Source organism: Tasmannia lanceolata, unplaced genomic scaffold (genome assembly GCF_043159265.1).
Source record: "Tasmannia lanceolata isolate RefF3 unplaced genomic scaffold, GAP_Taslan_0.1 ptg000004l, whole genome shotgun sequence".
Taxonomy (NCBI): domain Eukaryota; kingdom Viridiplantae; phylum Streptophyta; class Magnoliopsida; order Canellales; family Winteraceae; genus Tasmannia; species Tasmannia lanceolata.
Genome location: NW_027518681.1, coordinates 6431406 through 6555624, shown reverse-complemented (window position 1 = coordinate 6555624; position 124219 = coordinate 6431406). Strand labels below are relative to the sequence as shown.

The 124219-nt window shown below is 38.4% G+C and overlaps 6 protein-coding genes across 12 annotated transcripts; 4 read left to right on the top strand and 2 right to left on the bottom strand.

Moving 5' to 3' along the window:
- The first annotated feature begins 1733 nt into the window (after positions 1-1733).
- Positions 1734-22245, top strand: LOC143876154 (branched-chain amino acid aminotransferase 2, chloroplastic-like). Its single transcript, XM_077377837.1, has 10 exons — positions 1734-2016; positions 4279-4361; positions 6879-7053; positions 8392-8568; positions 8683-8814; positions 10673-10771; positions 11889-12005; positions 15447-15542; positions 21680-21792; positions 21889-22245. Exons 1-10 carry the CDS (start codon positions 1951-1953, stop codon positions 22001-22003), a joined length of 1173 nt encoding a protein of 390 aa, XP_077233952.1. The 5' UTR covers positions 1734-1950; the 3' UTR covers positions 22004-22245.
- A 10031-nt stretch (positions 22246-32276) lies between these two features.
- LOC143875768 (uncharacterized) lies at positions 32277-34226 on the top strand. Its single transcript, XM_077377375.1, has 3 exons — positions 32277-32772; positions 32886-33015; positions 33307-34226. The coding sequence occupies exons 1-3, from the start codon at positions 32637-32639 to the stop codon at positions 34019-34021; spliced, it is 981 nt and encodes a 326-aa protein (XP_077233490.1). The 5' UTR covers positions 32277-32636; the 3' UTR covers positions 34022-34226.
- A 14029-nt stretch (positions 34227-48255) lies between these two features.
- Positions 48256-57252, bottom strand: LOC143876153 (uncharacterized). Its single transcript, XM_077377836.1, has 5 exons — positions 57096-57252; positions 50065-50124; positions 48975-49058; positions 48676-48848; positions 48256-48560 (listed from the first exon to the last, which is right to left on the bottom strand). The coding sequence occupies exons 1-5, from the start codon at positions 57115-57117 to the stop codon at positions 48462-48464; spliced, it is 438 nt and encodes a 145-aa protein (XP_077233951.1). The 5' UTR covers positions 57118-57252; the 3' UTR covers positions 48256-48461.
- Positions 57253-64625: 7373 nt separating this feature from the next.
- Positions 64626-83981, top strand: LOC143876152 (dynamin-related protein 3A-like). Of its 2 annotated transcripts, XR_013250316.1 has the most exons (21): positions 64626-65208; positions 65565-65847; positions 66240-66268; positions 66382-66483; positions 67534-67602; positions 67697-67756; positions 68062-68175; positions 70345-70393; positions 74475-74584; positions 74821-74913; positions 75052-75144; positions 75295-75432; positions 75799-75912; positions 76032-76130; positions 76539-76581; positions 76889-77031; positions 77134-77280; positions 82532-82584; positions 82767-82866; positions 82949-83578; positions 83672-83981. XR_013250316.1 is itself a non-coding variant. In XM_077377835.1 (20 exons), exons 1-20 carry the CDS (start codon positions 64843-64845, stop codon positions 83201-83203), a joined length of 2460 nt encoding a protein of 819 aa, XP_077233950.1. In that variant the 5' UTR covers positions 64626-64842; the 3' UTR covers positions 83204-83981. The 2 variants fall into 2 exon arrangements, 1 of the variants encoding a protein (XP_077233950.1); XM_077377835.1 differs by having other exon boundaries at positions 82949-83981.
- A 2137-nt stretch (positions 83982-86118) lies between these two features.
- Positions 86119-106563, top strand: LOC143875767 (Exostosin family protein). Of its 4 annotated transcripts, XM_077377371.1 has the most exons (7): positions 86119-86422; positions 86487-86812; positions 97552-97838; positions 102855-103087; positions 104372-104529; positions 105970-106117; positions 106328-106563. In XM_077377371.1, exons 1-6 carry the CDS (start codon positions 86155-86157, stop codon positions 106069-106071), a joined length of 1374 nt encoding a protein of 457 aa, XP_077233486.1. In that variant the 5' UTR covers positions 86119-86154; the 3' UTR covers positions 106072-106117; positions 106328-106563. The 4 variants fall into 4 exon arrangements, with proteins under 4 accessions (XP_077233486.1, XP_077233485.1, XP_077233487.1 ...); XM_077377370.1 differs by having other exon boundaries at positions 105970-106563; XM_077377372.1 differs by having other exon boundaries at positions 86120-86422; positions 86523-86812; positions 105970-106563.
- Positions 106564-108376: 1813 nt separating this feature from the next.
- LOC143876151 (Sas10/Utp3/C1D family) lies at positions 108377-123000 on the bottom strand. Of its 3 annotated transcripts, none has more exons than XM_077377832.1 (10): positions 122909-123000; positions 122830-122868; positions 118946-119017; positions 113928-114015; positions 113667-113846; positions 113076-113258; positions 112807-112980; positions 112183-112337; positions 111009-111135; positions 108377-108762 (listed from the first exon to the last, which is right to left on the bottom strand). In XM_077377832.1, exons 3-10 carry the CDS (start codon positions 118990-118992, stop codon positions 108751-108753), a joined length of 966 nt encoding a protein of 321 aa, XP_077233947.1. In that variant the 5' UTR covers positions 118993-119017; positions 122830-122868; positions 122909-123000; the 3' UTR covers positions 108377-108750. The 3 variants fall into 3 exon arrangements, with proteins under 3 accessions (XP_077233947.1, XP_077233949.1, XP_077233946.1); XM_077377834.1 differs by lacking the exon at positions 122909-123000 and adding an exon at positions 121380-121656 and having other exon boundaries at positions 122830-122865; XM_077377831.1 differs by lacking the exon at positions 122909-123000 and having other exon boundaries at positions 122830-122881.
- Positions 123001-124219: the final 1219 nt, after the last annotated feature.

Here is a 124219-nt window from a genome sequence, read left to right as displayed (position 1 = left end):
GAGGTAAGGGATTTTTGGATCATCCTACGAAGTGGGACCCACCGGCATAAAAAGTTAACGATCTCTGTTGTGGGTGGGGGGTGGGAATATCACTACGCCATATAGAATCTCTGTTTTGTAATGTTTTATATAAGGTGGGGCCGGTGCAAATGGCAGCCCATCTTTTCCCAAAACATAAAGTGTACATATAATTTCTCTATAGATATAGATACAAGCTCGTATCCGGAATTTGGAAATGTCTCTAGAGATTTTATATGGTGTAAGCCCTTATAGTCCCTTACTTTTCAAAAAATACTGTACAGACCACACTATAGGATGATCCGAACCGTCCAACTGATGAGCCACAATGTAAATAGGTTGTGCCCAAAAAATCATTTCCATAGGATGATCCCAACCCTCTGATCTATAAAGATTCTGCATATTATGGAACCTCTATAGATCGGGGGGGCTAGGATCATCCTATGGAAATGATTTTTTGGGCACAGCCTATTTACGTTGTGGCTAGGGGTGTAAACGAGCCGAGCCGAGCCGAGCTTGGCCAGGCTCGGCTCGGCTCGTTAAGTCAAAGATTTGGCTCGGGCTCGAACCAAGCTCGGGCTCGGCTCGGCTCGGCTCGGCCAGGCTCGCGAGCCTTATCGAGCTTGGGGTGTAAAGTTTCGCACATGTCAAATGGCGGTAGCAAAAGCAGAAAAATAAGAAAAAACAGTAATCATTACAACCAAAAAAGTAAAATTACTAACAAAAAGTTTAAAGCTATGACAATTACGGGGAAAAATTAATTTCTTCGCTGCCATCTGTGCGTTTTTGCTTTTTTGTGTGATGATGTTGACAACACAGTTGCGTTTTTCTGCGATGATCTTGACAACACAGTTGAATATTTTTTTATAAAAAATGTGGGTTTCTTAACGAGCCGAGCCTGGCCTAACTCGGGCTCAGCTCGTTAAGCTTAACGAGCCTGGCCAGCCGGCTCGTTAAGGATTCGAGCCGAGCTCGAGCGAGCTTCCGAGCCCGAGCCAAAATTGACACCCCTAGTTGTGGCCCATCACATGGACGGTTTAGATCATCCTACAGTATGGTCCGTACTGTACTTTTTTGAAAAATAAGGGACTATAAGGGCTTACACCATGGAAAATCTCGTCTTTAATAATTTGAAAATTACCAATATACCCTCGACAACCACATGCTCTTGTACGAGCCAGATTTCCATGACCTATACTCCACATCAAATTGATTGCGATCTTCTTTGTCATTATCTCACCCAACAAAAAAAAAACTACAACTGCAAAAGTGCAAAGTACCAAAATACCCTTTTTCAAAATTTGTTCATGGCTGGACAATTACAGCAAACTCACCACCATAAGCTTGGTACAGGACTAGTAGGACCCACCACTATGGCCCACAGTCCAAAATCATATCAGCCACTCAATATCCTAAGTCCTAACCACACCATCCGATCAAACGGCGTATGAATCAACCATCCAATATTTCATTCAATCAATGCAATTAAGATTTTTGGATCCACTGTGGGGCCCACTTATTGATTTGTCCACAGTTAGTAAAATAATAATGGGCCCAGATCATACTAACACAAATAAAAGGACTTTGTATGTAATTTTGAATTAGAAATGGAAATTTCCAAAAATGCACTTCTAACCGTTATCCCATTGACGTGGAACAGTCTTTGTTTTTTTAGACTAACACTTAGCAGTATGTTCTATTAATGGTGTCACATACAACTATTTTTTCTATCTAGGAGAATCTCTCAACATCTCATCATATCTTGTCCTCTCCTTTTTTTTCCTGCAATTCCCAACAGTTTTTTCAATTCAATTGGTTTTCTCTTCCTGGGTTCATTACCATTAAAATAACAATCTCTTTATCTGATTTGAAAATTTGAATTTTATTGTGAGAAATATTAGCTGCAAAAAATAGTAACAAGGAGGATCAGATATGTTTCTACAACGTCTTTCTCGTTGCTATTCGCAGAAGCTTGTGGGTAGAATTTTCTTTTCCAAGGTCAGATTTCATTTTTCATGATTTGGGTTTTTTTTTTTTTTTTTTTTTTGCATTATAGAAGAATCATTAGTTTTTTTTTGTTTAGTTTGCTTATTTTGTTGATGGGTATGGTGAATTTGTTGATCAGTTGTATTAGAGGAGGATGATCATGATTGATTTAATAAGACCTGCAAATAAAAACTTGATCTGTTTGTTTTCCACTGCAGATATGGAAATTTATGCCATTAAACATTAAAGTATTTCTTTATACAATTTAATATTTGATACAGACCCTCCACAATCCGATGAAATTTATGTTATTTTGGATCATTTCTATGTGAAATCTGAAATTCAATTCATCAGTATTTGTTGGGTTCATCTCAGTGAATTCGTCCTCGAGTTCTTTCTTTTTTATGGTTATTTCAAGTCTGATTAACACATAGCTTTTGTTCAGCAGCGTCCCCTGTTTCCCAATATAGTATTGATTTATCCATTAATTTAGAGAGGAAATAATCTATATAATGCTCTTGTACTGACTATCCATGAGCATGACTACTGTTTTCTATGTGCTTCAAACATATTTACAATTTTTTTCCTATGATTCCAAAAAATAAAAAATAAAAATTCTTATCTGTGTAAGAGAAACTGGTACTCACTAAATTTTTATTTGGCATGCCATTTGTTGGAATTAGAATCTTTCTCAGTGTTTTTCTTTTTCTTTTTAGCTAATTTCTTGCATCCTCTTTCCTTTTTTGTTTCTTTGAATGATAGAATATGTTGATCTCACCATTGGATTGTCTATGTGGTAGATTAAGCAAGTTGGTTGATGGGGCAAGTAGATATATTAGTAAATAAAATCAGATCAAAATCAAATCTTCTGAGATTTGATTTGATTGGCTTAGATAGAATAATTGGGTTAGATTAGGCTGAATTAGATTAGAGTTATCTCTTTCCATTGTTATCTAACTTACATTCTATGTTCATCTTTATGTACCCTATATAAGCACTTGCTATGATCAATGGAAATCATACAAGAATTAGTGAAATTACAAAATTTATCATTTGAAAAATCCAATTTCTGTATTTTCAACCCATGTAACATACAACTGCTGCACTTAAATGAGTGGATTGAAAAGGGATGGATTGAATAACAAGGGAAAAAGAAGTTTAAAGTACATTATTCCATGAATTTTCATGGGAGGAGAACTAATGATGATTTGAAAATAATGGAGAAATTTAACAAATGAGTTAAGGGCTTGTTATTTGTGATATAAGTATGGCTACAAAATCAAATTAAAGGGTAGGCACAAATAGGATAGGCTAGATTTCAGATCATCAAAAAAGAATTCTGTTTATTATGTTATGTGGTGCATTTATAAGTCTGGGGCTTGTGAATGTTAAATAGGGCACAAGCTTCTCCTCTACACTTGTCGTGTAATGCTTGAGCTAGTTGTGAATTGTCACCCTGTAAAAATTGTTGACTTAGTGATGGTCCTAACTTATTTTTATTCACTAAATTCCATTAATTTGTGTTTTAGGGAAGTTCTAACGTTGTACAATTAAAAAACTTCTTATTAATGCAGGTATAGGATCTTAGCCAATGGGTAATTTGATTTGATTAGTTCAGTCTGAACCCATGTACTGACACATCAACAATGTAGGTTCAGCATTTCTTAGGACTTGGTTAATTTGTTCTAGAAATTCCAGATATTTCTATGTTTATATCAGTTCAAGACTAAGCTTTATAAGTGATATAGGGGATGCATACTAGTTATCATTAGGAAAACAATGAAACAATTACCAAGTTTACCTTCAATCAGAGTGTTGGTCAATCATATCCAATTTTCCTAAACATACCATTTAGTTGTAATATTTTTAAGATTGGCATGCTAATTCAACCTAACTACACGATTTTTCATTCTTTGGAACTTGGAAGTGTGAAATGGTTAAGAAGTAAATCTTGATGTTTAACATATAACCTGTCCAGAAGGAAACTTGTACCGATCTTCCATCCAAAGGTTCCTTTGATAGTTTCTTTTCACATTTTTATTGTTTATTGTTTTTCTTTTGTTTTTTATAGTATCTCCCTTATCTGGAGATATCAGTAATCATGAAATGAGCAAGTATTAAACTGAATTAGAATGATCAGATGCTGTGATTATCGCATACCTTTGGCTAACTGCTCCATAAGATTTACGCTTTCATTTGATTTTGATCATTTTTTCAAGAGGAATCGAATTAGTAGAAATTCTATTGATTTTCTTTACCCGTACATCTTCGCAGCTGGGAAATTACTTTTCCTATACTTCTCAAGCTGCAACTTCTTTGCAACAAGTCTCTGAAACAGCTACTTCAGATACTTACAGGTGACTACAATAATGCAAAAATTATCTATAAAATTATAGAAATGTCCATAGCGTTATTCCCCACTCATTTCATTATTTCAATAATCTCAGTGTCCAAAACGTGTGTTACCTTGACGTTTTCTTCTTAGTTATATAAATGTGGAAGAGACAAGCCAGCTTAAAGGTTGAGTAGATTTCTTTTGAGCACAATGTATGAATGTGGTTTCTTCTGTACATATCATACTTCTGATTCATGTTTATGTATTGGGAACATTCTTCACTCCTTTGCATTTAAAGTGGCTTTCTGTGTGTTACTCATTTTGATTTCTATGTTAATGTCTATAGTAAAAGTGCTAGGTCCTAAGTGTTGCTTATTTTCTGATCTTTCATCATATTATTTTGAATTGGTTGAGATCCATTTACTAAATCTTGAGATTTAGGATAGAGTAAATTTCTTGTAAATTTGAGTGGAACATTTCTAATAATGAGATTGTGCATCAGTGTCCCTATATTACACTCAAGATAATCGATGACTTGATGAAACATCACACGCTTCAGACACTGTCATGTCTTCTTCTGGCCTTTTCACCCATCTTTTCCTTTTGGGATGAAGATTTTCACATTATAATATATATTTGGTGAACCAACTCCCAACCTCTTCTATTGGATTTGTTTACTTGTTCAGTACCTGACTAGTATGAGACATGATTATTACGAGTAGTATCTCTGTCTGTACTTATTTTGTAAAGTTTCCTCAGTTTGGGAGGGAGATGTTATCCCCTCATTCATCAAAGTGTGTCATTCATGGTTATGCTGAAAACCAGAAAGACTATAACTAGTTTGATCCCTCGCACTCAACTAGTCACATTAGTGAATTCTGCCATTTTTTTCTTCATTCTTAAAAATTTGCATGTATATGCTTCAGGTCATCCCGATATTTTAGATTTTTTTGTTATCTACTTTTTTTTTTGTTTTATTTTTCTACCATTATTAGTTATTGATTCTTCTATAGAGTCTTGCAACTTCTGCTGTTCATAATGCTTCCCTATATTTGTCCATCTTGTTGGCATGGAAAATATATACTGTTTTACTTTGCACGTTCCTTGCTGTATGGACCTCTGCATGGTTGGGTCCCCACCAACCCATACCAGTCTGATCTGGTTCATTAGATTATATGTACCCCTTCTTTGCTTCCTATGGTTTTCTCCACGATATTAAACACTTCTTGCCACAGTTCTTTCCCGGGTGTTGTTGCCATATTCAGTTTTCTGTCTAACTTGCTATCGACCATGCAAGATGGTAAGGATGCACATACCAAAACAATATGAAAAATACTAAGCTATTTGAAAGGGTGTCATAAAGCCTTATTTATGACACAACAACATCTTTTGAATGGCATGCAAAGAATGCTTCAACTGCCAGACCCTAATGATTTCAGAGTACTGGATTCATTAGGGTTTGAAAATTCTTAGGATTTTTTTTCCTTTTTCTTTTTCTATTTACTTACTGTGATAGGATTAGGAAGTTTTGGGTAAGTCATTTTGTGCTCTTTTATTAGGTAAGTTAACCAAGTAATAAGTCTTTTTTCTTCCTCAACTCGTATTTATGAAACTATTCAATATTTGATTTACGGATATCAAAGAACTTTTGGAGTTTCAGAATTTCAGGTACTAATTTTGAATTTCCTTAACTATATATACATATCACTGAGAGAGACAATTATTTGACTAAAGTACCGGTGTTGCAGAGTTTCTGCTAAAGCAACTAACCAAATTGTAGACCTGTAGTAAGCCTCTCTCAGTACGAAATCACATCCTTCTTTGGGATAATATGAGCTCTTAATGGATCCTAGCATGTTCTAAGATATTTTGATCTCTTGTTTTTAGTTGTGCATGTAAAAAGTTTTTTGCATTTTGGATGCTAGTTATGCAAAACATATAGTTCATAATTAGAGGGGATTTTCAATATAAAACCACTAGTTAGTTAACTGAGTCATAAATCATAAACTATGTTATATAAAAAGTTCTTTAGTATTTTCGTAAAAATATAAAAATGATCTGCCCAAATCAACCATGTGACAAAAAACTACCAGATTTAGTCAATTATCATGCTTAGCATCCCTATGTAGTAATAAGTAAGAGCTATACACAGCATTCAAACCAGTCAGACATGAGAAGATGGCGAAATATGTAACCTGAAATTATATTTTATCACCATTCAATCTGTAATATAAACTAACTTCAAAACAATTAACTCTCAGGGAACCTTTAGATCATTTCAGTGTTGAACATATAGGATGATTCATGTACTATTTCTATTTGAAATTCAAGCTGAACTGTAAAGCATTCAAATGGTTAGAATCAAATCATTGGTTTTGAACTGTAATCGTAAAATTAACAGCACTGCCAACAGATTTAGGATACTGATGATTTATTTATATTTTCTATGCCATTGTCCAATTATTTGATTTATTTCGAACTTTATGATTTTAGATCATGAAAATGATAAGAAAAATAACTGTGCCGGCTGAAATGACAGGGGTTGTGATGACTTGGCTAATGTGAACTGGGATGAGCTTGAATTTAGTCTTGTGCCCACTGATTACATGTATGTCATGAAATGTTCTCGAGATGAGAACTTTTCACAGGGTGAACTCAATCGCTATGGGAACATTGAGTTGAGCCCTGCATCTGGTGTCTTGAATTATGCACAGGTTAGTAGAGCCCTTCATGAAATTTGAAATCTGATAGTCAGTTCTTTACATGTAGACTTCTATTCTACCTTGTTTTAGAAACTGACCATCTAAAAATATTTCTCATTTATAAAACTTGGTAACAGGTTATAGCCTTAGATCCTTGATGTCTTCGTTGCCTTCCTTTTTTTGTCATATCAACAGTTTAAGGTGTGCATGTAAGACGTTCTCTCAGCGACATGTAAATATTTGGATACCGATGGTTAGTGATAATATTAGTTGCTAAATTCTAAATTACAGAAACACAAGCAAAGACAGAAACAGAACTCAGCTAACTGTTTGAAACTCTACAAGCCTCAATTTCCCAAAAGAAACCCAATTGATGGCTTCAAGAATTCTCGTCAATTCAACAACATTCTCTTAGCAGTATTATTATAGATTGAAGCAGATTAGAAGACGACAGAGGTTGACCAATAAATCACTAAGTTGAAGAAACTGATGATGGAGGCAGTGAAAACTGTAACATAAAATAATGGAACTGAACCTCATTTAGACCCTGTTTGTTTAAGATTATGCCAACCGATTATGAGTGCCAAACCAATTATTTGACTCAATTTTACGTCTAAATTTGAGTCCAATAATTGGTTCGGTACTCACAATCAGTTGTCATAATCTTAAACAAACAGGGCCTTAGTAGAGAGGAATGGTATGTGAACATGCAAAAGATAAAAAATTGGATGGTGATGAGACACAGATCCCATGACCTAGAGTTCCCATCACCTGCTAAAATATCAAAGCAGATGGGCCCTCTCATCTCATTGCCATCCAACCTTTTACAGTACGACGACAGGATTCACTTCAACTTTTAACAGCAAGAGAACAATCACAGAACCATATCAAAGTTCAGCAGTGTTACAAGCCAAATCGGTTCGCAACATGATTGATCTTTCCTAGAGGGAAGATCAAGGTTGGTCCTCCTTTGTGTTCAAAAACACCATTTTAAGTTTGAATTCTTCATTGATTTCAAAAAGACTACTTACATGTTATTTATACCAAATTAAAACCCACTTGTCAGTCACCTCAACACTTCCTCTAAAATTCTTACCCAGAAACCCTAACCCTTATCTATAAATCCTACCGATACCAAACCAACAAGAAAACAAACTCCAAAAGCTACAAAATCTAAACTAATTTATTCCACCCCAAGTGGGACCCATCTAGAGGCACATAACAACAACCATCTCTAGAGAAGGTTAAAACAAAGAGGGGGCGCCAATATCAAAACAAGGGTCCTATAATATCATTTCCTAAATTTTTAAACAGAACATGCACTCAATGGCTCAATTAAATCTTGAATAGGGTCTCTTCGAAGGACTAAAAGCATACAGAAAAGAAGATGGTCGGCTCTTGCTCTTCCGCCCTGAAGAAAATGCTCTCCGAATGCAAATGGGTGCTGAAAGATTATGCATGCCATCCCCCTCCATTGATCAATTCATCCATGCTGTTAAGCAAACTGTCTTGGCTAACAAGCGTTGGGTATTTACCAGGCCTTATTTTTCATTACAATTCTTGTAATTTTGTTGATTTCTGATAATGGGTCTAAGATAAAATTCAATTTTCTTTCTTTGTTTTTTAAATTTATGAGAACAGGTGCCTCCTTCAGGAAAAGGGTCGTTATATGTTCGACCATTGCTCATTGGAAGTGGGCCTTCTCTGGGTTTGGCCCCGTCACCTGAGTACACATTCCTGATTTATGCTTCCCCTGTTGGCAACTATTTCAAAGTGGGTTTTATTTGTTTTGATTTTCTTTCTGTTTTTTTTTTTTTATATGTTGTTGTTGGATGTTATGTTATGACCCACTTCGACGGAAGGATCAATCCTTTGTGCACAAAGACACACTTTCTTGAACAAAGTTATTTATAGAATACCCACTTGACAAACTCGCACCCAAGCCAATCTAGATAACCCTTATTCATTTTTTTCCCTCTGAATGGCAAAGAATTATATTAAGATCAAGTACAAGGCAACAAAGAATTAATGCACAAAATTAGTCAAGGTGGAAGGAAATTGAAAATTTTCAGTCCATCTGTGAGACTCCCTCCTTGGCCAGTCTATCAGCCTCACTATTCGCTGATCATCTTACATGATGAAAAGAAATAGAAGTACCAGCCATTCGATCCATGATCTCATCTATCCAATGAGAACACCTCCGAGAATGTCTCGACTACCTTTCACCCATTTTATAACATTCAAGGAATCACCTTCCATTGTAACCTGATCAAGAATGCTGGGCTCAATCATCCCAATTCCTTGGTGAACCGCTCTAATCTCCACCTCATTTGAATCTGCAAATCCAATCGTGCCAGAGAATTCCCATATCGTTGTTCCATCGTGGCTTTGCAGGTACCTAATCCAGCTGGCCCACGGTTCCAGGGCCTAGAACCGTCGAAGTTTAACTTGTAATGTCCCCGTTATCTGTAAGACCCCTATCCATACCAAACAACTAGAGAGAAAATACCACAACATGTAAACTAAATTATTCTACCTAAGTGGGACCCAGCTAGGCAGGTTACATGTTCCAATTTTTGCACATGTTGATCCACCTCATCCACAATCTCAATGTGAGGTTGTGTTGCATTAGTTAGCCTTTTTATTGAGGTGATCATTAATCCCCAGAGGCAACTGTTTTTGAACCCAGGTCTGTCTTCCAACATTACAGGCCAATCATCTCTTCTAGAATGAGTTGTGCTTCATGTTAAAATTATTTGTCTGGCATATAAAGAAAGGGAAGTGATAAATCCGCCCCTTTTGACTACTTGGGACACCCAACAGCAGTGTATCAATGACTGCAGAGGGGGTGATGTACTTCACGTCAGAAGGATTCAATGGGGCTGATTGCCACGTACACTGCTGCTGGGTGTCCCAAGTAATCAAAAGGGGCGGATTTATCACTTCCCTTTTTCTATCCCTTCTGTAGTGTTTGAATTAATTATTTTCCTTAATGCATTGTTTGGATTGAAGGAATTTTTTGGAAAAGTTTGGGAAGGAAAAATATTTCTGAAATTTCCTACTTTTTTTTACACTTGAAAAAAGATAATTTGAACCAATCCTATTCAATTTTTATTTAACCATAATTATATCATTTGCCTCTAAATTAACCACAATTATATCATTTTCCTCTAAATTTTCTCAAGAAATTTTTTTTCCATAAGAAATGTTTTCTTTCAATCCAAACAGGGTCTAAGGGTACAGATGTAAATTGCACCCTATATTTATGTTACATCAGAGTGAATAAATTACTCTTTTCTTTGCAAATTTCCAAATTAGGTTTGTGTAATTTTAAGATCTCATCATGTTAGTGATTGAAGATTTTTTTTTTCTGAAAAAAATAATTTCCTCCTTAACTTTCAAACATTTCAAGTTAGACCTGTCTTTTATCACTAATGACAGTTTCCTTGTGTTTCCTCGAAATCTTAAGACCTCATTTTAGAGTTTAAAGGACTTTTTCTTTAGAAAATAGTAATATTGTTTTTGTGTCACTTGATTCTTGTATGACTTTTGGATGCTTTTGAGTTTTTGAACCATAGAGATGCCACTTATCTGACCAAAGAATACTGATAATTTGGTCTTCATTGTATAGGAGGGTTTGTCACCCATTAACTTGTTCGTCACGGATGGATTTCATCGGGCCTCTCCTGGTGGGACTGGAGGTGTGAAAACAATTAGCAACTATGCACCAGTAAGAAACATTTTCCTAGTCATTATTGCAACTGTATTTTTAAAATCGATTTTTTTTCTTGTTTAGTCTTTATAAATTATTGTAGTCGCTGTATATTTGAGAATCAACTATTTACACTTTAGTTTTATTGAAACTGTGCTTTTAAAATTATACTTTTTTTCCTATTTGGTCTTGATATATTATTATAGCCACTTTATATTTGAGAATCAACTATTTATAGTTTACTTTTATTGAATAAAATACTATTCACTTAATTCCATGTGGAACTCTAAAGCTGCCAGCTTATTAAGAAACTCTAAGGCTTCCAAGCTGTAACACCATGCAAAATGGTGAAGAGAGTTTCAGGGAGTGGGTATTCTTCATTAACTAAAAAGGGCTCAAAGTGGCTTAATATCTACTAATAGGTAATCAGTCTAATGGCAAATGTTTTTGTCACCAAAGATTAGCAATGGTGGATACGGTCTTTGTTGTTCACATTACGACTGATAGGTACTTTTCGTTTATTATTTAACAACTACTTCATCTCCTTTAATTTATGAGATAGAACCATTTACGATCATGAAGCTTCATGCCTTCCAATTTCGATAAAGTTATACATCTCAATATTATTTTTTTCCAAATAACATTTAAGTTGGTTTATGAATCATTTTCCATGGGATTTGACCCGAATTTTATGATTTGAAATGTAAAATTTAAGATTTTAGCACCACATTTTACACCTCAATATCATATTAGAATTAATGAAATAATTCTTCAATATCCATCCTTCTTGCTATAAATTTACAATGGTTATTTGTAAACAAGAGAATGTATTCATAACAAAAGATGAATCTAGTGACAAAGACAATTGAACGGCCCATTACATAGACTCCACTCCTATGTTGTGAATGATGCTATAACATAATATGAAATTCGAATGCACCCACAAGCACCAACGGGGCTTACGGTTTCCTAAAGCTTACGGTTTCCTAAAGCTTTACTGATATAACCAACCATCGGCAAACAAAAATTTTGTGAGGTTTTATAACAATTGCAGATATAATTTGATTCTTTATTGTAGCACCCTATCTGGATCTGATGTCATATCCTCTATTCCTTTTCTTTTTATCATGTGTAGGTTTTGAAGGCACAGGCTCAAGCTAAGAACAAAGGCTTTTCTGATGTCATATACCTTGATTCTGTAAACAAGCGGAATCTGGAGGAGGCCTCTTCTTGTAACATTTTCATTGTGAAGGTATCACTAGTTGAATAGTTCCCGGTTTTAGTTGATGTTAATCATAACTCCATTTTAATCCTTGTCTGAATTGATTTGATGAAAATATTGCAGAAACTAATAATCAGTATATAGCTCCAATTTCTTTCTGGTGCTTAATCAAAAGCATTGGGTTTGCAGTCCCTGTATTTGGTGTGAAAATCAGATTGGTCTCAGTTTTCTCCACTTATTAACTGATTTACAACAGCAACGCCTATCAATGGATGTAATTTAAAATTTATGGTTTATTCAAACATTAAAAAGGTGGAAGTGAACCTCATACAAAGCCAAAAAGCATGTCTAGGCAAACTACATGGGAAACTGAATTTTGAAGAACATGTGTTTTTAAAGAGAGAAAGGTATCTCTGCAAAGTTTCAAGAACATATTCAAGCGACTACCAAATATGTGATTGATGCCGAGTGTACTGAGAATGTCTCCCTTTAAAGATCACGGACTTTTAGATAATGAGGCATGGCTGAAAAAACCCAGTGCACCACAATCTCAAGTAATGAAAGAGAAATGGAAAAAAGGAATTACATCTATTATTTATCACCATGCTTCTTAAGGTTGTCTGCTGCAGGGTAGTATTTAGTCGCTGCATTATGTAAATGAAGATAGAAAGTATGCCAAATTCCGCACCTGATGCAATTTTCATTCTTTCACAAATTGAACTCAGGGTCTTATCTACAACAGATGTCTATCTATACTAGAGGTTGTTCCCTATCTGGAATTTTATTCATGATAAGTATGGAGGTTTTAAATGCTGGTTTCGGTATGTCATCACAGAAATGGAAACATGTTATTTCAGTGAAAATCCTGTAAGATCATACAAGTTTATAGAAATGTATGCGAATGATGAAATTTAATATGAAACTTCGGAAAATGCTAGAATAAACACAAATAGACTCTTAGAAACTTTTAAAACTGAGAGATCTCTAATCTCTCAAAATAGGATCAAATTTGATGTGAAACCAACGACAAGATATGATGCAAGAAACACAAAAAAACAAAGCAAGAAAACACACAATACAATGTACCTACGTTCATGGGAGAGGACAGTTTCACTATTTTGATTAGGTTTACAAACTCTCTTTTCTTCCCTCTCAGTCAATAAAATGCCCAAAACTTTTTTCCACCTTTAGCCCTAATATGTGTCTTATATTAATACCGCTACATTAAGAATTACTAGAACACCCTTATAGTACAAACCGAAAATTAAATTTTCCTTCTCAGGGGCTGCCTAGGAAAGCTTGGCAGGGGCGCCTTGCCCCCTGCACAACCCATCTCGACCCACATGTGCGTTGTGCAAATTAGTCCGCCAGGGTGATGAATCACTGCTGGGATACAAGACATCTGCATGATAGAAACCATCACACAATCAGGCCGATGAAGTTTCTTACCCAATGTAGAAAAAAGACACTCCATTCATTAAACTTATAAAGAAAGTATAATATAATGAAAGACACTATAATGATGAAAATTTAAAGGATATTCTAACAAAAAACAGAATTATTAATGAAACTTCATTTTGCCCTGACTGGGATGGGTGTTGATGTTTCTTATCCAATGAAACTGCATTGCAAGTGTAAGGCTTTCGTTTGCATTATTTCTAATTCAGTCTTTCATGAACTGACAAAGCACATAAAAGTTGATCGTCATTTCGTTCGAGATCAAGTGACTTTCAAAACTAGGGGTGTCAAGGGACCCAAACGGTTCAATGGATCCAGAGGATTCGATTGTTAATGGACAAGATTGAGCACAACAGTTTATCGTCATTTCATTTTCTCGCTTTTCATTTTGATTGACGATCTCTCTCTCTCTCTCCTAACCCTAGCCCTAACTATGTACAACATAAGTAGGACCTAGGACACTCTGATGGAAGATCCGACTCGAAATGGATTGCGGCTCTGAAAGTAGGATTTGAAAAGCACTCCGAAATGGATACGACCGATAAGGGATCCAAATGATCATGACCAAGATAGAGAATTCCCCATATAAATAGAGGAACCTACCAAAAAGATACTCCGAAGGTTCGGGATTGAGAGTTTGAACAACTTTTCATGATGTCTTGGGCAAGCTGGACATGTGTGACATCTATGCATCAGCTTGAGAGGGTGTAGAATCAGTAGGGCCCATCATTGTAAAGCTAATGCATGTGTTTATTTTATATTTTGTGAGGTTATACTTGTAAAAAGGGCATTTGGAGATTTGTATCGTGTTATGTTTATTTCACTTAAGTTCACTTGAGTGACTTAAGTGTGGGTCCTCTTTGGGTTTCCCCCTTTGCACAAATTAGTAAAGCTATTCGTGGGTTGGGGTTTCCAAGCACATGAACACTCTTCCCTTTCTCCACTTCTCCCTTCATCCTCCTCTGTTCTCCCATCATCTTGATCCTCTATTATTTCCTTCTTTTCTATTGCATCTCTTAGCTGCCTCACATTCCGCCATGAGGTAGATTACAACAAAACTATATCGTTGCATAGATGTCTTGTATTCTGGCAGTGATTCATCACCCTGGCGGACTAATGCGCACGACGCACACGCGGGTCGGGGTGCGAAGGGAGCAGTCCTGTTTGGGTTCCGGGGCAACAGAAGGAAATCCAATTTTCGGTTTACGCTATAAGGATATTTGAGTAATTTGTTGATGTAATGGCATTCATATATAAGCCACATAGTAGGGTTATGTAGTGTGAGGTTTGTGCATTTCTTGGCTGAGAGGAAAGAAAAAGAAGAGTTTTGCACCCTAATCAAAATAGTGAAATTCTCTTCTCTCGTGGACGTAGGCACACTGTCAAACCTCACAAATCTTGCTTTGGTTTTTTTTATGTTTCTTTCATCTCATCTTTTCTTAGGCTACACATTTTGTTTGAGCCTGTTTTGACGGACTAGAGATCTCTCGGTTTACAACATAAATGTTGAACTGGTAAAATCAAAGTTTTTTTTTTATCTTGGATACGTAGAGACCGTGATGTTCTTATAAATTTTGAGATTTGCCTTTTTTCTTTTTTAGTGTTGTATTTTGGGAAATGACGGAGGTTATAGATGATAGGGGAAGCCAAGTAGGTTGACCAATGTCAGTGATCTAGTAGTCAACCGCGAAATTGTGGATTCAAGCCAGCTTACCGAACGAAAAAAACAATTGGTGATGGCAACTGCGTCATTATTATTTGAATATGATTATTAGGTCTTCCTCTTTCTGTTCACCGTTGTTTCTTGCCGTTACCAGTTCCTCACCCTAAACTTCTCCCTTCTTGGTTTTAAATGTTTCTCAACACTCAACTTCAATTTCAGAAATGTACCTTATTTGCATTCAATTAACCAATTTTCTCATATATATATATATATATATATATATATATATATATATATATATATATATATATATATATATATATATATATACTTTTTTCTACCACTTACAGGGTAATGTTATATCAACTCCACCTACACATGGAACGATTCTGCCTGGAATCACACGAAAAAGCGTCATTGATATTGCCCGTGGTTGTGGATACCAGGTAATTAGCCTTCAATGAGAGAATTTCTGATTTTATTTTAATTTAACCTGCCATAAATCTGCTAAAGAAGAGTCCTGTATCAGAAACTTTGTAATTTCTTTTGGCTATGCGATGCACTTTTCTCGTTCTCCACTGACAAGATATTTCTGGACCACACAAAATTCATGTCTAACAAGATATATTTCTTTGAAATATTAACAGCTTGTTAACCCAGTAATCGTGATGATCAATAGGTAGCTCTTTAGTAAACGCATTGCTTGAGACGCCTTTCAGAGTGATCTCACCATCTTCCACCATTATTGCACAAAATGAAAGCCAATTTCAATGCAGGTTATTCATGCATGAAATATTGGATTTTGAGGAGTGTATGCCAAACCAATGATAACACTTTGTTGTAATATGATTTGCTTGCCACATATTTGCAATTCATGTTACCATAATTAAAACATGAGAAAAAAGAACAAATACACTTAGTGCGTGAGGTATGAGGCAAAAGGAGGTCCTGGCCATGATGGAGTTGGCAGCAGTCAATGATGCTAATGTGTTCCCAGCTGAAGAATAGTGTCCAGGAAAAGAGACATATCCATACCTAGGAGGAGGTCGAGGTAATACATGCTTAAAATTCTACTATAGAGTATAGCTGAAAAGGACTGGGGCCTCTACCTTGGCCACGACCTCTTGATGACAATTGTTCATTTGAGTAATAAACTTAATAATTATCAGCAAAGGATGTTCTATATGATTGCTGTTTTGGTTGCAATTTGTTATGAGAAATTAATTGTCATGTTGGAGTAGTTGAAGCCTAGAAAAAGGGGGAGAAAAAGAATGGATACGCAAAGAGATGCTGAATAGTGTACTTGTCTCTAGGAAAACTCAATGTATATCAAACATTATCCTTTTCATCAAAAGGTTGTTGGAATGGCAGGAAATTGGTCACACACACCATGTTATTCAAATAAACTGGAATGGAGGATAACCGCTTCTTGCAGTTCTGTAACTGATTGCGAAATTGTTTAATATGAGATTTAGACTATTGTGCATATGATTCATGTATATTCTTCCAAATTTCATGTGAAGTAATCGCATCAAGTGCCTGAGCGAGAATTTACAATGAAAGAGTTGAGTTTATCCATGTCAATTCACCACTTCCGGTGGATGCTACAAATTCAGGACTTTTTTCGCACTTAAGGCCTTTATCTTCCCCTTCACTTATAGTTTGCAAATACTTTAGAGGTGGGACATGTGAGCCAGCAAGATGGTCTAATATCCCCTTGTCCACAAGCAATAGGTAGGATCTAACCCTTTCAAAAGTGATAGGTTCATGGCACAGCCTGATGTTAATCAATCTGAGGAAGAAAGGAGAAAAAGGAGGAAAAGGATAAAGATTGAAAGGCATGAAGAACTATAGAATTGAATTGAAGATAAGCAAAAAGAGAATAGATTTCCATGGAAGATGGAACAGATAAAATAACAAGGATGAAAGAGCAAAAGAGAGGTATTTCATAGGAGTGGAGGAGCAAGAGTGTAGGTCATTCAACCGAAAACATAGAAGGGAAAACATAAGCTTCGACATGTAGGTAAATAAATATAAGGAGCCGCACCTTGAGAAATTGCATGAAGATGCCAATAAGCCTAATATAAGTGAAGAAAATGCTGAAATGCATATTTTTTTGAAATGTGATGATTTTATTAATAACTGTAAATATATTACAAGCATGAGGACAAGGCGTCCCACCAAAGTAACACTTTTACAGCTAAAGCACCGCCGAAACTACACCAAGTTTCCCCTTTCCTGCCCCGTGAAGGATATAAACCTCGATGGCATTGTAACAGGAAGAAATCTGCTATACAGTAACCAGCAACCAGATAATTCTCTAAGCACAACAGAGCAATCCCTAAATGCCGCTATCCGCCTAATCACAGGACCCGCTATGGATTTGCGGCTAATTTCAGCCCAATCTTGATTCCATGCCTCTTGATTAACTCCTGTTATCTGTCTCCTTTGCCCCAGTATTGAAGCCGTCTGCAACAGGAGAATGTTTCCACCCCTGATTACAACACACCTCTACGATTGCATTAAACAGCCATTTGGATGTTCATATCTTCTCTCTCCGCGCCATCCTTTGCTAATTCATCGGCCTCTTCGTTCCCAGATCTACGCTTTTGTTGTAACTTTGGTGCAATGGTTGCTACCAGGTCTCTAATTTCTGAGATAATATCTGCTAACGCCTATGTACCTACCGCCTTATTGCTCACCCAAGATATCACGTTTGTTAAATTCCCTTCAATAATCAAATGGCCTGATCCATTCGCCGTGAACCATTTCAATCCCCATAAGAGGGCTCCCTCTTCCGCCTTATTTGCATCAAAGACGACCTGAGAAAGATATAAAAGAAGATGCCGATTTGAGTCCCAAAAAAGTCCTCCACTACTCGTTAGGCCAGGATTTCCTTTTGAGCTTCCTTCAAAGTTGAGTTTAATCCACCCACTTGGTGGCAAGCTCCACCTTGGTGTTTCCTTTTGCTTTTTATTTTTTTCAAATATTATTTTCTTCCAAATCCTTAGGATCTCCCATACATTGTAGCTAGATGCCTCCTTGCTGTTTTTAGTCCATGCTATGAGATTAGATTTGATATCAAACACTAGTCTCCCCCAGCTATGGATTTTTCTTTAAAAATGTGGTTGTTTCTCTTTTTTCCAAAGTTGTCAAATTATAGTGTATGGTACCAATCTCCACATTGCCTGACCAACACCCCCAAACGAACCACCACTCCACTTTCTTTCCCAAAGTTTCTCATCGTTGTCATTCATAACCGATGGGCGAAGGTGCAATGTACACGCAAATGATCCACACATTCTTCATTACTTGAGCTGAAGACATCAACTCACCATTTGCATTTTCCTTCTTTTGTGGTGATCTCACTTGTTGATTCTTTTCCTTGCTATTGTCCAAGCAAAACTACCACTTTAGGTGGTGCCTCTGCTTTGCAAATCCATAGACACCAAGAGCCTTCCCTGTTCAATGATGGAAGCCTGTAGAAGAATGAACGAACTGAGAAAGAACTATAAGGATTTGATATCCAAACGCGAGAATAGTAGCAACAATTAAGATGGGAAAGAAGAGACTCTAGGCTATTAATTTCGCTATCTTTAAGGTTTCGCCTATACCTAAGGTCCCAAAACAACCTCTCTCACTCAAGTAGTCATTTTAGCCTCCCTATATGCGGCAACTAGGAATAGGCTTGGAAATGTATGACACAATTCAGACTCTCTTAGCCAAGGGTCTACCCAAAACCTTGTCCCTCCTCCCTCCCCACTACAAACCTAACAAAGGGTTCATTTGCAGACCTGGACTCACGTATAGACTTCCATGCACCCCGAGCCTTCTTTCCCTAAAGACGTCTACGCTCCCAATCCCCCTAATCCCACCCGTATTTGTCTCCAATCACTTGATGCCATAGTGATGACTTCTCTTCCTAAAATCTCCATAGCCATTTTCCAAGTAGAGACTTGTCTCTCATTTTTATGTTACCAATCCGTAGCCCACCATATTTCTTCAACAACCTTACTTTTATCCATTTCATTAGATGTTTATGCTTCCTATTGTTCTCTCCTCCTTCCCATAAGAAATCTCTTTGTAGCTTTTCCATTTTCTTGCTCACTTTGGTTGGAAAGAATGTTAATATGGATGAAAACTTGCAACTATGCACCTTAGGTGCAAGTTAGAAGGGAAAAAATTGGAAGAAGAAACTCTTTTCAATTTTCTATTATATCCTTAATGGAAGAATTTTAAATCATTTTCCCGCAATATAGATCAGGTTGAAGAACGCCCCGTATCAAAAAATGATTTGAAAATGGTCGGAGGAGGTGTAAGAAGATGGTCGGAGGACTGGCAATGCTGACACTGCCAATATCACAATTTCAGCTGGCGGAAAATTTGTAGAATATGCAATCGATCTGTGGCGCATCTGGCATCGGTGGGGGCGGGGGGTGCTTTCAAAAGAAATCAAAAGACAGACAAAGGAATTAGCAAAATCTTCCCTGCCGGTACCTCAATTTCGAGTGGCGAGAAAATTGTCGTTGGTGTCGCCGAAGTAGAACCCCTTCCAAATGGGTTCCTCTCTCTTTAACCCGCCCCCTAGCCACTCCGGTTTTGACCCAGATGGATGATGATCCATGGCCTGACACGGGCACTATCTCTCACAAGATTGAAGGATCCCCGATATTTTGCATCTCGGGTAAGGAAGTGAATGCTCGGATGGAATCCCTAAAGTCCCGTTTGATTGGGAAAAGGAAAAACCCTAACGGAGCTTTAGAAAACCTTTGGTTTTGGGCAAAAAGCACTTGGAACATCCCATCGCTACAATGCCCATGTATTCTGTCGGAAGACGAGCTTCTTTTTATGTTTGACTCTGAAGTGCAGGGTCTCAAGGTTCTTTCTAATAGTCCTGAATCCTTGGCACCTTATTTGAGTTCGCTTATTCTGTGGAAAAAGGAATTCGTTCAAGTGGAGGAACCTATGTGGGTCAACCTTTATGGCATCCCCTTACATGCTTGGGCAATATCAACAGTGGAGGCTATAGGAGGTTTACTTGGTAGAGTCCTAGAAACAAAATTGGAAGGATATGATCAGCATTGTATGAGCTTTGTCTCGGTCAAAATTCTTGCTTCTCGACGGATCGTCTCAGGTTCCTTTGCTGTAATTAGAATTTTAAACCATGCCTATAGGATTGGTATTGAAATCTCTGAGAATTCTGGATCACCTGCCCCTTTGGGCCGACGGGTGCCTTTAGTCGTTTGGATTCGGCCCCGATCGCGGGGCTGGGTCGGGGCCCCGTAGACTTTTCCGCCCCCCTCTAGTTTCAAAATTCTAATTCTAATCCTCTAGTCGGTGTGGGCCAGCCTGGGCCTTGACCCTCTTTTGGGCTTCTAGGGTTGGCTTCTAGATTTTTTAGGGTCTCTGGCTTTGATCTTTAACTTTTTAGGGTAGTTTCGTCTGTTTCTTTGTTTGGCGTGTTCTTTCGTCTTTTTTTTTCCGGGTCCCGAGGCGGGGTTCTTTGGTCCTTTCGCTTATTTTACTTTTCTAGATCCTTTTTGTTCTTAGCTTTGTGGTCGCTTCTAGGTTTTTACCTCTGTTCTGCCTCTACGCGATCCTCCAGAGAATCTTCTTTTGCTCCTTGCTTCTCGAAGCGTTTCTCGGTCTTGTGTTGGATCTGGGTTCTGGTCGCTTAGTTTCTATTTTGAGAATGGAAAACCAAGGCACTTCTCCTAGTCTTTCTGTCTCCTATGAAGGTAGAAGATTGTGTTTGTCTATAGAGGTAAGGATTGTAGAAGACATATTGAGGAGGATGGAAGAGATGGTTTATGATGAAGGAAAGGCCGCTATAATGGACCCTTGGCCCAAAGAGGTAGCTGATGATTTACTTCGTAAGCAATGGGATATCTTCAGATAAGAGGCTCAGGAATGCCCATTCACCCTAACCCGTCTCACTTGGTCAAGAGAGATTAGGGAATTCCAATCGCCTCTCATTGCACATCCGTTCTTTAAATTCCTTGTGGCAGAAGAAAAAGATATGAGGAGGCTTAATTGGGAAGCCAACAAAATCGTTGGTATCCGACAAGTGAAAGAAAGAATTGTGGGTAGAAAAATCCCTAGTCATCTGGAGCAAGTTCCGGAGGAGCTTCTCGTAGAAATGCCGGATTTCATGATCCAACATATCTTGGATAATCTTAAGAAGTGTGCGGTTTAGGGTTTCCGAGGAGGAATTATAGTTCAGGCTATCCAGACTTTTTGGGCATCCTCAGAAGGACAGTTAAAAGTTTTTTTAAATGCAGTAGCTAACTTAAAGAAAGCATGTTAGAAAAGAAGGAAAAGGGCTTTGTACGTTTGTCTGTTATATTTGTATGGTTTTCTTTGAAAAGGTATTGGGTATGCCCATGCCAAAATATGTTAATCTCTTGTATTGCAGGCTGGGACTTCTGGTCCCGAATGTAGTTTGAGAAGTAATGAAATACATCATCTTTCAAAAAAAAAAATGATTTGAATTTTATCTGAACATGTCTATGTGAAACACTTTTTCATGTTCCTATGAATCTTTCATGGGTGAGTTTTAAATCATTTTCCCCTAATTGGTCAGATTGAAGAACGCCATGTACCAGTTGAGGAACTGATGGAGGCCGACGAAGTTTTCTGTACAGGAACTGCAGTGGTTATTGCTCCAGTAGGCAGTATAACCTATCATGAAAAAAGGTACATTATAGTTTCTATCTTTCTATTTTAAGTTATCAGAGTGCATGCACCCGTGGTCATGGATAATCTTGATTTACTTTTAACCATGTTTTGCAGGGTAGAATATAAATATGGAGATGGGACAGTTTCTCAGCGACTTCACTCTGCCCTCACAAGCATTCAAGTGGGTCTTGTCGAGGACAAGATGGGTTGGACAGTTGAGATTGATTGAACTCCGAAGTCCTAGAACTTGTGAACATACTGATATAGAAACAATAAACTGCTTTGTTACATGTCCATTGTACTGTAAATAGTTGTCTTGTGCAGATTGCATTAGGAACTTATCTTGCTATGTTCAATAATGTGGTAAGACCCAAGTGTGATATAGATTGATTGAAGTCCAAAGACCAAGCACTTGTGTAATGCAGAACCCGAAAAGAGAGACATGTATTGAAACATGAACTGCTTTGTTTACTTGTCTCTTGAACTGTAAATATCTCTTTCTTGTACAGATTGCATTGGAAACTTCTCATAGCTATGTTCAATAATGTGGTGAGATCCCAAATGTGATTGATGTGCTCAGAGCGAAGAGGGTAATGTGCCAATATGGCTCTGGTTCAACCAGCCCTTATGGCTATTTTGATTACATTTAAGTAGCCTGTAAGGGATATACTTCAAGCAGCTTCTATAGCATTCGACATGCAATTTCAACAGTTATCGTTCTCAAGTACCATTGATGCGTATTGTTCAGTAAAGCACTAAGGCTGTCTTTCAAGCAGACTCCCTAGCTATCAATCCCGCCTTACCTAGGATTAGTCTATACGTCGAAATCATAAATTTTATATTATAATCAACATATGTAATTCACACTTAATTAGGTTATTTTACATTTACTGGCATGTATGGAAGGAAGAAATATGAATCCTATCTAAAAATAATGAAAAGGTATGTATAATCCAATTGAAAATGTTAACAAATAATAAAGAAACAATTCTAAATAACTTGTAATCTACTCTACCATCGATTAAGTTATTCCAAACATAGAAAGGATCCTAAACTAATGAAAAATATCTTAAGCATGGAAAATTAATGTGCCCCTTGTATTTCTTATTTTATTTCCCTTGAAAGAGCCTAAGCATGTTCTTTTATATAGCATTAAGTCTAGGGCAGCAAATTAGAGGATATATTTTAGCACATTTTTGTTTCTGCATGATTTGGTCGTAAAGCCATATCAAACAACAAATTTTACTATCAAATGATTGTTTTTAAAATGAACATCATGAAATCCTGTCAAATGGTGATGGTGGGTGAGGGAGAGAGATTTGGTCATCGTCGTATGAGGGCATCCTTAGGAAAAAATAGGGATGCTATAGACCTCAATCTTGAAGACTGTAGAATCTAATTATAGAAGTCTTTCTAGTTTCCAATATTGCATGAATCCTGATTGCTTACTGCTTTTCTATCATTTGAAAACCTTTACCAAAGTAGCAAAATTTCATGCTTGAAAGCGAAGATCTAGTCTCCTCAATCTATTCTTCACGACTCAATAGAAACCCAAGTTATGATCACATGTCACGGCTTCGCACTTTGATGGTGCCAAAATATGGATCCGTGATCGTGCGGCTGGTAGAGAACCTCCGCTGGATATCTACAATCACAGAAAAGAGGGGGTCAGGGGGTCCGGGCTTGGTCCCGGACGACCACTTCGACACCCAAGTCAGATTTTAACCCAACCAGATAAATGAACAGCAAGATGATGGAGTGGATAACAAAGTTACCAGACTTAACTAGGAGTTCTTTATGGGGTATAAACGATCAAGGATGAGTGTAGAGTCCGGGGAAGGGGAGTGCGGGCGTCCTGCACCCTTTCTCCTCCCTTCCAGTAGTTATACCAGCCTTAATGAGCAATTAAGACCTTTCTTTAATGGTGAACATTCCTCTGGTTTGTTTTCTAGGTTTCCAGTAGACAAGTATCGAATAGTAGATAAAAAACATTTCTCCTTGTAATGCGTTTTTACGTATATATAAGCTTGTCTCCTCTGCATGCAATCTTTTGTCTTTGTATGCCACGTGGACTCTCCTCATCATTTGGGGAAAAAGCTTCATATTCTCGGATTGGTTAAAGTGCTGGTTGCCATAGGAGATTAGTAATGTATGCGGCTTGTTTATTATGCGTGTGGATAACATATAATCGTGATGATGAATAATCATGAGAGATCTTTTAGTGATAAAAAGAGGACACGTGGCGTCATCCTACGGTCATACCGTTTTTCACCCCATCACACTGGTAGGGGTGTTAACTGATAAACTTCGGATCGGGTCCACCTATTCCGTAATCACGATCCGTTCAAATTCCTTTTCGGTCTGATACAGTTCGGAGTGTTCTTCGGATTCTACTTCCCCATGTTTAGCTCACAATACATTTCACATTGGACCGTCCATCGGAGTGTCCTAGTAGGTCCTATTTACATGGTACACAATTAAAATTCTCAGAAGAGCAGACGGGCGAGAGTGGCATCAGTAAAGTTAAAAAAGAAAAAGGAGGATATTTTTGTAAAATAATATAATAAAATCGGATTTAAGATCATCCCATGGGTTTTCATTAGTTTTTTGAAATAATTTCAGATAATATGATAGGGATCCGAAATGTGTCAACGGTTTCTGGTAATGTGTCTAAATCCTTATCCATTTAAGTTCCGATTGGGACGGTCAATCGGACCATATTGGTCCATTGACTCCCTCCCTACGTACAAGTTGACAATTACCTTCAATCATGGCGAAGATCGATTGTTTCTCTCAACATGACAACTGTAAGAAGCTCGAAACCTACTTTCTATTCATGGATCCGGGGCTAATATCGCCTTTCTTGACGTTTAAATTTGATCATTCTATTCAAATTAATCTTGGCCATGACTGTAGTCCGTATAATAACTACGTGCATGTGGTCTGTGCCTACATTTTCCACAAAAGTCCTTAGCTGGTTAGCTTTCCTTTTCCCTTTGAGAAAGATATGGCCTAATGGACACGTCTACCGTCATCGATACACATGTTTGCACATACCCCAGAACCTTGTGTTTATAGTCTTCAGTTGTCTTTATGAAGGTCTAATGTCATTATCAAGTTTTTTTCTTGACTGCATTGAAACCATCATATTTTTTTTTTCAATTCAAAGTTGGGTTATGTCTACACCAATATAGGTCAGCCTTGAGGAAAGTTGGGTTGAGCTGTATCAACTAGAAAATTGTGAGAATATGTGAGAGAGAGAGAGAGGTTGAAAGTCACAGTTGGGTGATCGATATCTGATTGATGGGGCCAAACCAAGGAGACCATTTCCTTCTTTCCGTGTTAAAAACGTTGTGTAATTTGTTTTACTTGTTTTAATAATGATACTCTTAGGGCCCCATTTGGCTACCACTTGGATTTGGATTTGGATTTCAAAACCCATGGATTTGAAATCCAGAATTTTAAAATTCACAAATTTATAAATAATGTTGTTTGGATGACCACGTATAGATTTGGATTTCAAATCTAATTTTAAATTTTTTTTTTTTTGTTTGGATGCTCTTTGGATTTGAATTTGAAATCTAACAAAACCAAAAAGCCCTAAAATACCCGATATAGGGGCATTTCACGCATTCTCCATGATCAGGGGTATTCTAGTCATTTTACCCTATATGGGGGTATTTTGATCATTTTTTACGTCACAAGGGTGTTTTAGTCATTTTCCATGACTTGGGTATTTGGTCATTTTCACCCGGTATAGGTGTATTCCGGTCATTTTGCATGACCCGGGGGTATTCTAGTCATTTTACCTAATATGACTTATTTTTATCATTTTTATCTCATGAGGGTATTTTTAGTCATTTTAATCATTTATCATGAGCCATGGGTCATTTTTACTTGATATAGGAGTATTTCAGTAGTTTTCCATGATATGGGGGTATTCTAGTCATTTTACCCTATACGAGATTATTTTGGTCATTTTTATGTCATAAGGGTATTTTAGTCATTTTGCATGACTCGGGGTATTTTGTTATGGTAAAATGGGGTTATTTCAGTCATTTTGCTTAAACCCCGGGGGTATTCTAGTCATTTTACCTAATACGATGTATTTTGATATTTTTTAATGTCATGTGGGTACTTTAGTCATTTAACACGTCTTTGATATATTTTGGTCATTTTAACCCCTTACGGGTCATATTTAGATTTATAAATAACCTCACGGTGAACGGATTTATAAATCCAAAAAATTACACTAATCGACATGAGGAATTTGTAAATCTTGTGGATTTCACTCATATCCAAATCCAGATGTCATAAAGGCTCGCCAAACACCGAATTTGAATTTAAAAATCCAAATCCAAATCCAAGGGTTTCCAAACGGGCCCTAAGCTATCAAACTTAGGGCCCTAGTCTTCTCTTCATTTTAAAACCTCCCTAGTTAGTTGTCAAAATCTTTTACAACATTACTACAAAGCTATCAACAATATATTAAACAATGTTTGCTAAAGTGAGGATCATTACCAAAATAAGGGAGAAATAGAACAAGCACATCGATTGAGAACACAAGAAATTTATGTGGCTTGTCACACTTTGTGACTACGTACGTTTCACAATAGAAGCTGATTACAAATCTTCCACTCTGCACATATTAGAAAATTATATTTATAGTCTGCAAATAAGACCTTATATATCTCAACCCTAAGCTCAAAACAAGTTTTACCCAACAAATACAAAAATTATGCAATTTTCATATTACAAATTTGCTTAAAACATAGAGAAATCACTCGCTTACCTCAACTCTCTCTCTCTCTCTCTCTCTCTCTCTCTCTCTCTCTCCCTCTCTCGGCAATTTCGCACTGTACCTCACTTTTTGGAGACAACAAACACTTCCTAGCAATTTTGTCTTATTCATTTAATTCATCTAAGGTGGCTGTTCTCTAGTGAAAAAGTGAACCGTGAAATGGCTTTATGCGAAATTGCCTAGCAAGGCCCTATATCCAGTCGGGGCTCTAATAATTAATAGGAAAAATTATTAAAAAAACACAAAGTTTTGTCTAAATTGTGAATAAAGGGTAGTGATTTGAAATTTATAAAAAAGGTGATGTCAAGTGAGAGAAGAAGGCTTTAGGACAAATAGACCCCTCCTACCTCTTTTTTCTCTCCACCTTTTTGCACTTATCCATATGCACTTATTACCTTCTCACCTACCACCTTCTTCTTCCTCAAGACTTTTCTAACGTGGAAAACTCCATGGAAGGGTTCTGAAGGTTGCCATTTAAAACAGGGTTTGGTAATCATGAGGGTTTATTCATGATAAACTTATCGAATGAGTGTTACAAAATGCAAAGAAAATGAATTTTGAGCTTAAAACTGAATTTTATTGTTTTCCCAATTTTCAAGATAAATCCATTTTCATTGCATTTTTTTATTCTAAAACATCAAAATCAAGCTTCAATTTATGGTTGCCTGCATGACACTAAGATCACAATGTATATCCCTATTATCCTTCGAATTTTTACTCAATTTGAAAATAAAAATCTTTGGAATTATCCCTATTCTACTGGTTTCCATCGGAAGTCCGAACAAAACTTCGGACTTCCGAATGGAAGCCAGTATACATAACCAAAATATTGGTTCCATTCGGAAGTCCGAAGGTTTGTTCAGACTTTCGAGTCGGACTTCCGACGGAAGACAGTCAAACTTTGTAGTTCGGTAATTGTCATATGTTAGTGCATCCTTTTAGTATTTTTTTCGTAATTTTAATACTTTGCTTCCATTTTTTCGTAATTTTTCATTTAGAACTTAGCACTTCAGCCACAAATCCGTAATGATTACTGGTTTTTGCAAGTAATGATTACCATTTTTTGCAATTATGCTTTTGCTAGCCACCTTTGCACCCATATTACTTCTGCCAATCTTTGCATCAAAGAATGGGCCACAGCCGAGAAGTTGCCTCGGCAAAGGTGGCTAGTAAATTCCCATACAAAAAAAGGGAAATGTTATCCACACTACTGTATTTTGATGAGGGCACTCCTCATTTAATTAAAAGTACGGTATGGCCCCCCATAGGATGATCCAAAGCGTCAATTAGATGGGCCACAGCCTAAATTGGTTGCGTCCCAAAAATCATTTCCATAGGTTGATCCTAACCCTCCAATCTATAGAGGGTTAGGACCAACCCTCTAACATTCTAATCAGAGGGTTAGGATAAACCTACAGAAATGCTTTTTGGGGCACAACTTATTTAGGCTGTGGCCCATCTAATGGACGGTTTAGATCATCCTATGGTGCGGGCCATACCGTACTTTTAATAAAGTGAGGAGTGTCCTCATCAAAATACGGTAGTGCGGATAACATCCCAAAAACCTCTTAAAAAATACGGCAAAAATTCGGGTGACACGCGGGTCGACCTGGCCCATACGGGCCCGGCGTGAGAACCACATTTTCTACCCCGGAACCACTAGGGAACTAAATTTTATACCTCGGAACCACTAGGGAACCACATTTTATACCCCGGAACCACTAGGGAACCACATTTTCTACCCCGGAACCACTAGAGAACCACATTTTATACGCCGGAACCACTAGGGAACCATATTTTATACCTCGGAACCACTATGGAACCACATTTTATACCCCAGAACCATTACGGAACCACATTTTATACCCTCGAACCACTACCGAACCACATTTTATGCCTCGAAACCACTAGGGAACCACATTTTCTACGCCGGAACCACTAGGGAAACACATTTTATACCTCGGAACCACTAAGGAACCACATTTTCTACTCCGGAACCACTAGGGAACCACATTTTCTACTCCAGGACTACTAGGGAACCACATTTTCTACCCCGGAACCACTAGGGAATCACATTTTATACCCCGGAACCACTACGGAACCACATTTTATACCTCGGAACCACTACGGAACAACATTCTATACTCTGGAACCACTACGGAACTACATTCTATACCCCGGAACCACTAGGGAACCACATTTTATACCCCGGAACTACTAGGGAACCATATTTTATACCCCGGAACCATTACGGAACCACATTTTATACACCGGAAACACTAGGGAACCACATTTTCTACCCCGGAACCACTACGGAACCACATTTTATACCCCAGAACCACTACAGAACCACATTTTATACCTCGGAACCACTAGGGAACCACATTTTATACCCCAAAACTACTAGAGAACCACATTTTCTACTCCGGAACCACTAGGGAACCACATTTTATACCCCGGAACCACTAGGAAACCACATTTTCTACCCCGGAACCACTAGGGAACCACATTTTATACCCCAGAACTATTAGGGAACCACATTTTCTACCCCGGAACCACTACGGAACCACATTTTATACTACGGAACCAGTAGGAGGGGTATATTTGTCCTAAAAGCCATATTCTCTCACCTGACAACACATTTTTAATAATTTTCAAATCACTACCCTTTATTCACAATTGAGACAAAACTTTGCATTTTTTTAATAATTTTTCCTAATTAATATTATTAGTAATTGTATTTTACATAAGTTATTAGAGAGTATTAGTTACAAGATAGATGTTTGTCCACCCCCGTTATCTGTAGCTACACGAAACTTGAAAAACCCCGTACACCTATCTGTTTGGCATGGAAAAAACATGGCACGCCACAGTCCGTGGCTGTTGCAATCTCTACAACAAATTCCACTGAAGAAACTGAAGAACGTTTCTATGTGCCTACATATAATATGTATTTACACAATATGTACCTTGAATAGCATTATTGTTCACATATATGTACTTTGAACAATCTTTCCTAAGTACGTACTCTCTTATGTCTATATATATATATATATATATATATATATATATATATATATATATATATATATATATATATATATATATATATATTAGGAAAATGATTGTACGCTCGAGTGTACCAAGCTTATGGTACGCTCGAGTGCCCAATCACATGTGGGCCCACTTTGTTAGCATGATCCAAAGCGTTCATTTGAAAGGCCCTTACATAGATGGGGTGTGTACCAAAAATCAGCTCCATAGGATCATCCTAACCCATCCATTTGTGGAGGTCAAAATGGACAGACACTGTGTGTCCACAAATCTGCCCATTTTTGCCCTCCAATTTTGGAGGGGTTAGGATGATTCAATGGAGCTGATTTTTGGTACACACCCTATCTATGATAGGGCCTTGCAAATGAATGCTTTGGATCACCACAAAAAATGTGGGACCCATGTGATTGGGCACTCGAGCGTACCAGCGTACAATCCTTTTCCTCTATATATATCATTGGATTTTTGAATTATGTATTAGAAATAAGAGTATAAATTATTAGCAGTGGAGCAATCTTGGTTCCTGGTCTACCCAAAAAGATATAAGAGATTATAAACTTATGGAGCATTAATTATTAGAGCCCCAACGGTATATAAATTTATAAGTGTGTAGGCAATTTTGCACAAATCCATTTTGCAACTCTTCATTTTCAAGATAGACCGAAAAATTCTTTTGTGAAGTTGCTTAGACACTTGTCTCCTCATCACGGTTGCGGAAAGAGAATGCTAGAGCACTATCTGTTAGAGTATAAAAGATAAATTACGCCTTTCTCCAACAACTTAAGCTATTGGAAAAGTTGGTAAGTTAACATGGTATCAGAGCCAAAGGTCTCAAGTTCAAACATCCCCCGAATAGTAAAAATCCACATGCGATGGTCAGCTAAAAGTGGGCCACACGCACGTAGGAGCTATTGGGGAGAAGTTGGTAAGTTAACACTATCTCTCTCGTATAGACTACTCATAGTAACAAAAATATATATAAATCAAAACTTGGTTTATATTAAAAAGAAGAAAAGATATGAACACAAGAAGCATTAGTCAAATGTGTGACCCCATTGAATGTGCTACTGGAAGCTTGTTGTGTGCTTTCTTTCTCCTCAGCCTCTCGAGGTGGGTGAGACCCACTAGACACTTGTCATGCTCCCAATGGTATAACTGTAGTCACGGCTTTCATCCCGCTTGTGTTTCCATGTGAACGGCATCAGAACTCTAACCGATGAATAGGGCATCGATAAGGGAGGGGTGGAAAGTAGCCTTGTGAGATTGAGAGAATCCGAGAAAATTCTACCCATTTTACTTTTCAAGGGCCTTGTGAGTTGTGACCATTGACAATGTCTATACTTTAGTTAGATATAAACTTTAGTTAGATATAAACTTTAGTTAGATATAAAATAGTGGTAGCTAAGGTTTAGACTTTAGAGACTCCGACTTGGATGAGAATTTATATAAGTTAAAAGGGGTACGTTATTGATTGACACGGTCAATATTTTATTATCTCTAGCGAGTAAAAAGAGTTTTTGATTGACTTAATAGGGCAAAAGTTGGACGTGGCCAACCTACTTGAGATACAGGAGAGAAGGCATTATCTTGGGAAAAAGAGAGGAAACGTGAGTGCTCTTGCATTCGGTTTCTCCATGAGAGAGAGAGAGAGAGAGAGAGAGAGAGAGAGAGTTTCTTTCTGATTTTTCTCTTGGGTTGCACTTGTGTCTGGTCTTGGTTGAGAAAAAAAAGGGAAATAGTTGGTGCTCTTGCCAGATCTATGTAAAATCTCAGTGTACATGTGTTTATTTCTACTACAAACCATCCCATACAAAATTGTTAAAAAGGGAAGTCAAGAAAGTTATGGAATCCATGATTGAGTCAAAAAGGTTCTTAGACAGTGAACTATACATAGAAAGTTGGTATATACAACTGGGAAACGATCCATGAATATGGTGGGTGCAGTAAGCTGGCCTTTCAAGCTATAGAATAAATTCAACTGAAGAGTACAAGTAAGAAGACATCCGGGTATAGAGCTTTATAGCTTGCTAGCTAGCTATCTATAAAGCTAAGCGAGAGAGAGAGAGAGCACAACGCAGAGGAAATTAAACATGTCGTACCCTGAATGATACTTGGGTATATAATCAATGAGAAACTATACAACTACACGGCTGTCAAACCCGCTGTATATAGGCCATACATAAAATACCGCCCTTGATATTTGATCCAACAAAAGATCCTCTTAATAAGTGGTTTAAAAACTGGGCTGCCCCTCTAGTGGCACCATATAAAAACTCATCAAATGGACTTCTTTTGTGTATCCATTATGTACTGGTAACTTTTTAACAACGGCTGAATGATCTTAACCGTTTAATCAAAGGTACCATTACTTGTAACTTTGTACCAACGGTCCAAAACGCCGCTACCGTACAAACAACTACGGTCCTTTCAGCCTTTCAGGTGCTCCTTGGCCCTCGTTGGATAGTTCGGATTGGCCTACATGTATACTGATTGGATGGCTGAGATGATACGCAGAAGATTATTCTTCTTAGGGTCTTTTACTTAATTTACATAGGGGATTAGGTTTGACCACTTGGTGGCCTAATAAAAAGATGACATTTTCTTCAACATAAAATTTTCATTTCTCAGGTTTTTGTGGGATGAGTTATATAAGCATTCTTCATTTCTAGTTTATTTAAGGCTTTTGGAAATGGAATTTGAATGGAGAGGTGGGTCTGGTTGCTGATGGATGCATGAAATCGATACTATTTAAGAAAGACAAGGAGAAAAACCCGTCTCCTGTTCTGGCATTTCCAATTCCTTCCTCTTTTTTATGCAAAGGGACTCAACTTTATGTCACACCCATATTAAATATGTTGAAATTTTGCTTGTTCAAGGGTCCATTCCTCTCATTTTCTACCTGTTAAAAACTCTCTCTCTCTCCCACTCTCTTATATATCTAACAACATTCCCACTTAAGAAAGAGATAGAGAAGTAGATCGAACCACAACACAAGAACAAAGAAACCATGGGAAGAGCTCCATGTTGTGACAAAGCCAATGTTAAGAAAGGCCCATGGTCACCCGAAGAAGATGCCACGCTAAGAGCTTACATCGAGGAACACGGCACCGGAGGGAACTGGATCGCTCTACCGCAGAAGATCGGTATGAACAATAGCCTTCTCACACATCCTTTGTTGTTTCATTATAATAATTGATTGTTTGTATGTCAATTTCACATAAATTGATTTCTTATAATTGGGTCTTTATCAATTAAGGCCTTAAGCGATGCGGGAAGAGCTGCCGCCTCCGATGGTTAAACTATCTTCGCCCAAATATTAGGCATGGAGGATTCTCTGAAGAAGAAGATAACATCATTTGCAGCCTCTATATAAGTATTGGAAGCAGGTAGTATATAGGTTAATTATTTGGAAATAAGATTATTCTAAATTTAATCTAATTTGCAACACTAAGGCCTCTTTGGAAGCTATTAACTTCATCATTTCTAAAACTACTATCGTAACTATTATTTGAAAATGATCATATTTTACTTCATATATAACCATTTTTATGTAAGATCATATGTAAAGAAATGTAGAGATATCCAAAGAGGGCATACATCTCCTTGGGGTTTTTAGTCATGGGAATGTTTTGATCATTTGGGATTTATGGGCTTCTTCTTTTGCTTTGTATGAGCAGGTGGTCTATAATTGCAGCGCAATTACCGGGGCGAACTGATAACGATATAAAGAACTACTGGAACACTAGGTTGAAGAAGCAGCTCTTGGGCAAACAGCGAAAGGAACAACAGGCAAGGAGAGCTTGTGGAATAAAACAAGAGACGAACAAAGGGAATGAAAATTTCATGGTTCCTGGAAATGGGAACCAAAATCCATATTGGCCAGAGCCACCAATTCTCATTTCAGTGCCACACCAAACCGAAGAAACCCGTCTCAACGAACACGCTTCGATTAGGAAATTGCTAATTAAGCTGGGAGGAAGATTCTCCAACAATAATCAGCAACCAATTGATGATGGGCTAAATCCTCAGTTCCCAATTGATATTTCCACCACCCAAAATCTCTATGAAAATTCTACCAATTTAATCTCTACTTCAGCCTTCATCAATTCCTTCACTGAAAATTGTCCATCATTTCTAGACAACCAATATAAGGGTTTTCCTGTTGATGAGGCGGCGGTCTATTGTAACACTCAGAGATTAGAAGGGTTGGATTGTTTCAATGGACTTGGAATGGCTAGTGAAAGCAGTGGAACTAATTCAGCTGAGAGCATGAGTTGGGGTGATATGAGCTCACTAGTTTATCCTCCTTTAGTCACCAACTATGAAGGGTTTCAACAAGGGATGATCCAAGAATGCGTTCTTGCGGAGTCGAGTTACCATGGATTTCAGTAATTGCACTGTACATGGATGGTGTAAATTTGTACCAGTAGGTGCTGATGCTGAGAGAACGATAATAAATGCGGGCAGGAGATTTGTTGGGTTTGTTTTTTAATTCCATCTGACTTGTTTTCTCATATTAATTTGCTTTGTGGAGGGAGTTATTAGCTATTTTGTTGTGTTGGATTGATTTATTTCCCTCAGGTCCTTTTTTCTTCTAGCTTCCTTGCATGTTTTACTAATTCCTATTCTAAATTTATTGTGCTTGATATCATACATTTTGATGGAGATGAGCAAAGGGAGAAGGGAAAAATAATTTTATTTAGAAGTATAAAAATTTGAATCGCCTAAATATTTACTCTGCCATCTCTAGGTCTAATTGGTCAGGATACACATGTTTTTCCTGCATTTAGAGTGAAACACTGTTTTGGGTCCGTTTCTATGTGAGGGATGGGTAGAGATCAGTAATGTTTTGCAGAACTTCTTCTTCATTATTCTCAGTTGCACATGCAAGGTACGTGGTTTTTTAATACATGGGTCATATGCTTATTTTTCGTATAAAGCTCATTGGGAGCCCCACAGGACGGCAGTAAAGTAGAAAAAGGTGCTTTGACGTTTTGGCAACACCTTGCTCGGCTCTAGCAAGTAGGGTATCCAAATGTGGCATCAACCCTTTATTATTATCCTCATGTCTCCTATAAGGCTAAAATCTGTTAAATCACATCTCATTAGTCTCTCTACAATATGAAAGAAGAAAAGGATAGATTTAAACACTTTTCCACCTGGAAAGAAGATTGGCCCCATGATGTTTTCTTTAGAAGATGAAAACAGAAATAACACAAGTCTAGTCATGTTTTATAGTTCATATTTTTTAGAATTATTGATTATCTTTGATATGGGAGTAGGATCAAGGAAGAAGGTTTATCATTGGAGTAGTACATTTTTACACCCCAAATTGATCTTAGAATCTCATTATGATCTACTATAAGTCTAGAACATTGCCTTTGAATTCTCTACAATCATCTCTAGTCATAAATTGATTACTTGAATCATACAATATTCCATTAAATTTAACCATTAGGCACCTATGCATGTAAATATCAGATTTTTTAGTTCTTACATGGGGGATCTTTCTTTGCCGAGGTTTTTCCATTTCATTAGAAAGTACATTTGATAGAAATAGGTAAATTCCCACAAAGACAAAGCACCTTTTCATTTCTGAATAACTGGTTATCAGGTTGCACCATCCCCACCTAAGACTCTAGTGACTATAGCTACATCAACATTGACACTAGATCCACCCATGGTCATCTTATTAACATCCTTTCACTTCACACCTTCAATTTCTTGTTGGAAATCTAAGCTTGACCACTTGAACTTTGCTACTTACTTACTTCTTCTTTAGGAGCTTGCAAGATAGACTTGACCATTGGACTACCAAATGTTTTGAAATTTACTACATACATGAAGCTTTCTTGAACCCATTGGTATTCCTCCATTGAAATCACTCTTTGGGAGTTAATGTTAGATGCTTAGTTTTATGTTTTGGAATTGTGCAAGTCATTACTTTTCATTTGTTAATGTGTTAGTGGTAGCTTAGGGAAGCTAATAGTAATTAAGTCTAGTTAATCTCGGATTTGGAACGTAGGCTATATTTTGGGCCATGTATCTTCTTCATATGTAAGCCATTTTAGTGAAATTTGAGGGGTCTTGAGTAGTAAAACAACTTGGGCTACTTTCTTTGTGTGTTTGGCACCAAGAGAACAATTTCTTGAAACTCATCTTCTCCCTCCAATCTAGTTTGGTTTCATTCCAACATTTCTCTCCCTCACTTTTGCTTTCTACAAAATATTGCTTCTTCAAGCCACACTTCAACCTTCACTAACTCTAATGATAGAATTCAACTTATTTCAAAGCACCTTAGTTTTCCGAATAACTAAACGTCTAAACCAATTGTTACTAGATAATTTCCTCATAAAGTACACTGAGAGATTTTTTACTCTCTCCAAAATAGGATCAAACTCGATATGAATCCAAATAAAAAGTTCTCAAGACTCGATATGAATCCAAATAAAAAATTCTCAAGACTTTCTCATACATTAAATTAAATGGAAAAGTTCTACGAATATTTATCGCTGGTTCATGTGGCCATAGCCCTCGATTGGAGATCCGTGATGGTAACAATCAATATGTCACAATTCCTAGACGCTTGCATTGGGGACAAGAGATGATGAATCTTCGACATCAGTTGATAAATCAGCTTGGTATGGGTGAATCATCAGGTGTTGACAAATATCTGCCTAGTATAAGGGGTAGTTATCTTAGGTAGGTGCTGTGATAGGTGGAGACAAGGAGCCTTGATCATGGAACTTAATCTGTGAATAAAAAGACCTAAAAGATAGGTCATACTGGAGATGATAAATAGCCCTCCAGGGTGTTGCTACCGAAAGTGAGAAGTTTACCTCGAGTCGTGCAGATCGTGGATTTGGAGCATTCTTGAATCGTTGACCAAATCGATCCACTCCCTATTCATCTTCGAGTCCGATGGTGCTCTCTTCCGACTCCAAATTCCAGAATCATGCCATTGTAAAAATGCGCCAGGGAGAGGGATCTTTCTAGCTTTTATAGACATTCCCTAAAACCCTTGGTCTAGGGTTAATTAGGTCTGACATTTTCAAATTTGTGAGGGGCAAATTGGTCTTCCCATTAAACAAGTACCACAATTACCGGTTTAACCATCATCAACCGATAATTTCTACAAATCCAAGTGTGCACAACCCTCAGACAGTTTCCCAATCGATTATATTTATTAATCCCCCGCCCGCCCGCCCACTTTGAATCGAGTTTAATCAAAGGATTTTTCTGTTCTTCCTATCATCAGTATATTTCCGAATTTCGTCAATTCAAAGTGTTCCTCGACTTGATCAGCCAAATTGTAAATCTTTTTTTTATTCAAATTCCAGTGACATAATTATTTGAGAAAATAAATATTAAATAATATACTAATTTTATAACAATTACATTGCTAATTTTCTTCGAAAATGATCAAATAAAATTCAAATTTGGCTTGTCCGATCGTCAAGTATACTTAGGGTAATTATATTAAACTTCGTGTATCTGTTGAGGCCTCTAAACACACTCAAATTAAATTTAATCAAATAAATTTAATCAAGAATTCTACGGTAATTCCTCAACTTCGATCGGCATATTGGAATAAGTGTCACTCTGTCCCGTGCAGTGCCCTATGTCCCATACCAAAGATTTTACCACAACGGCTCCTCTAGTTAAGTGTGTTGCGTATGCACTATCGTAATGCAATGCATGTAATTCAACGTATTCCAGAAAAATGTGCATTGGCCCAATTTGGTCGAATTACTTTCCGATCCCTCGCACATGTATATATTTCCACATGTTGTGAATGAGTAACTTCCAGTGTGAGAAACACAAACACACGATCCACGTGTTTCCTCAAATACATAGGGTCACTACTAGTCTTCGGGAGCTGATCCCTTCAGACGGAACCTAGTGGAACATTCCAAGTGCCACATTCAGAGCTTAATTCCATTGGCAGGTCCCATGGTCCTATCACCACTGCCCAATGTATTGTGTGATCTTGTCCCGGCACCAATTAGGTCTATACACATTCCTGACACCCCACTCACCATGGAAATATAGGTCCAAACCGGCTAAGAGGATTTTTCGAGATTCCAACAATCACATGATGTGCATTGAGTACATCAGGAGGAAATTAGATTAGTGACAATGAAATGGTCTTGCAAGGCCACACAAAATATGATAAATCCTAACAAAAGACAAAAAAAAATCGTGCTGAAAACTTAAAATCTGCACCCCCAGAGAAAAGATTGAGCTTCATTTGGAGGACATGTACTCTAAGTCTCTAATTATCTCCCGATTTCCCTTCTTCGCATTCGGTTGTTCGACACCAAAGATCTTCATTCATACAATTGAAGAATCAAACCAAAGGCTTGCTTTTGTTTTGTGTTACTCTTGGGATATTCTTTAGATATCTTAAGATCTACCCAAGACAAATACCAGTGTTTAAAAACTCACTGACACGACAAGGAACTCCCCCAAGTCGACAAGGATTTTTCTTGGCCGTATTCCGCGTTGCACCACATCCGCACTCCACGTTTTGCCCTACGGAGTTAATAAAAAATCCTTTGACTCTCCCAAGTTATGACCACGTTAACCGCATTCTTGGCCACATCTGTGCCGAGTCGACAAGCATTTTTCTTGGCCGCGTTCCGTGTCACATCCGCGTTTTTAAACACTGACAAATACAATAAAATAAGAGAGAATAGAATTGTTGGAGTACTGCATAGTCTCGCATAGTCTCTGCGTTGCAGGGTTTCCATTAAAAGAACTGTAACAAGATCAACCACTAATACCATGTACCCAATTGTAAATTTTTAGTATATATCGAATCATTATCCATCGATTCGGTATCACAGAGATATTCTTTGGCTGTCTTAACATCGACCCAGGACAGAAATAAAATAAAAGTGTAGAGGAAGAACTTGTCTCTCTGTAACAACCAAGGTATTTAACATGAATTCTTTTAAGGTGAGCGCTTTCACATAGCTTCGATGACCTTTTGCAAGGGCATAAATGAACCATGAAGAGTAGATCAATTAGAAATTCTTTCACAACTCACCTGCAATCTCTGAAAGATAAAATAGTGTTTAAAGGCTGACTTTCACTTTGAAAATTATATTTGGTACGTCATGATCTTTATTTGTTAGAATTGGTTGGCATGATTTTCAACAGGTAGATGGTTTCCAAATTATTGATATGTTTTGGGTTTGGATGAGGAAAATTATATAACTCTATCGCTTAAGTTTGTCAATTCCTTCAGTGCCCTACGACTGAATATTAGCGTAGTGATTGACTGAATGCTGTGTTTAAGGGCACTATCCACATGGGCCCCTTTCTCAATCAATATCGCTCATTAACTAGCTAATCTTGGCTCAAGCTATATTTGTTGGAGCTCACACAAACAACAACAGTTACTAGTTCCAACACAAAAAAGTACTAGGGGTGCAACTCGGGTCGGGTTCAACCTGAGCCCGACGGGTTCAACCCGAAAACAGGTAATGTCGGGTCAGGTTCGGGTTTTGATTTTGATTTTGTTCATGATAAAGTATTTAAGGAGCTAGACATACAATTCATTTCTAGCACTAATCAAATTGCCTAACTAAGCAGTTTATCATGTATCATTTCTTACCTTTAGAAGCAGGCTTACAATGATCTCCCCACCATTTCGCTTGTGCGGCATATTAAGGAACAATTGACATCAATCACGCTAAAAATAAGATTTGACCCCAACCCATTTTTCTAAATCATTTCCATCTTTGGGTTTTCCCATCTCTTTATATTTCCTTGTATTGATGAGTTTTCTTTTATATGTACTCTCCTCATGGTATAAAGAACCTCACTTTTTGGAAGTAAAGTGCGAGAGAATTTCCCAAACTTGCGAGGTTTCATGTTTATAATAAATAACAAAACAGAAATTGATAAATTATTTGGAAAAAATCGAGTTTTATTCAGAAAAAATCACATTTAATTCAAAAAATTTAATAATTTTTAATAATTTGGGATTTTTTTTTAAAAGAAATTACTACGGGTTATTATAATTTTGGGAGATTTTTTCAACTATGTGGAAAATTTTGTAATTATGGTCCTTACATAGCCTGTGGCTGTAATCCAAAGGCACAAAGTCAAGAAAACTGTTGTTTTGGCATAAAGTCATGATACATAGAAAGTAAAAGGAATGTTTGGTAGAGTCATGGATGACTTTAAGGAGAAAGGAAAACTATGTACTTGGTTCTCTCATCATTTGGGGTTCTCAATAGATCAAGGTTTTTTGTTGTTGAGAAGAACAACAAGAATTTCCTGTTTGCCACCAACATGTCTTCAGAAACATAGGGAAAAAAAAATAATCTGTATATGCGATAGAAAATGTATGATATAGTAAGGTAATTCTAATCATTCTCAGACAAGGATAACAAGTCAAAAGATGAGATGCTCACATAAACATAAAAGAAAGATGTCATTTCCTCTTCTTTTTGTTAAAAGACACTCCACACAGCAATGACCCCCCAAACCCCAAGAACAAATAAATGGAACCCTTCCTTATACACCCCCCAAGAAACCTGTATCTAAAAAGTTAAATTATTAATTAACAATGATTTATGTCAGCAGTGACATCAATGGAAAGTGGAAAGCAAAAAGACTAGCTCTCTTTTGTGAGTTATGTCAACACAGATCCCAGTTAGAAAGAGAAGGAAAAATGGTAAGGGTCTATTATTGATGAGTAAGGCTCAATGCCAAATATCAAAAGCCATGCAATTTATATTTGAAAAAACATATCAGAGGCTCCCATTATCTGTCATTGCACCAACCTTCCTCCTACATCAGTGAAATAAACTAAACATAAACGAAACATCTATTTAACGGTTCAGATCGGTTGGATTGTGCATCGATTGAGCATAGATACGATGTTTAGGCATACATGTAGTTTAAAAGTATAATCACCCACATAATCATGGATGAATGCGTTTAGGAAAAAAAGTAGCAGATGGGGAATATTTGGTCAGAAATCAAGAAAACTTGCTTCAAGGAACTTAACTAATTAAGTTGCTTTCCTAAAGACAATATTCATCCCCACCAATTGTGTAATTGATGTGGACAAGGAATCTGCGAATTATTTGCCTCCAAGATATAATGAACCCCGTAGAAAAATTCTACTAACGGTTGTTAATGTTATGCACAAATGGAAATAGACCCAAACACCTTTGGATTTGGCAATTATGTGAGATACTAGTTATTGTTTCTGTAGAATTCCATAGAGAGAGAGAGACAGAGACAGAGACAGAGACAGAGTGAAAATGAAAGAACAAGACAGATTTTGAAGGCTTAAAGTGTGTTTAGAAGGCCTTTGGAAACCCTAAGTTTGGAAATCTCCACTTGGATTTTTGTATCGTACCGCAATGTGGATTTCTGGTCTATTTATGGACCTAATATGTTTTTTGGTTGAAAGAAAATTTAAGGGGCACACGTCCACGGACGGCGCACCATCCTATAGACCGACCACTTACAAAAGGGCATGTAAACGCAAGTGGGAAGAGTGGAGGGATACTTATTAACCCCTCTCCACTCTTCTCATTTACCAATGTGGGATTCTTTCACTAGATCTTCTACAAGCTATGTTTTTTTTTGTTTTTTTGAATGGCAATAAATTAAGTTAATAAAAGGAAGTACGTGAAGAGCCCGGTGATTGAGATGATCGAGATACAAAAGGCAAGAAGAAAGAAAGAAAACATAAAGCCACAACACATTATGGGGGATGAAATCAAAGACTTCTAACTCCGCCCTAGATACACCTGTTGAAAAAAAATATAAGATAGAACAGAATGCAGAGAATAGAATAGAAGAATTAATTGGGCAAGGCACTTCCAGGAAGCTATCTTTAAGATACTAATTTCCCACGTATAGATGCAGATGGACTCTTGAAATTCTATCTTCAGGATACAATGCCCAACACCGAGAATTTTAACAGGACTGCACTTCCTGTATTCTCACGAATCAAAACCCACTCAGAAAAAATTTTAAACGTATATGAAAGAGAGAAGAAAACGATTGAAGAAGTTGTTCTTAGCAAACTCGGATCGAGTCTTTTTATAGACTCTGAATCGGTGCTAAGACACCCTCTCAAGAAGAGACTCGCACCCTTCTAAAGAAGAGGCGCAACTCTTCAAATATAGCCGTTTAACAGAAAACTATTTCGACAATTAAAATTTAAACTCTTTTGTTTAAATGACAGTTATAGCCGTTAGGCCTTAACCGTCCTTTTATTTCTTCTTCTTCTTCTATATATATATATATATATATAATTATTATTACTTGAAGTTCTTTCATGGTGCTCTCTCAAAGAGAATAGGTCCAAAGAACTTAAATGAGATGAGAGAAACTATCTCCTATTTATAGATGAAGGAGTGAAGGAGTTTGAATCCTAAATCTCCATGCGGGATTCACCAAATTTCAAATAATTCCCACCAAAGCATTTGAAAAGATTCCAAATGAAAAAGATGGAGGGAACTTTGCACAACTTTCAAGACTTTGATTTTTTCCTTCAAATTAATGGAGGGAACTTACACAAGTCTCAAAAACTATGACTTTTTCCCTTCAAAACATATTATTGTAATATAATATAATTTATAATATCAAATACATTATTAGTAATATAATATAATTTATAATATATAACAACACCATCCCTTGCTAGGCTATCGGCCTCACTATTAGCCAATCTTCTAACACAATGAAAAGAGATCGACTTTCCTTCCACCCAATCCGAAACCTCGTCAATCCATCTTGTAAACCACCAAGGGTAGGACAAGCTTCCCTTCAACCAACTTATTACATTCAAGGAATCTCCTTCCACTATCACCTTCTCCAGAAGATTATGGTCTGTAATCAACCTTATTCCCTGATTCACCATCCTAACCTCTGCCTCATTTGAGTCCGTGACCCCAATAGGGCCTGAGAACGCCCATAACGTATCTCCTTTCTTTGTGCTTAGAATGCCTCCTACTCCTGCAAACCTAGGATTCCCCAAGCTTGAGCCATCAAAATTTAGCTTAAGATATCCTCTATTGAGGTGGCTCCCAATCTTGAGAGATCACGAGTCTTAACTCCCTACCATTGGACACCTCTAACCACCCTTGCCATAGATAGTACACTTAGACAAATCGGAAGCTAGGCAAAGCTCACACCCAAGCAACGGATAGAGCTATTATCTTGATATAGAGAAAATGAGATGATTTCACTTGGTCTGTAAATAACCAGGCGTTCCGCTCTTTCCATAATACCCAGATTATGGTTAATAGAGCTACATGCCATAAGATCTTACCTTTTTTTTTACCATGGGATCACAGACCAACTCTCTAATAACTCTAGTTACTTAGCTAGGAATAACCACGATATGCCAAATCTACAAAGAATTTTACTCCACACATACCTAGCTGTTTTTCAATGTAGGAACATGTGGTTAACTAATCCCCACCCCACGACAAGCTTGTTGGGACCCGGGTAGAGCTCACCCTTAAAAGCTACCATTAAGGGGAGGGGGTACCCAAGTCCTTGTAAGCCCATCCACATCGATCTCTTACTTTTCCGACTTGGGATCTTTGCTTTTGCGTGCCCCCCCCCCCCAAAAAAAAAAATCTCCCCCCTCCACAATGAAGCAACATGGATAATCTCGCCCCTCTATGCGGCGGCAACGTGGAAACTACGAGATCTTCTCCGAGGGAATTTCACCGTCCTCAAAGGTACACCAGGGTTACCAAGATCATCCTTGAGAAGGGTACACCAGGGTTACCACGCCCCGGCTCTAATGCCACTTGTTTAGACCCAGGTAAAACTCACGCTTAAAAGCTAGTTAACAAAGTGTTGTTTTTAACAAGGTGTTGCCTTGTCCATGGGGTAGCCCATTATGGTGAAGCACGTATAGTCTTATCTTCTTGTGGTTGTTTGTTTTGCTTTCCTTTGGTGGTTGTAGTTTGTTGGTATATATTTTCTCCATCTTGTTTTGCTTCCCTTTGGTGGTTGTAGTTTGTTGGTATATATTTTCGACCTCAAGTACTACTTTGGGACAAAGGCTTTGTTGAATTGAGTTGAGTTGAGTTGTTGTGCAAGATCTTGAATTTTTCCGTGTATTTGCAGGTGGAAAATTAACTAGTGTTATTGGCGTCGGGTTTTATCCGCTACAAAGCTTCTGAACACCACTTTTCAAAAACACTCATGTTTTTAAATAAAACCTTTAGTTTAAAAAAAATACTTTTATTTTGAAAATCTCCAACGGAATGTACGTATAAACTACGTAGAGATGTGATTTAGGTTTCAATGGATAAAAAAAACTATACCCACATCTGAAAGTTGGTGATTAAAAAGTTTAATCTGCATAGATTATAATTAATTAATATTAAGTGGCTAGAGAATATCCCTTAACAAGAAGGAGAAGAGCAGAAAAAGTTCAAAGCAAAGACCCAAAAAATCCACATTCCGTCAACTCAATGACGATGAACAGAAAGAGGGCCGTGATTAATGCTGGCTTAGACATGACAAAAGAGAAGCGACGACCAGCAAACACAACTTTTTCATCTGGGTCTATTTTTATAATCAAATACCCATTTGTTTATGTAATGATATTGACACTCACTAAGATGAAATTCTCTTTAAATTTGTCGTCTGCATTCAACTTGCATGACAATCTTGTTTTATCGTTAGTATATCATTGTTTAATAATCTTATCTTAGTCTTATTTGTAATAAGAGAGTCTACAAAAGCATTTGTTATTGATTCTCTTTCCAAGAAGAAGGTTGCCTTCTGTAGCTCTAGTTGTGTTGTTGAAGGCATAAAGGGATAAAGATGGTTAGTGGAATATCATCTTCTTCTCACCATTGTCCTTTTCTTGATGGAATAGATTAGTGTTATTTATTTAAGGGATTTGCTAGGGACCATAGCATAAGGCATTTTGCGGAATGGCTATTGCATAGGAGTGCAGCCACATGGGCACATATTTTGTCCTATTCATTTAATTCATCTGAGGTGGTTGTGTTCCGTGAAATGCTTTCTGCAATGGTCCCAAGCAAATCCCTTTATTTAATTAATCATCTTTATCATTTTTCGAAGACAGGCCCGTCAAGTCGTGACAATCGTATTAAGAAAATAATGGGGGATAATAAACTGATTAATTTTTTCAAACTTACATTGGTTTCAAAAGCCTGAGACCCACCTAGATCCAGATCAGTCTATGGTGGGAAAGGAATGAATGAATGACTTGCATCGTTTTCAGTCCCTTGACCCAATTGTTGCATAGTTGAGATGATGAGTTCAATCCATAGTTCAAAAACTATTAAAAAAAGAAAAAGAAAAAAAAATCTCTGAATGGAATCGAAAGTGAGTTGAGTTAACTCGATTGAGTGCATTGACAGTTGAAAATTAAGAACAGGGGCAATGAAAAAAATAAGACTTTGTTTGCAAGCTCACCTAAGCTTTTGTTGCCTTCTCAAAACCAAAGTAAAAAAACTCCTCAAGTCAACACGAAACTCGTCCATGCTTTCGCTAATAAAACAAGTTGATTCATAAAAAAATCAGCACGCATGAGACGAAAAATAACCCTCTCAAATTTTCAAACCTATAACCACTTGTTTGGTGACCTAAACCATTATGCCTTGTGCAGCTATTGGTTCATCAGAAGGGTTGATTTGATAGAAATTGACAAGGAGCAACAAACCACACATTTTATTGGTGGGGTTACAGCAAAACTTCTATAGTTCTATGATATGCAGATCATGTCTTGTATTTTGGCATCATAGAGGTCCCTGACAGACTAATGTGCGTGACGCACACGGAAGTCCGGCTGTAGTGGCATTGATATATAAGCCATGTAGTGGAAAATTTAATTTTCAGATTTCTGCTAAAGGGTATTTCGGTAATATTCTTAATGTAGTGGCATTGATATATAAGCCAGATGTTAGGGTTTCTCGTTTTAGGTTTTAGTTATGTTTTCTAGGCTAAGAATATGAGAGATGTAACCCTAGACTGAAATATTTAAAATCTTCTCCCATATACAAAGGCACACTGCCGAACCATGTAAACCTTTTGTTTCTTGTGTGATTGTTATTCTCATCGTTTTTTGACATTTTTTTACTGCACATCGTGTTTGATCCTTGTTGAGAAGGTATTTTCTCACTTTTCTAAATTCTAAGATATCTACTCGGCCTTCATTTGCTATGGATCATAGATGAGGACTGCCTGTCGAAGCATTGCCGCTGAAAATTAACTAACAAGGAGATGAATGAGTTAGAGGATTGAAATTAATGGCCGCAAACTCCAAAAGACGAGTTTGTCTGACCTACAAGTTGACCACCAAATGGAGAGATGGGGCAGCAAATTTTATGCTCCCCCCAAGGTTCTACGGATGGAGGAAGTTGAACAAGGACCCCGGTCCAATCATTCAAAACCAAGCAAGATAACAATGAAAATGGGTTGCATAGCAATATTTTTCATATCATACGCATCGTCAGGGGGAAAGTATGCAAGCTAATTATTGAACATCCTTCCAAAAACAATGGTGACAAAACTAAAGCTCAGATTGAAGCAACCTTCCCCGTCCGTTTATGAAAGGAAAAGAGCAATCATATCAACCATTCAACCAGTTGTTTGGTTTATGTTTACTCCCTCAAATTTATAATTTGAAAAGAAGATTTGATGACACAAATATGAGACACATATTTGCCTAGAATCCCGAGGCCATGTTCTAATTGAATACGAAGCATCACGAATGGAGCAGTTTGAAATAGAAATTCTGCTTAAGGTATACAAGCCATTCGAACACTATAACTGTCGGCAATTCAAACTCGAGTCTTCCTAAAGGTGTGTGCTATCAGGATGGCCTAATTTACAGTGGATTAAAAGATGTGCCTGATCTAAGTACCTAGACAACGGTTAGCAAGCAGTTGGACTGATTGACACACATGTTGATAAAGGAAAACTTCTATTTCTCTACTCGGTCATACAGTTTTCTTTATGTATCAAATATTAGAAGCCCATCTAAGATAAGGTCAGGTTCTGGAAAAGCCAACCCGCCAGACCTCTACATTAGTCGGAAAGAACATATATGGGATTCCCATAGTTGTTAATTGAATTCCTTCTCTTTCCCCCCAATAAAAAGGATACTTGTTCTTGACCTCTCAATTCAGGAAGAGTGAAAGCACGGGCTGGGTTTACCAAAGGCATGGTTGTCGACCGGGGCCTAACATGCACTCAATCTCAATTCCACTTGCCGGAATCCGTACCCTTGGATATATGAAAGCGGAGAATTTGATGCAATTAGAGTACTCAGCATCAGTAAACAAACTCTTAGCTAAAACTGAGGAAAATTAATAAGTAGCTATTACAGGACTGAGGAACCTGTGGGGGGATGAATTACTAACAGCAGTGATTGAGTTTAATAGTTCCTCATATCAAATTATTGACTCTAGAGATATGGTAATAATATGGAGAAGACAAAACGGTTTGAAGCACGGGCAGAACCGGAAGCGCCCCTTGTTTCAAAGAGAGGACGACAGTTTATTCACATTTCATTTGATGGTCAAAGGCGAATTGAGAGCTAAACAGTGGTAATTTTAAAGATCCCCTCAGGAAAAATAGAGATGTCTCAAAGTTATCCGTAATATGTGGAAGTGTCGACGTACTTTCATAGTCATTCGGTCTGAATGCTACATGAAGAACATAAGCCAGATGACGGAACACAAAGACCTAGGATGTATAAGATCATAACATGAGTGATTCGTATACGAGATGACGATTAAGACTTGTGGCCTTCCTCAAACCTTGCTCGCAAAGACTACCCACCTTCAGCATTTGGTATTGAGGAGAGCAGCCATTAAGCACAGACCCAAGCTAAGCAAGAGATGGAAAAGGCTCACTTTGATTTACCAAACTGGGATAAATAAGATCATAACCCGAAAGCACCTAGCGAGCTAAGATTTTTACAAGGAAACCTACTTGTCAAAGTTCTAATACATTGAAACCCAATTTGGCGTCTTAAACTCCATCAAAAAAAAAAAAAAAACAAAGCTCTAATACAGTTTACTACTAAAGAGGAACTCTGAAGACCCATGGCTCAATGAGTATTTGACTACATTTAAAAGGAATTGATTTCCGAACTCACTCCCTTGTTTTTGCAATGTAGGGGAATGTCACAGGCTTTAAAAACTAATCAAGGGTGGAATGCCCTTGTTGAATCAAGGGGGCGTCAATATCAATGCCCTAAACTCCTTTTTCTACATTGAAAATTATTACACCAAGCCCAAAATAATTCAAGAATTATACACAAACTACCCGAGCTACAAGGAAAAGCGTCTGGGAGATTCAGCCTAAACGAGCAGTAGGTACCCAATCCCTCCATAGGAATCAGAGTTTCCTCCAGATAAGAACCTCAGAAAATACAAGTACCTCAAAATACAGTCGTAGGCACTCTGTAAGCAAATCTATCTATTCCCAGGGCGGGCCAGTTTGTTTTGGATTTTGAGAGTCAACAAAGTCCAGAACTGATTGTCGGACTCAAATCTAAACGAAATTTTGAGTCCATTGATCAGTTCTGGGCTCACAATCGTTTTTCTTAAAATCCAAAACACACAGTTCAAAAGCAAATACGATAGTATCGTGCATTTTACTGGTACATTAAATGGCAACAGAAATATGAAATCTGGAAACCAGCATACAGAGTCAAATAGTATCTGTTTCGGAGTTCACAATGAAAATTATTAATGCCAATAAGAGTTGAAAGAGTCTGGAACCGAAAAGCATTTGATGACCATGACTTTCAAAATCAGAAAGCCAAGAGAATTCGAGGGACCTGAAATACTCAGGCACTCAACATGGAGCCAGAGTTCCGACGGCATTCACTCAGCATGTCAAGATAGAACTGGCACTTGCTAATGTCACTTCCATAATTGTTTATGCACTGCAAAAATAATTATAATAATAATATCAACAACCAACACACAAGATCTCCAAGAATACAGACCATGGGTTTGTAGATTAATTAACAATAAAAGGACAGAGACGTCTCTACTTACATCTTGGAAAGCTTTGGAGTGAATACTGCATGCGTCTGCCCCACCAGCGCTGCTCATGGCTGCTGGGGTTGCAGCAACTTCAGATGGTACAGCCTCGTGTTGAATGGTACGAGGACCCATCACTGCATCCACTGCCCTGTGTGCAACGGCACTTCCAGTGCCAAAAGCCACACCTTTGAGAGAAAAGCCAAAAAATGGTTAGACTTCTTCATTCAGATCAAATCCAAGTATTCATTAGTAACAAGAGTATTAATAATCAGTATACTCCTCTTTCCAACAAGAGGCGTCCTTATAGTTACCTTGGGCTATGGTTGAGCCAATGCTTCCGAGCATTGATCCGCCGCTACCACCCTGGACGGGTGCTGGAGGAGGGGCATGGGTTGCTGCAACAGACCAGAAAAATCATTAATGTTAGAAAAGCGTACACAATATCAACATCCTCGCATATACGGAATGCAAGAATTAAGGTGAGAATACATATAAAAAAACTACAAAAATAGACGACAATGGCATATAAAATGGAATGTCAAGATTGGTCCCACCCGGATCAACCTGTGGTTTAAGTGCACAAAATAAAAAAACGCAGGCATATTTAGATGGCTAGACGCATACGAGTTTAAAATCATCACAAAATTTAAACACATAAATGCCTCGGACCAGGTACATGAACTAGTTTTGAAGAAAAAGTTGGTTTTGGCACAATGTTTCCTTCTAAAAGGTAATCTAGTTAGCTTCTCTAAATATTCTAATTAATTTTATTTTCTATTGACGACAATTTCCATTTACCAAGTTAACAAAGCGTTACAGTAGTTCTAGTGTTCAAATTCTAAGTAATTTCAACCAAGAAAAAAGAAAATCAAGAACCATCGAGTTTAAAGAAAATGATCCGGTGAAACTGGAAGATTTTTTTTTTTTTTTATGGTTGCCATTTCATTGATAAGAAGACCGAGATGGAAGATTCATTTAGGCTCCGTTCCTTTGGACGTAAAATTTGTTTGTGTTCAATTTCGAGATGGAAGATTCATTTAGGCTCCGTTCCTTTGGACGTAAAATTTGTTTGTGTTCAAAAATTGAACACAAAACTAATTTTACGTCCATTTTTACTTCGAAAGGAACAGAGCCTTAAAGAAAAACGAAGTTTGGCTGAAAACGAAGCATCCAGTATGCAACGAACCATTCAGTTCAAATGTTTCAAGCACTCTTAGAAAACCGGTTTGTAGAAATTAATATTGATTCGATCAAAACGGCAGAAAAATATGGCGTAGAACTGGCCTCTTCAAGCTGGTTTTTAAACACAGTTCTGCCATAAGGAAAATGGTGGGGGAAACAGATAAAAAAGTAGCATATCCCAAACTAAACCAAAAATGTACCCATGGAATCACGTAATACCTGGTTGAGGTGGGTTACGCACTGGTGCAGGACGAGGAGCCGCACGTGGGGCTGGTCTACCTGCAAAAGGGTGGACAAACAGCAGACAATTCAATGCGCTAGTCGTGACAGAATAAAATGATGTGACAAAGACATACAAATCAAAGGTCCACATAAATCAATGAGAAACTAAAATGAGTAGAGCATCCAGCAGCGCCACGCCATTAGGTGTAGAATTCAATTCCCTTTTCTTTCCCCCCTGGCCGACATTCAATTGATGTCCACAAATCCAGGTTGAATCAATTAAGAAATAAATATGCACTAAGATAATTTGTCGTAGATGAGAATGTCAGCATCACCTAAAGGAGTTGTATTAGCAGCACGGCTGCGGAGAATTGGCGGGGCCAGGGCTGCAGTGCCAGGCCCTGCCAGGACTCCTCAGACGTCCTCAAATCATTTTCCTAATTAAAAGTGCCTCCCTATTAACTGGCATCTGAACACTCACCGGCATTTACAATATATATTAAAAGGTCATTGTGGCATAGCAATTTCGCAGAAACAGTGCACATTTAGTAATTATAGCAGAAGGTCACATCACTTAATCATATAGGCTTACTACTAAGATTCAATCTATGAGTTAGCCGACACTTTGAATTTATTGTTGACACATGTATCCTGCCATATCCGATACGACACGCATGTCCAGTGTCCACACGTGTCGACACTCCTTTAGACACTTTTAAATGTATTCTCCTTTGGACACTTTTAAATGTATTGTTAGGAGTGTTAAGCGTTAATGTGGGTGTGTGGACACGTATTTGTGTATTAATCAATAATTTTGTGTACATGTCAGTTTTTCTAGATTTTTAGATGTTGACATGTCAGACAGCTCATATCCGTGTCGAAACGACACTAGGGGTGGCAACGGGACGGGGCCATATGTTGCACTCCCCGTCCCCATCCCCGGCTCAAAGAAAATTCCCTGTCCCCACCCCGTCCCCCGTCCCTGCTTCGGGGATGGCGGGGGAATCCCCGTCGTCTCCGCCCCACGGGGAAAATCTAATCCCCATCCCCGCCCCCACGCTATTGGGGAACACGTTTAATGGATTTTTTACTGAAAAATTCCACTAAAAATGCATTTGAGATAGATATGAGGGAAAATTTAGGAATACCAAACGTAGTTTGCTATATGATAAGTGTGGCTACCTAAATTAAAAATGGCAAAACCAAAATTAATAGGTGAAAATTCAATTTTGTACGGGGATGGCGGGGCAAGAACAATCCCCATCCCCCCCCCCCCCCCGGGAATTTTTCAAACCCCGTTCCCATCCCCATCCCAGCTTAAATCGAGGAATCCCCGCCCCATTGGAGGCGGGATTGGGCAGATCCCCCTTTTTTGGCGGGTTTAATTGCCAGCCCTAAACTAGACACATAAATTCATATCGACAAATTGTGATTGTATATGCTTTCTATTCTAGCCGTATCCCATTTCTAAATTTCAGGGGTTTGCCGTGTCCGACACTCCGTGAAGTGTCGACACACGACATTCGTGTACGTGTCCACAAATCATTGTATTCGATCTATAATTTTCCATAAATAGATCTCGGCACCCTGCCCTATTACACTTTGACATTAAATCCCAATTACAAAATACATTTGCGAAGTTCCATAAAAAACAGGAAGAGTAATAGTTTTGGTCAATACTCATTAAGAAGTTGAAAAGTGAGTAATTTTGCCTTGTTCTCTTTGAAATGCCACTACATCCACACTCTGTTTGTCTTTTAATTAGATATGAGCATTGTTTTAGGACGCTGATAAATCCGCCCCATTTCTTTCCTATGGACAGACACTAATACGGGGGGTTGGGAGTGGTAACCAGACAGTCTCCCTTTTTCTGTCCAACGATATGCTTTACTTCAATGTACATGGGGCCCACAATAGGGTTTAGAGTGGAAGAAAGAATTGTCTTTCTGCCGCTCCCTCTCCTTCCCACACTGGGAGTTTTCTTACGTCGGGGAACAGTGGAGTTGAGGAATGATTATGCTTTGTTTTTAGGTTAGAAGGGGAGTCAGCAAAGACTGCATCAATGCTCTGGATACTGGAGGACCTACAGGTAGTTCAACCTCAAAAGGAAACTGACCCAGAAGTCAGAGTATGTGATGAAAGGGAGGGAAAGGATTTGGTAGGGACATTGTCGAATGGAAAGGAGAGGATGAAAAATAAGGCGGGGCTGTTACGGGTTGTCCCTGGTAGAATGGAGAAGTGAGGTGAGCATCAGATGTGGGCAACAAACTCTGATCATCGTTCTTGCATGTAGGATCTGTTTCTTCTAAGAAAGCTTCAAAGTCTATATTTTTTCCTTCTCTGTATCAAGCTTTCTCACTTTCTTTCCATTTCTCTCACACATTCTAATTTTCCGTATTTTAAAGGAAGAAGCGGCTATTTACTAGTTGATGTCAAGGAAAGCCACCGGAATTGGGATTTGACATGCCCCTCCCTACTCAAAATTTCAGATCCAGAATCTGGCAAAGCAATCTGAAACTAGGGGATGGTTCTTTGAGGTTATTGTAGGATGTAGATATACCAGAAGGTACTATCATGGGATCATCTGACGGAAAGAGTCTTGTAATGGGGCTTGTTCTTGTCTTGCTTTTTATTTTTCCGTCTCTTTATTTGTATAGACCTCCTCGATCTTTGTTTCACATTTAATGCAATTGCCTACCATTCAAAAAAAATTAAGTTTTAAGTTCCAACTTCAAAGTTTTCAACCATCAAGACAAGAAAGCCTAGGGGCCAACAACTCACTTTGACTCGAAAGAGTCTTGATTCTTCGAGTCGACTAGCAGCGACTCACCAAACGACGCATAAGAATTCATCAGTGGCGAGTCACGCATGCGACTCGCCTCGAAAGCCCAGCAACTCGACTCGAGAGTTTGTTCCCGGTAGGCTTAACAGCTGGGGATCCACTACCGTACACGGGACTCAAGACTGAAAGGCCACATGTACGACTCGTAAGAGTTTGATAACTATGATTATGGGTGTCACACCAATCAGGGATAGACCTAAACAAAATCAGCCAACCATAAAATGGACTTTGTGAACTAAAATGCCCAATCTATACCCTCTTTTACATGGTCTATATCTACATTAAGAGATATGTGTGGTTGCACGAGTAACAAGTTAAAAAAAATTAAGTACGTCATTTGAATTTCAATTCGACTCTAAATTCGTTTTTATATCCTCGTCCTTCTCTCGAACCCTAATCTTAATACTTTCCAACTATCCTTTTGGTTTAGGTGTGAATAGGCCTAAATGATATAATGTGACAAAAGAAATGGAAAAAGAAAACCAATACGACAAAAAAATCCTACTTAAGCGAAGTGATATGATGTGACAAAAGATATAATGTGACAAAAGAAATGGAAAAAGAAAACCAATACGACAAAAATATCCTACTTAAGCGAAGTGATATGGACTTGGTGGCTTCACATCCTTAGGGACATTTTATCTATAGTTTTTTTTTTTTTTTTTTTTTAGACACTTTCAATTTTGGTATTTTTACTATTTTGGGAGCCTAGATGTGGGGGTTGTCCACATCACATAGGGCCAACACCACCTCATACCCTACTTCATTGCATACTTGGACCAATTTAGCCTTTAGTGAGTAGTATTTAGTTGTCACTTGTATTTATGACTTAAAAAACTCTTATATTCTATTGGTTATTGATAGGCCGACTCACTTAAGGCAAATCTCACCTATAAATGTCTTTTTACAGCTCTAATTAAAGCATTATTGGAGAAATTGTGAAAAGCGGCCCTAGGTTAGAGTATCTTCTTCCTTCCTCCTTGCTTTCTCCCTTCTCTTCTTTTCACTTCCTCCCTCCGCTTTTCTTTTTCTTGGCCTCTCCTACCTTCTTTCTTTTCTTTCCCCTTCTCATTTCTCATCTTCTATCATTCCTTCTCCTATCTCCCCCCTTCTTACATCCTATATCTATTTTTCTTCCATTTCTTCTTCTCACCCTTTCCAGTTGGGTTTATAAACCGATCCACTTTCCCCATATCTTTTTAGTCTACTTGATCTTCTTTTCCTCTTTTCTTTCCTTGATCTCTTCTTGATCTTGATCTCGACCGCTTTCCTTGCTACCTTATACATATTTCCTCGTTGATTTCATTGTTCACGCTGCACATGAGGACATTTTCCCCAATCTGGCTCCATCTATTTCCGGCTGCGGTTATCTTGGACTGTTTTCGGACTTTCCCGGCTTCTTCACCACCCTCCTTGGACTTCTGCGTCTATGTGCTGACTTCTCTGGGTGGCATCCGTCATACCACCATTTTAGGCATATTAGACCCTATTTTGAGGCACTGTTACCGTTAGAACTTATCTTTGCATACGCCTTCTCCTTGAGCGTATTTTCTCTAGTTTTGGTGCTTACATTGGCCCTAGTTTTTCCTGTTCTTTATTTTCAGATTGTATACAGACCATATATTTATTGCTGCCCATATTTATATTGCTCTATTTTGGTGTGACTTGCTATTGGAAATTTCACGCTTGGACAGATTTAAGATAAAATTCTTTAAAGGCTGACTCTGAAGTAAAACCCTAAACGTGGATTGATTAACTTTTCAAACTTAATCTGAAATTGGGACTAGTTGTGCTATTTTATGTAAATATTAACCCATTAAGCTCCAAAAGGTTCTCTGGCATAACCTGGAAACCCCGTGTTTGCATTATTAGGGTTCACAAGCTCCTCATATTTCAAGCAAATAATTGTTCAAGATCTTGGATTTTCATTCCAGACACATGAATCTTTCATGCTATTTGTTATATGAAAAAACTTTATTTCCATTTCTTTCAAGCTTTACAGCAAGGCATTAACCCACAATAAGTACCAAAGAGGTGTGCGTTGTCCTTGGCTCGGGTGGACGTTGGTGGAACTTAGATTGCCAAGGCTTCCTAAGCTGGACTAAGCTAAAACGTAAGCATATCTGTAGCTCAGCTTGAACCTGGGTTGACCAACGTCGAACTCAGCTCTGCCTATTGGCAAGCATAACCAGTAGACCTAACTTTCTCCATCTCATCCTAATTCTTAAATTTGAAATAATACACAACAAGAGAAGCTTCTCAATGCAATCATAAGATCTCTGCAAGGTAAATTCAACAAAAACTCTAGCAAATGTCAAATAGCACGCATACTGAATGGTCTCATCAACCACTAGAGCTGTGAAGAATCCTAAGCCTATCCTAAAAAAAAAGCCACGCATAATACATCTTCGATGAACGGCGAGAGCTATAGCAACAATCCTCAGATACTATTAACAAGACACTCTGAGCAAAGTTTCAAAATATGGTTAGCATTTATAGATTGAGGGATAAAACAATCTAAGAGAAGCCAAATGAGAGCCAACTTATGGGAAAAGGGAGCATCCATACGGGATATGTGAATCTAACAGTAAAAGAGTCCCAACTACAAAAGATTTTTACACATTTAATTTTATCATCTAAGGAACTAGGGTACCAACTAATCTCTCATATCACTAGGCATGGGTGGAAAATCCCCTAAGATCAAGGTTCTTGAATAAATTATGAAGAATCTTGAAGAAAACAATAATAGCTCCAACCATGGCTGCCTAAGTAGCAACATATTGGTACACGAACAAAAGTTCCCTGGAGAAGCTTTTTATCTACATAAGGAGCTTGTAGACTAAAAAGCAATACTAAAAATTCAGCCGCAAGCCTAAACAGAATGAATGTCTCATCTTGGATCCAAACTTCCCAATGTTAAGGCTTCCTGATTCCACTAACAGAGCATATTTGAATTCCGCAGACTCTTTCCAGCATTGAAGGTCACACAAACCCAAAAATAAGAGGGCAGCCCACCAGTCCTACGAATGATGCCCTAAAAGAGAGATTCTATAAGCCACGACAACTCAAACTGAATGGTTGATCTCTTTAGGTCACCCCTAAATTACCAAAATAACAGGCCCAGAGAAGGACTCAAGTGATAGAAATATGATACATAATAGACAACCCCAAATCCATGACTGTCTTAATACAAACATGTATCACACGATAGTGTATATCTTTTGCATGAACAATGAAGAATTAGCCAATACACATGCTTCATTCCGCATTGTCCAATTGAAAAAACAAATCACAACCATATCAGACTTAATTTCAAGTCAGGAAGAGCATCATCGATATATATCCAAACATTACAAATAACAGCTAACTTTCAATAGCAAATGTTTCCAACTATCATGAACTCCATAGATATCCACAATAAAAACCTAAACATGCTTCCCAAAATCATCACAACGCCATCTTCCAGAAAAGAAAAAAAAAACAAATAATCCAGCCCCCAACGGGAAAACTACAAGCACTACGATCTATTTTCCATGCCATACATTTATAAACATAGTTAACTTTCAGGTTCTTTCCTCTCTTTCTTTTTTCTTTTTTTGAAATGATAATTCTTTCCTCTCTATTATCATGTGAACAGATTTCAAACAAAGAAAAATAATACAAGGACTGTAGATGTATGTTATAGGAAACCAACAAGACAGCAGAAATCTCGTAAACACATGAACAGAATAGATCTCCTCTGGATCGCAGAAACAAACATGTATTTCCTAAAATTTCAGAAGAAAACTCCACATGACAGAAATCTATACAAGACCATGGAGCCTACAAAACAATATAACATCTTAACTACATCCACACGAAAAAACCTAACCCTGGATCGCATAAGAAACAGTAATCAAGCTGCCAAATCAGGAAAAAAATCTCGAAGATCATTAAAAAAATATATAACTACATCCACACGAAAAACCTAACCCTAGATCGCATGAGAAACAGTCATCAAGCTGCTGAATCGGGAAAAAAAAAACTCGAAGATCATTAAAAATATATATATAAGTAAATCCACACGAAAAACCTAACCCTAGATCGTATAAGAATCAGTCATCACGGTATCAAATCGGAAAATAATAAACTCAGGATCACTAAAAAATGGAGAAAAATAAAGATAACAGAAATTTAAAAAACGTACCTCCGGAGCTTCTGCGCGGCATGATGGGTGACTAACGCAGGAAGAAAGGAATAAGCAAATGGAGAGAATTAGAAAAAAGAAGGAGAAGAAGACGATAGAGCTCCAAAAACCCTAGAAATGTCAAATGAAAAGAAATATGTTTAGGGGTATTTATAGGAGAGGATTGTCGGTGCGTCTTATCCTTGACCTTGACTTCTAAGCCTTCATCCCGAATATTCTAGAGACTATTTACTTGTGGTTCGTCCAGGAAGGATAATACACCCCCTTGTAACATGAACATTTTTTTTCCTTTTATGGGTAAGCTAGGGTTAGGCACCGAATTTGGATTCAAATTTCGGTACAGTAGAACCCAACCGATGATTGGTTCGGTTTGGACAATGATAAATCGGTTCGGTTTGGAGGTTTAGTTCAATTTCGGTTCGGTTTGGACATATATGTTCAATTCGGTTCAATTTCAGTTTGGAGTGTAATCATGTTCGGGTCGATTTGAGATCAAACCGAACCGAAACTGAAACGTTGCCACCCTACTTGTGGGCAAACTTGAACGCTTTTTGACATCAAATCACATTATAAGGTAGTGTATTATCCTATAGTTGGGGGCGAAAAAATATCTCCCATGAGTAAAATGCCTCTATTGATCTAGCATTGTACACGTGTCTCGATAGGTAACCTAATCTGATCTATTGATCGCATGGGCCATCAGATCTTATTCTGATGAATTGATCGTTGGTTGAATTTAGGATCTCCCTAATGCGACCAGGCAGAAAATCACTTTTAGGTACAAAGGTAAAAGACAAATTTTGGGGCCCACAAAAGGACATGGTGGGCATGTATGTGAGATCAAGACCGTCGATATTGTAGAACATAATGAAGGTACCCACATAATCATAAACCCATCTCATGCTGAAATCAAGCCGAACATCCCTTGATGGATCAAGGGCTAGGATCATCCGATCAAGATGCTCCATATGAGAAGGTTCTTGTTCAGAACAACCTATTGGGTGAGGTGAATGAGGCAGAAGTATGACCCACTAAATGTCTTCTAGAAAGGAGCTTAAAAATGACTTTCCTTTTAGCATTTTGGTTTCTGTTTTATAGTGTGAAGAGGATCGAGATGGAGGAAAAAACGTGGTCAAAAGTCATTTCTTACTTTATATTATGATTTATGACTGGGTCTTACAAGAAGAGCCTCGAAGAATCGTTTTAGAAGTTTCTTATTACCATCGATAGATCATGATCCGACGGTAAAAGAAAGTCCAAATAAGCCCGTTACTATTCCCAATTGTGTTGGAAAATTTTGAACGTGGTCATCTTAGGGCGGCACACCGCACATGTATTTGTAATTGAGACGACCACTATTGTGTACGCCCCAAAAAGACAATGGGGACGCATGAATGGATAAATGACGGTTATTGGGTGAGGAGTTTTCATTATAGCTGCTGTCCAAAAATGGGGGACAGAAGTAACGAAGGGTTAGGATCATCCTATGGCGACCAATTTTGTGGCATAGCTATGCCTATCTGCAGTAGAGCCTAAAAATAAATGGCTTAGATTATCCATCCATGTGGGTCCCATATTCCTTTTTAGGCTGCAACTCATCATGAGCAGCCTGCATGGTCCCAGTCCTATGCCAAATGGACATCTATGATCAAATAACAGAAGTTGGACAATGAAACCACCACATATACAAGTTACCGATGATAATTTCTTCAATAAATTCAAATATAGATTGAAATACATACAAAAACTAATGCTCTTAGGGCCCATTTGGATACCCCTTGGATTTGGTTTTGGAGGTGAATTTGGATTTCCAAAATCCGTGGATTTGAAATCAAGAATTTTAAAATTCACAAATTTATAAATAATGCCGTTTGGATGACCACGTATAGTTTTAGATTTCAAATCTTTTTTTTTTTTTGGATGCTCTTTGGATTTGAATTTGAAATCTAACAAAACCAAAAAGCCCTAAAATATTTGATATAGGGGCATTTCAGCCATTTTCCATGATCCAGGGGTATTCTAGTCATTTTACCCTATATGGGGGGTATTTTGATCATTTTTATGTCATAAGGGTGTTTTAGTCATTTTTCATGACTCAGGGTATTTGGTCATTTTCACCCGGTATAGGTGTATTCTGGTTATTTTGCATGACCCGGTGGTATTCTACTCATTTTACCTAATATGGCATATTTTTATCATTTTTATCTCACGAGGGTATTTTTAGTCATTTTAGTCATTTTTCATGAGCCATAGGTCATTTTTACTTGATATAAGGGTATTTTGATAATTTTCCATGATCTTGGGGTATTTTAGTCATTTTACCCTATATAAGGTTATTTTGATCATCTTATGTCATAAGGGTATTTTAGTCATTTTGCACGACTCGGGGTATTTTGTCATTTTTACCTGGTATAAAGGTATTTATAGTCATTTTACCTAATATGGGGTATATTCATCATTTTTATCTCATGATGATATTTTTAGTCATTTTAGTCAATTTTTTATGAGCCATGGGTCATTTTTACTTAATCTATGGGTATTTTAGTAATTTTTCATGATATTGGGGTATTCTAGTCATTTTACCCTGTATGAGGTTATTTTGATCATTTTTATGTTATAAAGGTATGTTAGTAATTTTGCACGACTCGATGGTATTTTGTCATTTTTACCTATTATAGGGGTATTTCGGTCATTTTGCCTGACTTGGGGTTTTATAGTCATTTTATCTAATACGATGTATTTTGATCGGTTTTTAATGTTATGTGGGTACTTAAGTCATTTAACACTTTTTTTGTGCATTTTGGTTATTTTTAAATAACCTCTCGCATAAAGGATTTTTAAATCCAAAAAAATACACTAACATAAGGAATTTGTAAATCTTGTGGATTTTACTCAAATCCAAACCTAGATGTCATAAAGGCTTGCCAAATGCCGAGTTTGGATTTAAAAATCCAAATTCACCTCCAAATCCAATTGCAAGGGGTATCCAAACGGGCCCTTAAGGAATTGCAAGGTTCAATTTTCTATTAGTGTCCATCGTCTCTATTTCAAAAAAAATTAGTGTCCATCGTCACGAGATTTAATTATCACAGTCTTACATTACATTGTAAAACGAGAAAGAATATCTAGCTCCAAATCACAAGTTGCCTAGCTAAGAATCTTTTAACAAGTGATGTCCAATCGTTGCACATAGGACAACTGTACAAACATTGGGTCTGTGATAGCTTCATCTAACTTCCGAAATAACCGTTCTTTAAATGAAAATTTGCCGTGCAAAATCTCCCAACCTATTTGGCAGCACTCCTAAAAAAACTCAAATCAAACTCTCGTGTGACCCAAAAAAATATAGAAAATATAATTTAGAATATAAACCACAAAAAATATAGAATAAGAAAATAATTTAGAATTTAAACTAAAAATTAACTGACGCCGATAATGCCTACGTCTTTTTCTTTGCCTTCCGATCCGTTGTCTGGATCATTTCCGTTTGTGCAAGGATCCTTATACAACCAGTAACCAGTGAGTCGCACAAGAAAAATGAGTAGAAACAATGCAGATCCGAAAATCATATAAAAATGCTGATTAGCATTGTCACCTACCAGACCAATGATATGAACAATGGGGCACAACAAAGTGGGTAGAAGGAGATCAATAATACAACACCAGAGATTTGTGAACCTAGCGGCACCGACTACAGGCTCTAACCGAACCCTGAGTTTGGGGTCGAGCCATAGGAAGGATTTCGGCATCGGGACTGCGCGCCGAATGAAGGTAAACGAATGACTAGTATAAACAAGAGGCATAGAATAAGAGCACCAAGATAGCTAGAAGCAACAATATATAGCCTAAGGAAGGAAGTGCATTGATAGGATGAAGGAGGCTCTCAAGAGTGCTCATTATAGAAATAAAAGACCCCACCACAATTACAAAAGTTTTCCAACTGAGTCTTCCAATAAGGCAGGCATGCCTTATTTCAATAGGGAGATAGTTGATAACATGGGTTTGAAGAAACTTAGCGATGCAAGTAGCCATTGTAAAACAAAAACACACATTGTGAGACACGAACAGTACCCCATTATATAAAATATTACCTATATGTTTTTAGAGTAAACAGAAAAATAAGAAGTGTCTTGGAGTTGAAGGAATAGAGGCCAAAATGGAAGGTGTGCTTCAATTGGTACGTACGGCGAAGCTTTTCCGAATGGAGCCTGGTTTTTCGGCGCGTCACCATCTCGCACAGAGGAGAGGAAGAAGATGAACCTGAAGTGCGTGTTGAATATAAATCTTTATTCATATATGCCCACTGTATAGTCTGTTTGAGATTGCTCGTAGCCGTTGGATGATCACCCTAAGACAAGTGTTAATAGATGACTTTCAAAACAATCTTCCATCAAGTGATTTGCTGAGAAAAAGATAGAGTTCATGTAGTATCTTTAAGTAAGCCTGTAGCCGTTGGATGATCATAGTACAACACATCTTCCATCGTCTTAATCTGTGAAGACTGGCGCCTTCAGCAATACGATTTCCAAGAAACACGTATCAAGAAAAAGGAAGTGGTATTTGCACTCCCATGTTTTAATAATGGCAACCCTCCCTTCTAGTGTTCCTTTTTATTCTGTTATCGAGAACTGACGTGTGTCAGCCTGCGATTTTCTCCTTAAGTTTCGATAGTTTCCGTAGGGCAACTATAATCGTGACTGTTCTCTCTTTCGATCGAATTGATCGTCGCCCCTGAAGACCGCTCGACATTTAAGTGATCGTATATCTGAAACCCTTTCTGCAAGACTACTCGTGATAGTCCAATATCTCCGTTCCTTTTCTCCCTCCCCAATACAAGAAACAAATAATAAAAATTGGGTTTCTTCTCAGGTATTCTCTCGGGGTTTTTCTCGGGTATTCTCTTGTGGGTTACTCTCGGTGTACGGTCTCGGGTTTGAGAAGCAAGAAAAGGGTTGCGGGTTTGTGGGTTTGTGATTAATCCATTGTAATTGATAATGGATACTAATTGATATCAAACGATTATTTCCAAGACGCATGTAATCGTTACCAAAATCGTTTGAAATCCCGCCTCTCCCTCTCATATCTTTTACATAAGTTTTCATTATCATAAAGACTGAACCATTTCTTCTGCTCTCTTGGAACAACCCATGTACATGCGTATGCGGGAGACTCTGCTAAAGCATCCACTTTCCACCCATGCTCTCTTGAAAGTGGGATTATCCGGCAGCCCTACACTGCATCCCCTGCAACTTACTTCTCATAACAAACTTCTTCAATAACTTTATTCCCATATATTTATTGCTTATTTTTTGGCTCTCAAAGAGCAGGCATACTTTGGAAAGATTAAGCTGCAATGGAAGGTCGCCTTTGTTAAGTCCAGCTCAAATACCACAGTTCTTAACCAAGTCTCTCAGAGAAGATTTTAATATCGGCAGAATCCCCAAGGAGTGGTTTGTTCCTAGAAAATAAACGGAGGTTGCAGCTCCCATGTTGCATATGAGAGTTGGACCTTACAAATGAACTGCCGCCTCTTCCAATAACTTGGTCACTGGAATGACGACCACTTTAGAAGAATCGTCTCTTGACTATATTTTATATAATTTCAATAAATGGAAGGCAATTTTCTTTATGGTTGTCTTTGTTGGCATAATTTGCTGGTTTTGCGTTGGAAATACACGGGAGATGGATTAATATTCCACTCGCAGTTTCGCTTTTAACTTCTATCTTTTGCTTTTAGAAGTAAAGTGGGTGGATAAAAAATTGTAGATAAGGTGGGCTAGGCAAAAAATTCTCTTTTTTGTGAACTTCTTCAACGGAAATTCATCTACATATTTGCCGTGACATTGCTATAGACTTTGGATTGCCAAATTTTTGTACCGAGCTAACTATTTCGTCTAATAGGGCTTTTGGTACTCCCTCTATTAGGCCAATCTCGACACCTCCTACTGGCAAGAAGTTGCCGACTGCATCTCCCACAGAGTTCAAATTATTTTATGAAATTTTCTTTTGTTTTGTGTTTATCGATTTTATAGCTGATTTCTAATCTTCTTTATGAATGTATCTTCTTTTATTTTTCATTTTTAATTTTTTTTTTTTGAGTCTCCCCGTGCATCGCACGGTGTGTTTCACTAGTTTACAATAGCTCTAAAAATGTAAAAGTGAACGAATAATAAATGCAATTTGATGACGTGGCTCCAATGGGGTTGCCCTTGAGGCTGGTTTTCACAAGGGTGTCCTTCAATTTAGCATTTATGAAATATATGATATGATTGATTTCCTAATCAAGGAAAAGGTACAATGAGAACAATTAAGGTTGTGTTCGGCAACTATTTTCCGCGTACTTTTTTGGGTGCAGTGAATGAGGAATCCCAGAAATAATGTTTTATGATGTTCGGTAACAAGGTCCATAAAGATCGTTTCCACCGATTTTGTATTAAGATATGCATAGTAATGAGATTTTCTGAAGCGAATATGATCCGTTTCCGAAGATCCTCACTACCGCATTTCCACCCGTTTCATTGTAGAAAGAAGAAAATTGCCACCGAACACGCCCTAAGTTTCCATGTTGTTTATTACATTAGGATATGGGTTCGGTTTCATTAAAACTTTTTTTAGCACTTAGGGAAGTGCTAGAATATTTGAATTATTCGATAGTTATAAAGTCTAAAACTGACCATAAAAAATCCAGGATTTTTTCAATTATTTGAAGAATTTTACAACCATGCATTCAAAGACCAAAAGTACATATTATTTCATACACAAGACATGTATCAATGTGATGTTTGGGCAAGTGTAAATTCAACATAAAGCCTATCAAATGAAATGGATGGTCTAATCGACTAGGCCAACGCCGGGGTGTAAACGAGCCGAGCCGAGCCGAGCTGAGCTTGGCCAGGCTCGGCTCGGCTCGGCCAGGCTCGCAAGCGGCTCGTGAGCCTTATCGAGCTCGAATTATATTAATTTTACACCCCTCATCTTCCCTGGACAACCCTATCTAGTGTTTTTTTTACTAATCTTTTTACACTAGGGGGGTGATCCAAGTAACAAATGGGGTTCCAAAAAAGAAGTGACATATTTTGCCTCTTTCGCTCCCTAGACAACCCTTTTAGTGTATATATTAATATATAATATATATTTAAATATATTAAATTCTTAACGAGTCTTAACGAGCCGAGCCGAGCCTGGCCTAACTTGGGCTCGGCTCGTTAAGGATTCGAGCCAAGCTTTTTTCGAGCCGAGCTTCCGAGCCTGAGCCAAATGGACACCCTTAACCAACTATGTAATAGGGATATCCCTCATTGGCATTGTGATTTATTTGCCCCTTTTTCTCTCTGGCCCATGCGTCCGCTCTATGCAACGAATCTTGCGCGTTAAGACAAGCTATTTTTCAACTTTTGCCCAAACCGTGTCCTCCTTCTCACTCTCATCTCCACTGCCAAATAGAAAAACATGAAGGGCATTTTGGTAATTTCAGAACGGGTGCATAGCTTAAGCCTACTTCGCACCTAGCGCTCAAGTTATAACAAATTCTCATTCATCCGAACCTAGCTCCGAACCACAGCCCTCAATCAAATTCGAAGATTTTATTACTCGAATCCTCTCCTAATCATTCAAAAAAAAAAAAAATCTCCTATTCTGAACGAGTTTTTCCCCTTCTCATTCTTGGGAAAAAAAGCTAGGGTTTCTTCAATCTCTCCCTCATTTCTACAAACCCTAGCTCTTCCAATCTCAGATCTCAGAAATCTCCATGGCCGATGATCCAATCTCAACTCCTCAGAGCTCATCTGGCTCCGGCAATCCTCTCGGACACACTGTGATTCCGATCGTGAATAAGTTACAAGACATTTTTGCTCAGCTCGGGAGTTCTTCAACGATCGATTTGCCTCAGGTTGCTGTGGTAGGGAGTCAGAGCAGTGGGAAATCGAGTGTTCTTGAAGCTCTAGTTGGGAGGGATTTTCTTCCTAGGGGTTCGGATATTTGTACACGGAGACCTTTGGTTTTGCAGCTCGTTCATTCGCCGAGAAAGGCGGATGAAGAGTCTGAATGGGGTGAGTTCTTGCACTTGCCTGGGAGGAAGTTCTTCGACTTTGCCACAATTCGTAGGGAAATTCAGGTATATATATATATATATCTATCTATATCGATCTGTTGTCGATCTGTTGTTGTTTATTTTGTAATTTTAAGTTTTCGAGTTTGTGTTTGATGTAGGTTTTGGACTAGTGTTTGTGACTGATTGAAGTCTGTGTTAGGTTTTTTTTTTTTTTATTAATCTAGGGTTTTTTTGATACTGTGGTTTTTTCTTCTTCTTCTTTTCTAATTCTAATTTTGGGGCTTCTGTTTGATGTAGCATTTATGGACGTCCATGTTTCTCCCACATTGTATTTTTTTAATTATCATGTACCAATGCTTTATTTAATATTGTAATTTACTATTGATGTCCAACACAATCTTTTATTATCTAATTTGCAGGCTGAGACGGAGAGGGAAGCAGGAGGAAACAAGGGAGTTTCAGACAAACAGATCCGTCTAAAGGTGTTCTCTCCAAATGTCCTTAATATCACCTTGGTGGATTTGCCTGGAATAACCAAGGTTCCAGTCGGTGACCAGCCAACTGATATTGAGGCTCGGATTAGAACAATGATATTATCATATATCAAACATGAGACTTGTATAATTTTAGCAGTTACACCAGCAAATTCGGATTTGGCCAATTCAGACGCACTTCAGATGGCAAGGATTGCTGATCCTGATGGTAAATTTACTCAATGATGCCCTAATTAATTGTTTTGGTACACATTTAATAACAACTGGTTCTATTAGAATTTATGGGGTTTTTACGGGATTGTGAGAAGCTTAGGCCGCATTTGGTTACCATTCTCTCGTGCGATTACACGCCTCTGTCGTTCCATAGAATGGAGAACCGTCTGGAATGACATTTGGTAAAAGAAATGCTCCCGGAAATTCCATTCCAAATCTCTTTTAAGTGGCCTTTTTATTATAAATTTTTTTGCGCTTCAACAGTTCTGCACTCGAGAACGAAATTTCGGGGCACCGCAATTTCGCGCTCAAGAAACGGAATCGCAAGAAGCGCAACCAAACACACCACTTGATTCTAAGGCTTTCATATGCTAACTTTCTTGACAGGTTCTCGGACAATCGGTGTAATCACAAAGGTACGCCACTTTCCTGTTGTAATTTGTTATATTTTAATCTTCTAGTGATGCTTATGTGCTGCAGTTATTTGCTGTTAAGGCATAGCAATGACATTCGGCTATTGTGGCTGCAGTTGGATATTATGGACAGGGGTACTGATGCGCGCAATTTTTTGCTTGGGAACGTGATCCCTCTTCGACTTGGTTATGTGGGTGTTGTGAATCGTAGCCAAGAGGTATTTACTCAAATGCCATAGGTTCATTACATGTTATCCTCATCTAATTTGGATTTTGGTTGTTACATACAGGCTGAATTTCACTTACGCCTTTGATTTTGTAAACAAGAAATGTGCCATTGAAAAAAAAAAAAAAAACTCTTTGTTTAGGTTGAATATCAATCAATTTTTAGTAATTGGAATTATTCAATTTTTTAAAATGGTATTTGGAATTATTCAATTCTGAAAAATAATACAGAAAAGGCAACACATTGGTTTTGGTCCATTCAATACGACTTCTGCTGCCTTTTCTTTCTTTTCATTCTTATTACCACGTAACTGCGTTCCACTTCATTTACTACTATGTCTGTAATCAGAGTTTTACTTAGTTGTACATGAAATGTATAGTACAATTTGTTTGCAAAAAATTACTCAGCAAGTTAGCTGAGTAATTTACATAATAAGAAAGGAGTAGAGACAATTATAAATAGTCATATATGGGGATGCTTTTATAACACGTCTGAGAATTATGAACTCTTGCTAGGTTGAAACTATGAAGAACTGGGGGGCGGGTGTAGCAAGTTTGTAGATCAAGGTTATGGCGGTTTTTGTTTATGACAGAGTTCTTTATCCCTTTCTTTTTTTTATTTCGGCATTCAATAAAGGCACTTTTATTGCTACATCGGATCAAGTTTTATTTCTTCAGTAGTGTTTTTTTTTTTTGGTGGGTGTGCGTTTGTGTGAGCAATAATGCTGCTGACTGCTCGAGAGTTGAGACAAACTTTACGCCAGATAATACAATATCTTTTTTTGGGATGACTAGTATATATGCATGTTTTACATTTTTTAATATCATCTAACTCAAAAAATGAGATGTATTAGGTGATACGTCATAGTATCGGTTGATACTTTGAACCATGTTGTATGAATTCCATCTGCATTGATTGAGAGGGGTATTATATTGTTGATCTTGTGGCAATTGATTGTGGGTATTCTTTTGGAGATGCATGGAGTTTAAGGTCACAGAGCTTCTAATTAATCTTTTTTTTTTTCTATTTTATTATCAAACAGGATATCATGTCCAACCGCAGCATTAAGGATGCGCTTGCCTACGAAGAGAACTTCTTCCGCAGTAAACCTGTATAATCCATAAAGCTTTCAAGTGGTTATTTCTTTGGCTTTGGTGTACGTTTTAGTTTGTAACTTGTTGATTCAGTTTTGAGACTGCTTTCAGGTATACCATGGTCTCTCCGATCGGTGTGGCATCCCTCAGTTAGCCAAGAAGTTGAATCAGGTAAGGTCGCTGAAGTTTGATTGTCCACTGCTAATTGCTATGATGCTTAGTGAGATATAAATTAACCTAGTGTGTATCTACTGCTGCACCCACACCCACAGTATGTGTTGCCGATCTCTCAGCTGTAACCGTACCTACAATTTAAATTTTGTGAATTATGCTTCTATTATTTCTTTTTTTCCCCTCTGGTTGCCAGAGGGAAAAAAATGATTGGTCAGTGAATGTGGTAGGCTTGTTATTTGTGAAATTAACATGAATTTGTTTTTCTGTTTCAAGCTATTCGATGATAATGACTTCTATTGCAGATTCTTGTACAACATATCAGGACAGTTCTTCCAGGACTGAAGGCCCGGATAAGCGCTCAATTGGTTGCTGTAGCGAAGGAGCATGCTGCCTACGGTGAAATCACTGAATCAAAAGTATGTTATCCATCAAAATGGCGCTTGATACATAAACATATCACTTGGCGATATAAATTTATGTTGTTTTTCAAATTAAAATTTATCTTTCAAAATTTTTTTTATGTTGTTTTTCCCTTTGCGAGCAAGTTTTCTTTATAAGTTGGTTAATAAGCTCAATCCTGATATAATGAGTTTAATTGAAGTTCGGTGCATTAACTAATATTTCTTACATACTGCGTCGCTTTTTTAAATTTTATTTTATTTTTTAATAAAATTTTAATAAGAGAGAAGAACAGAAATAGAAAAAGCAACCCATTGAACGACCGCATTGGATCTATGTAACTGGAAGCAACGCTGAAAACTGAACACTAAGAAAAACCAACCCTAGCTCAAAGCTGAAAGCCCCACATTATACACTGGGCATGTCGTCCCATGTCCTAAGTCATTACAAGTTGTGCTAAAATTTGGCTTCCTGGCGGCCAAAACCTTTCCTTTCCAATGGACATGGGAGGAAATGTTAGTAAATCGTTGATGACGTAAATGCCATTTTCCTATAGAAATAGGAATATCTTCACGTGCGAGGGATATTTCATTTTTAATATGAATTGCGAGCAAGGAATCTATGCTTTTTGGCATAAATGAGCTGATGCCCCCACGAATCCTTATAGTAATTCACCCTCATTTGTAATCACACTGCCTAAACAAACACAAAACCAATTGTATTATCTTTTTTCAGCCATGAAAATTGATTTCTACTGTCGATCTTTTGGCAGACCTAACATCCCGCCGCCTGTTCCCTGGATCAGATTCCCTGTGGCAGTCGATCCAACCTTACATTAAAACTATGATTATTTGGCAATTTTGAATTTATTGCTCACGACACTTGTTGACACTTGTTGACACTCCTTTCGACACTTTTAGATTTTCTGCTAGAAGTGTGAGATTTAATGTGGGCGTGTCAACGTGTTTTTTTTTTTTTTTTGAATGGTCGCGTTGACGTGTTTTTGTATGTTGTAAAGTGCAACATTCTGGTTTATTACGACATTCTGTTTTAGCTCTTCTTTAACTAATATTTGGTGTTATATCCCCTCCTAAACCTAAAACCCTAAACAAACTCTTATTTCAATATTCTATTCATTGTTTCCTATTGGTCTCTCTTTCTCGTTGCATATTAGAGGCTGAAGAGAACTAGATTAAATTGATGAATGCGTTGTTATTTGATTGTCTCATATTTGTTTTAGATTATATTTGATTAATCATAAGATTTATTAGTTTGTTAAATGAATACTGTATTTATATTATTGCAAATTATGATAGTATTAAGTAATTTTATATGTTTGTATGTGTATTGGTGTGTCTCTAGTTCTAGATTTTTAGGGATTGCCATGTCAGACACCTCGTATCATGTCAAAACTTGACACACGAATCTATGTCCACAAATCATGATTATGTACAGGGGCGGAGCTACATGTAGCATAAGGGGGGCAGTTGCCCCTGTTGAGTTGGGCCAAATCCTTAATAGGCCCAACTCAATTGGGCCCAACCCCCTTTAAAATTTGAAGGCTTGCCCCCCTTATGCATAAATCCTGGCTCCGCCCCTGATTATATATAATTTCTATTTTACCCGTGTCCCCATTTCTAAATTTTGGATGTCTACAGTATCCAATTCTCCGTGTCCATTTCGACATGCGATACTCGTGTCCATGTCGACAAATCATAGCATTAAAGAAGACAAATATTTTCTATTGAAACATACTTTAAAAGCATTGCTTTTTGAAGCTTGAAGAATTATTCATTCAATTGCATCTTTGTAGATCGATCGAGGAAAAATTGTTTCTTAATTTCCATAAAGTAAATATTTATTTTCTTTAATATATAGTTATGGGAAGTGATATACTCGCCCCGTGTTTTTTTTTTTTTTAAAAAAAAACTTTGGACAGCCGCCTCTAGTGTATTCTTTCACACTAGAGAGGGCTATCCCAAGTAAAAAAAGGGAAAATATAGCATTTCCTTATAGTTACATACACCTTTCACCTTTGTAAAATTTGGTAACTTACGTTTTCGTCATTTGATGCATTTATCTTATTTACAGTTACTTGATATACTTATAGTTTTTACTTTCTTAACTTTTTGAGGATAAAAATTGTCATTTTATCATATGTTCCTTTTCTGTCTCGTAAATCACAGGTTGGTCAAGGAACTCTTCTCTTGAACATTCTTTCAAAATATTCTGAAGGTAAGCATGGCTTCTTCTAGTTTATTGATTCCCCCTTGCAAATTTAAGGTATGTATGGTCAAGGAACTCTTCTCTTGAACATTCTTTCAAAATATTATGAAGGTAAGCATGACTTCTTCTAGTTTATTGATTCCCCCTTGCATATTTAAGGTATGTATATGTGAAATGTTCTTAATCTTGTGCCTAACTTGTTTTAATATTTCTTTATAACTATTTAACTATTTTGTATAGGACTTTGGAATTGTGTTGCACCTTTTCTTTTTGCATGCATGAAATAAATTCTTGCAGGCCCATGCAATGTTTTGAAAATCGGAATCGAATCGTAAATCGTAATCAGGGTCGAATGATATCGGATTGTAAATCGTATCATAAATCGTAAGATTCATTTTGGGAATCCGGGTGCAGCTGGAGTTGGTGGTCTTCTTAGAAACGATAAATGTGAAGTGGTTTGGGCTTTCTCTGGTCCAATATGTATAACTGATTCTTTTGAAGCGGAAGTAAAAATGTCTTTTTCCGGAATCTTACATATAGATAAAATCATTCTGGACAAGGTGATAGTAGAAGGGGATTCAGCAAATGTGATAAAGTGGATATCGGGTTTGACTCCACCGCTGTGGAGATTCCTCAATCTTCTAGATGAGATTTCTGATTATGTTTCTGATTCAGCTGCAGTCTTCTTACATATTCGGAGATCGGCAAATGGCGAATCGGATTCTCTCGCTAAATCGGGGGTTAGCAGGGCTAGTTTAGAGTGGTTTGATTATCTCCCTCCGTAAATTGTATTTGTCTTTTCATCTCTTTGTATTTTGTGAACCTTCTCGGTTCCCTTCTTCAATCTATTAATATTTCAAAAATAAAATAAAATCGTAAGATTCATTCAAAAATATAAAAAAATATGTATAATAAAAAATTATAAATAAATTAAAGAATAAAAATAGCCAATTATTCATTTTACTAATCATCTAATTCTCATCCAAACCATGCATCTTGGTTAATAATCTTTAAAAAAAGACAAGATCATATCAATTCTCAAAGTCTCAAACATCAAATGACAAATATCAATCATAAAAGATGGGAATCGATGTTGTCCTTAATATGGTAGTCTTCCACCTCGACTCCCACCTCGATGTGAGTAATGCCCTCAACAAATGCTTTGTGCTCAACTGGTTTGATTCGTTCAAAGTCCTACTCCTCCTCTGTCTTCTTCCTTCTAATTAGAGGGATTTCAAAGGCTTCTTGTAATTTAGAAAGGAAATGAGGTCTTTTGAAAGAAAGACATATTTTCTTTTATACAAAACTTAATTGGATAAATCGCATAAATTGTATGAATCGTAAGATTCAATAAAAAATTGTAAGATTCATACAAATTAAGATTCAATCATGGGATTCAAATCGTTTTGCCTAAGAATCGTAAATAGAACCGTAAATCGTAAGATTTTCAAAACAATGAGCCCATGTACTCCTTAGTTTGAAGAAATTAAGGAGTATAGATAGCCGGGACATTATTGTGAGCCTCGTAGATAATTTATTGCCAGTTTTTGGGGATTGTTAGGCCATGCTAGTTGTGACACTGGTCTTGCATTATGCTCTATTTCCATCTTTCTGTCAAACATTGATTGTTTTGACTCTTCTTTTGTAAGGGTCCCCCCCGGAAGAGGAACTCTCTTGAGTTGGAAAAGATCTTAACTCTGTTTTTATAAGAGATACTCCCAGACATAGTTTCAAAACTCCCCCGCGTCATAGTCGACTCACCTGGGTCGACTCTCTTTTACTTTGGTCGCGTTCTGGTCCAAGTCCGCGTGTTGCCCCTCAAACTCAATCAAAACTCCTTTGACTCTTCTGTGTTATGACTGTTTCAACCGAGTACTCACCCCACATCAACCAAGTACTTGGCCGCGCTGTGCCGAGTCGACTATGATTTGCTTTGGCCCGCATCCGCTTTTTAATACACCGCTCCCAGAATAGGAACTTCCTTGAGTCATCTTGTGGATCTCCTGGACGAGAGATGGATTTTGATGATTTCGATTCCTATTTTGTAAAGGGTCTTCCCGAAAGAGGAACTACTTTGAGTCGGAAAAGATCTCGACTCTTTTTTATAAGGGGTCCTCCCGGAAGTGGATCTCCCTTGAGTCATCTCGTAGGTCTCCTAGAAGAGAACGGTCTTCTTTGTGGGAATGGGACTTCTTCGTTTTCTTAGTCGCCCAGAAGAGAATTCTCTTCCCCTTTTTTTTTTTGAAAAGCCTTACTTTTGAGTCTCCTGGAAGATACTCAAAAGGACCTGCCTTCTTCTCAGAGGGAGTCTCCAAAAAGAACAAGAAAGTAATCGGCTCGAGATTTTTTTATCCTTTCCCTCTTTTTTTCTCCTTTTTTGGTTCTTATCTTTCGCGTAGCTCTTTTCTTCAAAAGATTCAATCCCTTTCAAAAGGATCTTCCCTTTATTTATAGAATTTTCTTGAACTCGTTGACAACTGCCACCTCATCCCTTGTCTTTGACTCCACGTTCTTCTTGGAGTCGTTGGCAACTCCTCACCTCATCCCTTGTCTTTGACTCCACGTTATTCTTGGAGTCGTTGGCAACTGCCACCTCATCCCTTGTCTTTGATTCCACGTTCTTCTTGGAGTCGTTGGCAACTGCCACCTCATTTCTTATCTTTGGTTCCACGATCTCAACTTTCCTTTTTGATGGGGAGTTATTCTATTTCCGTTTTTTTTAGACACTAGCTCATTTCTTCCCCATGAAAGTTTTTTTTTACAAAGGGCGGCCCAGTGTACGAGGCTCCCGCCATTGCGGGGTCTGGGGAGGGCTAGATGTATGCTAGTCAAAAAGAAAGTTTTTTTTTTTTTTTAATTTCCTTAAATTTAGGAATTTCTTTTAGTCATTGTTTTCTTCTTTTCTTTTCTTTTTGACTAAAGCATTTTCATTGTACTCATCTTTTTATCTTACTTTTTTTTTGAATTGGCTGGGACTTGGTTTGAAATCAAGTTGTTTGGATGTGCTCAATTACTTTCACTGGAGAGCCACCACTTCGGTTTTAATTTTGTTTTTATTAATTTGCATGTAGTAAATGAGTTAGAGTTGGGATAATTATAACAAGTTCTAAAAACCTTTAAAACATCAATATGCATTGATTGTCGAGTTCAGAGAAAATTACTCAGTTACGAATCAGATCGTTGTAAAACAAATGAATTGCTTTGGTCATAAAAGAAAATATGATTAGAAAATTAGAGTAATTCGTGGTAAAACAAATGAATTGCTTTGGTCATAAAAGAAAATATGATTAAAAAATTAGAGTAATTCCCTTTTCTCAAACTACGACACCAGAATTAGGCCGACTCATCAATTGAGCTGTCATTTGTGAATGTTTTCTACTATTTATGGAGCGTATGCAGAATCCTTTTATTATATTGAAGTAGTTCTAAAGATGAAACCGCCACCACAGAATTTGGTCAAGATTAACTTTGATGGCAGTTCCAAAGGCGACCCAGGTTTGGTTGTGGTCAGCTTTCTTGGGTCCTATTGGGATTGTTGATTCAAACGAGGCCGAAGTCAAAGCTCGTCTTGAAGGGCTCATTCTCCTCAAAGAGATCCATCATAATCAGAAATGGGTTGAAGGCGACTCTCCGAATATTTTTATCATGGGCAACTAAGGGGTTTTCTGTGGCCTATGGAGATCTGTCTGCACAATCTCCCGTATTCGTGATTTGAGCGAGTCAATGAAACTATCATATGCTCATGTCCCTCATTCAGCAAATGTCATGGTTGATGAGCTGGCTAAGCCGGGGTTGGATAGAGTTAGGATTATTATCATTTCTGAGTCTATCTCCATTGAGTAGGGGATTGTATTTTGCTCAGGTAGTTTTGGGCCATCCTGGCCTAGCTGTTTTGGTTCTCTAATAAATCTTTTCTCTTTTTTTATTAGAAAAAATCTAAAGAGGGGTTTTACTGCATCAAAGTAGTTTTTCATGACTAAATACTAGTGTGCAGTATGGAAATTGGTTTAAGTCTTTGTTTTAGTTCAGTTCTTTGTACCATTGCTTGAGTACACATTTCTGGAGCTCACAACTGTCCTGGTTGTCACAGCATTTTCTTCAATGGTGGAAGGGAAAAATGAAGAAATGTCAACCTCTGAGCTTTCTGGTGGAGCACGAATTCACTATATATTTCAGTCAATTTTTGTGAAGAGTTTGGAGGTGTGTAGCGTTACTTTTTTGCATCGTTGGGTCAAATTAATTTCTTAAGTTTTCTAATGCTTTACTTTTTCATCTGTAACCATGCGGAAGTTGTTGGTATTTTTTCCATGTATTTCTAATTGCCATAGTAAGATCTGAATACTTGTTTCTCTCTTCAAACATCTGATACGTGGTGCAAGAGTTTTGCTTTTACTACCAATTTTTTTATGCCTGATGCAGTTTGGAACCTCTTGCAGGAAGTGGATCCATGTGATGACTTAACTGATGAAGATATCCGCACTGCGATCCAAAATGCTACGGGTCCCAAAGGTGCTCTGTTTGTACCTGAGGTGAATTTTATTGTTTTATGTTTTTCTCGTGTAAGATTTTGTATGATCTGAAGAAGCATCACTTTTGTTTCCGCCGTCCAAGTTAATTCTGTTTTCTGTTTGTTGTTCATCAGTTATTTCTAATCTACAACTTTTTAGGTGCCATTTGAAGTTCTTGTCCGAAGGCAGATAGTGCGTTTGTTAGATCCAAGCATTCAATGTGCTAGGTTTATCTATGATGAATTAATCAAGGTAGGCCAGTTTTTGCATGACAGTATTTGTTGTGTATGGATAGACTTTTCTTCTTTGTTTTTTTGAATTTTAAATTTTAAATTGTCCCGGTTGCGCTAATTGTTATTTCTTATTTCTTTCTTTTATTTCTTATTATGGATTTTCATTCAGATGAGCCACCATTGTCTAGTTAGTGAGCTGCAGCGATTTCCTGTTCTTAGGAAACGCATTGATGAAGTTATTGGAAATTTTTTAAGAGAAGGCCTTGGACCGTCTGAAACAATGATAGGACACATTATTGAAATGGAGGTATGCTGAAAATCCTATATTCTCGCACCTATTGCACATGTTTTTTGTGGTTTCCTTTGTGTGGGGCTTTAAACTGACAAAATACACCTCCATCATTTTGACATACTTTACCATTCGAAAGGAAATAAAGTGTAAGCACGAAAGAGACAGTATAAGCAATTTTTCCTGACACAAAGGAATCAATTTTAAGGGTCGTGATTTGAGATCTTGGAGGGGACAACATAGATTTTATAATAATTTCATGGATTGATGTGATGATATTTTATATATTATTGTCACATACAACACATAAATTAAAACACAAAGCTGTTTTTAATGTCATGACAACCTTTATATATGATGCCCTCTTTTGACTGAATTTTATAGATGGATTATATAAACACATCACACCCTAATTTTATTGGTGGGAGTAAGGCCGTGGAAGTCGCATTGCAACAAGTCAAGTCTAATAGGTTACCTGCATCTTTGCCCAAAGCAAAGGTAATGTTGCCTGTCTTCTGCCTATGCCACAATATTGATCTTATACTTCATACAATGGTAGATATTGTAAAATGTATTTTATTTATAGTTCTGATTGGGTTTGTGCATTGCGGATCCAGGACGGATTAGATTCTGATAAATTACCGGCATCCGAAAAAGGTCAGAAATCTCGAGCTATTCTTGCTAGATCTGTTGCCAATGGAATTGTTCCTGATCAGGTATGATGTTTTATTTTGTTGCCTTGCTGTTTATCTGTGTTAAAGTATAAAAGATAAATAACGCCTTTCTCCAACAGCTTAAGCTTTTGGAGAAGTTGGTAAGTTAATATGGTATCAGAGCCAAAGGTCTCGAGTTCAAACCTCCTGGATAGCAAAAATCCAGATGCGATGGTCAGCCCAAAGTGGGACCACATGTGCCACGTGTTTGCCAAGTGGGCCACACGTGCGGGGGAGTGTTAAAGTATAAAAGATAAATAACGCCTTTCTCCAAAAGCTTAAGCTTTTGGAGAAGTTGGTTAGTTAACAATCTGTACATTTAGGACTTAACTGGTAAAAGTTGATTCCATCCATGTTGGAGCACTATTCTAATGGTTTTATTTACCATGCTTACATGTGTATGATGGATAGGGAGTTCGACCTGTTGCAGATACTGAGAGGCCTGGATCAGCTGGTAATCTTTTATCTGGATCAAATGAGAATACCTAAACTGACATTTTCTATGCTGATTATTATCATATGCTCAGGCTATGTGATTTGTTAGAATTTTTATAGGCAATGAACTTTTATGGGTATTCATTCTTTTTAAAAAATCTCCGTTTGAAAAATCTGCTTGATTGCAGTGCTTGGGTAATATCTTGTGGTCTACAGTGGTCATCTGGAAAAAATCTCTTTGGCATGTCTTTTATGCAGGGTCTAAAATGTAGCTAATGACTTCTACTAAATATTCTATTGATGTACTAACTTGAAGATTTAATCAGGAAATACCTCTGCATCAAGTTGGGGTTTTTCGATTTTTGGGGGTAACGAGAACCGTGCTGCTAGAGAGAGCTCAACAAGCAAATCACATAGTGAAACTGTACACACCATGGAGCACTCCTTCTCTATGATCCATTTAAAAGAGGTAAATGCACATGACATTTATTTTATTCTGGATCTGGCTATGCTTCATATCAGATTTTGCTTTGTAACAAATGTATGTAAACTGATATCCTGCATCACTCAGCCACCCTCCATCTTAAGGCCCTCAGAAACCCATACAGAGCAGGAGGCAGTTGAAATAACAGTTACAAAGTTGCTATTGAGATCATATTACGACATTGTCAGAAAGAATATTGAGGATTCTGTCCCGAAAGCAATTATGCACTTCCTGGTAAGTGTTTTTGTTGCTTCTGAAAAGTTGGTTACTATGGTTATACATTGGCATATGTTTTTGCTATGAGAACTATATTTTGTTCCATGAATCCTGCTTCACTATGCACCCTGAAATTTTCATTATTCAATCAAAACTTTTCCTCACAGCAGTCTTGACAAATGCCCAGTACATGATAATATAGAGAACATAAAGGATTTTGGATCTTTCCATATATTGATTCAGTTCATTAAAGTAGTAATGGAAACCAAATGACCACATTAAAGATGTAACCCAAAATGAAAAATCTAGTTCCCAACCATTTAATGATTTATTTTTTTATTTTTTGAGGCTCTCAATGGTAGCTGCATTGGTACCAGATTATTTTTTTTGGGTTAGTGTTTCGTCCTTCATTGTTTGGTCATAGGAATTGCGAAATGGAAAAATAGTTTGCTTAGAGTGGTCCCTCCCCCCGCGCGCGCGCGAAGGGTAGCCACGCATTAAATAAAAGCGCCCAAAAACAAAAGCAGAAATTGAGAAAACCTCATAGAACAACAAAAGATAAAGGGCAAAAACTAACAGGAGCAAACAAAAAACATAACACCAACTCATGAAAGGATGAAATAAAAAAAATGGAAATCTGATCCCTAATCTACTGCAACATTAGCCAATCCATAGTTGCCAGTGCGGAAAGTGATAGCTTTTGGGAAGGCGGGAAGCTGGAAGCATTAAGGGTTTGGGAAGTGTGAAGGGAAGTGACGGGGAAGCACAAAAGGAACTGGGAAGGGAACTACAGGGGAGTGCAAAGGGATGCGTGAAAAAATTGAGAAAATGACAACATTTAAAGACAATGAAATTCAAATTCACTACCAATATAAGACATCACTGCATTTTCAAAGTATTTTTCGAATAAATTTATCAGAAACAATAGATAAAACAAATCATGCAAAGTACCAATACATAACTATATTAAATGAATTATTTCACAGTTTTATGTGAAAAAGCTTGTGTTTGAAATTTTCTAATAATGTAGAGAAATCCCATATCTAAGCACATAAATACAGAAAAACTGCAAGAGGTGTAAAAAGAAATTCATCTCACTTGTCATTCAAAAATAAAATAAAATCTCACTTGCCATGTGTGATAAAAAATGCTCATTATCTTAATTAAAGATTGGAACCATTCAAAATATTGTCCAGATGGTTTGTATTACGGCAGTAATACAACACACTAACGGATTAATGTGCACGACGCACATGCGAGTCGAGCTGCGCGGTGACTGGTGAGCTCGCTGGGTGTGCAGAGGGGGCAACATACTCTTGTCGGGGCTGCCCCGGAAGGAAAATTTAATTTTCTTTTTTGCACTAAAGGGTATTTTGGAAAACTATTGCACGCATAACTCCATCCCAATAGATACTAGCATTTAGAATAAGAAAACATTTACAAGATAAGGAGCATGCAGTAGCAACATTTAACAAAAGAATATCTACGGAACTGGGAACACGCTTCCTCAGATTTGGGAGCCGCGCTTCACCGGAACTGGGAATGTGCCACACACACACACAAAATAATATCTACAGAACTGGGAATGCGCTTACTCAGATTTGGGAGGCGTGCTTCGCCGGAACTGGGAATGTGCCCCCCCCCCCCCCCCCACACACACACACACACACACACACACACATTTGGGAAATGCACTTCCTTGAAATTGGGAAGCACGCTTCCCCAGTTTTGGCGAAGCGACCCGTTTCCTGCATATGAAATGTACTTTCCAGGAAGCACGCTTCCTACTTCCCAGGGTTGTTTTCGGCAACCCTGAGCCAATCTCCACGTCTCAAGCAGATTGAATATTGCTTCCAAATAATGTGCAAACCTCCATGGGAAGCTCTTCTTGTCCCACAGCCACCATATGACATTAAGGGAATCTCCCTCTATAATAATGCAGCCCATGGGCCAACAGCTCCTGACGAATGCGACCCGATCCATGAAGCAACACAAACTTTGAATGGTTGTTAACTACTAGTGTGCCTTTCTATGTTTCTAAAAGCAGGTGATTAGGAAGTGTTTCTCGTCCTTTAGGGCATGTTTGGATGTAGGTATTTATTTTCTAGAAAAACAATTTCCTTAAAAGGTCACTTTTCCAAGGTTTGGTGATCTCACTTAATGAGAAATTTACTTTCCTCGAACCAAATTTTCCTTAATAAATGAGGAAAGTAAAAAAAAAAAAAACTGCTAAGAGATGTTATTATTTTTTTGATGGGTAAGAGAAGTTATTTTATTTTCCAAGAAACTAAACTACTTCAATATCGGGCTCTTCACCATCACTCTCACAGCCTTCCATTCTCTCCCTCAAACCTCCACCACTCTCCTCCACCCCCTCAAAACCTCTACAGATTAGGGAACCAGCCGCAACCAATCTCGCTGGAATTTTGACAAGCATGCTCTAGAAACTAGTTTGTTTATCGCCTAAAATGGCACCCGCAACCATGGCAGCTGCAAGCTCTGGAAACTAGTTCTTTCATGCAACATGATGGCCATGGTAGAGCACATAGATGGTTAGCTTGGGAGTCTTATTTCTTACCAACGTTGGTAACCAAATCACATATCAGTCAAAGGTACCAAGTTGGAAGTAGCTTCCAAGTAGGTGTTTGGGATGTTTTGAGAATGTAAAGGAGGTGGTGGCAGTGCTAGTCAGATGCCCATTTGGAGGTATTTAGTATTTTTTATCCACTACATGTGGTGGGGCTGGAAAATAACATGTCAATTGTTGGGCAGGCAGTTTATGGGCCTGTTATAAATTATTTATTGGCTACATAGCGAGTTGGTGATTTCGAAGATCAAAGTGTTTTTTTTAAAGGGACTTGGAGGTGAAACATTCATTATAGAGTTGTTGTTTGGGGGAATCTAATAAGGCTGGAGCCCAAATTGTATTCAACCATGACATTAGTCGTTCAAACAAAGGCATTCCTCTTAGGTGAAGAGTAGACTTCAGTTCAAACTTCGCATTATAAAGCGTATTTTTTAGCTAAAAATGTCTCAAATCTGGGCTTGAAGCATGAAGCTCACTCTCTTAGTGTGGTGTACAATTTAACTTGTTTCTTCTGTGATGTATATGCAGACAAAAATATTTACATCACAGAAGAAGCGAGTTGAGGCATTACAATAATTGCGCAACTTATTCTCATAGGTTACTGATATTGGCACTACTGTGTTTTAATAATTGTGCAAATTCAGCTTGCATTTTCCTTTTTAATTGACTTCTGAGAACTTTTTTGGAAATCTAACAGCCTTTGACCGATGTTTAAATAATAAAAGACAAGCTGGGTTGGTGCAATTATCCAAACATGGTAGTGACAACATCAGTAGCCTTTTCATATTCTTCAATTCCCAGGAACTATTTCAGTGACCCCTAGTAGTGACAACATCAGTAGCCTTTTCATATTCTTCAGTTCTCAGGAACTGTTTCAGTCCCCTAGTTCAAGTTGACTCAAGTTTTCCTTTGCTTTTGAATGTCAACATTGCCACACTTCGTGATTATGGTATCATCTACATAAAAGAGTATACCATCCGCTTTCAAACATTCTGGGCCAGAAAGAAGGCAATTACAATTCACAACTCACTCTCGTTGGGAGCCACCGTGATCGATAGAAGTTTCTGCGTGCTTGCCTTTCCGTGCCGGCGTGCCCTAATGGTACTGGCACGTACTAATTAGCGTGAAGTAGTTTCAGTTATGACTGACTTGTAGAACCAATCCTTAGTTACACTTAAATGAATCCAGGTGGGTGGGACCTCCTCAAGGCCATAAGTTGTTCTTTAACTTGCCTCCATGGTTAATATGGCTCAAAACATTATTCACAAGTAATTGCTACATTGTGGGTCTTTTTTTCTTTTAATGCCACACCGGATCTGGTGTTTAAAAATAAGAAAAGTACAGAACAATTGAGAAGACTTCGATTCTGTGGGTTAAAATTCATGTTGCCTTTACCTCACCTGCACATATAAGTTCCAGTAATCAAATTAGGTTAGATAAAACTCTTAATTTTTGCTCTGATACGATATAAATATTGCAGGTCATACTGAATCAATTTCATTACGCAATGGATTCATTTTGATAGAATCACTTTCCATAATGACTAAGCCCATGCATAATGTAAATTAATGGCAGAATCTATGTCACATCAAAAAAAGGAAATGCAAATGCAAGAGAGTGCTTGCAAGAGCCCCATGCATGGGGCTGGATCACTTGTGCTGTCTCATTCAAAGCAACTGGGGCTACTTGCTTTCCTGCTTATTACCTTCTTGAGAGATGTCATTGTGGTTTAATTTTTTTGTCATTCTGGTTAAAAACAAAAGTCGTTTAATTTGCCTTGATTGTATTCTTAGCTTCAATTGTACCAAGGTTAGGCTTTAATGGCTGAATTCCAACTTGCAAGAAGGCTGAGAATCAACAAAAGTGTGATGACAGCTCTCTAGGAATTCTGTTTTGTATTGATACTTAACTGGGCAGATAGTATGTTTACATCTACTTCCCTAATTTTCTTATGTGTCTTTAAAGATTAATAGAGATATTGAAGGACACTGGTCATGGTTTTGGGACTTTGGACTTAAAGCACTACGGCAAATCTGTGGTAATAAAATACCCTGGTAAACATTAGGTGACATTAGTTAGTCAGTCCAGATGCCCTTTTGTTTTGACGGCTACTATAAAAGCGACCATGATGTGTGCTATGCCTCTGTTTTTTGATTCCTTGAATGAAACTACTGTGTGCTAATCTTTTGAATTTCATAGAGTAACAATAAGCTTCTAATAAGCCGTGGGCAAGTATCTTGGAGTAAAAATATTGTGGCTATTGGATTTAGATGCCTGATTACTGTGCACAAGAAGTAATAATGTGGCTAATAAAAGTGACCATGATGTGTGCTATGCCTCTGTTTTTTTATTCCTTGAATGAAACTACTGTGTGCTAATCTTTTGAATTTCATAGAGTAACAATAAGCTTCTAATAAGCCGTGGGCAAGTATCTTGGAGTAAAAATATTGTGGCAATTGGATTTAGATGCCTGATTACTCTGCACAACAAGTAATAATGTGGCTAATAATGTTGAATTGATGTTTCATCACTGGTAAAAAGAGGTTTTGCCTATAGCTCAATTGGTTGAGCTTTGTATCTCAACCTTGAGGTCGTAGGTTCAATCCCAGCTTACCTACCAAAAAAGTTTATTTATTTATTATTATACATCACACATTTGATACCACATTTGCCCGTGTCCAGGTTAACCATACAAAACGGGAGCTGCACAATGTCTTCATTAGAAAGCTATACAGGTTCGAGTTTACTATGCTTTGAAGCAGAGCGAGCTACCTTATTACTATCAAGATTCCTTTTTCCTATAATATTTAAGCATGTTTCCTGCAACAAGAAGTTATTCAGCTTGAACTATATAGCAGGCCAAAATCTGGCTTAGGCTGATTTCGTGATGTTTTCTGACCATTTTTTGTCCAAACAGAGACAACCTTTTCGAGGAAATGCTTCAGGAACCTGAGGAAATAGCGACGAAAAGGAAACGCACTCGAGAAACACTCCGAGTTCTGCAACAGGCTTTTCGGGTGAGTGATTATGCTTCCTGAATATTTTGTAGATGTTCGTGTTATTTCATAATCACTGATTATTCTTCTCTTTTCTTTTTAGACACTGGATGAATTACCCCTTGACGCTGAAGCTGCTGCAAAGGGCTACAGTATGGGCTCTGATCCAACTGGTTTGCCAAGGATTCATGGTCTCCCTTCATCTGTATATGGATCAAGCAGCGAGTACAGTACATTTTACTCACCTTCCCCAAAAAACCCAAAATCCCGGAAATCACACTCGGGGGAGCAGCCATCACCAATGCATTCAATCCCAGATGGCAATGGACTAGGATCCTATCCGACCATAGATTTGTAAGCATATCTAAAGCAAGTTCCTGCTACTTAGTGTTTTGATCTTACTAGATGCATTTTTTGGGTTAGTAGCTCTCTTGGGAAGTCTTGTTTCTGCCCCACTGCTGGTTTGATGGAGGTTAAATAATAGTCTCTAGCCATGATAAATACAAGTCCAATGTCAGCATCATACGTATTATATGTGAATTTCATTTGTTTCTAAGCATTATGATGCAATCCGGTTCGAGAACATACACCGGTTCGAGAACATACACCCAAAGAATAACATTGTTCCCCCATTTCACAAGAGGCCCTGCTATATAATCTCGTCTTTCTTCAATCATTTTATGAGGACCTGCTGGTGGTGGTGGTGGTCAGATTCAATAGGCAGATTGCCATGGTAAGGAACTCAATTTCAACCTGCAATTTACCAAAGTCAAAGGAAAAAAAAAAAGACCTGATCTAAATCATATGTGGGTGATGATGTTTGCAGTAACAAGAACTGGCCAATTTTAAGCCAGTGAATGCCATGCTATATCGCCTTGAATCAGAGGTAGTACTCTTTTAACTTAATGAATTCTCCCAGAGACATTGCTTTGGCCGATTTTTTTTCTTTTGTGCTTAGCTTTACTGATGGAGAAGAACAGGCATGTCTGTTATATTAAGTATTTGTAATTAGTGGGCTTATGTTCGTGTTGAGCTATTGTTCTTTCTTTGAGGGTATGCTAAAGATGTAATTGCTTTGGAGTGTTAATCAAACTCGTTTGCAAGTGGGCTCCTGAAATTTATGGATTCGTCTTTCTGACTTCAGCAAGCAAATTGTAGATCCTACAAGTTTCTGAATACTACAAGATCATCAAACAAGGCCAGCATATTTACTCCAAAGATAATGATGGAAAATTTGGGCTTGAAGAGTAAACCCAAAAATTCCCTTTGTAATTCATCGTAAGGGTGACTTTCTGTGTGGTCGTTCAAGTGTACCTAATAATCTACGGTGATTGACAAACGTGCTACTCTCCATGTTTTTTCAGATACATCCCCTGAAAAAATTGGCTGTAGCCTGCACCATGTACAAGAGGAACACCTTACTTGTACAGGAGGAATGCTAGACTGAAGGTCGCCCTTGCAGAAAACCAGCTACAAGGGTGCTGCATTTGGTCTATCTTACCAAAGTTCATTTATAATGGCACAAAAAAATAAAATTTAGATGAATAATACATGTAATTTTGACAGATCGTCCACTGGGGGCGCATTGTAGTTGGTATTTTTTGCATGATGCCCTTCAGTTTAGATCAAGGGAAGGAAAGGAGAAGGGGAGATTTCGTTATCCTCAGGTCTTTTGTATTTGGGAGATTTCGTTCTCATCTGGCCAGTTTGAAGTAGGTAGCATAGATTTATTTTTAGGTTGGTAAGGTAGCATAGACTTTGAGAGTGAGGGAATAAGTAGGGGGTGTCATTACCAATACAAAGCAGTACCTTTATAGGTACTTTTTTCAATTGATGTGTACCCTAGTACCTAGCAACAAGATTTTTTTTGAAAAAAAGTACTGTGAGTCCCACTTTATAGGATGATCCAAACCGTTCATTTGTTCGGCTAGTGTATAGGCTGTAACCCTCTGATTTAGAGATGTTTACATAATGTACAGGCCCTTTTCTGATCGGTGCTACAACTTATTTTAACGGTCTGGATCAACCTGGGTCCCCATTACTCTTTTGAGTAGGAATTTGTTAGGGACCATCGCAGAAGGCATTTTACGGGACAGCTGTTGCAAGAGAGCACAGCCACCTTAGATGAATAACTAATAAGACAAAATCTGTGGAAAAGTGAGCCTATGTGGCTGCTCTCTCATGCAACAGCCATCCCGCGAAATTCCTTCCCTAGCAAATCTCCTCTGTAAAATACTCGACTTCACCCGCACACCTGAGTACGTATTAGGGGTGGACATGGTTCCGGTTCGAACCGAGGAACCGAACCGAACTGAACCGGCCATTTCTATATGGTTCGGTTCCGGTTCGGAAATCCGGGAACCGGTGCAAATTCGGTTCGGTTCTGGGTTTGGGATTCCGGAACCGAAAACCGAACCGAGAACCGACCCTCACCTTAAGTCCTTAAGTTCCATACCTCCTCATTTGATAAAATCACCCCACGCCCATTTTAATTCATCCCCTTATAAGTTTTAATTCATGCAGGGGATGGAAATATCATTTCCACGAGATTTTATAGGGTGTGGGGTGTGGCCTTAAAATCCAGTATTTTTCAAAAAAGCACTGTACGGCCCACTTCATAGGAATACCCAAACCGTTCATTTGTTGGGACACAACATAAATTGGTTGTGCCCCGGAAATCATTTCTATAGAATGAACCTAACTCTTGTATCACCTCTATAGATCGGAGGTTTAGGATCATTCTATGGAAATGATTTTCCTAGGACTGCTAACCAAATGATCCTTGCTATCCGATATAAAGCTTCAAGTGAGATTCCATTGATTGACAGTTAGGATCTTCCAATTACCAAGTGTAATTGGAACCGAACCGAGTGTAATTCATGTTGAACAGAATAACCAAGTGTTGGGTTCGGTCCCATGTTGAACATAATAACCAAGTGTAATTCATTATTCATATATAAACACTAAACAGGGGTTACAGGGCCATTGGTGAAGGTTGAGTAAACCCAAAACCGAACCGAACTGAACCGAACCGATTATATATGGCTCTGGTTCGGTTCGGTTCCATACATATATGGTTCGGTTCTGGTTCCAATTTCAGGGAACCGATTATATATGGTTCGGTTATGGGTTTAGCCCAAAACCGAACCGAACCGAACCATGTCCACCCCTAGGACTACGCATTCTCCCACCTTGTATTCTTGTAACGTGATCTGACGTCAAAAAGCATTAAAGTTGCCCACTGTTCACGTTATAACTTATAAGGGAGGCTAATGCGTACTGCAGTGGGGTGAAAATATCATCCCCCAAATGATAAATGCGCCCCTTTTTAAATTAACGGAACGAAAGGCTACAAAAAACTCTTACTCCGGAATCCTGCCATTCCCCGCCGGAAAACCTTTTCCCATCTACGATGGCCGGAAAACCGACGCCGTTCCTCTTTTCTCCGTTCTGCTCTCTACAACGCTTCCTCCTCACACTCGCCGCTATAACCCTAATCTCCTTCACCTTCTTATCCCTCAAATCCCTCCATTTCCCCCTCCAGTACCGCTACGATCTCTCCTCAAAACCCACTCAGGTACAAATCTCCCCATCTTCCATTCAATTCTTATTCTACACTCTCTTTACCTGTTTTCTCTTAGTTTTTTACTCAGATTGTGATCTAAAGGTCGCTGCAGATGGAAAACAAGGAGATTTTGATGGAAGCGGAGGAGAATTTGATTCAGTCTACCACTTTCCGGAGATTTTCCGGCGGAATTACGCGGAGATGGAGAGGAATTTCAAGGTTTTCATCTATCCGGACGGAGATCCGAAGACGTTTTATCAGACGCCGAGGAAGCTGACTGGGAAGTACGCGAGCGAGGGTTATTTCTTTCAGAATATTAGAGAGAGTGGATTCCGTACGGACGATCCTGATCAGGCTCACCTATTTTTCATTCCAATTTCTTGTCATAAGATGAGAGGGAAGGTATGATTCTTTGATTCTTTTTCATGTTTTTTCTTTTCTTGTTTGAGCTGGATTTTGTTAGGGTTTGATTCTCAAACCTAGTTTTTTGTGTTTGTGTTGCTGATGCTACATGTGATTATTGAGTTTTTGTCTCTTCTTGATCTTGGAAATAGTTTTGGGATTTGAGCTGGAGAATTATAATTTAGGGTTTTGCTACGTTAAGGTGAATTGGAAATGATGTTTTACAATCATTTTACGCCCGTGTTTTGATAAAAGTACACGTGTTCTGAGACTTCTATTTTTTAAAATCAAAACATGTGTAAAATATCATTTCCAATGCAGCTTAATGAGTGCCATGAGCAAAACCCTATAATTTATTGTGGCTATGCTATGTGCTTCATTTTGTGGGGAAATGCCAGAGCTTCCCATTCAATGAAGTAATTTGGTCAGTGTGATAAGAAGGTCCCGGGAGAAAGGAAGAGTACATATAGTTGTAGTGTGTCATGTTTTTTTTTTTTGTAAATTTTATGGAATCATTAGCTACAGCTGATAGAGGAAATGGTATGGAATCAAGTTCCCAAAGGTTGGGCTTAAAGTCATGGATAGGCTATCTAGATCTGGTTTTGTACTGGGATGATGCTATGTTTCTTGGAATTTAGTTCGCCAAGTGTAGAAGGCGATGATGCGTTACAGACTTAAAAGGTAGTTAACTATCTCCATGAAAACTTGTGCTTTCCATAGAAACCTCACGTTGAGCTTGATAGGAACATATGGGATAACCTCTACTGAGAGCACTATCTTTTATAGACACATGTTAGCAAAATGTGTGATATGGATCAAAATATGGTGAGCCAAATATATGGGTTTAATACCTCTTTGGCGCAAAAATGGATAAAGCAAAACATCAAAGAGAATGAGAATGACAAAAAGACAATGCTTGAAATTTTTGCTTTCAATACGACCGTTACTCAAAAAACATTAATAATAGATGAAAAGAGAAATTATGAAATATTTTAAGCTCACCAACATGTCCCATCTCGCACATGCTTGTACTACTTTATTGATTCTTTACTTAGACCTTGTCTTTCTAAATACAACTGAAATTTGAAAAAAAGTAGCAATATATAGAGTCCCTTTAAAAGGAAAAAACCGATAAGATAGGGAAGTTTCTCCTAGCTGTGAACCCTTACCAATGAATGCCATTAGGTTGGGCACTTGGTAACACCGTCCCTTGTCAAACCCTAGCCATAAAAAGAGGAAACCATAAACAATCAAACAATGTCATGTTGGCTCGCAAATCCCCATCTATCTAAGTTTCTCTCAAATTGAAATTGCCATTTGACTCTAGGTTAGCAACAAATGAGAGAAAGGGCCCTCCTCTCCACTCAAATAAAGGCTTTTCCTTTGAAGGAAAGAAAATCGCTCAAGGAGTTCGTACTCCCCTATTACCAAAGTTGAGTTGTTAGGCTCTTGAATGACCACTCTAACCCTGTTGTTGTTTGGTGCTTGGAAATCTCGATCTCAAGCCATAGACTGTGTCTTCATTGCAATCGTAAAGGATGGTTGTAGCAAGGTTGCCAGAGCGGGACGCGAAGGCTCCCGGAATGGGGGGAAGCGCGACGGGGAAGTGCGATTCTCACTTTTTAGGGAAGCGTCGAGATTCCCAATTCGGAATCGCGTTCCGGGGAATCACAATTTTCTGATGCAGTGGGCGATTCCTGCTTCCTTGGGTTGTAGACACACGGACGCAACTACCCAGTATGGAGTACAACAAAAATAGGCCAAGCATTATAGGACGCCATGTAAGCAACCATAGAAAGAATCTCTTTATCACATCCACACTATGTATGGTATTAACTCTATACAATCAATGGAGAGAGAGAGAGAGAGAGAGAGAGAGAGAGAGAGAGAGAGAGAGAGAGAGAGAGAGAGAGAGAGAGAGATTAAACAATGAAGAATAGAATGATGAGAAATGAAATTAGAGTTCATGTGTGTGTGTGTGTGTGTGTGTGTGTGTTTTGGGGGGGATTCTCTCTCTCTTTTCCATCTTTTTCTTGCGATTTTTCTTCCTTTTTCTTCTCTGCAAGGTTGGTGTTTCATTTTTATTTTTCTTCTCGTTTCCCATTGAAATAAGTCTGATTCTCCTTTCTGGTCGTCAAATAGGTTTTCTTTTGGAGGCGACATGCCAGCCCATGGCATAGTCTCTAGGGCTACGTTGAATAGCTCTTATGTTATCAAAGGACGTTTTGATCGACTATGGACTGACATCTGCTGCTGGTAGACAAAAATATTTAGATAGAGCTGTTGTTTTTCTTACTCCATTGACACCCTCCTTACCCCTTCCCGATTGAAGGGTGACTCTCCACATCAGTTGGGGCTCAGAACTAGTGGTGACAGCTCGGGACAATGACTCACTGATTGCAACCATCAGAGGAATCTCGCAGGTCTATTTGGTGGGCAATGGTAATCTAGTTGAAGGTGACTTGGTTTTCAAAAATAGAGGGAGAACTTTGAGTCCCAAGGCAGTTGATTCGTTGGGCTTGTTTCTGTTAAACCTAGTCATAGAACTGAGTCGAAATGCTGCGACCTAATGACACCAAGTCGGGATCGAGTTGGTAGTGGACTCAGTGCCACTTTGACTTAGTGGATGGACACTTTGCCCCCGGGTTCCCGTATGTATATGAAGTCAAAAGACGAAGACAGAAGAACTGATCATATTGTTAATGGAGTTAACAGACTAGTCAATGCCTGAGCCATTTTACCATTAGAGGGAGGTTTGGTTGTGGATCATTGTAGAAGTAGCATGGGCTTTGGAGATATGCCTTTAGTGGGGAATGGTAAATAAGCAGTTGAGAACATCATCCTCTGGGTCAGTCAAATTTTAGGGTTTTTCCTTCCTGGTAAAGAAAAGGAGGTCCGTGAGTTTTTTGCCTCTCTGGAAATAAAAGAGACCCTAGTTGTCAAGACCACTAATATGTTGAGACCAAGGGGAGACAATGCCCAAAATACGGACCTTAACATCTTAGTCGATGGAAACTATGAAAATTTAAGATGACACTTCAAGAAATGCGAGAATAAGGAAAAATACGCACACAAATATCATCACATATGCAAGGCAACCATCCATAATGGTTTGACTAGATCAAACATCTAGTGACATGCATTGTCGCACGTCTGGAACAGCAAGGTTCATTCTAAATGTATATATTTTGTATGTCTTGAAACTTGAAAGTTCAAGATCATTCCATTTTTTTTTACGTTTCATCTTATTCATCTTATTAATGGAATGACATTAATATTTCCTGATTATATGGGGTTTTTTGGCTATGTGGGTGCACCGCAAGGAATCAAACTTCTAACTTTGTTCCCCACAGAAATAGACACATTTCGCCAGAAATCGACACATTTCGGTTGAAGTTTAAAACCGTGGGTACGGAAACAGGGTTTGTAGAAGATCATATTGGACCTTGGTATGTCTTCAATGTAGCTGTCTCTCTCTCGCTTGCATCTTATCCAGATGTTACTTCCTAAGCCACCTCGGACCATTGCCCTATTCTTTTGGATCCTAAGATGGGATCGTGGCATCCTCCCTTTTGGTTTGAGCTTGCTTGGTTGTATGAGCCTAAGATGTGGTAGTCTTAGGAATCAATGGTTAGATTTCAGAGGCGATTGCTAATGGATCAACAATACTCTCTTAGTCTAGAAGGTTAATTTGGTAAAACTACGTTGAAATAGTAGGCCAAGTCAGAGGCGGGGTTGATGGAGCTTAGAAACAATGAGATATTAGGGAGGCTTCAAGCTTTGGATTATGAGGAGCTAGTGATACCTAAGAAAGGGCATCCCTAAAAGAAGAGTTCAATGAAATCACATTGTAGGAGGAGATTAAGTGGCTGCACTGATCCTAAACAAAGTAGTTGAAAGAGGTGGACATGAATACAAGTTATTTCTAAAACATTGATAGTGCGAGGAGGACAAATCAGACTCAAACTTTGATGATTGAGGAGATCCATTGCGACAACTCGACAACTCTCTCTTTTGAGATAGATTTTATCACTCCTTGTATACGTTAGAGGGGCTCCACTCCCCTACACCTGATGGGATGGAGTTTGGTCTGCTAGATCAGACTACCGGGGAGAGGATTGAGTCGTCTCTTAGCAAGGAGGTGAAGAAGGCTTTGTCCTCAATGAAAGGGGATTAGGCACGTAGCCTTGATGGTTTATGTTTGGCTTTCTTCCAAAAATATTGGAAGAGGAAGGGGGGGATTGATGACTTCTTAGGCTCTGTTTGGATTCCAGATAGTTACCTTGTAGATTAGTATTTAGTGGTATAAGTAGTCAATAGGGAAGAGACAAACATTCGATTTACCCAGGGTTTACTTGGTAGAATAGTGATAAGTGGTGTTTGGTTGCCAACCTCATAAGTAGTGGGAGGGGGTGCCATTACCTATATATATATATATATATATATATAAAGAGAGAGAGAGAGAGAGAGAGAGAGAGAGAGAGAGAGAGATTTCCATGTAGAATTCCACAATTTTTTAGAAATTTAGCATGTAAGGTATAAGTAGGGAACATGGATGCCACGTCACTAGACAAGCAATGATTACCTTTGAATCTTATCTAGTAGTCTTCAAGGATTCTAATGCTAAATTGGCAACCAAACACTCCAAAGTTACCAAAAAGTGCATTTTTTTTGCTTGGGACATCATTGAGGATGCCAGCCATGTGGCTACCAAACAGAGCCTAAGGAGTTTTATGATTATATGAGCCTGGAGGGGAGTATTAGTTCCATGTTTATTTTGCTTATCCTAAGCGAGATGGTGCACGAGGTTCACAGATTTTTGGTTAGGTAGTCTTGTGGGTTCGTTTATAAGGTGTTGGCTAATGTGCTTGCTGATTGCTTCGACTCAGAGCTCGGGAGTATGATATCAAAGTCTCAAAAATTCATGGTAGGAGATCCTTGATGATGCGATCGTCACTGATGAGTGCATGAACATTTACCACGAGAGTGGGCTTGGTGGTGTCCTCTACGAGGTAGATACAGAGAAAAAACTATGACATAACGGAGTGACGTTGCTTGGATTATTTGTTAGAGCGCATGGGATTCATGAGGAGATGGAGGGTTTGGATGATATCATTCAAAAAAAAATGGAGGGGTTGGATGTAGTGTTGTGTGCCTTTTGCGTGGTGCTTTATTCTTGTGAACGGATTGCCTGGAAGCTTTTTCAAAAGCTTTAAGGGACGTTGCCACATGCCTGGCATCCTCTAGGATGTCCCAAGAAAAAATATGCACTTTTCGGTAACTTTGGAGTGTTTGGTTGCCAATTTAGCATTACTATCCCTGGAGACTACCAGACAAGATTCAAAGATAATTATTGCTTGTCTGGTGACGTGGCATTCATGTTCCCTACTTATATCTTCCATGCCAAATTTCTCAAAAAAGGTAGAATTCTTCATGGAAAATTTGACTTTTTTTTCTCCTTTTCTCTCTTCCCTCTCTTCTCTTTCTAACTTGGTAATGACACTCCTCCCACTATTCTATTGAGGTTGGCAACCAAACACTACTTATAACTATTTTACCAGGTAAACCCTGCCACCAATCTGCAAGGTAACTATCTGCATCCAAACAGTGCCTAAGGGTTTGAGACAGGAAACCCTTTATCGCATTTTATGTTCACCATAGTGGCAATCGCTTAGTCAGATGTCGAAAAAGCGTAGGTTGGCAGCCTTATTTTGGGTTTTAGGCTAGAGGTTCTCGGTGTTGGAGGCCTTATTTCAGGTTTTAGGCTAGAGTTGCTGGATGTTGAGATTACGTAGAAAGCGTTCTTCTCTTCAAAAGTGTCGAGGAGAAAGTGCTACGGGGTCAATATAAGGTCAGAGAATCAACCTTTGCAAGTCATCCTTGATGGGTGTGTGGTAAAGTGATGGATAGGTTGGCAGTTTTGCTCGTAGGTTGGCAGTTTTGCTCGGATAGGAAGGCTGCCTTGATCCCTAGTTCCTATTTGGGGCTTCCCCTTTTTCATTGTGCATCCTCCCATGAACCTCTGGGATGCGGTTACTGAGAAGGTTGGGAAAAATATCTCCCCTTGGAAGAAATGCCTCTTATCTTTGGGGGTGTAGAATCACGCTTATCATAGCAGTTTTGTTGAATATGCTACTATTTTGTCTATTCCATTGCCCTATAAGTATCATTGACTTATTGGATTAACTTCATAATGACTTCCTTTTGAATGACAAGTAAATTTCCAGTGAAACCAATACAAAACAACTAAACAACTGAAATGTTTTTGTTTCCGTCCCCATCAAACTTCATACCAAAATTGAAACCCATTTCGAAAGCAAAACCTCAAGTATATTAGTGGTATACTATGCCAATATGTGTTATATAATTATATTTATATAAGTTGCATGTGAAATGTGTATAAATATTTACATGTGAAATGTGGTATGTAATGAATTATCAGACTTGCACGACAACACATGTCACTATGTGTTCGATGTTGTTAAACAATTATGGGTGATTTTTTTTAATCTATGTGATGGTTTTTTAGTGAATAGTTGTGCTTGTCATAGCACTTTCCTAAGTTTCATCATGGTTTTAAATTTCGGCTGAAACATTTTGTTTTGGCGTAAATATTTCGATTTCGGTTGCTACTACTGAAATAAAATACACTTGGATCCCTGACAAAAATCAACTCCACTCGTAGGAAAGAGAACATAGAGATTTTTTTTTTGAAATGGAAGAGAACAGAAAGATTCCTTTAAGATATTTCAATAAAAATATTAAATACCATCAAATGGGAATTACCTCTTCAAAAAAGCTATTTCAATAAAAATGACAAAAAATAAAAAGAAACACTAGTGGTCAGGAATCTTACCTGGATTTCGGTTGTGATTTTGTACTGAAATGTTTCCTTTATTTTACAAGATTTTGGCCAAAAATTCGTACTGAAACCGAAATGTTTATGTTTCACTGATGACCGAAATCAAAATTTAAAACCTTGAATTTCATATCAAATCTTGAATTTCTCATAAATTTCCATCCAAAAGATGTTTCCATTTTCATCATGGCCGAAACACACCGAAATTGAAATCGAAGCCTGAAACCTTGGAAGAGAGCAAGAAGTACCACTTAGTCAGTTCTGTGAAACTACCAATTACTCCAAAAGCTTAAGCCGTTGGAGAAGGCATTATTTAATCTTTTATACTTTAACACTCCCCCTCACATGTGGCCCCGCTTTTTGAGGGTTGGCCTACACATGGCACATGTGGCCCCTCTTTTGGGTTTGGCCATTGCATGTGGATATTTACTATCAAGGAGGTTTGAACTCAGGATCTTTGGCTTTGATACCATGTGAAACTACCAATTACTCCAAAAGCTTAAGCCATTGGAGAAGGCGTTATTTAATCTTTTATACTTTAACAAGTTCGTAGGCAGTTTGCAGACGGAAAGCTTAGGGATCTAGGCATTTATAGTCTTGGAGAGATGAACAAGACCTTGGCAAGTGACCATGGAGGTTTGGGGAGGAGAGCTAGCAAACTTTCGAGGGAGGTAATTTATGGGAAATGTGGTTCAAGTTTCGAGGGTTGGAAGCTACAGGACTCTTCTGATGTTGGGGAGTGACTCCGTGGAGATATATTATGAGATCCATGGACCCATTTCTTATGAGCATCGGATTCAGAGTGTGGTGTGGGTTACATGTGCAATTTTTGCTTGATCTTTGGTGCCGTCATTGCCCCCCTGAAATCCGACTTTCCTAGTCTCTTCAGTGACGTAGGATTGCATGGCTACTGTATGTGATTCCTATGACCCTCAGGAGGGCAGTGTGGTGTAGAAAGTTTTGTTACGACAAAACTTTCTTTAATAGGGAGCTCGACATGGTAGATGATTTTATGGTGAGGTTGGACTTGGTGTTTATTAGTAAGCTGGGAGAGGATAAGCGGGTTCTGATTTGGTGTGCAGACAGTTTCTTCTCAATTAGTTTTTTTTTTAGTAGTTAGTCACGCCTGTGCCCCTCTGCATGCTAGGTGGGTGTGGAAGTGTCTTGGACCATATCATGTTTGTGTCTTCTGCTAGACTCACAGGATTTTGATGATTGCACACCTACCCATTGAACAAAGATTTATCATTAATGGATGCAGTATGTGTGGTGCGTTGGAGGAGATGATGGATCATCTTTTCATTCACTATAGCTTTGTGAGGGAGATCTTCGCTTTTTTCATAGCTTTGGTCATGTCAAACCATATTGTTAATCTCTTTGAGTCTGGGGATTTTGCGTTTTGGCGATGAATCTTTTTGTTGATCTCTATAGTGGGAGGAAGCTATGGAGCCTGGCCCTCCGAGTGTTCATGAGGATGGTCTGGATGGAGTAGAACTATAGGGTCTTCAAAGGATCCAGGGTTGGTGTCTGGGTCTTCAACAATATATATTCTCTTCTGTAGTTCATTGGGTGGCAGTTCTTCCTGATCTCAGAGGCATATCCAAGTCGACTGTTCAGTTTTATGTCACTAGGGAGGGTGTTACTCTTGTTGATTGAACTTCCCCTAGATGACCTCCTCCCCAGCTTGGTTTCTTGAACTTCAATGGTTCAAGATTAGGAAACTTGGGTCTTACCAGTATTGGTGGTTCCTCTGTGAAGTGGACAACAAGGGCAAGTGGGCTTTTTTGTCCTATTGTGGTGGATAACTCCAACAAGGTGGAAGTCCTTACGCTCCTACATGACATCCGATTAGTGGATCTCCAGCTCCTTGAATCTCTGGTTGTGGAGGGAGATTCCCTTATCACCATCTGTTCGGTTAAGGACAAGAATGATTTCCCTTGGTAATGCACGAACGCGTCTGAGGGGATCGTGGATTCTATCCAGAGGCATGGGATTTCGTTCCAGTACGTCTACCGTTCCGCCAACAATGATGTGGACTCTCTTGCTCATAGTGGTGTCCGCATGGACTCTCTTACTCATAGGGACTGTTATGTATTTTTCCGTTTCTGTGGTGTTCCTTGACCATGTCAGTTGAGGGTTATCTTCTCTTTTCCTTAAAAAAATCACCATTAAAAAAGGATCAATGTCCTGAAAGTTGAATCATAGGCCAGGTCAATTGAGTGGTAAAATCATATTGTGTTGAAAATATTTTAGAAAATTAATTAAATATAGGAAACCATAAAAATTTATATATAAAAAAGATATGTTTACTCCACCATATTTTAACATTTCATGGAAAGTCTTAGACAACTTATAGCATTTGATGAAAGTTCTATTCGGTGATGACCATATGTCTTTTCTTATTGAAAAGATGAAATATACAATTACATAGAGCATTGCATTTTGCCATTAAAAAATGATTATATAGAACATCATGAACATGGAAGAATTTCAAGCAAGTCAGCCTTAGAATGCATGCGAAATTTCTTCTCATCTCCCTTCAATCTGTAAGGTAAACCGACTTTAAAACTACTGTCATGAAATTCTTTTCTAGTTCAGTTTTGAAAATCTTACGATTCATTTGGTTTTGTGTAGGATTGAACTGTAAGTTGTATTGTTTGGGATTTGACTGGAAAGGTAGGATTTGTCTGTGTATTGTTGGGTTTTAATAACAGTAGATATGGATACATAGTTACAACTAGGACTGAGAAGGGTGATAACTCTTTCATACTTCTTTGAGGGAAAGCCCATGTGTATGTGTGCATGTGTCCAGGATAAACTTTTAGAGATTATTCTCTACAATTATTTGCGACAGTCAGTTGCTTATTGTTGTCAAGGCTCATCCAGTGCTTAGGTTTGGCAGAAAAGCAATCTTATCAGATGTTATCCTTCTATATATGCAGCTTTATTTACTTGCACTGGGTTTTATTTCACTTATTGATGAGTACCATTTTGCCTAGTGCATCTTTCTTACTTCCAGAACATTATCTATGAGAGTGCAGATGCTTGATTTTTGCAAACTTTCCCTACTCATACACACACATATGAAAGCATGCACTCACATCTAGGCAGGCTCAGACGGCGGTTGCATGAGGGACTCAATGGAAATAGAATGACCTTCTGAGGATGATGTGATATTATTTAGTTCTGAACATAGTTATGAATTCTGTTTCGCCGGCCGGAACGTACCGTTTCATTCGGGATTCCAGAATGGAAACCACCTCCCTATACCGTTTCGGCCGGAATTCCGCCCGTTCCGGATGAAACACGCCTTTTTTCAAAAATTTTATAGAAATGCCACTTAAACGGCTAGTTTTGGTTTTTGTCCATTTTACCCTCATTTTGACCGTTTGTAGCCGTTGGAAGGGTATTTTGCATCTTTTTCCACCAACACCTCTATATAAAGTATAAACCCATCTAAGCCTTGTTTTCTACTTCTCCTTCAACCTCTCTTACAACCTTTCTGATCTTTTGGATTTTTTTTTCATATTTTTAACTATTAAAAAAAATTCCGGTCATCGTAGTGCTTTTTCTTAAACTAAACACCGAAGCATTTTGTTCCACTCGCCAAAATGAAACGACGGATGAAACGGAATCGATAACTAAGGTTCTGAATTACGAGTTGCATGCTTCTATCTCATTGGTATATTATGTTTTGAAATCTAACTCATTTGGTATTATTATGTTTCCCAAAGTTTCTCTAGGCAGGCTCAGACTGGTTGCATGAGGGACTCAATGGAAATAGAATGACCTCTAAGGATAATGTGATATTATTTAGTTCTGAATGACGAGTTGCATGCTTCTCTGTGACTTGATGTATTATGTTTTGAAATGTTTGCAGGGCACATCTTATGAGAACATGACGATAATTGTCCAGAATTATGTTGACAGCTTGATAGCCAAGTACTCTTATTGGAATAGGACCCTAGGTGCTGATCATTTTTTTGTCACGTGTCATGATGTTGGTGTGAGGGCAACTGAAGGACATCCACTTCTTGTGAAGAATTCCATTCGAGTTGTATGTTCTCCGAGTTATGATGTTGGATACATCCCACACAAGGATGTTGCTCTTCCTCAAGTATTGCAGCCATTTGCTCTGCCAGCTGGTGGAAATGATGTAGAGAACAGGTCAGAGCATATTTAGTAAATGTTTTCTTTTACTCCTCTTTTCTGAAACTGTCAAAATACAATCATGTAGCTGGAGCTGGTGAGTTAAATTGAGTCCATGTGTAGCTCTGACTTATCCACTAGTTACATATTTCTCATACAGAATATCCTTTGGTCCGTATTTGTATTTGTTTCCATAACATCATTTGTTCCCGTAACATAACTCTAAATGTAATCCGGTAGGATTTCACAAGTGCTTTGCTTTTAACTTTTGCTATTCTTCTAATATTGGATTTGTAAGCTTGCAATTATTTTCTCTCTTTATGTGATGTTGATTTCTCTCTCAAAGGTATGACTGGTACATTTTGCCTTGTCAAATTACGTAGGTGTTCATGGTCTTCTTTTTTATGCAAATGAGTTGTGAATCTAATGATGTCTAACATCCGTTAAACAACTTGTTCACTGGATTTTTTGGGAACTTGTTTTTTGGTTGTTGGGCATGCTCTTTCTTTAGGTGGCTATTTCCTTAGAAATGTTGATACTCAATTCTCTTTGGTTCTTGAGGTAGAATCCTCTTAAAGGCTCAGACTATAGATAGAAACAAGATATCCAGGATTATTATTTTTGCAGTTTCCAAACATTTGGCTTGTTAAGTTTTCATGAGTTTGCTTATTGTTTTTGAAGGATGCTACATTTGACTGTTGGAATTTGGGTGGGGAAACATCAATAAGTGGACTATGAATACCTCTCTATGCATTTAGCCATCACTCTCTCTCTCTCTCAATGATTTTATTAAGCATTTTTCTTGTTGCATATTCTAGTTACATTGCATCATTGGAAGGATAAGCTCTCCATATTTTTCTTTTTGCTTATTTTATTTTTATCAAGTGAAAATTATAATTTTATTAATCAAAGGAAATTATAGATGATGGTTCACGAGGACCCAAACTTCCAACATTACAGACCAGCCTATAATTCCAACACTAATTCCCACCCTTTCCAAACCATAATTAGTTAATTTACCTGTCTCCAAATTGCCTTCCATGAAATGAGTAATTGAAGCGACTGAAAAATGGAACGATGTGGTCTATCTCCTAAAATTTAGACATAGATCACCAAGCTAATTCCTTCTCAACCACCAGGTGACGTTGAGTGAAATGTCCTCTATTCGATCTCCCAAGTTCTCCTTGGGACATTTGTTAATGACCCGTCAGGTCTGGGGGCTGGGATGTCCCAACATATATCACAATGGAGTGGCCCAACATCTCTTGCAGAATCATTGATCCTTGTAGATGGGACATCAATAGCTGATGTACTATATGTGCCAACGTCTGGTGCGTCGTATGCTACAGGCGTGGGATACGTGGGCAGGACGTTACCTCCCCCCTATGGATCTAGAGACGACACCTGTGCTCCTGGCCAACCTAATGCGTTAAGGGTCGGGCAAGTTAAGTCGTAGCCTAGTTCCAAGTTTGAGTCAGCAAGAGACGGTTTAGAGTGCTGATCAGCTCACGAGGGGCATATGATTGTTGCAGCTGCCAATCCAAGTAGGGGATGCAATGACTGACCATATGGGGAGATTGAATGTGGACCGAACGACTTGGTGATTGATCAAAGGACAGGGAAGGATGCATCTGATTGGCTGTTGGGACTTGGATATGAGGAAGAGGATAGAGGACGTTTGAGTATTATCAATGTTCCTGAGGCTAGTGTAGAATCAGGAATCGTTAGAGCTGAAAACTTTCAGGAATACGGAGGTGGACGACGAAACAAAAGTAAAAGGATTCTGCTTCTGAGGAGTTTGAACTTAGCCCCACATGCATGAGAGGTGACAAGGAGTGGGCAATTGTTTTGGTTGCGACAAAAGATATTAATCCCTTAACTCGTTGAAGGCAATTCATTCAATTTTATTAGGTGGGTGAAGGCGATTCATTTCTTAGGCGGATGAAGGAAGAACACGAGTGTTATCCTTTGTGTTTTGCGGATGCAATTGAGCAAGTGAAGGAAAAAGTGGAGGGCCATGTGGTGATTTTTCAGCATGTGTGGCAATCGGCTGATTCCGAGGCTGAGTATCTAGACCGTTTTTTATTTCCTTTCCCCTTTATGGCGGGGTTGGTGTTTTTATTTCTTTGTTGCTTGTTCTTTGTAGTGTTTGTATGGACCACCTTGGTCTTCTTGTTGCTTCTTTTTAGTTAATATAATTCTCCATTCAAAAAAAGCAAAAAAACAAAGAACCAGCGGTCCTGTTTCAAAAGATAAATACGAAACAATGAACCATAAGACAAATAATCTTGTCTTCAATAGCATTAACAACACCCATTGGCCTGACATAGGCAGACATGATCTAGCCCTTGCTAGTGCATGCACCCCAAGAACAAATGGAGATGGTGATTTACAATTACCATTGGAATTAAGTTTCAGATTGTCACCAGAGCCCATCGGAAGGTTGAACACCTGATCATTACAAGCTACAACAGACTATGCACCATCTACAGTCTGTATACAAGCATTATGTTTCAAATCTAGTTATGTACCTAATTGTATATGATGTCAATATAATGTATATCTTAGGGAGATGAACATTCCCTTATTTTTATAGTGGCACTCCTCTCTTTATTTTACACTTCCCTAATTTGCTGAGATAGCTTTTCGGGACTTACAACAGCCACTAACAGCCAATCAGAAAGGTGTAAAAAATGAATAGTGGGTATCATCTCCCTGTACTTTTGACATAAATTTTCAGTATGCATATCAAATCATTTCTATTGTCCAATATGGTATCACAGAAATGCTTATTTTATTCATAATGTTCCTTAGTTTTAAAAGATTAATCTTTTTCATTTTTTAATATATTAAATTGGTGTATGCCTCTTGACTTACTCTTTTTTTTTTTTTTTTGAGAAGGTAAATTTTTTTTATTTCAAAAGGATAAAAACATCCAGTCGGGGACAAGATGTCCCCATATCAGAATCAGCTGAGATACATTATCCGCAACCGCAATGCGGAGGCATAACCAAAAACAAGTATAGATATTAAGCACTCAAGAAGACGCAGGAGATGTCCCCTCTTTCCACGCCATCTTTCGCCAACTTGTCCGCTGTTGAATTTGCTGATCTCCACCTATGAGTCAAAAGAGGGCGGATGATACCCACAAGATCCCGGATTTCATCAATTTTCGGGGCAAGGTGCCATGGTCCGCAGCTCCTATTGGAAGCCCAAGCAATTGTATTCGACGAATCCCCCTCCACAATCAACGGTCCAAGATTGTTAGATACGTACCATCTTAAACCGTAAAGCAGTGTGATGACTTCAGCTTCATTAGCCTCACAAATGCCAGCAGGCCCGGAATAAGAGAGTAAAATCTCGCCACTGTGATTACGAATCACCCCCCCAAAACTGGCTCTACCGGGATTGCCTAATGAACTTCCGTTGAAATTCAGTTTTAACCATCCAATAGGGGGAGACGACCAAATGGGAGTTTTTGATGGCTTACACCGTTTTTTCTCGCCAATTACCGACTTCCAATGCCTTAAAGCCTCGCCCACGGAGTAAGGACATCCCTCCTTTGCCCGCTCCTACCCAATAATAACAAGTTTGATGTCAAGTGTAAGAATGTGTCGGGCCCTGGAGATGTTATTGAATATGCGGTTATTCCTTTCTCTCCATAATCACCAAACAATAGCGTACGGAATAGACCGCCACATTGATTCCCCAGCTTGCCTTTGAATGCACCGCACCATTCAGTGATTACTGTCGAGATTCTCTTTGGGGACACCCAACACATCCCAAAGAATCGCAGGATATCCATCTAAATCAAATAGGAGAACGGACAATGAAGTAATACATGGTTCAATGACTCTTCATCCCTGTTACACAGCACACAACAGCTGGCTAATTGAAATCCCCTTTTCTTTAACCTCTTAACTTACTCTTGTAACATGCATATTACAAAATCCATATTAGATGCCTCAGATGTGAGACATATTTCTTTCCTTGTTGGTGACACATGGTACAAAATAACAGATTGCAAGTGTTATGGTTTTTGTAGTTGCCATAATGTGTTTTTTGTTGGTTTAATGAAGTGACATCGTTGATACAAAAAGAAGTCTTCCTGACACAAGTGCATCTTAGCGCATCTTATGACTGACTCCCTTCTGAATGGCTATTATCTGAACCCAGAATACACTTGTCTCTCCTCTGGACTTTTTTATTGATTGTGAAATTTTCCTTGAATACCTTTGGAAATTGTTTAGAACTTCACATGAATTGGGCTCTGTGGCAAATCTGGCTCTATCCTCAGCTGTTCTTTTCACTCGTTAAGCATTTAACTAGTTGCCTTAAAATGATTTTGAGAGTGAAAGTAGAGGTGATTATCTCCATTGAATCTTCCATTTCCCTTTCTGCTTGACCTTTTTATAGGCTGCTTTATTTGTTGAGGTTGTTCCATCAGGTGTTTCAGTTCAAATTGGAAAGCTCTTCTATATTTTGAATTTGCAATGACTTTCAGCCATAGGGTAGCATATATGATGTTCACCACTTCTCATCACACATTGCTTCTCAATTTCCTTGTTTTGGGGACATGGAAAGAATAGTGAATGCATGTTCTCATAGTATCTATGTTTTGCTAACATAATTGGGTATGATACTAATGCTTTCCATGCATCAAAGCAGAGGCTGTAGGGTGCTACCCAGTGAGCTTGTCAAGTAATTTCCAGAAGCCTCTGGGTGTGTTCTGGGTCCCTATACTAATCCTTCTCATATGGCTAATAAATTGATTCAAAGGCCGATGTTATTTAAACAAGCATATGATAGTTTGGTTTGATTTCTTTGGATATTTTCATGACCTTATCTCAAGTTACTAGCTGAATCTTTGTATACTTTCTGCCTCACAGCCTGTATTTGGGACTTCATTGGTTTTCTTGTATAGAGAAATATGTTGCATTGCCGCATTGGTGACAATATGCATCAAAATTTCCAAAAGACGGAATCTTTTTGTGAAAAATCATTGCTAAAATTAACGAGATGAATATCTTGCAGGACAATACTTGGTTTCTGGGCTGGTCATCGTAATTCTAAGATAAGAGTTATCCTAGCACGTGTTTGGGAGAATGACACAGAACTTGCGATCAGCAACAACCGTATAAGTAGAGCTATTGGAGAGCTGGTTTATCAGAAGCAATTTTATAGGACTAAATTCTGCATATGCCCTGGTGGTTCCCAAGTCAATAGTGCTCGCATAGCAGATTCAATTCATTATGGATGCATTCCTGGTGAGAATTTCTAACTCTAGGTTTTCTTGATGCAAGTGTAGCTCATGTTAGCAGTTGCACAAAAATATTGTAGATTTGTTTTACCATTTATGCATAATAAGTAAAAAAAATATGTAATTTTCGATTAGGTATTTGTAATTTAGCTTTATTGGTATTAAATGACAAAAAACCCAACTTTCAAATTACATTTTTACTACTAGGTGGGGTAAATGACTTTTAGGAAACTTTTGTACAATTAAAATTTTTGGTATTTCAGCCGAAATTTAAAACCTATATATATATATATATATATACATACAGAAAAGTGACCGTACTCGGTCGAGTAGATAAGCTTATCTACTCGGTCGAGCTAAAAACAGTGGGGGCCCACATTTTTTTTGGTGATCCAAACCATTCATTTGAAAGGCCCTTACCTACATAGGGTGTCCACAAAAAAATCAGATCCATAGGATCATCCTAACCCATCCAAATGTGGAGGAAAAAATGAACAGACACAGTTTGTCCACAAATCTGCCCATTTTTCCCTCCACTGTTGGATGGGTTAGGATGATCCTATGGGGTTGATGTTTTTGTGGACACCTTATCTAAGTAAGGACCTTTCAAATGAATGGTTTGGATCACCCAAAAAATGTGGGCCCCCACTGTTTTTAGCCGACCGAGTAGATAAGCTTATCAACTCGACCGAGTATGCTCACTTTTCCCATATATATATATATATATATATATATATATATATATATAAAGGATTGTACGCTCGAGCGTACCAAGCTTTTGGTACGCTCGAGTGCCCAATCACATGGGTCCCACATTTTTTGGGGTGATCCAAAGCATTCATTTGCAAGGCCCTATCATAGATAGGGTGTGTACCAAAAATCAGCTCCATTGAATCATCCTAACCACTCCAAAAGTGGAGGGCAAAAATGGGCAGATTTGTGGACAAACAGTGTCTGTCCATTTTGACCTCCACAAATGGATGGGTTAGGATGATCCTATGGAGCTGATTTTTGGTACACATCCCATCTATGTAAGGGCCTTTCAAATGAGTGCTTTGGATCATCCTAGCAAAGGGGGCCCACATGTGATTTGGCACTCGAGCGTACCATAAGCTTGGTACGCTCGAGCGTACAATCCTTTACCTCATATATATATATATAAGTTCTAAATGATAGATTTTCTTGCCATCTCTTAATGTTAAAGGACTTTGATAGTTTTATTCATTACTCTCTAATATGCCTGTGCCTTCAGTTTACATTTCTAAATATTTGACTTTTTGTGCTTTTGCAGTAATTTTATCCAATTACTATGACTTGCCATTCAATGATATCCTTGATTGGAAAAAATTTTCTCTGATACTCAAGGAGAGTGATGTCTACCAGCTTAAGGCAATCCTCAAGGCCATATCAGATGAAGAATTTGTTGCATTGCATAAGGGATTAGTTGAGGTAAATGTTTTCCACGACCAAATTTTTTTTGTAGGACAGTAGGATTCCGATTTCAGAGCTTTATGATTTGTTGGCAGAGATATGATTTTAAGTGAGTGATGATTTGAAGCGTTTCTCACTATGCACTTTATACAGTTGTCCTAATGCTAGATAAGTTTTTTTGGATTATAAAATCAGTTTTTATGATACTCCATGTACTGTGATTCATGGTCGGTATTCAAATCAACCCTTTTTATCTCGTGTTGCAAAGGATCTAATGCTCTCTATCATTTTTGCCATTAAAAAAAGGGATCTAATGCTTTCTATGTCGTGTTACTTTGTATGTGCAAAGTTCTGACTCTTGCCATCCTATTAGTCATGTTTACTTGCAATCAGATTCCACCCACACGAAGTTGCTCTTTTTGTTGCTTTAATACGACCCTCATAGATTGAATTAGAAACTATATTTGCTCAAGCATTTCTTTGATCTTCAATACTATATATGTGTTAATTTGACACACAGGGGATTATCCCTCTGTTTCTTCCCTGTACCTCTGATGAACAGCAAGATTTGGTAAGAACAGTATTTGGTTTAATGGAGGAAACCAAGCCTCAAATAACACAAGTGTAATTAGTTGGGATGAAAAACGACGATCCGCTTCATGGATTCATTATTCCCTTAATAGCCATCTGTTACAACGTTCATATGCACCAAAATAGCCTGAAAATCAGCATTACAATCACAGACTCCCTACACGTTAGGATTCTTTATGCCATGACTCAACCCATAATAACAACTTCCCCACAAGTTAGGACTCTTAAACTACTACTAACTGAACTCAATTCATTATTGGCTGGACTCTAACGTTAACATAATTGCTGGACTCTAATGGTAACATAACTCTGCTTGTAACATAATTGTTCATGTAGATACTTGCCATAAAATGCCAGTGCATTTGTAAAGTATTTTGACAACGATATTTTAGATAGCAATTCAGATATTTAAGCCTTTGCATTGTGTGCAGATTGGTACTTTTTGTCAGTTGTACATAGGTTGTGTCAGTTTAACTTTTTCAAGCAAATAGTTGCCCCTTGAAGCTGTTTCTTTGGCAATCAGTTAAATATTAAATGTAAATTTGTGGTAACAAACCTCAGCTCCAACTTTGCTATATCCAGTATGCCCTGATAACACGGGTCAGTCCCGGCAAAACTGGAGTACCCAATAAACAAATATATCCAGATGGAGTTAAATATAGCATAGACGTGTGTGCTATGATATACAAAATAGCTAGATAATAACATCTAAAATATACCATAATTCTCATCTTTACAGAAGATCGGGGCTTTTGCAGAGTATTTTCTCTTTTTGTAGTTGTTTGAGAGTATGATATGATTGGTTTTTTCTTGACAATCATTACTTGGGTGTTTTTCTCATAAAACCTTGTATTATTATGTTATTAGATCCAGAAACACTTCGAATGGCATTCACCACCAATCAGATTCGACGCATTCCACATGGTCATGTATGAACTCTGGTTACGCCGTCATGTCATCAAGTACTAAATATGAAGTACCAGCTATTTTTGTACACTGGAATCTCTGGTCAAAGGTATGGAGAAAAGTGAGAAAGTTTGCTCCACTCTTTGGCCACCAATACACAAGCTTTGTAAAATACATTACAATTCATTGCCTTCTATTCTTTTTCTTTTTTTTCAGTCTGAGTAGACATGGGCGTTTTCTCATAGGTTGAAGAATTGATAACTTGGTAGAGAACATTTTTTTCCCCATATAAGAGGGACTTTATTCTGCTTTGTTATAGGTATGTGGCATTTGGTATTGCATGCTAAGTGGTGGAAGACTTCCCATATGGCAGAGCTTGGCCCGTCCACAAGATCTTGAGTCAGGTTTTACTATTTTACAAGGTTGAAGCCCTTTTATAACCCTTTTTCTGTTCAGTTGTATTACTCTTTTAGTTTAGTTTCTTGAGTTTATTGCAGAATGTAATGGAGAGGTTCAAAATGTAATTGAGAGTTTAGTGCCCACTTTTTCTGATGATCCAAACCACTCATTCTGATGATCCAAGCCGTTCATTTATTGAATCTCACAGTGAATGTCGCACCCAAAAAACTTTTCCAATGTATGGTCTTAATCATCAACTTATAGGCAGTAAAGTAAACAGTTAGGACAGTAAAAGAATTGGATGGCTTTGGACCCAAATTGCGGTGAGTACTCCCACGTTTTTATATGGTGTCCGTTGCTCATATATGTGAAAAGATAAGCAACAGAGAACAAAAAGATATTGGAAAAGAGCTCATGTATACATCCTCTCTCTGTTTTTTTTTTGGTATTTCAACCCTAACTTGCCTTTGATTTTTAGGGGTTTACTCAACATTTAGGGCCTAGTTGGATACATCTAATAATTATTTGCACATGAGAAATGATATTACCACCTATTCTTCCAGCATTTCCACCCCCTTTTGGTTGTTTTTTTCCTGAAAATGACATCATTTCCATGCCCTCCTGTCTCTCTTCTTACTTTTAGGGGAAAAAAGACATGCTAAAAAGGTTGAAATATCATTTCCATAATCTTATATATGCAGCTGCTTTTGAAGATCAATATAGTTTACTAATGATGGCTATGATATTTTTAGAAAGGGATTTGCTAGGGACTCTCGTACAAGGCATTTCGCGGCAGGCTGTTGCAAGAGAGAGCAGTCACACGGGCCCTCCTTTCAGCAGATTGTCATATTAATTTAAATTCATCTGAGGTGGCTGCTCTCTCATGCTACAACCAGCTGCGAAATGTCTTTGTGCAAGTCAGATAGACCAGATACAAAAGGTCAAATCAAACGTAGAATCTCCCAAAAAGGTCCCCAATCGGCGTAAGTCCGGCATATGGGCACTGAAAAGGTCCCAGTTGGCATAAGTCCGGCATATGGGCACTGAAACTTCAGATTAGACAATGCCACTCTTGGACTAAAACCTGGGAAAGTGTGACTTCGGATTAGACAATGCGACACTTCTACAGCTTAGTGCGATGGATAACTTCCTTGCTTGGGAGCATTGACTGGACGGAAGAGACCAAAACAAGAGTTTTTTTATGTTGTGTAAACCTGTATTGTCCAGTATTTACTGTACAGCTGACACCATAAGATGATCCAAATCGTCCATATGACCGTAAATAAGGTTGTGCCCCAAAAATCATTTCCATAGGGTGGAAATATCAACTACAAAGGAAAATGCTATTTTGACTCTGCTTGGTACATGCAATACAGGCCGGCTTGTGAGATAAGCCTCCAGTAAGAAGTGTTACAAGCAACTAAATGATAGATGAGCAGACTGATATAGTTCAGTGATCCAAACCATTTCTGCACTCGTGTACCAAATTTCTCACCTGTTAAACCATCCCCTTTCATTGTAGAGGTTTTTCCAGTGTTTTAAAATGCGAATGGAGCCCAAAATACGGCCAAATGATATTCAAGTTGACATGGCGTCAAAAAGAGTTGTACTTGACTGGGTAGGACAAAACATTAAAATCAGATAAGAACTGATACAAGTTAAAGGGGAATCGACTTAGGCAAATTCTGAAAGAGTGGGTTTGGGAACGACTTTGGTGCATGGCCATTCCAGAGCAAGACTCAGTGATTAAACTGTGTGGAGTATTTAACCACACATTTTCCAATGAATAATGATGCATCCAACATACTAACAACTGAACTATAGCTAGAGCAATTCAGCATTTCTGTTCTAGCCAGAAAACATACAAGAAAGGCCTATTACTTGATGATTCAGATCAGACATCCAATGGACCCTGAATGGCCATTATGGCTTTCATGAATTGGCCCCCCCACCTTTACAGATTGTTACCTGAGCAAAAATTCCAGTTGATATACTCTTTATATAATCATATTGTTATACAACAGTCTATTCCATGGATTACTTAGTTTTAGTTACCAACTCTGAGAAAGGATTGAATTCTCCAGGGTGAAGAAGCTTAATCATTAGCCTGTATTTCCTACGACAACCAAAATAATTACTACATCCCACATTATGTGCACTCAAATAAGACATTAGCAGTACCTTACAGACATGAAAAACTGCAAGTTATCTTAAAATAAAAACCAGAGTAAGGATAATGAAATCTCATACTGGGATGACTCCAACGCAATGACTGTCATGCACTGTTAGGGGAGTCTGAATGATATAAAACACGCAACAGCATGGTTTATACAGATCCACTCCTCAGTGCCTCCTCTGCAGATGGGCAATACATGTTAGTCATCCAATACAGGCTTAAAGTGGAAAATAGTCAATCTAGAAACAAACTCTCCAATATTTTAGATAGCTTGTTTCAAGAAATGAGTCAGTTATTCTTTAGCATTTTTTCTTTTCTTTGTTTTTTTTGGGGGAGGGGATGGTACAGTTATTCTTTAGCTTTACTGGGCATAAACTCTACCCAGTAGTTTATATCATATCCAATTCATTCCACTTGACAATGCAGTCATGTGTTTGCATGTGAAACAATGTCAGTTACAGATTATTTGGCAATTACATATGTCAAGATATCTTTATTGATGCAAAAGTGTGTCATCAATTTTTTAAGACTAAAACATCAATATAACTTGGCCTTTTTCTATTGCTAGGGACCATCGCAGAAGGCATTTCGCGGGCTGGCTGTTGCATGAGAAAGCAGCCACATAGGCTCCCTTTTCAACAGATTTTGCCTTATTCATTAACTCATATGAGGTGGCTGCTCTCTCATGCAACAGCCGGCCCGCGAAATGCCTTCTGCGATGGTCCCTAGCAAATCCCTATATATATATATATATATATATATATATAGAGAGAGAGAGAGAGAGAGAGAGAGAGAGAGAGAGAACGGTTCCTACACATATGTGTAGATAAGTTATCTACACACTAGCTTAAAATACAGTGGGGGCCACATTATTTGGGTGATCCAAACCATTCATTTTTAAGGCCCTCACATAGATAGGGTGTCCACAAAAAATCAGATCCATAGGATCATCCTAACCATTCGAATTGTGGAGGCAAAAAATGGACTAATTTGTGAAGGTTTAAAGACATCCATTTTACCTCCACAAATCGTAGGGTTGGGATGATCCTATGGATCTGATTTTTTGTAGACACCCTATCTATGTGAGGGCCTTTAAAATGGATGGCTTGGATCACCCAAACAATGTGGGCCCCCACTGTATTTTAAGCTAGTGTGTAGAGAACTCTCTACACATGTGTAGGAACCGTTTTCTCATATATATATATATATATATATATATGCGTGTGTGTGTGTAGAGAGAGAGAGAGAGAGAGAGAGAGAGAGAGAGAGAGAGATGTTTCTGTACTCGAGTGCATAAAGCTTATATGCAATCGAGCGCCAAAAACACGTGGGGCCCACATTTTTAGGGATGATCCAAAGCATTCATTTGAAAGGCCCTTACATAGATAGGGTGTGTACCAAAAATCAAATCCATAGGATCATCCTTTGGGTGTCCATTTGTGTAGGTTAAAATGGACAGATATTGTTTCTCCACAAATCTGCCATTTTTTCCCTCCACAAATGGAAGGGTTTGGATGATCCAATGGAGCTGATTTTTTCTCGACACCCTATCTATGTAAGGGCCTTTCAAATGAATGCTTTAGATCATCACAAAAATGTGGGCCCCATGTGTTTTTGAAGCTCGAGTGCATATAAGCTTATATGCGCTCGCGGCTGGTATGTCGCATGTCAGAGCATCTCATGAATGGAGACAAAAGCTGCTGTCATATATATGGAGAGAGAGAGAGAGAGAGAGAGAGAGAGAGAGAGAGAGAGAGAGAGAGAGAGAGAGTAGCTACTCCGTCGGCTTAAGATACAGTGGGCCCATTGTTTGGGTGATCCAAACCATTCATTTGATAGGCCCTAACATAGATAGGGTGTGCCCAAAAAATCAGCTCCATTGGATCATCCCAACCCTTCAAACTGTGGAGGCAAAAATGGACAGATTTGTGAAGGTTTATACATGCCCATTTTTGCCTCCACAAATTTTAGTGTTGGGATGATCCTATGGAGCTGATTTTTTGGGCACACCCTATCTATGTGAGGGCCCATCAAATGAATGGTTTGTATCACCCAAACAATGTGGGCCGCCACTGTATTTTAAGCCGACGGAGTAGTTAAGTTAGCTACTCGATCGAGTAGCACTACACACACACACATATTATGAGTATCTGAGCTCGAGCTCAGAAACACTCTACTCATATGTGTGTGTGTGTGTGTATTAATGATAGTAAGTATTGTGTGATGCAACAAGGTAGTGAAATGCACAATAATTGCAGTACAAAAAAGTTGTGAAATGCACTATTTACTGCAACAAGTTTGGATATGTACCATGATTTTGTAATAAAGTAACATGTCACAGAGGAATGATTCAGTTCAATATGATGAAAATTCAGAATAGAAATGGGCGACATGGATGTGATATGCTTCCTTAAACCTGACATACCTTGCGCTTAATATTCTTTTTCCCGCCCCTGCTAGTATTTTTGTAGCCGGTTATGTCCTCGCTGCCATTTTCTTCTAATGGTAACATTTTAATCTCATCAAAGAAGCCATCCGCCAAGCCAAGCAATCTGTACAACCATTATAAATGAATGCAGGATAAATCATAGCAATCCCACAATATACGAATCATACAAAAACATATGAAGTGTATTAGCATTCAACTACTATCAGATGATGATGAAAAGTGAATAGCAAGTTGCACTGCACTGTTACTGATTGGTCATCGGTTTGTGCTACACATCAGCATGGTTTTAAATTTTGGAAATCCAAAATTTCGGACTGAAATTTTGAATTTCGGCAGGGACCGAAATTTAAAACTGAAACCGAAATTTTTAATTTTGGCTGAAATTATAAGATTGCCACCGAAACTGAAATTGCCACTCGTTTTTGGTTGAGGCCGAAACCGAAACTGAAATTCCAAATCTTGGACATCAGCAACTACAGGACCTCAAAAGTCAAAAAATAAGAGAACCACCAAGATTCTTCCACCTACCCTACTAGTCACACATAACAAATTTAATCGCAGTAGAATGAAATATGAACCATGTGGACTTTAAGGGGCTTCACATTGTGCCTGCAAGCAATACTTTAATGTAGGCCTTGAGGTGTCCCATTGGGGAGTCTGACACGGAAACAACGGAATCTGAGGCTCTTCATTTTGATCTCTACTTTACCCTACTGTGCCATGGGTTCTTTGTATGCATAAAAGGAAATTCGCTCCATAACATCAATTTCGGAAAATTCTCAGTCAGAATATTGTAGGGGTTCCAACCATACTTTAATTAGCTTCTCCTACTCCTATCCTTTGTGGTTGTCATTAGTGTATTATCCTTAATTACCACTTTCACCATTTTATTGAAGTTATATTTTTATGGTGACCATAATGATGGTGAAGATTATGACCAAGGTTTTAAATTTCGGTCTAAATTCAGTTTAAAAAAAACAAATTTCAAAGTTGTGCCGAAATTTTGGGAAAAAATTTAAAAAATTACAATATCCTGAAATTTGGGACTCTGGCCAAAATTTCGGTTTCATGTGGTTTCGGTTTCAGCCAAAACCGAAATTTCGGTATTTCGGCCAAAATTTAAAGCCGTGATTATGACAACAATATATACCCGTTTCTTGACTTCCTCAAATGTTTCTCTTTCTTTTTGTCCGTCTTCGACATCGGAGCACGAGTGAAGAGCTCTTCTTCTTGACGTGCACGCTCTTCCATCTTTTGCCTATACCTGCGGAGCTCTTTACTTTCGGATCCAATTATTTCTCTCACCTGTAAATAACTTCCAGTTAATAAAGGATGAATAAGAGGAGAATTTATATGATGGGTGGCCGTGAAAACACGTGAAGTCTCAAAAAGTAGGTACGGCCCACTTTTTTTTATGATCCAAACCGTTCATCCGTTTGGGCACAACGTAAATAGGTTGTGCCCCAAAAATCATTTCCATTGGATGATCCTAACCCTCCGATCTGAACTGATCTGAATATGGAGATTTCCAAAAACCATTTATGGAATCTTCTACAGATCGGAGGGTTAGGATCATCCTATGGAAATGATTTTTGGGGCACAACCTATCTACGTTGTGCCCAAACAGATGAACGGTTTGGATCATAAAAAAAAAGTGGGTCGTACCTGTTTTCCGAGAGTTCACGTGTTTTCACGGCCACCCATCATATAAATTCTCTGCATAAGAGCAGCAGCTCATGGCAGCAGCACAAGAAAAATCCTATCAAGAACAAACCTCTTCAGGTCTCCCTTCAATGTCATCCATAAGTTCTTTCACATAAGCACTTTGTTTAGCTTGCCTCAATGTCTCTTTCTCCTTTCTTAGAGCCAATTTTTCCTGTTTTGACATTTTGTCCTCATCCATAGTGGTGGGGGCAAACCTAGGGGGGCGGTATACACCATCATCATCCTACGTTCCAACAATAGAAAGTTAGGGAAGCTTTTAACTATGTGATAAACTAGCAACTATGTGACCTCATTTAAAAAAAAGGTTACTCCGATCACCTGACCAGCCTGATCCAATTTGCTGGCAAGCATTTCTGGATTTGGCTTATATCTCAATAGGTCCTCTGTGTCACGAGAGGCACTGGCTTCCTTTTCATAAGAATCAACTTTCTCCGATGCATTGCCAGCAACCCTTGTCAGCTTCTGAACTTGGTATTGAAGTTTCTTGTCAATTGGACGAATCTGTTAGATAGAAAATTTTCAAACCAGTATGAACATTTTTTTTTTTTTTGAATAGTGAAACATTCATATTATAGGAAAGTGGACCGAGATGGACAAAAACAGAGTGATAAGAGAACAAAATAAGAAAGAAACAAGAAGAAAGACCCTGAAAAAAGAAGATACAAACATCAAGGAGGGAGAAAATCATAAAGCTCCAAGACCTCTTTAGATACCCCCTCCCTAGCTAACCTATCGGCTACATCGTTAGCTGATCTTTTTATATGGCATAAAGAAGGGGGCCATCGCCCACATGATCTTGAATTTTGTCAAAGAATTTAACAAACCTCCACGGAAAGGTGTGTGCGCCACAGTAAGAACAGAAATTCTGAGTACAGAAACAGATCATACAAATGAGAAAAAAATACAAACCTTCTCTAGAAACAATCTTAACTCTACAAGACTCCGTACGACAGGGTGCCCCTGAACAGAGAACCCTTTCGCCTTATGGAGCAGATAGTAAACAATCGACTGGCAATAGCTTAGTAGTAGCAAATGCTTTGCCTCAAGATAGCTTATCCCATCCACTGTTGGAAAATGGTTTGCTTTCACCTAATCAGAAAATAAAAAAGTGGATAAACAATCATCCAATGAAAATATTAATTGACGGGCAATTTACAGAACACCATTTACCTTAGCAGTTAAAGCTTGCACTTTACTGCTCACTACATCCAATCCTTCCCTCATCTCTTTCAATAAAGCAACTAATTGAGGAGCTTCTCTGAAATCCACAACAAGAATAAAGTAATAACTATATACGTATTTCAAAACCCAAAACAGAAAATCAGACCCATATTACTGAACATTCCATTTTAGTAAAGACGAAGACATAACTCAGCTTCCAAATTTTAAATAGCATGAAAACACTAATCATACAGAAATGGAGTAAAAGCTTCTGGCCGAATATTGAAATAACTAGAACTTTATAGTAGAAAAATGATGTGATCTAGTATTAGAATTATTTGTCTCATGAGCAGATTTAGTTGTTTTTATTTTATTTAGGTTCTTATATATAGGTTCTTATACACATCAAACTTGACCCACTTTAATTGTTTATTACCTATGGTGCACTACCCTAAACCTAGGCCCAAGCTCACTTAAATATCATTATAACTTTATTGGTCCTCTACCATGGACCATCACTTAAACACCCTAACCCCTTATTTCTTATTGGACAACCCAATGGACCACCGCTTAAGTCCCTTAAACCACTTCTCCTATCATCGTTTGCCAACCTCATGGCCCACCACTTAAGACCCTTACCCACCCGCCTATATAAACTCCTAAAATCGTTACCTAAACCTAATTTTGTGAAATCAAGAATGATAACCCCCTCCCCTATTCCTCTTCATCCTCCATCCATCTCATCTCCTCTTCTCTTTTCTCTCTCCTTTCCCTCCCTTCTGTCCTCTTCTCCTCCTCTCATCTCACCCTTACAGCTAGGGATTGCAGTCACCCCATCTCTTCCCTTTCTCTCTCTTTTCTTCCTCACCCATCATCAATTGGGTTTATAAGCAGCCATTTTTTACCCATTTCTTCCCCCTTTCTTCCCTCTCGTGATCTTGCTTGTCCTATCTTTTTCCTCTCACTTGCCCTGGCTGTAATCAGCTCGTCATTCCCTCAATCTAGCATTCTGTCTTTCTCCCCCGGAAATTACTTGCAACGGATGATCAATGCACGAAGCCCGGCACTCCATCCCAGCCTAGAATTTCTTTGAAAACCCTTGCTAATTTTAATTGTTTATGTTATGTTTGTGCTGATTTGCGAATGCATGATGCTGTTTTTATTAAATTAGAACCCATACTATGCTCCTAAATTCCCAAAAAGTAACCTATGAACCCTAGTTTTTTTTTTTTTTTTGGGTATTAGAATGAGCTTAGAGCTTAGATCCCTTGTAGGGACCATTCAGTTAAAGCCACCTAGGCGTTCAATAATATGACGATGGAGTCTTCCTCGGACGTAGCCTTAGGTAGTTCCTGACCACGTGTTAGTAATGTGACTGATTGAGTCCCCCGTAGTGATATGCTTTAGATTGTTCACCTAGCACCCTCCATTTGTTTGGTAAAATTTTTGTTAACTAGGTTCATTGATTTTTGTTTTCTATGGGTCATCATATAGTAGTAGAGTTTCTTAGCATTGTCTTAGATCTTGGAGTCTGCTTCAAATTAGTTACGTGCAGTTTCCTATTCTTAAGTTAGTCCATTTCTTAGCACATCTCTATTGTCTGTCTGTAGGGTTGCCCTGCACGTCACAAATCATAGCTTTTCAACCCATTACCAACCAAACCCATGCTCCAAGCCAAGAACAAGGTTGAGGTCAACCTCGAGGAACCTGGCAAAACCTCACTCAGGCTACATTGGACCAGCACTCAAACATGTTAGCAGAGGGTAGAGTTGCCCTAAACCGCATTAACAAACATCTTGGGCTAGAGGCTCCCAAGAATTTCGCAACCCTAGGAATACACGCCTAGCCTACCCACCTACGCAAGGCGAGGCAAGGTGAAAGGGCATTGACTGAAGCCCCACTAGTTCAGCTATTAGAGATCCTATGGTCAATTGTTTGAATCCCACTCTTTCTCATAAGAGTTGTGCCACCAGAGCACCTGTAAGTGGACGAACATGGGACATGAACTTCTAAGACCCAAGCCACACAGTATTACCTTCAAACGTTCCAAGTGTGGTGAATCGGTCACAAATTGTTCCATAGTCTACGTAGGAGTTTCGTTCCTCAAATTAATCTAGCAGAAACAGTGGCTGTTGAGAATCTGACTGACCTTGAAGGAGAAAATAATCCTCATGATAAAAGTGCTCCATGTAAGGGCACACATGAGCAATCTCATGAGGGCGAGCACAATAAAATCACACTTGATGGAGATCATGTTGGCACAATTTGTGTGACCCTGCATATGGGAAGTCAGTCCATTAATAGATTTGGGTCCATCATTACATCTTTTGCTCAGAACAGCTAGGAGAGTCGAGTTCATCATTGTCATGGTCGTTAGGGTCTCCGAGATGTCTCATTTTATGACAATTTGTGTATCTAGGGTATTCTTGAGTCATTTCAGAAGAATTTCATGAACCCAAAACGGGGCTTATATTTCAATTCGATAGCACATACTACTCCCGATCAGATGAACAGACATAAGGATCAATCGCAGTTTAGGGTATTTGTTGAAAAGCTCAGTCGACGAAGGACATCATTGATCCACTAGTTTAGTCATTAGAGATCCCATGGCCAGTCTATTGAACCCCACTCTTACTCATAAGAACACCTGCACAAGATCACCAATAGGTGAGATCAGTGTTTAAAAACGTGGTTGCAGTGCGGAACGCGGCACGACGTGGTCGAGTACCCGGTTGACGCGACAGAGTACTTGGTTGCGTCTGTCATAATTCGGGAGAGTCAAAAGGATTTTTTATTGACTCTGTAGGGCAAAACGCGGAACGCGGCCAAGATAAAAGGGAGTCGACTCAGGGGAGACAACGCGGATGTGGGGGAGTTTTAAAACTATGGGTGAGATGCACGGATTTTGACCTTCTGAGACCAAAACCACTCAATACTACCTCCAAATATTACAAATGTGATAAGCCGAGTCATGAATAGTATGACTGTCTACGTAGGACATTTGATCTTTAAATCAAGGAAGCAGGATTCGTACCCAGAGTTGGGGATTCGCAAATCCCCGAATCGCGAATCCGAACCGTGATTCGATTCGAATCCCCGATTCTGGGGAACCCCGATTCCCAATTTTGGGAATCCCGATTCCCAATTTTGGGAATCCCGATTCCCAATTTTGGGAAACCCCGATTCCCACTTTATAGGAACCCCGATTCCCCGGCGATTCCCTGCGAATCCCAACTCCCCACGACTCTCGGCGAATCCCCGGCGATTCCCCGACGAATCCCCAACGAATCCCCGACGAATCCCCGTCGACTCTCTGGCAAACCCACGATTCCCGCTTCCCACCATCCCAGGAGCCTTCGAATCCCGAATCGAATCCCGCTTTCGATTCCCGCCTTGGCAACCTTGCTTTAAATTAACCTAGCAAAACTAGTAGTTGATGGGAATTGAACTGACCTTGAAGGAGGAAATGGTCCCCATTATGAAAGTGCTCCAAATGAGGGGAGGGATGGGCAATCTTTGGCGGATGAACACGATGAAACCGTACTTGGATGAGAATCATGTGGAAATAGTTTGTGTGACCTAGCGCATGACAAGTCAGTTTGTTAAAAATCAAACTCTACACACTATCATGTAAACCCTTTTAGTCTCGAATGCTAGGAGATTTGAGTGTTTTTATTGTTGATAGGTCTCCAAGGTGTTTCATTTCATGTTGATTTATGTAATGAGGTTCTCCGATGTTTCTCGTTCCACAGAATTTTATGGAGCAAAATAGGAGTAATCCTTCAATTTGATATCATATACTACTCCTGATCAGATGGACAAACATAAATGATGAATCACAGCTTAGGGCAGTTGTTAAAATGTTTAGCTGGCGAGGAACATCATAATGAATCATAGCAGAGTTTACATACTATAATTCCATTACATGTTCCTTTGAGACCATTTTTGGCCATCCCATTCCACACCTCCTATATTGTACGCCTATGTTATGTCCTGGGAAAAACTGTTGAGGCTGACACGCTTGTCCACTACATCTGGGAGGTACATCAAGAGGTGTTACAGAGCTTGAGACCAAGTATTGAGATGAATTAGGTAGCCCTAATCAGCATTAGAGAGATCACTTCTATACCATGAGGGTTCTAGTGACTACATTCTTTCGATGTGATCAGGTCGTGAATGGAGCCACTCATCATAAACACCTTAGAGAGCTCGCCATCATCGCTTTGTCATCTTTTGGAGTTTACGACATGGGCGTTTGGACAATAGAGATCCACCTGGGAAATTTAAAACCATGCCTGCAGCAGATGATCAAGGCATGAAGCCTATCACACCATGCCATCCTAGAATTTCTTTGAAAACACTTGTTGAGTTTGATTAATTATGTTATGCTTATGCTGATTTGCGAATGCATGTTGCTGTTTTTATTGAATTAGAATTCATATTATGCTCCTAAATTCCCAAAAAGTAACATGTGAACCCAAGGTTTGCGCGCACACAAAAAAAAAATCAAAACCCAAAATAGGAAACTAAACCCATATATTCAAATTTCAAAATGTTCCATTTAGGTACGCAAACAATCCAGCTTTAACAGTTAAAAGAGCATTTCAAACACCAAAACTTCAGAAATAGACTAAGATTCACGTCAAAAAAAAATTGAAATAACTAGAAATTAAAGCAAGAATTAGATAAAAGGAAAGTCTTTCAAAAACTGAAACAGAAATCAGAGCCCTACATCAAACAATCCATTAAAATAAGTAAATGACAGAATCTAACTTCCTGAAGTTAAAAGAGCATTCAAAGCACCAACACAACAGAACTACAATATAAATTAGTCGAATGAAAAACTACAATTAGAATAAAATCTAGATAGGAATATTCAAAACCTGAAAGAGTAAATCAGACCCATAGCCTTAAACAATCATTTGAGAAGGGAAAAACAGAATTCAGCTTGCAGATATCTCTCGAACCACCAATATTCTAGATTTCTAATTGAAAATGCAAATTGTGGTCGGATAATAAAATCTTACTTTGTTAGCAATTCATCGTGGTTGGAACAATTGAAATTCTTTTCCATGCCTTCTTAATGAGCAAAACCAGTACTGCAGGGCACATCAAATGGAGAAACATAAGAAGAAGTGGTGCATAATCTCATTATTTCCCATCTTTAAACCAAAATCATTAGCTTTTCAAGTGCATAGTAAATAAGTTGGAATTTCTATTTAGAAATGGGGTTAAAAGAAACCCACACTGTCCAGAAAATATCCAACATCATACGGATGCTAGGAAAAGGGAGGAAGTAGTGAAATATGGGCTATTCGAAATGAGTGCTAACTGGAGAGAAGCAAGGATGGGGAGAAAACGGCTGGAGGATTGGCAGTGTCTCCACTGGCAATACCAGAATTTCAGCTGGCGGAAAAAAAGATGCAGAATCTGCAAAAAAAGCTATAGTAAAAAGCAGGGGGGGGGGGGGGGGGGGGTCTGCTCTCCTTGCAAGTATCTCAACTTCAAGTGGCGGGATAATTGTCGTTGGTGTCGACAGAGTAGGAACCATTCCAAATGGGTATCCCGTTCTAGGCCTTTACCCTGTCTGGAGGTGGGCTGTGACGAGGGCGATCGATGGCTTGACACTAGTACAATCTCCTCTCATGGGGTCGGAGGGATTTCGATATTGTCCATTTCGGGTAGGGAACTGGAAGTACGAATGGATACCTTAAAATACTGCCAGATAGGGAAGAAAAAAAAATCTTAATGGATCGGCAGAGGACCTTTGGTTATGGGCACAAAATTTTTGGGACATTCCATCTTTACAATGCCCTTGTATTTAGGCGGAAGATGAATTCCTTTTTACGTTTGAATCAGAACTGCAGGCCTCTAGGATCCTCACTAAAGGTCCTAAAGCATTGGGGTCCCAGTTGCGCTCTCTTGCACCATAGAATAGGGAATTCCTTCAAGGCGAGGAAGCCCTTTGGGTAAACTTTTACGGTATCCCATTACATGCTTGGGCCATATCAACGGTTAAGGCTATAGGGAGTATTTTTGGTAGGGTCCTGGAAACAAAGATTGAAGGAAATCATCAGCACTGTATGAGCTTCGTCTCAGCCAAAATTCTAGCGCCCCGAAGGAATTTTTCAGGTTCCTTTGTTAAGATTAGGATTTTGAACCAGATTTATACCATAGGGATCGAAATCCCCGGAAAAAATGATCGTTCACCCAATTTTGAGCCCTCTAGCTCATTGGATTTGCGGTTGCCTGAAACCCCTTCGGATCCTACCGGCTTGGGCAACTCAGTTTCGGTTCCGGTTGGTGATCCAACGAATTCTCAGAGTTGGCTTTCCGGTGCTCCCTCGGACCCCGGCTTGATTTCAAATTTCAAATCTAACCAACCAAATCTCCCTGGCGCTTTGTCCAAGGTTGGACCTGAGAAAGGTGTGATGGGACCTCGGATCATGCGAAAATCTAGCCTGACAACGGTGGAGCATGAACCAAAGGACCAACCTGCCCCTACGCGGAAAGTTGTGTGGCTAGAAGATAAAAAAGCTGGCAACTTTTCAAGAGTAAGGAACACCTATTCTGGCGAGAGCCATCTTGGTTTAAAACTTAAGGCTAGGTTGGTAAAATCAATTGAAAGGCCGATAAGCATCTTGGAGAAATCATCCAGAACCACCTCAGTAGGGGTAAGGGACAAATTTTCCCACTTGCATTCAGTAGGTTTTGCTTTGGGATAAGCCACCGGGCGTTTTCTTCAATCTCTAGATGATACTGACTTTTTAGGTATCGGAGTCCCCTTTATTACTTACAGTAGACGTGAGGATTTAGAGATCAAACCGTACTGCTAAAGTTATTTTTAGATATTTTCATTAAAGTTTGGACTTTGGGGAGTGGGCCACATTAACTTTTAGTGCTAAAAGAATCTTATCTCCTTGTCGAGGAGTGGGACGCTGTAAGGCTTTGGATTTGGAATTAGGGCATCACCAGTACAGTACTTTGAAGAGAAGTAACAAGGCCAAAGGAGTACTCGGTTTTTGGTCGATTCTTCCTCTTGCTTTGGGTAATCAAACCAACAACCAGGAATGGATAATCAAGACAACACATGAGGTTCTTTCTCTGGTTCAGGAGGGCAAAGCAGACGGCTATTTACGGAGATTATAATTTTAGAAAATATCCTCATGAGAATAAACTCGATGACTTATGATGAGGAGAGGGCCTTCATTATTGACCCGACCCACAAAGAAATGACGGGAGAATTTCTTCGGATGCAGTGGAAATTTTTTAAACAAGACGCCCAGGACTGCCTCTTCACTTTGTACAAGCGAGGTCAAAGATACCCACACGCCGTTACTTAAACACCCTTTCTTCAAACTACTTTTAGCTGAAAAAAGGGCCGAGAGGAGAATGAATTGGTAAGCTAATAAGGTGGTAGGCATCCGGCTAGTGGAAGAAAGGATCGTTGAAAGAAAATACCATGGTCGCCTGGATCGGATTCCGGAGGAACTTCTCATCAAAATGCCAGATTTCCAAATCAGCACATCTTGGCGGAGTTGGAGAAGTACTCGACATAGGTGAGCCGTTTCAAGATGAGACACCACTGCAGTTTCTTAGGGGCAAATTGTTAGAACTAGGCTATTGAGTATGGAAAATACTACTTATCTTCTATTGAGTTGTTCAAGAATCTAAGTAGTGAATGAACTTCTTTCTTAATTCTTCATTTTAGTTCTGGCCAAAATCCTCCAATTCAACCCTAATCAATATGAAGACAAGCCATAAATTAAAATGTACAGAACTAGGACTACTAGAAGAGTCCTAGAAAAAAACAAAAAAAAATCACATCATAGGACTCCCAAGAAGAATCCTTGATAAAAAAAAATATATAGTTACAAGCAATGGAGATGCGAGAGGGTTCTGAAAGAAGAGACGCGATAGTTTTGAGAGGGATAACGTTTTTCGTTACCTTTTTTAAGGGTTTCTGAAGCTAGAAAAAACCAAGGGCACTGAAAAAACTTTGTGTGAGTTGTAATGGCCTAAGAAGCATGGGTACGGGTACGGGGTGCGGGTACGACACGACACGGGTACGCGGGTACGTGATTTTCAAAAAAACCCGGGTGCGGGTTCGTTTGGGTACGCTGAATATAATAATATTTTTTATTATTTTATTTTCAAAGTTTCAATTCTACTCCAGATTTTGTCTGCCAAACAAACAGCAAGGCCTAAACAATTAAAGTAAAAATTACCCACAATCTCAAACAAACAAAGCCTAAACAAACATCTACTGATTTTTTCCTATTCATTTAATTTATCTGAGGTGCATGTTCTCTCCAGAGAAAATGAGCCCCGAAATGGTTTTTTGCAAAATTGCCTAGCAAATCCCAATCGGATTTCAAAATCTGAAACGAACAGGGCCTTAAATGCTTAAACTCTAGATGGCTGGCACAATGGCACCTTAGATAAATTAAATGAATAGCACAAAACCTGTAATTTTGAGATTGTGGCAACTGATTATGAGCCTCAAACCTATTATCAGACTCAAATTAGATTTGGGGAACACAATCAGTTGGCATAATCTCAAGAAAAAAAATGAGAGAGAAAGAAAGAGAGCAGGAGAGAGAGAGAGAGAGAGCAAGAGAGAGAGAGAGATTGCAGTATCATTTCAAGAGAAATTATATGGTGTAAGGGCTTACAACAATAAGGCCTTTTGTACGGTGGAAGTACCACCCTTGTCTTTTGATCCAACAACAGCTACTCAAAAAGCTCAAAAAATGAGCTGCTGTTGGATCAAAACGGTACTTCTACCATTTTGTTGTAAGCCCTTACACCATATAAAATCCCTCATTTCAAAAAAAAAATAAAGAGAAAGAGAGCAGTAGAGAGAGAAAGAGAGCAGTAGAGAGGGAGGGAGAGAGCAGTAGAGAAATACCTTTGAGAGAAAGGGAGGGAGGGCCGGAGAGCCGGAGAGAGCCGCGGCCGGAAAGCCGGAGAGAGCCGCGGCCGGAGAGCCGGAGAGAGCCGCGGCCGGAAAATCCGTCCGGAGAGGGAGTCGCACAGAGAGAAGGGGAAAGAGCAGCGTTAGGGTTTTCTTTCTTCGTTTAATTTTTATCCACACAACCCATTAATATATTCTGTAACATAACACCCCCCCTCTTTTACTTCAACACCCCCCAACTAATTATTTTTTTTAAAACATTTGGTGCGTGTTGGGTGTGCACCCCGAACGTACCCAATACGCACCCGAAACTCAAATTTCGTTTTTTTTTAAAACCCATCTTTGGGTGCGTACTTGGGACGTACCCGTACCGGATACGCACCCGACACGGGTACGAGGGCTTTTTAGGGGTACCCGTGCTTCCTTGGTTATGGCCTTATAGGCAGAAGAAAACTTTATTCACACTCGCTAATGTTTTCCGTGTTAAAACTTAAAAGAGTTCGATTTACCACTGCCCGCATAGAGAAAAGAGTTCCTAGGCTATATTGTTTAGGTTATCCTAAGCATTAATTTGATGGGCCTCACGTAGATAAAAGTCATCCCATCATTATAATCCTTTGATTTGTTGAGGTAAAAACTGGACAAATTTGTGAGGCAAAAGCATACCTGTAAGCAAGGTTTAAAATTTCGGTTTCGGTACCGGTTTTGGACCCTAAAATTTTGAAATTTCGACCGAAATTTAATTTCGGTCGAAATCTGGTACAAAAATTGAAACTAATATTTTATTCAATATTAAATTTCGTCCGAAATTACCGAAATTTAGTTAATTTCGGCGGAATATTAAATTAATTTTAAAAATACAGATTTTTTTGGGTCAAATTTCGGAAAAACAGAAATTTCGGCCGAAATAAATGACTGTTTCGATTTTTTGTGGTTTCAGTGTCGGTCTCCACCGAAATCTAGGGTTTGGAGAGATAGATTTAGGTCTCTAGGGTTTATGCAAAGAAACAAGGAGAGATCAGTAGTTTAAAGGAAAAATAAAGAAGAAGATGAAAGAAAAATGTCGGCCGGAGCTTGGCCTGAGTTTGGCCGGAAAAAATGGAGGCTAGGGTTTCAAGGCTCAACCACAACAGATCTAGGGGTTATGGGTTTAAAAAAAATGAGAGCAAAAGAAAGAAAGAAGAGAAGCTTGCCGGAATCTGGCCGAATCTTGATCGGAAAAATGCTTGGAGAAGATGATCGGACAAGAAAAGATCTCAATCGGAACCCTAAATTTCTCCTTCTCTCTAAAAAAAGCTCAGAGTTTCTCTCTCTTAAAAAAAGAAACGAAAATGAAAATCCCTCTTAAATGTAGCCTTCATGCCCTATTTATAGACAGTTTCAC

Excerpts from the sequence above, each read along its gene's own strand:
- LOC143875768 (XM_077377375.1), top strand. The coding sequence starts at position 32,637 with ATGGGAAGAGCTCCATGTTGTGACAAAGCCAATGTTAAGAAAGGCCCA. Across the intron at positions 32,773-32,885 it reads CGCTCTACCGCAGAAGATCG|GCCTTAAGCGATGCGGGAAG; the intron begins GTATGAACAATA and ends TTATCAATTAAG. Across the intron at positions 33,016-33,306 it reads TATATAAGTATTGGAAGCAG|GTGGTCTATAATTGCAGCGC; the intron begins GTAGTATATAGG and ends TTGTATGAGCAG.
- LOC143876154 (XM_077377837.1), top strand. The coding sequence starts at position 1,951 with ATGTTTCTACAACGTCTTTCTCGTTGCTATTCGCAGAAGCTTGTGGGT. Across the intron at positions 8,569-8,682 it reads TCTTGGCTAACAAGCGTTGG|GTGCCTCCTTCAGGAAAAGG; the intron begins GTATTTACCAGG and ends TTATGAGAACAG. Across the intron at positions 15,543-21,679 it reads CCCGTGGTTGTGGATACCAG|ATTGAAGAACGCCATGTACC; the intron begins GTAATTAGCCTT and ends CTAATTGGTCAG.
- LOC143876151 (XM_077377832.1), bottom strand. The coding sequence starts at position 118,992 with ATGGAAAAGAATTTCAATTGTTCCAACCACGATGAATTGCTAACAAA. Across the intron at positions 114,016-118,945 it reads CACGATGAATTGCTAACAAA|AGAAGCTCCTCAATTAGTTG; the intron begins GTAAGATTTTAT and ends TGTGGATTTCAG. Across the intron at positions 112,981-113,075 it reads AATTGGATCAGGCTGGTCAG|GATGATGATGGTGTATACCG; the intron begins GTGATCGGAGTA and ends GTTGGAACGTAG.
- LOC143875767 (XM_077377371.1), top strand. The coding sequence starts at position 86,155 with ATGATAAATGCGCCCCTTTTTAAATTAACGGAACGAAAGGCTACAAAA. Across the intron at positions 86,423-86,486 it reads TCTCCTCAAAACCCACTCAG|TTTTTTACTCAGATTGTGAT; the intron begins GTACAAATCTCC and ends GTTTTCTCTTAG. Across the intron at positions 103,088-104,371 it reads TCATTATGGATGCATTCCTG|TAATTTTATCCAATTACTAT; the intron begins GTGAGAATTTCT and ends GTGCTTTTGCAG.
- LOC143876153 (XM_077377836.1), bottom strand. The coding sequence starts at position 57,117 with ATGCCGCGCAGAAGCTCCGGAG. Across the intron at positions 50,125-57,095 it reads GCCGCGCAGAAGCTCCGGAG|GTAGACCAGCCCCACGTGCG; the intron begins GTACGTTTTTTA and ends ACCCTTTTGCAG. Across the intron at positions 48,561-48,675 it reads ACTCCAAAGCTTTCCAAGAT|TGCATAAACAATTATGGAAG; the intron begins GTAAGTAGAGAC and ends TTATTTTTGCAG.
- LOC143876152 (XM_077377835.1), top strand. The coding sequence starts at position 64,843 with ATGGCCGATGATCCAATCTCAACTCCTCAGAGCTCATCTGGCTCCGGC. Across the intron at positions 74,914-75,051 it reads GTGCTCTGTTTGTACCTGAG|GTGCCATTTGAAGTTCTTGT; the intron begins GTGAATTTTATT and ends ACAACTTTTTAG. Across the intron at positions 75,913-76,031 it reads CATCTTTGCCCAAAGCAAAG|GACGGATTAGATTCTGATAA; the intron begins GTAATGTTGCCT and ends TTGCGGATCCAG.